The sequence below is a fragment of the Schistocerca piceifrons genome, chromosome 1, assembly GCF_021461385.2.
Source record: "Schistocerca piceifrons isolate TAMUIC-IGC-003096 chromosome 1, iqSchPice1.1, whole genome shotgun sequence".
Classification (NCBI taxonomy): domain Eukaryota; kingdom Metazoa; phylum Arthropoda; class Insecta; order Orthoptera; family Acrididae; genus Schistocerca; species Schistocerca piceifrons.
The window spans coordinates 987,425,748-987,569,926 of NC_060138.1; the positions used below are offsets into that span (position 1 = coordinate 987,425,748).

General features: G+C 41.2%; 1 protein-coding gene across 2 annotated transcripts; it reads left to right on the forward strand.

Moving 5' to 3' along the window:
- The first annotated feature begins 3,562 nt into the window (after positions 1–3,562).
- LOC124777664 (transmembrane protein 135-like) lies at positions 3,563–116,346 on the forward strand. Of its 2 annotated transcripts, none has more exons than XM_047253179.1 (9): positions 3,563–3,856; positions 15,214–15,344; positions 39,811–39,937; positions 51,016–51,170; positions 61,734–61,977; positions 74,699–74,866; positions 108,852–108,992; positions 114,360–114,526; positions 114,643–116,342. In XM_047253179.1, the coding sequence occupies exons 1-9, from the start codon at positions 3,710–3,712 to the stop codon at positions 114,755–114,757; spliced, it is 1,395 nt and encodes a 464-aa protein (XP_047109135.1). In that variant the 5' UTR covers positions 3,563–3,709; the 3' UTR covers positions 114,758–116,342. The 2 variants fall into 2 exon arrangements, with proteins under 2 accessions (XP_047109135.1, XP_047109207.1); XM_047253251.1 differs by lacking the exon at positions 3,563–3,856 and adding an exon at positions 3,874–4,522 and having other exon boundaries at positions 114,643–116,346.
- Positions 116,347–144,179: the final 27,833 nt, after the last annotated feature.

Here is a 144,179-nt window from a genome sequence, read left to right on the forward strand (position 1 = left end):
CAAGAGCTCAGATGGAAACCCAGTTCTGAGCAAAGAAGGGAAAGCAGAAAGGTGGAGGGAGTATATAGAGGGCCTATACAAGGGCAATGTACTTGAGGACAATATTATGGAAATGGAAGATGATGTAGATGAAGATGAAATGGAAGATACGATACTGCGTGAAGAGTTTGACACAGCACTGAAAGACCTGAGCCGAAACAAGGCTCCGGGAGTAGACAACATTCCATTAGAACTACTGACGGCCTTGGGAGAGCCAGTCCTGACAAAACTCTACCATCTGGTGAGCAAGATGTATGAGACAGGAGAAGTACCCTCAAACTTCAAGAAGAATATAATAATTCCAATCCCAAAGAAAGCAGTGTTGACAGATGTGAAAATTACCGAACTATCAGTTTAATAAGTCACAGCTGCAAAATACTAACGTGAATTCTTTACAGACGAATGGAAAAACCGGTAGGAGCCGACCTCGGGGAAGATCAGTTTGGATTCCGTAGAAATATTGGAACACATGAGGCAATACTGACCTTACGACTTATCTTAGAAGAAAGATTAAGGAAAGGCAAACCTACGTTTCTAGCATTTATAGACTTAGAGAAAGCTTTTGACAATGTTGACTGGAAAACTCTCTTCCAAATTCTAAAGGTGGCAGGGGTAAAATACAGGGAACGAAAGGCTATTTACAATTTGTACAGAAACCAGATTGCAGTTATAAGAGTAGAGGGACATGAAAGGGAATCAGTGGTTGGGAAGGGAGTAAGACAGGGTTGTAGCCTCTCCCCGACGTTATTCAATCTGTATATTGAGCAAGCAGTAAAGGAAACAAAAGAAAAATCCGGGGTTGGAATTAAAATCTATGGAGAAAAAATAAAAACTTTAAGGTTCGCCGATGACATTGTAATTCTGTCAGAGACAGCAAAGGAGCTGGAAGAGCAGCTGAACGGAATGGACAGTGTCTTGAAAGGAGGATATAAGATGAACATCAACAAAAGCAAAACGAGGATAATGGAATGTAGTCGAATTAAGTCGGGTGATGCTGAGGGAATTAGATTAGGAAATGAGACACTTAAAGTAGTAAAGGAGTTTTGCTATTTGGGTAGCAAAATAACTGATGATGGTCGAAGTAGAGAGGATATGAAATGTAGACTGGCAATGGCAAGGAAAGCGTTTCTGAAGAAGAGAAATTTGTTTAAATTGGGTATAGATTTAAGTATCAGGAAGTCGTTTCTGAAAGTATTTGTATGGAGTGTAGCCATGTATGGAAGTGAAAAATGGACGATAAATAGTTTGGACAAGAAGAGAATAGAAGCTTTCGAAATGTGGTGCTACAGAAGAATGCTGAAGACTAGATGGGTAGATCATATAACTAATGAGGAGGTATTGAATAGAATTGGGGAGGAGTTTGTGGCACAACTTGACAAGAAGAAGGGACCGGTTGGTAGGACATGTTCTGAGGCATCAGGTGATCACAAATTTAGCATTGGAGGGCAGGGTAAAAATTGTAGAGGGAGACCAAGAGATGAATACACTAAACAGATTCAGAAGGATGTAGGTTGCAGTGGGTACTGGGAGATGAAGAAGCTAGCACAGGATAGAGTAGCATGGAGAGCTGCATCAAACCAGTCTCAGCACTGAAGACCACAACAACAACAATAACAACATATATTTGTCCCATAAGGCAATTACGTCACGCGAGTTGCGCACACGCAAAGCCCCTTAAAACATGCACAACTGAAGGTGTGCGTGCGACCCTGATGCCAAGCTTCCGGAGTCTGGAGGAGCAGTAGCGCTGTAGATTAAGTGCTGCATCTTTCAGATTTCAGCATGTATGTTACGTTTAACAGCATTCAAAGAAAAATAACCAGTAAATCTGCGAGATTTCGAAATTGAGGGTGTTCGTGTGCTCTTATACAGCAGCCGCCACTGGTAGCTCCCACTATCGCCAGTGAAGAGTTATCTATGTGAGTTCGTAGGACAAACAGCAACTCGCTGTCACTGTAGAAATTGACACCATTTACGGGATAAGAAAAGAGACGAGCGAAGAATGAAGACAGAAACCAGACTCCTATGCTCTGGAACTCGTACCCATTGTAGGTCATGCTGTTGCCAATAAATATGTTTCATAGTTTTGTACTGGGGTAAGATGAGACAGTGTACTGGAGTGACTGGTTTGTGATTATGAGGTCACTGAGATATTGTATCTGGATTGTGGCGTACAAAAGATCGCCCAGAAAATTCCATATTTCCACTAGAATAACGGAAAAAATAAAACTGCAGATTCGCAGAAAGATTTGACAGACCAATTTAAGAACCATTTCATGATTACTGAAGGTGAACTGACATGTCGGTATAGGCATATCGTGAGCTGAACATGAAAGCACAATGTATAATAGTAAACTAACTAAATTACTTTGTGTTGTACATGCAAATAATCGGGAAATAATGAATTCAAGTACAGTGAAATACGGCCAGTTACTGTGGTAACTGTCTTGTGCTCCACTTCCCCTTTTAAGACTTTACATTTTTTCATTTCTTGAGATACCTCATTATTTTGGCTCATATAAGTCAGTCAGCTGCTTCGTTTGGTACATAGTCCAAATTTTCTAGGCTATGTTTCTAGGAATAATCCGGTTGGGAGCTGAGAGTATTATGTTAGTCTGTGGTATCTCTAAGAGGTTCCATAGAGTTCTACTTAGCGAGCGATACCGGAGCGCTGTTGTCACATATCTACTCGCGAGTCGGTTGTGCTGTGTCATCTCTGCGTGAGGGGTCGAACCGTGAGCTTTAACTCTCAACCTAATGCGAGCTGTGCATTAGAAGGCTCTGTGCATGCGTTTACGGTTCTGTAATGGTTATGCACTTGAAGGACCTCGCCGTCGACAGGACACTACACCCTACTTTTCTTTCCTTTTCCTATGAATGTATTTGCTGTGCTTTTTGCAAGAAACGCTTTCAGAGCACATAGCCATTACAAGTTAACTATTGCCCGTGGTTGAATTGTTAAGGAAAGAGATTCTGGTAGTGCGAACTACTGCGAGGGTACATTTTTTTAAATATATAAATCTTTAAAAAGATTATTTTAATGCGTTTTTTTCGTCAGCAGTAACGGCGGAGTACCGTCACAAATCAAGCACTGACTTAACACAGCCACCCTAGATTAATACCGAAACATAGTAACTTGAAACGGAAGTAATTTATTTGCTTTCGTGGATTCGGCTTCACTTGATACCGATGCTACCGTACTATTTGGATGTGGTATACATAAATAGTTTTGTTCGAGAATCGTTATGTTTTTTCCAGATATTAAAGTGACATAAAAAGAATTTCGTTTTAGCTTCGCTCACGTCACGTTTTTCAAAGCATTACTTGGTTGAAAGTATTTTAGGGAAAAAAAAGTTTGCAGACACGGCGTATTGAGAATTGCATTCGAAGTATTCGGTTTAGCGATACGTGTTGTTTTTATTCTATAGGAACACGAAGGAGTTCGCAATTTTGAATTATGGGTTTATCAGAGTGTAAACAGTAGGCAGTCGTGCTGACTATGACGCTGTTACGTTGGCAACGGTAACAACGTCCCTGTTTATGTATGCATATTGTTATCTCAGTGACTGTTGTAACAAGGTACATGTTGTGATGACAGTTCAGTGACTGGCAACTATAGGCTAGTCGTGAGAAGGAGTCACAAATGACTATCATAACGTAGTCGTGAGCGATGGTTGCATTCAGTAAATTTCAAACAGTGCCTCACACTTGCTTGGAGTATGTGCACCCGTGGACAAAATCTTGCAGCGACGCTGCAACTAGTTCGGGATGTACAACTTTCCAGGAGTCCTTCCGAATTTACGTAACTGTGTATATGGTAAGTTGTGAGGCGCAGAGTGACATTTGTGTCAGTATAACCTGAACCTTTGTACAAGTTATAAGACACATGCCAAGTTAGTTTTCATTGTCATTTCTAAACTGCAACCTGTGAGCACAAGTAATTAAGACGACAGTTTGGATTTAAGAAACAATGCATATTGCAGCACTGTTGTGCCCAAGTTTGGACAGGATGCTTATGTAAACATACCGCGTAACAGCCCAGATTTCCCTCCACCGTTTAATAAAAGGAAACCTGTGACACTATTTAAGTATGTCGCAGAATTGAGTTGAAACGCACAATGTACAGGAATCGAGAAGATGGAAGGAACTGCACCGTAACGAAGTACGGGAAGTAAATCAACATAAAATGGGTCATTGTGTTTAGTAGTGCTTATCTATTTACATGTGCCTACACAGACGTTGTTCTGAACGTTGCGGTTTATGGTTCTTCGATTAGAAAAGTTGCTCATAACTTCTTCGCTGCTGCTAACGGCAAGAAAGCATTACGTTCCTTGTAATGGCACTGTTCAGCAAGCCAGTTGTTATTGAACAAACGTGTAGAGAGTACACACATTGTTACACTAGTTCTTGCACCACAGCTTCTGTAGATTTCGGCTTTATAATACTACAAGGGGCATTTCCATTTTATTCAAGTCTATATTTGGTGAGTACTAGTCTGCAAAATTAATCTGTAGATAAAAATGATTTTCTCGTAATGTGATTTGTTTTTATGTTTCCATGTATTAAGCTCTCACAGAAGCTGTTCTTGTTATGCAGGAATTTTGATTTGTGCCAGTTCACGTAATATTAAATAGCATAAGTGATGCCTAATAGGGTTTTGTAAAGCTTAAAGCACAGCTCTTCAGCAGTATGTGTCTTTCCTTATGTAATAGCTTGATATATGTTTTTTGTCTGTTTGGTTTCAATAAACTGGGCCAGAAATAACTATTTTGCAAGAAACAGTTGCTGTCATGTCAGTGGTGTCATCCTTCAAAATCGAAGACTCAGAAATGGTGTCGTGGTTAAACCCCCAAGCATTTTGTTTCTGTGTTTACTGTTTGATGTGTATGCATTTCACACTGAATATGCCTTGTTTAATTAGCCTACATATGGTTGACTCACTTTTGGAATGCACTTCATTTCACATGGTTTACTGTTGTGTGTATGTACTAGTGGATGAAGCCAGCAGTTTCAATCAGATGTCAGTGCTGTTTAAATTCTCATGAAAGGATTAGAAGATGCATATATTGCAGATATGAGTACAAACAACTAGGGATTATGAAGACTGTGACTATACATGTGTTTTTAACCGATATTATACGTGGTAGGTCATGTTATCTGACAGCTATCCACGAAATGCTTGATGTCATGTTGTTTATTGTAAAGTTCTTCCACCAAACTGTATTTTAACAGTGGTTTAGGCCTACCAACAGTAGTGAACTCAGACCCAAAAATATCCTTTTAACTGGTTATACTGTACACTTGGAAAATGGATGCACAGCCAACACTGTGCGTGGATGAAATAGGCAAATTAAAAGCATATCCTGACACAAGTTATGATAGCCAGTGCAGTGGATTATCATCATGCTAAAAAATGAGGATGTAACATGCCAAATCAAATAATTTTATGGAACTGAAATTTAAATGCATTAGATTGATAATGCCATCGTGTTTTACAGTGAGTATACTAGTATTTGTTTATGGCATTACCATATTTTATATGTTAGCCAGAGTGTTGTTATTTCTTTGTGGGCACTAAATCCTTGGTAAATTGTCGAGCAAGTTATTTTTTGCTACAGTTCAAAGTAACCCTTGAAGACTAAGGGGAATTTGTTGTTGTTGTACTTCATTGTGTATCATCCATCACTGTTGATTAATGAAGCCGTGTTGTGTGTTAGTAAAGTTTTTCTGAAAGCTGAAAGACTGCTTTGGGAATGTTTAATAATGAAAAGTTCATGCAGACTGGTTCTTGCACTTGACTTATATGGGCAGTACTAGAGATTTCTTTCAAGGGTAGCAGTTATTAGTCGATGACCTGCAGGGTGGTTGTCCTTTCAAGTGCAGATAATGCGAAATCATATGAATATTCTGGGAGGGAATGCTTAACATGTCGATTGATAGCGGAAGAACTACTTATCATCAAAACTGTTGGTCAGTCCATTTTTAGATGTACTTGGAAAACAAAAAATGTGCATGAAATTAGTGTCACAGTTTCTCATTCTGTATAACAGATGAATCGCAAATGAACTCACTTTCATAGATGGTAGGGTTTGATCACATTTTTCTGACACCCAGTGAGAGGTGATGGAATGCAGTATTTCAGTTACAATCCATCTACAAAGTAATAAATCCAGAATAGTTAACCCCAAAGAAAACTAAATAAAGAAAAGCAAGATCTGAACATACATAAATACATACCTTCATTAATACCTTTTTCGTAGATGATGAATAAGGCATTTCGTAAAGATGTGGAATGTGTCACTTTAACATAAGTTTTCTTTACACAAAATGAGCAATTAATATATTATTTTTAATTTTTTCATGGTTACTACTTCATATCTTAAAATTTATCTATTGAGTAGAATGAGTTGTCATTCAGAAATTCTTTTAATTTGTGTTTAAATGTTGGTTAGCTATCTGTCAGACTTTTAAAGCTGTCTGGCAAATGATCAAAGATTTTTGTGGCAGCATAATTCACCCCATTCTGTGTTAGAGTGACAGTTAATACAGAATAGTGAAGATCGTCCTTTCTTCTAGTGTTGTATCTATGCACTTATTTTTGAATTGGGATGGGTTATTAGTAACAAATTCCATAAGTGAATATATGTATTGCAAAGGTATCGTGGATAGCCCAAGTTCCTTAAATAAATGTCTGCAAGGTGATCTTGGGTGGGCTCCAGCTATTATTCTCGTTAGATGCTTTTGTGCAATGAATACTTTCTCTCTTAATGACGAATTGCCCCAAAATATGATGCCATATGAACAAGTGAATGAAAATAGGCATAGTAGGCTAATTTAGTGATATGTTTTACACCATAATGTGCAATAACCCTAATAGCATAAGTAGCTGAACTTAACCGTTTCAGCAGATCATTGATGTTTCTGCCAATTCAATTACTCATCAATGCACACACCCAGAAATTTTGAATATTCTGCCTTAGCAACAGACTGCTGTTCATAGCCTATATTTATCAATGGCGTTATGCTATTTACTGTAAGGTCATTCCATCTCAAATCAACTAACAGTCTGAACCTTGATGCCTCAGTTTGGGATACCTCACTAGTGTGTATTGCAGTAGTAAAATATTATTATATACAAGAACCCATTGAGATCCCATCTTGAAATTTTGCATGCATGTAGTCAGTCAGACTGGACAGCACATACAATTTTTATAAAAAAAGTCCAAGGGTATGTATTTTCGAAATTTCAAAAAATGTTTTTTTTGGAACAGTTTAAAATTTTCAGATTTAGGTAGCATAGTCATGTTACATATCAAATTGAAGGGAATTTATAGAGGAAAACAATGGTGCAAGTTTGAGCTCTCTAGGTTGTATAGCTTTTGAGCTACAGCATTTTAAAACAATCATCGATTGATCAAAAACGGTTTATTTTTTATTTTTAAACCCTTGAAACTCAAAAACCAAAGGTCAGAAAAATCTGAAATTTCAAATTTAAACTAGTGTTAGTGGGTACATTACCTGGGGGGGGGGGGGGGGGGGGGGGAATGCGGATCTGAGAGGTCATGGTTCAAATCATGTAGAACAATTGGTTTGACATGGAATGACCCTGTACAGAATTGAATAAAATGTGTTTTGTCAAAATTTAGTGAGAGTCCATTTGCAGAGAACCACGTAATAATTTTCTGAAAGACATTATTTAGAAATTCCTCAGCTGATTCTTGTCTGTTGGGTGTGATTACTATACTTGTATCATCCGCAAAAAGAACTAGCTTTGTATCTTCATGAATATAGAGGGGCAAGTCACTAATGTAAATTATATTAGGATAAAAATTTCAGTGTTCATGTGCGTGCTGGGAACGTACGATACAGAACCGATAATTTATTTTCATGTCGATTTTCAACCATTTGTAGGAACCTGGCTGTCAAATGATGTAAGAATGGGGTGCTTTTGAATTAGCATCTAATTTCCATCAATATGTTAAACATATATATAAACTAGCTGTGGTATTATCTGTTTAAAACAGATTTCGGTAAGCCCTGTGGAAATTTGGTGAATGTTGACATCCATAAGCTAAAAGAAGAGTGGGAAGAAATAGGCTACTTTGTGAAGAAAGTAAATAATGTTTGCAAAAACCTTTATCTTCAGTACTTTTGTCATTGAGTTCCTCAGCATTTTATAAATGCATAATACCTTCATTCATCCACCAGTAAGAAAGAATGGGTATTTGTCATGTGCTTGACACACTATTATTTCATATAAGAGCGGCAAGGGAAAAATGTAGCGAAGTTATATATGAAGTACTGGGCATAGTCCATATCAATTCAGGCAGGCTGGGAAAAAATCTTACCTACATAGTCTTGGATGTTATTGAATTTTGCATATGTTAAAGTGAAGGACTAAGTAAGGAACACACATTTTTTTGTTTTCTCCAAAAAAAATTTCTGCTCCGAGATACAGCCCTCCAAAGATGACGTTGCACATACCATTTTGAAGATGCGAATTTTGGAAAAAATTTAAAATGCAGTATCTTTGGAACAGCTCTAGTTATTTTATTGGGGGTTTTCTTTTATTTGAAAGATAATTGCTTTATGATTACAAAGAAATCGTCCATTTGCACTTGTCTGTCAGTTTCTTTTACAATAGCTTCCTGAACTTTTTGTAATTTATGGAAATTTTTTTGTTTTCCAAAAATGCCAATCCATGAAATTTTGATTTTTTTTCCTGTTGATTAGTACCATATAGTCCTACATTCTCTGAAAAGGAGAGCTTCCACTTTTAGGTTGAACAGGTTTTATAAACAACCGAAAATTTTGGTATACATAAAACATGTTTTATTACCTCATTATCACATAACAGGCTCATAAGAATCAAAACCTGGCCTTATTTAACATAATTTTAGTTTTGAAAGATGAGTAAGAGACTCATTTTTCAAGCATTTTAAATGGGGAAATACGGAAGCGTCCGATCCCACCCGTCTGCCTTGACCCATGACGTCACAAGTATGGCGGAAACAAAAACAAACACACACACTTTCCACAAGAAGCCTAATGACACTAACGGGACAAGCGCGGGAAATGGGGTGTTTTGGGTGGGTGCAAACTACATATAAACAAATTTAGACGCCTTGCGTAGCTACAACGTGTAAGTGAAGGCAGCCACGCATGAATATCCACCCACCTCCCCAGGGGTCGTAACCCCTGCAACCCATAGAAGATAAAGATGCTTCAGTAGCTGATTAGTGTTTTTTGTCTTTTTTTAAAAAAAATCTCACGGGATAGAACGAACAGATCAGAAAGTTAAATATAATAAACTAAAACAGAAATTCGAGGAAACAGATAATTAAAATAAGTAAAAAGTGTTTTAAAATTAAAAAAAAAAATCTCACGAGATAGAACGAACAGATCAGAAAAGTAAATAAAATAAGATAAAACAGAACTGGAGACAGCCACACTCAAACCAAACTCCGCACCGTCATGGCGTCACACACGACAACACCCTTACGTCACGGGTCAAAGCCGACGCGTGGGATCGGACGCTTCTGTCGACCCTTAAATGGTTCCAAAATGTATGTGAAAGGTCCAAAGACTTAAAGGTTTCAGTTTATACAACTTCCGTGCACTCTGTCTTGTATTGAAATTAGCCAGTCAATGAAATAAGAATGTGTTCCACTGCTTCAGTATCTTCCTTTGATGTAGAGTGATTCTTGTTGAACCAACAGGAACTGGAGCACTTACAGTCTTCAAAACATTGTGAACAGGAAGTGAGCACTGATGGCATTGTTGCTGCCCTTCAGCTATCTCCAACAGCTGGTCCATGTTGCAGCATAAAGTTTGCTACAGTTTCTGGTATCTATCATTTCTGCAATCCACCAGTCACTGTCGTACACACTCGTCACAAACATCCCCCTTCTGAGGTTGTGATTCTGAATATTATCCTGCTGTTTCTGAGGTGTTGGCTGAATGAACGAAATTTCTTCTGTCTTTCTCTTTAAAGTGTGTGCAGTATGAGTTTGCCCATCACTTTGAGTCCAAAAGTGTGTCTTTTGAATTCCTTTCACAGGAGTCATTTGTTTGGATTGTTCTTTTTTCTGCTCACGGAATTCTTTGATTTCCTCTTTGGACAAAAGAATGAGGGCTGTGGATATGAAAATTTTCACGACTCTCGTAAAAGCCTCAGCATTCTGATTCGCAGTTGTATTTGGTCTGGAAAGATTATCTTTTGTACCTAGCATGACGCTTCAGCTGGCCTCCTACACCATCATAAGGCCCCTTCCCGTGACCAGCAGCACTGTATACCCAGCCGGTTGGCACAAGTGACTTACTCAATTCAAACAGCTGGTAACGATTTTTAAAATTACTAGGAGCACCATCAGAAATAATGATGATCTTCTCTGTCCCTGTTTGCAGTTGAAGAATTTTGCGCATTGCTGGGAAGCATGTGCCGAGTCATGTCCTGTGTCATCACTTATAACAGCAACACTTGTGGTCGTGTTTTGAAAATATGTCACTCCTGTAAAAATTGAAACCTGGTCATTACTCCAATAATATCCTTGTACTTCTGGTGGGAGAATTACAAACCAGTTCTCAGCAAAACCACAGTGAAGCACTAAACAAAATTCTCCAGTCTCTACACACCCTTTCACTTCTGCGATGTATTGTTGTTGCAATTTCTTCAGATGCTGGTGTGTTACTGCTTTCACTGACAATTTACCAAGTTCATCAATGAAACTGTCAAAAGCAACAGTTTTCTTAATTAGTTTATTTTCCTCCCATGTCACATATATAATTTCTGCAGAGTTATCTGCTACGTCTTCCAAGCCAGGTGCCTGTAAAGACAGTCCTCCCTTTCCAGGGGAGTCACCACATTCTTGAAACAAACAGGTCCCTTGCTTTATGTTACAGACTACTAATGATTTCACACGCCCAACCAAGGTGTTATATGTCATGTGCTCCAGTAAAGTCTTCAAAGTTACTACATAAAGTTCAAAATTTGCGCAGTACAAACATAAACGGACATCTCTAGGTGGGTGTGGAACTACCCACTTAGGTCATAGTGCATAAAATTTGTATCTTTCAATGTGTGAAGTTGTATAGTTGCTCTTATAAATTGCAAAAGTTTCTTTAATACTGCGAGTCGTGTACCTCTTCACTTTCACAACTTTTTGACCTTCAACTGTTACAGTTATAGTGTCTTTTTTTTTTGCACTCTGGTGAGAACAGTCCCATGTCTCTTCCAGATAAAATGACTGCACTATTTGAACTTGAGCTGCTTCTACGTCATGACCACTTTGATACTGATGGAACATGGTTAAAAATTGTTTTCTTTGAAAATGTCTCTGGAATAATAGTTAAAACTTGCACCATCTCACTGTAGGATGCACAGTATTCAACAACTGAATTGATATTTGTGAAAAATTCCTCGCAAGAGTGCTTTGCTTCATTTTCTTCTGAAAATGGAATTTCTGCTTTGAAGAAAGTGGTCAGTTTTGCTGTAGTGTTTTCATCCATAGTGTGATAAACCTTTTGCATTTCCTCTATGTTTTCGTCTTCTTTAAAGGCAAAGAGAGAAGATGAAGCGGTAGCCCCTCAGAGAGCCTATGCCTACTGTCATGTATTTTTTGACTTTCAGTTGTTAAAAAACAGAGAATTTTTTCTGGTTCCCATAGGAGGAAGGAAGGATTCGCACTCAGCGAGTGAACGAGTGAGAGGCACGCCATTTTTAGCGAGTACTTGTAGACCGCCATTTTGGGGTCGCTATGAATTAAGTGAGGGTATGTATTTCATATGTGCACCGTTTAGAAAAATACAGTATTGTTTTATTAACAGAAAGGTCGTGTGAGTTGTTATTTCAAATAGTACAATAATTACAAGAACTGAAGCCCACCTGTGTACTTTGGAAAATTACGAAGATCCGATAAGCTTAATGGGAACACGGTCAAGACTTCAAAGGTGAACACGGCGACCAAACGTAGCATTATAAAGAATGGTAAGCACAAATCTACAGCGGAGAAAGAAACTACTTCGCCCTGCAAAATAATATGAACTAATACGAACTTATTTCCAGGCATAGCTCAGCTTATTGTGCTTGTCATTCATGCCGAAAAATTAATCTCATAATTCAATACATTTTAAAAAGCCACACAGTTCATCGTTTTATTATCATCTATTGCATTATTTTATTATATTATAAAGTGGCGACCGTGACAGGATGTTGTTCAATTTCCTGTCGTAAATTCCTTTCCTTATTTGAGCTTGCTCTTCCAATGTTATTAGCACTCGCTGTACTTTCTCATCTAAGACTACGTCTTTGTGCCGTAATTTAGGTATCGGTTTTGCCCATTCATCTAGCTCCACCTTTTCGAACATTAGTTTGGCCGGTATGTGCCCTGTTGATGTGTGTGGTAGGTGATTTACTATGTGCTGAAACAGACCCAGGTATTCTATCCATTTCCTTTAGTTCTTGTTAAGATTTAATTTGATGAGACAGTATAATAGCTTTACTAGTTTCTCTGCACTTTCTTGATGCATAGAGCTAATGACTTGACTTCACTGTCTACGCTTTCTTAACTGGACTGACACCTACCTCTGTACTTGCCTGATTCAGGGTATTTAATTCTTCCTCTATTGATGCAAAATCTGCATCGTTTGCACCATGGGAGGCAGTTAGAATCATTTCAGATCTTGGGGAGACAGAAATCAGTAAGTTAACATATTTTGCATGTTTTCATTCAATAATGTCATATGGAATAATGTTCTGGGATAACTCATCTTTAAGAAAGAATGCCTTCATTGTTCAAAAACATGCTGTCAGAATAATCTTCTTGTAGACATCTGTTTTTGACTACTGCTTCCCATTATATTTATTCCCTCATGAAGTTTGTTGAAAATAATCCACTACAGTTCAAAAGGAGCAATGATATACATAATTACAGTGGCAGAAGGAAGAATGATAACCATTATTACACATAAAGGTTGTCTTTAGCACATTGCTGCAACTAAAATTTTTGATCATTTACCCAGCGACGTAAAATGTCAGATAGCAAAGGAAAATTTGAAAACAAACAAACAGTTTGTCCTTGATACTTCTTTCTGTTCTGTAGAAGAATTTCTATTATTGTAATGTGTAATAGGTGGTGAATAGGAATTACTAATAAAAATAAAAAAGCACCTCATAAATATTCAGCATGTAGCCATGTTTGCAAATTGATTTACAATACATCATTATGATCTGTTGTGCAACATGATCCATCAGTTCAGTCTTAAAGGTTGGTGAATCTACATCAATGTCATTCTCGCAGTGAGCTTCCTCTGCATATCCTGTTGTGCTCTCATCACTCCCCTGAAATCCAGACTCATACTTCACTATATGCCACATGCTACGAAAAGTGCCTCAACGTGAGTGAGCTTTCTATGGTGCTGTATTCATATCTGCATTTCCTAATTTCCCTCTCAATGTGTGTCTTATCCTGTCTACCCCACTCTGTCTTTCTTGCTCATCTCATCCAGTGCAGTCAACACAATCCTTCACTTGAATATAGCTTCAGTATCAAGACAATTGTCTGTGTCTATATTAGTAGAGAAAGCCAGTTTGTTAGCTGGGCGACCATGCTGTTTCTTGTCTGTGTGTTCATGTCAGGCGATGCCCATAAAAGTCTGATAAAATTGCTCCCATTCTTCATACACATCAAATACCTATTGAGTAGAGTGGGTATATTTCTGAGACATTACTGATGACACTACTAGTTATGGTAAAGTATCATTATTGACCAACTGCAGGGGACTTCAGGGTGACTTGGACAAGATTTCCGTATGAACTTATGAATGGCAGCTTTAGCACGACAGATTGCCATGCTAAGGGGCCCGGGTTCGATTCCCAGCTGGGTGGGAAACTTTCTCCGCTCAGGGACTGGGTGTTGTGTTATCATCATCATCATCATCATCATCATCATCATCATCATAGCCATCATCATCTCATCTCATCCTCATCAATGTGCAAGTCACCAAAGTGGCATCATCTCAAGACTTGCACCAGGCGACCAGTCTACCCGATGGGAGGCCCTAGCCACATGCCATTTCATTGGCAGCAACCTTTAAATGTGAATAAATGTAGATCATTGCAAGTGAATAGGAGAAACCTTCTTCTAATGTTTGAATACAGTATTAATGATGTGCTCCTTGACTCAGTCACTTCGAATAAATATCTGTGAGTAACATTACAAAACAAGAAATTGAATGAGAAAATAAGGTCAGTTGTAGGAAAGATGAATGACCAGTGACAACATGGAAAGTTCTGGGAAAGTTCAGTGCACATACAAACAAAGCTGTCTATAGAATGCTTGTCCAACACATTTTTGTGTACTGCTTCAATGTTTTGGGTCCTTACAAGGCTCTCCCAAGGAAGACGTCAAATCAATGCAAAAATGTATTGTTAGTTTAGTGACCTGTCAGTTTGATCAGTACAAGTGGATGATGTTTTTTCGCTTTCTCTGTATGTGGTATAAGTCTTTAATGCCTGTTGAAACACCAAATACTTAGGCTCACTTGGTTACGGAAGCACCCATCGTATGAACACCTACGATTTTCCCGTGTTTGAATTCAATAGCTCCAACATAATGAGCTCATTAATGGACTCTTTGTTATGTAATGACCCACCAAATGAGGACCAACAATTGGCCCATGTTTGAATTCACTGAGCTCTGACATAATGCAAGCACAACTTCACAGAACACTGTAATGACCATGGCTGACACTGGCAAAATTTTGAAGAGATTACAAAAATGCCTTTCATGGTGAAATACAACAGCATAACCTGTAGGCTTGGCTAACATCTGCATTTCCTTTAAACATGCATTTCTCACTGTGGTTTCCATGTTTTTGTCCAGCTCCTGTATTTTAGAAAAGTTTATAGACCAAACATGGCCTCGAATGTTTCTTACAAATTTGTTAGTGTGTCTAGCTGACTTAACGAACAGATTTGTTACAGAATGACGTCACAAAGTATAACAGTGAAGATTACTGATTTGCCATGTTTCATTTTATATGCACTTGTATTGCTATTTTTTAGAAACTTCATAGTATTTTCATATTTGTATAAATTCATTATACAATAGCTTATGTATGTGTTAATTACTTTTTATATAAAATGTACTGAAATACTAAAATTTTGAATTACAGCTTGCTTTGCTTATGAGAGGCAAGATACCCTCTCAGAAAGACCTTCGAGGAACACTTCTAAGAATCATTCAGTCCACATCATTCCTTGCATGCCATGCATTTAGTTATTCTTTATTCCTATGTCTGCTTAGGTGAGTATGAAATGCCAAGTACTACAAAATTATTTACTGAGAAATGTGTCTAGTGAGAATAGCCTGAAAAGACTTGGGCTTCACTCGTGCCTCACAGCCGTATTATACTGTTTACTTTCATCATTTATTGGTACATATTTTATAACCATTAACCTAAAATTGTTGGTCATTGTGAATAGTAGTACTTGTTATATACATCTGTCAAAAGCAGCAGAATTATATATGTCTGCAACAGTGATGGAGTTCTATGTGGTCTAAAGCTATTTATTATAGATGGTTGCTTCAAATGAAACTTCTTGTAAGTTATATGTATGTTTATGAAACTGCTCCTCCGTTTTCTACTAATTAAAATGGTTACTGAATTAAAATGTGGCCATATTGGTCATGACAGGGAAATGCCGAAAGGTTTTTGGGAAAAGCAAGATCATAAAAAATTCTTGGAAAGGTACATGACGTTGTAATGGAGGACCAGTGGATTAGTGTGTAAAAAAATCGAAAAAGGAAAGAAGTAAGGTAGATTGGGTTTCAACATACCACAAACAATTAGGTCATTAGAGACAGAGAATAAGCTTGAATTCAGGAAAGAAATCAGCTATGCCGTTTCAAAGGAACCATCCCAGCATTTGCCTGAAGCAGTTTAGTGAAACCACAGAAAATGTAAATCTTGACGGCCAGACTATCATTTGAACTCCAGAATGAGATTTTCACTCTGCAGCAGAGTGTGCACTGATATGAAACTTCCTGGCAGATTAAAACTGTGTGCCCGACCGAGACTCGAACTCGGGACCTTTGCCTTTCGCGGGCAAGTGCTCTACCAACTGAGCTACCGAAGCACGACTCACGCCCGGTACTCACAGCTTTACTTCTGCTAGTACCTCGTCTCCTACCTTCCAAACTTTACAGAAGCTCTCCTTCGAAACTTGCAGAACTAGCACTCCTGAAAGAAAGGATATTGCGGAGACATGGCAGAAGTAAAGCTGTGAGTACCGGGCGTGAGTCGTGCTTCGGTAGCCCAGTTGGTAGAGCACTTGCCCGCGAAAGGCAAAGGTCCAGCGCACACTCCGCTGCAGAGTGAAAATCTCATTCTGGAAACATCCCCCAGGCTGTGGCTAAGCCATGTCTCCGCAATATCCTTTCTTTCAGGAGTGCTAGTTCTGCAAGTTTCGCAGGAGAGCTTCTGTAAAGTTTGGAAGGTAGGAGACGAGGTACTGGCAGAAGTAAAGCTGTGAGTACCGGGCGTGAGTCGTGCTTCGGTAGCTCAGTTGGTAGAGCACTTGCCCGCGAAAGGCGAAGGTCCCGAGTTCGAGTCTCGGTCGGGCACACAGTTTTAATCTGCCAGGATCATTTGAACTGTTATTCTCTCAAATACGAGTCCACTGTGTTATCACTGCACCAAATGAAAGTATTTGATCACTGGATTGTTCTCACAAGAATGAAATTGATTTTGTGAGCTGCATTGTTACTGTAGGTGAGACTTTAAATTCATTAGAGATCAAAATCCAGAGAGCAATTGAAACAGTGAACAGAGTCAGAATGGTCTGTACCAAATAAAGTAATAGTTTCTTAAATGAAATCCGTGATTTTGGCGTGCAGCAGGGATTTAATTACTAGTGTTTGTGGAAAGTTAAATCTTTAACTGGAAATTATTTTTGTGATGTCTTGATCACAAATCACACGTAACTTATGAGGAAGCATCTGACTTACAGAAGGAAAAGGTCATTTTTCAGTAATGCAATGTGCTTGGTCACAAAAGTGTTTTGACAGCTTCCAATATTAAGCATCTTCTTTATGAACTGCTGGAACATCCACTCAGATGATACTCGCATTCAAACAGGCTCAATATTTCCTGATATGTCAAAGTGCTCAATTCAGTATCAACCTCGCTAAAGCAATCGTGCGATATGTGACTCGTGCGACACTAGTGCAAGAGGTACGCGAGAAACTATGAACTACTCACTATAACAATTTATTTCTCTGTTAAAATTTGATAGTTTTGTGGAACTACAATCTTCAGGGTGTATACAACCCGCAACAACCAGGAGATCCGGGAATAACCCGTGAATTTTTCCATCCGGGAGAAAACCGGGGAAAACCCAGGAATTTTTTTAGAATACCAGGAATTCTTCATTGTTTTAGTTTTCAGTTTAATTTTTGTAACTTCGACTGGTAAGAACCAATACTCTGAGAAAGAATATTACTGTATCTCGTTACTGCAGAATAATACTGCAGCAATAAAACACGAACAAGAGGGGGGGGGGGGGGGGAGATAAAACTTAAGTTGGAAAGGAAATGCACCATATACAAGAACAAAACACAGTGCTCATACAAGCGTCTGCCAACAGCAAAATGTGTCAAATGCTTTAGGAAGACTATGCAATGTTTCATAACAACAAATTGTCTCCGATGGGCATGACATCACAACTGTTCACATTAGATTTGTTTGAGCAGTTGCAAGCGAGTTTATGCGCATGTGCATTTGAGTCGCATATGAGTAGTACCTTCTCCCGCTTCTGGCTACAGAAATGTGGCAGTTAGCTATATAAGTAATAGCAGCAAGCAGCCAGATGCTATCCGGAAAAATTTTACTGATGTGCCTAGGCTGCCAGATGCGCAGCAGGCCCGGAACTAGGGGCGGGGAGAAACCGGGGTATCTACAGTTTCAGGGGGAGGGGGGCGGGATGCCAAATTCATATTATTGAAGAAAAAAGACCTTGTTTCACAAAGTGCCTAGCATCCAGCGCACGTTGATCTGTTCAGATTAATGCACATCTTTCTTCTCTTACATTGTAGCCGGCACGGTAGCTGTTCAGTCAGAGGGTTAGCTGCCCTCTGTAAAAAAAAAAAAAAAAAAAAAAAAAACTGAGTTAATGGATCAAGGGTGTACTGAAACAGGTGTCTTGCGACGTCCGCCCTGAGCAGTTGCAACGAACAAAAACGAACAAAATGAGATTTAAAAAAAATCGATTGCTCGTATGATTTTGAACACATCCCTGTTGGTTTTTGAACATTTTTTTTATCAAATTCTAAGTTGATTTCTGAATGAATCGTAAGTTGATTTCTGAATGAATCGTAAGTTGATTTTTGAATGCATACATAGTGTATTATGTCACGCAAAACAGCGAGTTATTAGCTAATAGGCAGTAAACACTACAAATTTTCTGAAGAGTTCTTGTTCTGCCGGTTAGAAATAATCCCATCCAGTAATAAGTGCGAGATTTTTTAAAGAGGAGCAGGATGTCAAACCGGCCGACTGGGAGCGGGAGAGGCACCACAGGACATTTTAATTTCCACTGGCCTGAATATGGTTTGATGGCACCCATTACAAAATATTACACGTTTGAATTCCACAGAGCGAAATACAGAGACGTGGGATGAAAGAATGCTGTGTTAAGAGGCGTGGCACTGCACTTTGGCGCACAGACAAAATAACATGTCTTACGTTCCCTTGAACATGTTTTATGTATCAGACTCTTCAGAAAGACGTGCGCTACAAAATGAAGATATTTTTTAAAAGTCGATTTTTAAAATTTTTGGCGTCCTGCCTCAAACACTCGAGAGAGGGGGAGCACCACTATCTAATATTGTCGCAGCTCAGAAATATCATAGATCTAGACCTGATGCACAGAGCAGTCTGAGTTGTAGTGGGGAGGTGGTAGTCACCACGTGACCCGTGTTTACGTTAAGTGGTTTTGCCATTTCCTCTTCGTTTATTGCTCTCACGTCAGATGAAAACAGAATGGATTTCTGTGGCCGGGAGCTATAAAGTGAATTAAAATACATTCACATAATAGTGGAAGGCTAAAATATGTTATTAGTTTCAGATTTTATTTTTGTTCCCACCTTTCTGACGGTCAAGTGTTAATTGCTTTGCAGAACAAGGAAGTTATTTTTATGGTTTGTTAAAGAAATTTGACTTTTATTATTCTTTTCTGCTGAGACAGTCAATTTATTTGAAACAAAGTGTTTAATTCCACACTATTGGCTAGTTTCAAATGTTCGCTGCATTTCAAGTTCACGTTTTCATCTTCTAGCATGTATGGGATTATGCCATAATAAAGAACCAAACATGAGATAATGTGCTGCTGGTACTCCAAGAAAATTTACATCTGAATCTGGACATACGAATGTGCACTTTGAGCCTAATTATGCATTTTAGTATATTGTTGTTGCGATCTTCAGTCCTGAGACTGGTTTGATGCAGCTCTCCATGCTACTCTATCCTGTGCAAGCCTCTTCATCTCCCAGTACCCACTGCAACCTACATCCTTCTGAATCTGTTTAGTGTATTCATCTCTTGGTCTCCCTCTACGATTTTTACCCTCCACGCTGCCCTCCAATACTAAAATGGTGATCCCTTGATGCCTCAGAACATGTCCTACCAATCGATCCCTTCTTCCAGTTACGTTGTGCCACAAACTTCTCTTCTCCCCAATCCTATTCAATACCTCCTCATTAGTTACGTGATCTACCCACCTAATCTTCAACATTCTTCTATACCACCACATTTTGAAAGCTTCTATTCTCTTCTTGTCCAAACTATTTATCGTCCATGTTTCACTTCCATACGTGGCTACACTCCATACAAATACCTTCAGAAACGACTTCCTGACACTTAAATCTATACTTGATGATAACAAATTTCTCTTCTTCAGAAATGCTTTCCTTGCCATTGCCAGTCTACATTTTATATCCTCTCTACTTCGACCATCATCAGTTATTTTGCTCCCCAAATAGCAAAACTCCTTTACTACTTTAAGTGTCTCATTTCCTAATCTAATTCCCTCAGCATCACCCGACTTAATTCGACTACATTCCATTATCCTCGTTTTGCTTTTGTTGATGTTCATCGTATACCCTCCTTTCATGACACTGTCCATTCCGTTCAACTGCTCTTCTAAGTCCTTTGCTGTCTCTGACAGAATTACAATGTCATCAGCGAACCTTAAAGTTTTTATTTTTTCTCCATAGATTTTAATTCCAACCCCGGATTTTTCTTTTGTTTCCTTTACTGCTTGCTCAATATACAGATTGAATAACATCGGGGAGAGGCTACAACCCTGTCTCACTCCCTTCCCAACCACTGCTTCCCTTTCATGTCCCTCTACTCTTATAACTGCAATCTGGTTTCTGTACAAATTGTAAATAGCCTTTCGCTCCCTGTATTTTACCCCTGCCACCTTTAGAATTTGGAAGAGAGTATTCCAGTCAACATTGTCAAAAGCTTTCTCTAAGTCTATAAATGCTAGAAACGTAGGTTTGCCTTTCCTTAATCTTTCTTCTAAGATAAGTCGTAAGGTCAGTATTGCCTCACGTGTTCCAATATTTCTATGGAATCCAAACTGATCTTCCCCGAGGTCGGCTCCTACCAGTTTTTCCATTCGTCTGTAAAGAATTCACGTTAGTATTTTGCAGCTGTGACTTATTAAACTGATAGTTCGGTAATTTTCACATCTGTCAACACCTGCTTTTTTTTGGGATTGGAATTATTATATTCTTCTTGAAGTCTGAGGGTACTTCTCCTGTCTCATACATCTTGCTCACCAGATGGTAGAGTTTTGTCAGGACTGGCTCTCCCAAGGCCGTCAGTAGCTCTAATAGAATGTTGTCTACTCCCGGGGCCTTGTTTCGACTCAGGTCTTTCAGTGCTGTGTCAAACTCTTCACGCAGTATCGTATCTTCCATTTCATCTTCATCTACATCCTCTTCCATTTCCATAATATTGTCCTCAAGTACATTGCCCTTGTATAGGCCCTCTATATACTCCCTCCACCTTTCTGCTTTCCCTTCTTTGCTCAGAACTGGGTTTCCATCTGAGCTCTTGATATTCATACAAGTGGTTCTCCTTTCTCCAAAGGTCTCTTTAATTTTCCTGTAGGCAGTATCTATTTTACCTCTAGTGAGATAACCCTCTACATCCTTACATTTGTCCTCTAGCCATCCCTGCTTAGCCATTTTGCACTTCCTGCCGATCTCGTTTTTGAGACGTTTGTATTCCTTTTTGCCTGCTTCATTTACTGGAATTTAATATTTTCTCCTTTCATCAATGAAATTCAGTATTTCTTCTGTTACCCAAGGACTTCTACTAGCCCTCGTCTTTTTACCTACTAGGTCCTCTGCTGCCTTCACTACTTCATCCCTCAAAGCTACCCATTCTTCTTCTACTGTATTTCTTTCCCCCATTCCTGTAAGTTGTTCCCTTATGCTCTCCCTGAAACTCTGTACAACCTCTGGTTCTTTCAGTTTATCCAGGTCCCATCTCCTTAAATTCCCACCGTTTTGCAGTTTCTTAAGTTTTAATCTACAGTTCATAACCAATAGATTGTGATCAGAGTCCACGTCTGCCCCTGGAAATGTCTTACAATTTAAAACCTGGTTCCCAAATCTCTGTCTTACCATTTTATAATCTACCTGAAACCTGTCAGTATCTCCAGGCTTCTTCCAGGTATACAACCTTCTTATATGATTCCTGAACCAAGTGTTAGCTATGATTAAGTTGTGCTCTGTACAAAATTCTATCAGGCAGCTTCCTCTTTCATTTCTTAGCCCCCAATCCATATTCACCTACTACGTTTCCTTCTCTTCCTTTTCCTACTGTCAAATTCCAGACACCCATGACTATTAAATTTTCGTCTCCCTTCACTATCTGAATAATTTCTTGTATTTCGTCATACATTTCTTTGATTTCTTCGTCATCTGCAGAGCTAGTTGGCATATTAACTTGTACTACTGTTTTAGTATGGTTCACAAAATTCCCATGCTCTTGGAGTATCCTCTAATGTCTTGTTTCTTTTATGACATAATGTAAGGTCCTTTAATGTTTTACACGTACGAACATACGGGCTTCCTGCGTCATCGTGACTGCGCAAGCGCGGCGACGCCTGTTATCTGGCGCAACTGCTGAAACGAATCAATTTCTAACAGGTCACAGGAAAATATTCCGATTGGTTGTTTGAAAATCATTACATTCAAGTAAAGTAAATTTCCTTTTACACAAGATGAACTCTGTGCGCGAATGTCCGATGAATTTCTTAAATCACAGAGCGTTTGACTCTCATTCAAAAATCAAATCTTTGAGGACGACCATTTAGAATATTTTCGAGCCCAGAAGATCAGACATTTATGTCATTGTTAAAAATTTTACTGGCACATTTGGGTGATGTATCTTAAAGTGTAACACGTGCAAAAATGATCAACATTATGTATGAAAGCTTACCTTCTTTTGCAGCTTATTAATCTTAAAGACCAATATTATATGTGAAAGCTTTTCTTTTCTTGTAGCAACACTATGTATATTAATTTAAACCATTACTTTTTCCTATTTGTGTGTTCTCACTACTTAACAGTTATGTTGCTAACTACATCACATGTCCTGTGCTATGAATATCGGCTGTCATCGGCTGCCGAGGTCGCTTGACATGAGCTACGACTGGCTTACAAAAGCGCATTGCAATCTTGATTTCAATCCTTCGGAAAGTAGCATGTGGTGTTTGGTGGAATTCGAATTTATACTTCTGTAATAAGAAAATATGCAGTGTACATGTTGCTGCACATCAGACATCCTTCCAAAACGTGTTTCTTCCCTGAGTGCCGGGAAATTCTATGCTGGTTTATGAAAACACAACCATTGAAAGGATTGAGAAGTTTTACAGTTCCGAGGAAAAGTATACTGTTACATAACAAGGAAAAAGTGTATTTTCTTCCAGGAGAAAGTGTATTTTAACCGGAAAATTCGGGAAAAATCCGGTAATTTTTTTCCTCGTCCACGTATACACCCAGATCTTACAAACTATTGTTGTATTTGAGCAATTTGCAACAAAAATTGCCGTACATGTAAGGACGCAGGATATAAATAGTTATGCTGCTTTTTAAGTAAAGATAACACTGAAAGGCATAAACGTTGTCTTTCAAAGAAAACAATATGTAATACTGAAAACAAGTCAATATCTTATTTGGTTATGAGACACTATAATGATTTGCCAAGTTTATTGCAAATGAGAAAGTGACTTACTGTTCACTCATTAGAATACTGAGTAAAATCTTTTAATCAGCTTTAGAACAGTATGGTGAAATTTAGATGAAACAGAAAGAATGTTAATCCAGAATTAAATGTCTGACAAATGAAATAAATCATGTTAAATTGGCTATGATTGTTATCATGAGAATAAATTACAGTTGCTAGACCTATTGTGAAGATGTTCCAACAGACATCATGGGCAAAATGAAAGTTTGAGAATTGGACTGAATTGTGATTGCAGACTTTTATTTATACGAACTTTTATTTATGTGTTATTTGCTGTTGTTACATATGACCTGCACCGTAGAAGATATTGCAGTCCATATTCCACAGTTGCTCAGGACAGCACTATGGAGATGGTGGATGGGGAACAGTGACATCAGCTTGGCTGAGATCTGTGATGTAGGGGTGGGCAAATCACATGACTGAGAAATCTCAGTTATCCCAATAACAATTTTACAGAATGTGCCTGCAATTCATTCACATCTAGAAGACACAAGAAGTCCCATACAGTCTAGCCATCCATGGCAGTTGCCTCTGTGGTGTGAGCAATCCTCCTCCAAATATACCCAAGGTCTCACTGTCATTCATATACCGAAATTGTCCTCCCAGCCTTATGCAGACACATTTCCCATGTTTTGTTTCTCCAGTTGCCTGCCGCCTTCTACATTTCTACCATATGGCCACAAAGGATCACCTCCACCCCCTTTCCATGGCTGGGGCACATCCCTCTACAATATCATCCCCAATGCCCATGGCCTTGCTGCTATTGACCAGTACCTTTCCTAATGCCCAACTGATGTGTCAGTGTCATCGTAACTGCCGCCTGCTTCACATCTGCTGTGCAGCGAGCTACGTTAATTTAAGTATTAACTGTATTTTTCGTACTTATCACTTCTTCTGCCGCTATCGGGTGGAGAAATGTAGGGTCCCCCTGAATTGGTCAGGTGTGCACTACACACAGGAAGCGGCTACAAGGGTAGCGGAGTACGTGTGGCGTGCACATGTGGGTTTTTTAGGTTAGAGAATTCCTTCCCTAGGCCCGACAAGACGCCTCCTGAGACGCGGCAAGTTAGTAGTAGGCAAAACGCAACAGGGAATAACAATATTAATGTGGTAATAGTAAACTGCAGGAGCGTCTATAGAAAGGTCCCAGAACTGCTCTCATTAATAAATGGTCACAATGTCCACATAGTACTAGGGACAGAAAGTTGGCTGAAATCAGATGTAAACAGCAATGAAATTCTAAACTCAGATTAGAATGTATACCGCAGAGACAGGCTGGACAGTAAAGGGGGAGGTATGTTTATAGCGATAAAAAGTGCAATAGTATCTAAGGAAATTGACGGAGATCCGAAATGTGAAATAATTTGGGTGAAGGTCACGGTTAGAGCAGGCTCAGACGTGGTAATTGGATGTCTCTATAGGCCCCCTGGCTCAGCTGCTGTTGTGGCAGAGCACCTGAAGGAAAATTTGGAAAATATTTAGAGTAGATTTCCCCACCATGTTATAGTTCTGGGTGGAGATTTTAATTTGCCGAATATAGACTGGGAGACTCAAGCGTTTATAACGGGTGGAAGAGACAAAGAATCCAGTGAAATTTTTTTAAGTGCATTATCTGAAAACTACCTTGAGAAGTTACAGAGAACTGACTCGTGGCGATAACATATTAGACCTTCTGGTGACAAACAGACCCAAACTATTTGAAACAGTTAATGCAGAACAGGGAATCAGCGATCATAAAGCGGTTACTGCATCGACGATTTCAGCTGTAAATAGAAATATTAAACAAGGTAGGAAGATTTTTCTGTTTAGCAAAAGTGACAAAAAGCAGATTTCAGAGTACTTGATGGCTCAACACAAAAGTTTTGTGTCAAGTACAGATAGTGTTGAGGATAAGTGGACAAAATTCAAAACCATCGTACAATATGCATTAGATGAGTATGTGCCAAGCAAGATCATAAGAGATGTAAAAGAGCCACCGTAGTACAACAACCGAGTTAGAAAACTGCTGCGGAAGCAAAGGGAACTTCACAGCAAACATAAATATAGCCAAAGCCTTACAGACAAACAAAAATTACGTGAAGCGAAATGTAGTGCGAGGAGGGCTATGCGAGAGGCGTTCAATGAATTTGAAAGTAAAGTTGTATGTACTGACTTGGCCGAAAATCCTAAGAAATTTTGGTCTTATGTTAAAGTGGTAGGTGGATCAAAACAAAATGTCCAGACACTCGGTGACCAAAATGGTACTGAAACAGAGGATGACAGACTAAAGGCCGAAATACTAAATGTCTTTTTCCAAAGCTGTTTCACAGAGGAAGACTGCACTGTAGTTCGTTCTCTAGATTGTTGCACAGATGATAAAATGGTAGATATCGAAATAGACGACAAAGGGATAGAGAAACAATTCAAATTGCTCAAAAGAGGAGAGGCCGCTGGAACTGATGAGATACCAGTTCGATATTACACAGAGTACGTGAAGGAACTTGCCCCCTTCTTGCAGCGGTGTACCGTAGGCCTCTAGAAGAGCGTAGCGTTCCAGAACACGTATTGTGTTAGAGTATAATAACTTTTCTGGAGACTAGAAATCTACTACGTAGGAATCAGCATGGGTTTCGAAAAAGACGATCGTGTGAAACCCAGCTCGCACTATTCGTCTAAGAGACCCAGAGGGCCATAGACACGGGTTCCCAGGTAGATGCCGTGTTTCTTGACTTCCGCAAGGCGTTCGATACAGTTCCCCACAGTCGTTTAATGAACAAAGTAAGAGTATATGGACTATCAGACCAATTGTGTGATTGGATTGAAGAGTTCCTAGATAACAGAACACAGCAAGTCATACTCAATGGAGAGAAGTCTTCCGAAGTAAGAGTGATTTCATGTGTGCTGCAGGGGAGTGTTGTAGGACCATTGCTATTCATAATATACATAAATGACCTTGTGGATAACTTCGGAAGTTCACTGAGGCTTTTTGCGGATGATGCTGTGATATATCGTGAGGTTGCAACAATGGAAAATTGTACTGAATTGCAGGAGGATCTTCAGCGAATTGACACTTGGTGCAGGGAATGACAGTTGCATCTCAATGTAGACAAGTGTAATGTGCTGTGAATACATAGAAAGAAAGTTCCTTATCATTTAGCTACAATATAGCAGGTCAGCAACTGGAAGCAGTTAATTCCACAAATTATCTGGGAGTAGGCATTAGGAGTGATTTAAAATGGAATGATCATATAAAGTTGATCGTCGGTAAAGCAGATGCCAGACTGAGATTCACTGGAAGAATCCTAAGGAAATGCAATCCGAAAACAAAGGAAGTAGGTTACAGTACAATTGTTCGCCCACTGCTTGAATACTGCTCACCAGTGTGGGATCCGTACCAGATAGGATTGATACCCCCCAGGGGATCCACAAATCTTTTGTGGATACGTGTGTAGCGAGCACGGGACCCCGAGCTAATGTGGCCTTCCTTCTTTTCCGGGCTGCATACCCCCCCTTTCCGTATCCTTCCCCATCCCCCATCTTCGCCCCCCCTCACCTCTGGCTCTTTCCTTCCCTTTCTCCCCCTCTGGGAGTATGGTTTATGCCTACGTCCGGAGACGGACGCTTGTAAATGTACCCCACTCTTCGCCTTCCTTGCTTGCATGTCTTCATCTTTCTTCGTCCTTCTCTTTTCCTTACCTCTTCTCTTTACCTCTTCTCTTTACCCTTTTCTCCGCTGCGGCGTTTGAGACCTCTCTTCTTTCCTTTCCCTGTCTCTTTCTTCCTCCCTGTGCGTGTCTGAAGGCCGACCCACGCACTTCCATGCGTAGCCGGTGACAGGGTAACGCGTAATTCCCCGCCCCGGGTAGACAGGTAGGACACGTACGTACCCCCTGGTAACAGCCAGGCCCAGGGAGGGGTGATTACCCGAGCTGATACCTTCCGAAAGTGCCGATTGGTCCCTCCGTCCGTTTGTCGGGAGGTGTGACCTGAGGTGTGAACAATCACCTAAGGCGGGTGTGCCCTCGGTGAGGGCCCCCACAAGGGAGGAGCGCGCCATCGGAGACGCCGGTAATCATGGGGGATTCTTCCGCAATGGTTTCCTCACCTTCCACTATGTCTGCTCACAAACGTAAGTTCACTGAGTCTCAGCCACAGACGGTTCTTCCATCGTTGCCACAGTTCCTTGTTGTTTCTCGGTCTGACGAAGGTCACGACTTTTCCACGGTCAACCCTTTCATTATTCAGAAAGGTGTCGACGCAATTGCGGGTCCTGTAAAGTCTTGTTCCAGATTACGGAATGGTACCCTGTTGTTAGAAACACACAGTGCCCTCCAGGCTCAAAAATTGCTGCGTACTTCTCTGCTCCACACCTTCCCTGTCCGGGTGGAACCGCACCGTACTTTAAATTCCTCGCGTGGAGTCGTTTATACACGCTCCCTCGATGGATTGTCTGACGAAGAAATTCAGCACTACCTGTCTGACCAGGGCGTCACCGCTGTTCGTCGGGTTATGAAAAGGGTTGACTCGAACATCATTCCAACCCGCACTGTCTTCTTGACATTTGACAAAGTTCAACTCCCATCAAAAATCAAAGCAGGCTATGAGATAATTTCCGTTCGCCCTTATGTCCCAAACCCTACGCGTTGCTATCGATGTCAGCGGTTCAATCACACCAGCCAGTCCTGTTCCAATCCGGCCAAATGTGTTACGTGTGGCAAGGATGCCCATGAGGGTGCTTGTCCACCTCCATCCCCACACTGCATCAACTGTATGGGTGACCACGCTGCTTCCTCTCGAGATTGCCCCGTTTTTAAGGATGAAAAGCTCATCCAGGAAATAAGAGTGAAGGAAAAGGTGTCGACCTTTGCTGCTCGAAAGTTACTCGCCAGTCGACAGCCCACCGTGCCTCAGAAAGGAAAATACAGCACTGTCCTTGCTTCTCCTCGGCCAACAAAGGAGGCGGCCACGCAGACTTGCGACCTCACATTTAGTACCACGGTCGTCAGATCGGCCAGCGCAAAGATCGCCCGTTCAAGCTCACCACTTTCGCCTGCCCACTCTATGGCTCACCCTTCGTCGGGTTCTGCTAAATCTCGAGCCCAAAAGTCAGACGCCAAGTCTTCGAAAAAAGAGCATTCTCGTGAAGAGTTTTTACGTACTGGAACTTCACAACCATCGGTTCCTCCTTCATCTAAACATCATACCTCCAAGAAGGCTACGAAGAAACACAGTTCCTCTCCTTCTCCGCCAAGGCGTGTCCCAACTACAGCACCACCTGGCGGAAATCGCCCTCGGCCATCTTCCGTGTCGCCGAGGCGCACTGCTGGTGGCCGGTCAACTGGCCGATCGTTGGTGGCAGGAGCTGCTCCTGACCAACCTATGGATCAGGATCTTCTGCCTTTGACTGAATGCCATTCCATGCTGTCGGTCGCAAGCTCTGAGCAGTCGTTGAGTTGACAGCACCCTTGGTCACGTTTCTCCATTTTCTGTTCACCCTATGTCCATTATCCACTGGAATATCCGCGGCATTCGCGCCAATCGGGATGAATTGTCGATTCTCTTACGATCCTACTCGCCGGTCATCTTCTGTCTTCAGGAAACAAAGCTGCGTCCCCATGACCGCTTTGTTCTCCCTCATTTTCAGTCCGTCCGATATGACCTCCCCTCTGTTGAAGGCACTCCAGCCCATGGAGGATTCATGATTCTGCTCCATGATACTCTCCATTATCACCCAATCCCCTTAAACAGTTCCTTCCAAGCTGTCGCCGTCCGTCTTTCCCTTTCTGGATACACGTTCTCTCTATGTACGGTATACATTCCATCGTCTACACCACTGGCACGAGCTGATCTCCTTCATCTTCTTGATCAGCTTCCACCCCCCTATTTGCTGGTTGGGGACTTCAATGCCCACCACCCGCTTTGGGGATCTCCACATCCTTGTCCACGTGGCTCACTATTGCTAGACGTCTTCCACCAAGCGGATCTAGTCTGCCTCAACACTGGGGTCCCCACGTTTTTGTCTGCCTCCACGGCAAATTTATCTCATTTGGACCTTGCGGTCGGTACTGTTCCGCTAGCCCGGCGCTTCGAATGGTTCGCCCTTGATGATACACACTCGAGTGACCACTTTCCATGTGTCCTTCGACTGCAGCCTCAACTGCCATATCTGCGCTCGCGACGCTGGAAGTTTGCCCAAGCCGATTGGACACTTTTTTCGTCTCTAGCGACATTCGATGACCGTCGCTTTACCAGAGTCGACGATGAGGTCACACATTTTACCGACGTTATTCTCACAGCTGCGGAACGTTCAATACCACGCACCTTTGAATTGCCCCGGCGCCCCCCAGTTCCTTGGTGGAACGAGGCATGCCGTGACGCAATACGTGAGCGGCAACGTGCTCTTCGCATTTTCTGTCACCATCCAACTTTGGCCAACTGTATCCGATATAAGCAGCTCCGTGCGCGATGCCGTCGCGTCATCCGCGATAGCAAGAAGGCAAGGTGGCAATTCTTTATTAGCTCATTTAACACCTTCACTCCCTCCTCGGAAGTTTGGAGTCGGCTTCGACGGTTCTCAGGCGCGCCTAGTTTCTCCCCGGTCTCTGGGCTCACTGTCGCGCATGATACCTTAGTGGACCCCGTCGCAATTTCTAACTCATTGGGTCAGCACTTTGCTGAGATTTCGAGCTCTTCAAATTACCCGCCAGCGTTTCTCCCGAAGAAACGTGCAGCGGAAGTGCGACATCTTGCTTTCTCCTCTCAAAATCGCGAAAGCTACAATACTGTTTTCTCCATGCGCGAACTCCAACATGCACTCTCTTCTTCTCGCTCCTCCGCCCCAGGACCGGATGGTATCCATGTCCAAATGTTGCTGCATTTATCAACCCATAGCCTGCGCTACCTCCTTCGCCTTTATAATCGAATTTGGACCGACAGTACCTTTCCCAGGCGATGGCGGGAAGCTATTGTCGTTCCCGTTCCGAAACCTGGAAAGGACAAACATCTCCCCTCTAGCTATCGCCCCATTTCTCTCACGAGTAGTGTCTGTAAGGTTTTGGAGCGTATGGTGAATTACCGTTTAGCTTGGTGGCTGGAATCCCGCAGTCTTTTAACACCAGCCCAATGCGGATTCCGACAACATCGTTCTGCCGTTGACCATCTTGTTGCTCTCTCCACTTATATCATGAACAATTTCCTCCAGAAACGCCAAACGGTAGCAATATTTTTTGATCTGGAGAGAGCATACGATACCTGTTGGAGGACAGACATCCTCCGCACACTGTTCTCTTGGGGCTTTCGAGGCCGGCTGCCCCTTTTTCTTCGCGAATTTATGGCAGAGCGCACATTTAGGGTGCGGGTGAACACTACTCTATCCCGTATTTTCTCCCAAGAAAACGGGGTACCCCAGGGCTCCGTGCTGAGTGTTGTACTGTTTGCCATTGCCATTAATCCAATTATGGATTGTCTCCTTCCTGATGTCTCGGGCTCCCTCTTTGTGGACGATTTTGCGATCTACTACAGCTCTCAACGGACCAGCCTTCTTGAAAGACGTCTTCAAGGATGTCTCGATCGCCTCCACTCGTGGAGCATCGAAACCGGCTTCCGTTTCTCACCCAGTAAGACTGTTTGTGTTAATTTTTGGCGACGTAAGGAGTTTCTTCCGCCTTCCTTACATCTAGGTCCTGTCAACCTTCCGTTCTCCGACGTCGCTAAATTCTTGGGTCTTATGTTTGACAGAAAACTGTGCTGGTCCTCCCACGTTTCCTATCTTTCGGCTCGCTGTCTGCGTTCCCTTAACACCCTCCATGTCCTGAATGGCACCTCTTGGGGAGCGGACCGAGTGGTCCTTCTCCGCCTCTATCGCGCCTTAGTGCGCTCGAAATTGGATTATGGAAGCATAGTCTACTCCTCTGCTCGGCCGTCTATTCTTCGGCGTCTCGACTCTATCCACCACCGTGGATTACGTTTAGTGTCTGGAGCTTTTTACACCAGCCCTGTGGAAAGCCTTTATGCTGAGACTGCTGAACCTCCGCTATCCAATCGGCGGGCAGTCCTTCTGAGTCGTTATGCTAGCCATTTGTCTTCCATGCCTGCTAATCCAGCCCATGACCTTTTTTTCGACGCCTCCCTTGATGTCGGGTATGCAGGCCGCTCCTCCTCCCTACTACCCCCGGGAGTCCGCTTCCGTCAACTGCTCCATTCTCTTTCCTTCCGTTTTCCTAAAACCTTCTTGACAACTTGGGGTACAGCACCGCCTTGGCTCCGTCCCCGGATCGACTTGCTCAGAGACCTATGTCAATTTCCCAAGGATGGTACCCCTACACTTGTTTACCGTCGGGCATTTGCTGCTCTATGTGCACAAATGACGGAAGCCACATTTATTTACACCGACGGCTCGAAAACATCGTTAGGTGTAGGGAGTGCCTATATTGTTGGCGACACCCCAAATCACTTTCGGCTTCCCGACCAGTGTTCGGTTTATACTGCGGAGCTTTACGCTATTCTCCAGGCTGTCCACTACATCCGCCGCCATCAGCGGATACAGTACGTAATCTGCTCAGATTCTCTCAGCTCTCTCCTAAGTCTCCAAGCTCTTTACCCTGTGCACCCTCTGGTCCACCGGATTCAGGACTGTCTGCGCTTGCTCCACCTGGGGGGCGTCTCAGTGGCGTTCCTCTGGCTCCCAGGACACGCTGGTATCTGTGGAAATGAGGCGGCCGATGTAGCGGCCAAGGCTGCAGTCTCTCTTCCTCGGCCAGCTATTCAGTCTCTTCCGTTTACCGATCTACGGAGCGGTTTATGTCGCCAAGTTGCTCATTTATGGCATGCGCATTGGTCAACACTTCCCCATAATAAATTGCGGGAAGTGAAAGCCCTTCCTTGCGCATGGACCTCTTCCTCCCGATCGCGTCGTCGGGAGGAGGTAATTTTAGCTAGACTCCGGATAGGGCACTGTCTTTTTAGTCATCGACATCTTTTAAGCGGTGATCCTCCCCCACTCTGTCCCCACTGCTCTCAGCCGTGGACGGTCAGACACCTTTTAATTGAATGCCCCTGTTTTAATCCGTTACGCTCCCGTCTACAGCTATCGCCTGATCTATCGTCGATTTTAGCAGATGACACGCGCTCAGCTGACCGCGTTCTACAGTTTATTAGTGACAGTGAAATGACATCAGTCATTTGAAGCCTTTTTTTTGGGGGACAACCAACCCCTTTCTATAGTGGATTTTTAAGCATTCCTTCTGCCTTTAGTTTCTCAAATTTTATGACTTTGTTCCCCTTGTTGCTGCTTTTAAATTTCGTTTTTTTCCTGTTTTCTACGTCACGGGCTGGGCGCTAATGACCATAGAAGTTTTGCGCCCTAAAACCACAAAACCACCACAGTGTGCTTCACTTAAGTGACTGCTTCACAGGGGTGCCATCTGGATTCTTCCTGCTAACAGCAGCTTTTCTGAATTGCGCTGGTGGGTACTCTCCCTGCAGTATACCCTACGTTCCAGTAATCCCCCTGGCCTCAACCTTTTGCCAGTCCCTTTCCTTCACCCACCCATTAGTTTCATACCCTTCCCTGCTCCCACTCTAGCATTACACAACCTTCTGTTCCACCAACACCCCATGAGTCTTTCTCCCCTCCTCTACTTCTCTCATTTACTATTCCCCCTCCCCCCTCTCCTCAAACCTTCTGACTGCACCCATACCCACCACATCCCTGCGTATTGCCAAAAGCAGGAATACACTGCCCCACACCTACCCTGCTATCCCTCTCCCTCCCTGCCCAGCCTCCTCCTTAGACAACCACTCACAGACTGCTCCTCCCATCATGCACCATAGCTTGCAGTCTGGTCTCATTGACCAATTGTGCATTTTTGTTGTGACTGTCTGCAACTCATCTCATCTGTATGGTGTGTAGCAATCCAGCCTTCTCATAATATTGTCACTATTCCATCCTGGATTTTCCACTGTTTGATTATGCACATATATCACACATAATAAACTATGAAAGATGCATCCATGGGTCCATGGCGTATCTTTTACCAAATGTTTACCATCATTGTATTTACAAGACCAATATTTTTTTTTAATACTGCAGTAACCAGGTAGGCTAAACTTTAGTGTGTATTTTCAAGTACTGCGCTTAAAGTGTTCCTGATGTCAACTGTTAACTGGAAGATCAGTACTTTCTACTGTTTTCGCTTCCACATCGTCAGCCTTAAAACATGCAGCCTTCCAATCTAACCTAGACCTTGGGCTACACTGCAAGTCAGTCTGATATTACAGCCAAGATTTCAGAGTGGGTGGGAGGCAGGGAGGGTGAGGAGTGGGACCAATATCACACTCTGTTGAGTCTTCATCAATGACTACAAGTATGGCTGAAAATTTTGTAGCATGGGATGAGCAGAATGGATTTTCCCTTATTCACTCAAAGTGTATTTCACATTTATTTATCATTCGTTTCAAATGACATAATTACTTCAATGGCACACTATTCCAGTACTCACCTTAGAAACTCCTGTTATCAAGTATGGCTCTTTTAAGCTGCCTGTTCTTCAAGAGTTATCTTGAATGTTCATAATTACCTCTCCTGAAGGTGGATGGGTGCATAGAGAAGCCAGTAGCTTATGTGGGAACTGTGTCTAGAAAATCGTGATGATTATTAAGCTTTTCTACTGTTACTGATTTTAGCAATGTAATTCTCACTGTACAACTGGAAATATTTTCAGTAATTAAAGCAGTTGAATGGTGGAGGTTTCATTCTTGGCAATAAACAAGCTTTCAAAGTTCATTCACAAATTTAGAAACTAACTTTTCTTCTGATGAAGACCATGTAAAGGCACAGTGGCAACTTCTTCATTTCTGCTATCGGTGATATTTTGAATTATCGCTACTTTGAGTGACTGAAAATGTGATTCAGATACCTGTGAATATAATAATGCAGTTAAAATCTGTACTCCAAACCTGAACTCTTATTGTGCTGTGTGGAAATTTATGTCATGATTCTCAAAATCACACTACTAACATTTTCATACTTGAAACTTCCTGGCAGATTAAAACTATGTGCCGGACCGAGACTCGAACTCAGTACCTTTGCCTTTCGCGGGCAAGTGCTCTACCAACTGAGCTACCCAAGCACGACTCATGCCCCGTGAGGGTGTGAGTCGTGCTTGGGTAGCTCAATTGGTAGAGCACTTGCCCGCGAAAGGCAAAGGTACCGAGTTCAGGTCCCAGTTCGGCACACAGTTTTAATCCACCAGGGAGTTTCATATCAGTGCACACTCTGCTGCAGAGTGAAAATCTCATTCTGGATTTTCATACTTGTTCCATTAACACAAAATTAAAGCCAAAGGACAAACAAATGAAAAACATACTTGCCACTGACTGTTTTTTGAGATGAAATTTTCTCTAATGACAAGTGTAACTTTCATATGTGATGATAAATCGTAGAAGTTGCTGAAATAGCATTGGTAGAGTGCGGAGGTATACAAGTTGTGAATTCATTAGTTGCAGTTTTAAACTGTGACAAATTACAACTAAGAGTCAAAGTTACCAAAAAGCAGCATTCACAGAAATTAGTATTTCATTAAGTCACAGTTTAGCCCACCTCTGCTATGATAACGAGAAGGGGAATGGTGAGCAGGCAGCTAATTTTGTAGTGCTGCCAACAACGGAAATCTGTTTAAAGTACTTGGGTGTTTTTGAGATGAAATTTTCTCTAATGACAAGTGTAACTTTCATATGTGATGATAAATCGTAGAAGTTGCTGAAATAGCATTGGTAGAGTGCGGAGGTATACAAGTTGTGAATTCATTAGTTGCAGTTTTAAACTGTGACAAATTACAACTAAGAGTCAAAGTTACCAAAAAGCAGCATTCACAGAAATTAGTATTTCATTAAGTCACAGTTTAGCCCACCTCTGCTATGATAACGAGAAGGGGAATGGTGAGCAGGCAGCTAATTTTGTAGTGCTGCCAACAACGGAAATCTGTTTAAAGTACTTGGGTGTTTTTGAACATCTACCACTTTTAAACTGTAGTTTGCCTGAATTCATTTGTAGTCAGTATTGAATTGACTTTAAAATTCAGCAAATACTCAACAGTAGTATACATTTCTACAGGAGATGGTAAAAGTTTAGGTAATGACCAGTGGCATGATTGATTGATTTTAACAGGGAAGCTAAAACAGCTTAGGTTTCACCCGCCACTGCCTGCACCGAAATGAGGTTTATTGTGCGTTATAGCTCCCTGTATATCTAGCAAAGCCAACCAGTGCACTTAAATAGTGCAAGGAGTTCCTCTATCAGTTTTTTGTTAGACACAATTTCTTCAGGTCTAGTTGTCCCGACGATTCTGTATCTTTTTCTACCGAGTGAGGTGGCGCAGTGGTTAGCACACTGGACTCGCATTCGGGAGGACGACGGTTCAATCCCGTCTCCGGCCATCCTGATTTAGGTTTTCCGTGATTTTCCTAAATCGTTTCAGGCAAATGCCGGGATGGTTCCTTTGAAAGGGCATGGCCGATTTCCTTCCCAATCCTTCCCTAACCCGAGCTTGCGCTCCGTCTCTAATGACCTCGTTGTCGACGGGACGTTAAACACTAACCACCACCACCCATCTGTATCTTTTTCTCTCCAGTGGCATGCATTCGAAGATTAGGTGTGATGCAGTTTTTTCACCCTCATCTCAGATCTTACATTTAGGGTCCTCTTCCATTATACCCAGTGTGTGTAGGTGTTTTTTGAAATTCCCATGGCCGGTCATCAATCCAATCATGAGTTTGATCTCTTTCCAGTTCAATCCCAGGATTACAGAGCTTCTTTTAGAACATGACGTGGGCATCATTACCTTACTATGTTTTTGTTTATGGACATTGGTCCAATATCCTATGTGCTGTTTCCTAAGTCAGTTCTGTAGTTCTAATTTGATCATAGCCTTGGTGATTGTCAGGACAGGTTCCGGTCCAATAAATGGAGTTGTTGCCCTCATCCTAGCCAATCTATCGGCTTGTTCATTGCCACAGGTCCCTGAGTGGCCAGGGACCCACACTAGGTTTACCCTATTGCTTCCCCCTAGCTCCACCAGAGCCCTGTTGCAATCTGCAATAATCTTAGATCTTGTTGCAGGAGCTGCCAATGATTTCAGGGCTGCCTGTCTGAATAGGTGTAGATGTTACGGTCATTGTAGTACCTATGCATATTCTCCTCCACACATGCTCTGATTGCAGTAATTTTAGCTTGGAATACAGAGGCCAGTTTTCCTAGCGAGATGATGCTCTCCAGTCTTGGCTGAACCCCGTACACCCCTGCCCCAATGCGTTGGTCTGTTTTTGACCCATCAGTGAACCAAACTATGTCCCCCGTATGGTGTCGAACTGTTTTTTCCCACTGCTCCCCACTTTCAATTCTTATGTTGTAAGGCTTGTCGAAGCAGTTGGGAGTTATTATATAGTCAGCAGGCATTTCCCCAGCTTTTCCTATATTTACCTCACTCACTGTGTTAGTGTGTGATTCTGGATATCCGAATGAGAGCCAGTTTTGGCCAGTTTTAGGTCTGTGTGCCCCAGCTGCTGCCTCCATCTTGACCCAAAGGTGAAGTGAAGGCATATCCAGTATGGCGTCCATTCCAGCGGTTTGTGTGCTGCTAATTCCGCCCGGTCAGGGCACCGTGTGGTGCGGATTTACGGCATCATTTATCATAGGGCCATATTTCTTCCAAGGTGTTTCCGGTCCTGTTACCTGTACCGTCACTGGCTAAGCAGGCCAATCTCTGCTCCTCAGCAGCAACCCACTGTTCTACCTTCTTCCACCACACTACAGCCCCATAAGAAATCCTAGGTCTAACCACTGTGGTGTATATCCAGTGCATACCCCTGGGGCTTAGGCCCCAGTTTTTGCCACAAGCCCTCCTAGTACTCACTAGAGTACTTTTTGCCTTGGAGCAGATGCTCTCAGTGTGAGGGGTCCAAGTTAGCTTCTCATCCAAGGTTACCCCTAGATATTTCACTGTCCCCTTCACAGGTAGAGTTTCATCGAAGAGCTTTAGGTTCCAACTTGAGTGTTGAATATGTCTCTTCATAAATGGCACCACAACAGTCTTCTTAGGATTAACTCTCAGATCCTGTTTAATGCACCATTTAATGAGTAGTGTTTGTTTGTTTGTTTGAGCCTGGATTTATAGCAACTTACCATCTGTCCATTGAGTGTACATTTTACCTTTCCTTCCACTTAATACCTACCTTTCCCATTATTCTATTTAAACTAGAGGGTTAAAGCGCATTTATGGTGTTGGCACTCTTCCACTGTGTGCTGCTGTTAGCAATTCATTTCCGTCGTGCTGCTGTTAGCAATTCATTTCCTTCGTGCTGCTGTTAGCAATTCAATTCTGTCGGTCGGGTGATACTGTAGAGTAGCTAATGAGAATAGCTTGTTTTGATAGAAAATATGAATTGATGACTTTTGTTATTGACATGAATAGCAAGCGATGGAGGGTTATTGACCTGTCTATTACGGATTGTAAAGTTTGTGACTGGTTTTCATTTCTCAGAATGTGACAGAATTTCTCAGGACATTGTTTTGTCTTCCAATGTTTGGTTGTGAATTAGTGAAGCCAATGAATGTGGCTGGAGGAAAACTGGCCGTGGTGACAGACTGATCTGTAGTGTAGCCCAATCATTTTTTGGAAAACTTAGTGGCAAATTTCAAAATGTCCCTATTTCTGAGGTTGTGGCCTCTAGAGATGGGCAAACTTGTATATCTTTGGGAACTAGTTCACTGGTGATCACTCTCTTTTGGGAACCGATCTTTTTACTCATTCACTGTTCATTTGTGCATGGTATATGGTGCTTATGAGAAATTGAAAATTAGTAGCGTAGGTGACTGAAGATGAAAGGCGCCAAGAGGGGACACTTGCCCCCTCCCCCCCGCTGTACAGAGTTTTTATTCATTACAGAATCCTCAAACATTTGTAGAAGTAATTTTCATGGTCCTGCAAAACCTCTTGTTTAGCCAGTTGTAGTGTTATGTGGCAGATCACAGTGAAATAATATAAGGCGGCTAATGAAAAACGGGCCCCAAGTACATACTGCTTGCCAGTTACGCACGATTTGTTGACCACTACGATCAGAATAGATGAACATGTAACAATTAGGTAGTAAAGAAATGACAAATAAGTTAATGCAAACAACTACTTCGAAACAATAGATGACGATTGCTGTGCGACGATGAGCAGTCTAGTACTCGAGGCTGATTTTTTGTGCGCCACCTTGTACCACCGAAATAATATTATAGGAGTTATCATATTCTATTTACAAAACGTGACACCAGACACTAGATTATGGAGTGCGGGCTTCATTCAGTTGTGAGTAGGTCTGCCTTCCATAACAATGAACATGCTGTTTTACCTTAGATCAAAAAAGACACAAAATGCACACTCTTGTGTGCCATGCCGACTTCCTTTGCATGAGTAATAACAAAAAAACAAAAAAAAAATAAATCATGTCTTTTTATAAGTATGTCTTCTGCTGTTTATCGAAATAGTGAAGTAAGCTGATATGCCCTTTTGTTACCTGAGAAGAAGTATGCATTACATACCACGTAATTTTTATGTAATTTACGTAATTATAAAATACATTTTAATTACTGGTCATGGATGCTGAATAGCATACGGAAAGAATCAGAAGTCCAGAGTTCAAAAAAGGCTTGAAACAGATCTAGAATGGGCGTGTGCATCAAACGAAATGAACAACTCGATACTGAACTATTTAGGAGCAGTTGGCAGTGGAACTGTGAGTAGCCACGCAAAGGAGGACGAGTCCGGCTGAGGGACATCGAGACCGAGACAGAGATGGGAATGAGACCCAGGCTGGAACGAGACCAGCCGACGTGCCATTGCGGGAACAAGGCGGACCGTTTCCCATTCCCGGAAACTATAAGTAGAAAGCCACATCTGAAGTGAACTCTGAAAGACCGTTCCTTAGAATTCTTTCCTTGCTCCTTCCATTCATCTTGGCGAACTATTCCTTCAGACCTGTTAGTTCGCGAACGACCTATCTATAGTGGCTATGTAGGATCCTAAGAGTAAAATTTCAGTTTTACAGAATATTTTGTTTTATTTGACATTCTGCACGATATATTCCACTGTGTCACCATATAATTTAATACACTCCACATCATAATGACATTTATCAAAAGTTATTTTCTCATTGATTCTGCCATTTTGTCTAATCATTGGACTCATTATTCATCATGTTCCCTTCCCATCCTTCACTGTGTAAACAGTTATCAACTGCAGCACGCAGTGAAAAAGCTACTGACTCTGTAAGTGCACATTTACACGTAGAAATTCAATTTCTGTAGTTTCTGTGTGTGTCAGAACAGAACGAATTTCTACAGTTGTTAACTATGGACTCATGATCTGCCTCATATTATTTGCTGTTAAATTTCTGGTATGCATTATAATAATTTGATATTTCCAGGCGGATACTTGGAAACTTCAACTTCTTAACTGCATCATTCATACCAGCATTTCTGGCTAGTTATACCTCAATTTTGGTGGAAAGACCTTCTAGAAGAGGGCTATTGTGTTTGTATGTTACTAATGTGGTAAGTAGCATTTCTGAAAATAAATTATAAAAAAATGGAAATGTTAACTTTCTTTGCACATGTTAACTCCTGTTTTGTATTAATTTTAGAGATGTGAATGTTAATGCAGTAAAAGTACCTCTAAATGTAGTTGCATGTGTAGAACTAAAAATTTCAATAATATTAATATTAGCACTTGTAATCTGACTTGTTCCATATCATATCGATAAAATAATCGTAAAAATGACCTACGGAACATGACATAACTAAACTAAACTATTGGGAATACGACAGGAACTATTGTTCGAAGCAAAAAAAGTCTAGTTAACATGGGCTCCAAAATGCAAATGCAATGATTTAGAGCTGTGAACACTTCTTTATGTACTGTGGAACAAATCTCTCCTACTAAAAGCCCTTTGCTTGCAACAATGTAAATGACATGGCTGCTTTCTCAGGTGGCCCGGCCCCTGATGGGGTAGGATAAACCTGTGACAGGACTGGAACAGGAAGTTCTGGGTGTATGCATTGGGCAGGTTTTGCACCTGTGTCTTCCACGAGTATATGATCCTTGAGACAAGGGGTTGGGATTGGAGGTAGCATATGGATGAACTAGGATGTTGTTTAGGTTGGGCGGGCAAGGGAACACCACTTTAGGAGGGGTGGGAAGTATCTCGGGTAGGATGTCCCTCATAAAGTGGTGTTCCATTACCTATATGCCATGCACAGTTCCACCCCTTACCACAAGGATCATGTACCTGTGGAAGACCCAGGTGAAAAACCTGTCCAATCTACCCACCCAGCACTTCCTATTCCAGGCCTGTCACTGGTTTATCCTACCTTATGAGTGAATGGCCGGGCCACCTCTGAAAGCAGCCATGTTATTAACCAGCTCTGCTGCAATCATTGCACAGATTTTTATATTGGTATGACTGTCAACCAGCTGTCCACCAGATGAATGGCCACAGCTGAAATGTGGCCAAGAGCAAAGTAGACTGCCCTCTGCCACAACATGCAGCTATATATAACACATTTGATTTCAATGGCTGATTCACTACCCGGGGCCATTTGGATCCTTCCCTCCACAACCAGCTTTTCCGAGCTGTGCAGATGGAGAAGTTATCCTTACCACTCATTTTCCGATCCCGTAATTATCGCGGCCTCAGCGTATGGTAACGTACTGTGTCCACGCCCTCCATCCAATAGTTTCCATTCCCTCTGTGCTATCATCTTCTCACTGTTCTCCTCTCCTACCCTGTTTATTTGCCGCCCTCTGCCAATGCATCTGCCCGTCTTTCCCCTCTCTTTTTGTGCTCTTTTTTTCCTCACCTTCCTGCCCCACAACATCTTGACACTGTGCCTGTTGGCATTCTAGTCCCAGCATACTCTACCAGACATCTACATCTACATCTGTACTTTGCAAACCACTGTGAGGTGCATGGTAGAGGGTATGTCCCATTGTACCTTTTATTACGGTTTCTTCCTGTTCTATTCACTTATTGAGCACGGGAAGAATGATTGATTGATTGCCTCTGTGCAAGCAGTAATTATTCTAATCTTATCCTCACAATCCGTATGTGAGCGATACATAGGGGGTTGTAGTATATCTTTAGAGCAATCATTTAAAACCAATTCTTGAAACTTTATTAATAGAATTTTTTGGTGTAGATTACGTCTGTCTTAAAGAGTCTGCCAGTACAGTTCCTTTAGTATCTCTTGTAACACTCTCCCAAGGATTAAGCAAAGCTGTGACCATTCATGCTGCCCTTCTCCACCTAAGCAATATTCTAGGATGGTTCACTGAGTGATTTGTAAGCAGTCTCTTTTGTAGACTGATCACACTTCACCAATATTCTACCAGCGAACTTAAAGCTACAACCTGCTTTTCCCCTTGACCGAACCTAAGTGATCATTTCATTTCCCTAAAAAGTGTTACACCGAGGTATTTGTATGAGTTGGCCGATTCTAATAGTGACTCATTGATACTATAGTCATAGGATATTACTTTCTTTCATTTTGTGAATTGGAAAATATATTTCTGAACATTTAGAGCAAGTTGCCAGGCTCTGCACCACGTTGAAATCTTATCAAGTTCTGACTGAATATTTATGCACGTTCTCTGAGATAGTACTTCATTATAAATAACTACATCATCTGCAAAAAGCTTGATTTTACTAGTAGTATTGTTTGCAAGGTCATTAATACAAAACATGAACAGCAAGGGTCCCAACACACTTCTCTGGGGTACACCCAAAGTCGCTTCTACATCTCATGATGACTCTTCAGCCAGGATAACATGCTGTGTCCTCCCTACCAAAAACTCCTCAATCCAGTCACAAATTTCACTTGATACTCCATATGATCGTTCTTTTGACAATAAGTGTAGGTCAAAAGCTTTTTGGAAATCAAGGAACACTACACCTACCTGGTTGCCTTGCTCCAAATCTTTCATTATGTCACAACCACATTGTGGTCACTGGTTTTGATGTGGACATCCTCCAAGATGTCAGAACTGTTTTTCACCATTAGATCCAATACATTTCCATTATGAGCGGGGTTCCTAACTATCTGCTCTAGGTAGTTTCCAGAGAAGACATTTAGTCAAGTTTCACATGATGTTTTATCACACCCACAACCAAGAAATCTAATTTTCCATTTAATTGTTGGATGATTAAACTCTCCACTGATGGTTACAATATGATTGGGGAACTTCCATACAAGTGAACTGAAGTGTTCTCTAAAGCTTTGGTTACATCAGGGGATGAGTCTGGTGGGCAGTAGAAGGATTTTATGCCTGCTCCTGATACTGAGTCTTGCCCAGTCAGCTTTAGTTTGTATCCCAGTGGATTTGAGGATTTTGTCTACTGCGACAAATGCAACACCTCCATTTCCCATTTGCCTACCGTACCGATATATACTTAAATTTTCCCCAAAAATCTCATTGCTATCAATCTCAGTTTTCAACAAGCTTTCTGTACCTAGTATTATGTGAGCCTCACCGCTTTTCATGAGCGCTTCAAACTGTGGCACTTTGTTGCAAGTGCATTGGCAGTTTACCAGTAGGATTTCAATTCTCTCACGTGGGGTAGGCATTGCTTTTGATCTTACACTGGTGATTCTGGGTTTCCTATAGCTTTTGTGATCTTTATTGAATGGAGGGTTGCCTAATCTAAAATAGACGTTTGTGTGCACCCCACACTCAATCAGCCTCTGATGTGTAGTGCACACCTGACCTAATTTAGGGGGGGCCTACAGTTCTCAACCCTATGGCGAAAGTCCAGGAAGTTGCAGCCTAGCTTGTCACAGAACCTTTGAAATCTCTGGTTCATTTCTCCCATTCGACTCAGAACCAAAGGGCCATGACCAGTTCTGGGGACAATGTTGCAAATTGCGAGTTTGTTGAAACTCCACGTGCGAGACTGGTCTTCTCATCCTTCTCTGCCAGTCATGGGAATGAACCAAGAATGACCTCGGAGCCCATACGACAGGCATCATTTGTTCCAACGTGTGCCACAATCTCCAGTTGGTTGCATCCTATTCGTCTCTTTCCATACTCATACACTACTATCCCGTCCACTCCCCCACCCCCTCCAGATTGCTGCTTGCATCCCAGGTGATAATTGCATTCTGGTCCGAGATGCTGAAGTTTGTGGTCATGTGTGTGTAAGGTGTGCTTGCTTGTGTGTGTGTGTGTGTGTGTGTGTGTGTGTGTGTGTGTGTGTTCTTCTGATGAAGGCTGAGTCCAAAAGCATAATGTAAGTGTCTTTTAATTGTGCCTGTTGGCAGCTTAGTATGTCTTCATTATGGTAAGTAGCAATCTGTGTTTTCCTTCATTGTTGATATTTCTACCTGGAGTTTCCAATGTTTGAGCTCTTTGCTTTCCATATTTTGAAATGTGGTAGTATGGACCAAAACAAGAAAACTTTAAAGTACATACCTTGAGAACTGTAAGCTCCTGTTCATCTTCAGTACTATAAACACACATCTTCCACTGAACAATTCTACATCTACATCTACCTCTGCATCTACGTATATACTCCGCAAACCCCTCCGCCAACCACCGTGAAGTGTATGGTAGAGGGTATGTCCCATTGTACCAGAGTGCTGATAGCTCCTACGAAATGCATTTTAGAGGCCATGTTTACAGGACTTTTTGACTTTTTTCCAAGTTTTGGTCAATACTACCACCTCTCAGAATATAGAAAAGCAAAGAGCTTGCAGTAGAAGAGAGTTGTTTTACAATATAAGAGATGAAGTAGTACTCATAGCTCTTAAGATATGCATTTTTCAGCCCATATTTCTTAGACTTTAGTGCTTTGATTGATAGTTCCTGTCATATCTTTGAATATTGACCATTCTTCCTGGGACACCCTGTGCATGAACATTTAAAAGCAGTTGCCTCATCTCCTACAAGTGAAACGAATCACGTCTTTTTGTGTTTTATTAAGCTTGCTGTAAACAGTTGCTATGGTTTTGTTCAGTGAAAAGAGCAATTTTACAGTTTTATTATATATGTGGAGTTACTTTCTGCACAAGTCTTATCAATCTTGCATTAGGTTCATTAACACATTATTAAAAGGTATCTGTGATTCACTTACACTCGTGAACAGTTGAATTGGACATACTTGTCTTTAGCTTTCATGTGCAAAAAAAGAACACTACTGTAGCCTTACAAATAGAAGGGTTTAACATTTTAACACATTTTGGCATCATCAGCCCTTGTACTTCCTATCCGAATGTTAGTCAGGACTCTTTTGTCAGTATTTGTATTTGAGAAACATAGTTATTTCTGGAGTCAGCATCCACAGTCAAGAATATGTTTGTGGCAGTGTCCTCATTTGGCTGGTTGGTGGTGGGCAGCAGATACAAGTACAGTGGAACGGAGTACTTGCAAATTTGACACTGGCCAACAATAGCTGAATAATAATAATAATAATAATTACATCCAGAAATGTGGATGGTGTGTACTGTATGAACAACTGTTCCACATATCTGTTGAAGGGTAGTACCTCAAAAAATAAAATAAATAAATAAATAAATAAATAAATAAAAAGGGGGGGGGGGAGGGGGACAGAAAATTGCACCTACAACCTTTGGTGTTGGGTGTGTTTACTGCCTTGGTATATTAAGAGACTGCAATTGTTTCAACTCGTCTGCATAAAGAAAAAGAATGTACCCCAAATGTAATTTGAAGTCTGACTTTGTGTTGTGTTATGTAATATTTCAGATTAGAAGCATTACTTTATCATCATTAATATGGTGGCTCAAAATAAGGAGTTACCTTTTTATTGCTCAGTAGTATTTACTGTTGAGCAGTATGAAAATCTATACACATGGTGTCAGATGCATCTTTGAGGGAAGAAATTTCTCAACTGTTCTGATTTCCTTGATGCCCTACAATATAATCCAGGTTGTATATGTGCCAGGATATCCGGGAAAAACTCAGGAATTTTTTCATCTGGGAGAAAACTGGGAAAAACCCGGGAATTTTTTAGAATTCTGGGAATTTTTCATTGTTTTAGATTTGAGTTAAATTTCTATAATTTTGACTGGTAAGAACTGATAAAAATCAGGGATGAAGAGTATGGGATACTTAATAACAATAAACTGCTGTCGATGAGCATGATGTCACAACTGTTTACGTAAAGTTCGTTTGAGCAATCGCCTGCAGCATGTGCAGTTGGGTTGCATACAGTCTGTACCTTCTCCCACTTCCGGCTACTTGACATGTGGCTGTTAGCTGTATCAACAGTAGCAACAAGCAGCCAGGTGCCACCTGGAAAAATTTTTCTGGCATGCCCAGGTTGCCAGATTGCCGCATGATGCGCATGGCAGTCTGGGTTGTAGTGGGAAGGGGATTAGGCCCCTTACACACATGCGATTTCTGGCAGCACTGCTGAGCAGCGCGGCAGAAATGGTCAGCATTGTGTAGTGCAAATAGATGGGACATTTACACATGTGGCGATTTGTATCCAGCGGCTGTGGCAACCGTGTGACCATCTGTGCACGAGTGGCTGCCCACTATTGGCAGCAGCGTTTTCACAACTGTTACCTTACACACGTGGCGTTCCATTAGCGTATCAGTCGTTCTCACAATACCATGAGTTTTGATAATGAGCATTTCATTTGTGAGGTAGAAATGTGCCCTACTGTTTGGTACTCGGTATGTAGCGAATACAGCAACAGGATTGTGAAATGCAGAGCATGAGAGGAACTGTGTGAACTGTTTATTCCAGGATTTGCAAATGAAAAAACAGATTCCAAAAACCAAAAAGGTATGTATGTTACATTATTACATGTACAAATATTAGAAGTCCCCAGATCAAATTTTGTTCAATTGCCCACTCACTGCACCTTATTCACTTGCAAACAATTCAGCAGATTTATCTCTGATAACAAAGACTAATTTGTTCTTTGTTCTCGGCATTAAGGCTTCCTTGACTCCATTAGTCCAACGATGTTCAGAGTGTTTTCGAATGTATACTCATCTCTATGACGAATGAAATTATGTAATATGCAGCATGCTTTTATTATGTCTTAGGCCAAATAAATTGAAACATTGAGTGGACAATGGCATATTCTCCATCTGTTGCTGAGTATTCCAAATGTACTCTCTATGAAATGTCTTGCTGATTATAAACGATAATTATATACCTTTTTGATGACTGGCAAATTATTTCCACCATAGGATCTTTGCATATATTCTGTCAAACTAAATGCTTCATCACCAACAAATGTAAATGGCAGTGGCTCTCCTCCAGCTCATATTGGTTTCGGTCTAGGAACATTCAGTTTGTTGTCTCTTACCTCACTGAATAGCATACTGTTTTTAATGATTTGTGAATCTAAACTTTTGCCATAAGATCCAACATCTATGTAAACAAAATTATAATTTGCATCACAAGCTGCTAATAACATAGTTGAGAAAAAATATTTGTACTTAAAGTGAGCCACTAATCAAATGCATGTGTGTACCATCTATTGCTCCTATACAATTTGGAAAATCTGCATTTGTCTGAAAGCTTCTGCAATATTCAACCAGTCCTCTTCAATAAGCACCGGAAATGTAGACTCTTTCAGAACATTCCAAATAGTTTGACAAGTGTCCTTTACTAAGCTTGAGATGGTAGAAACTCCACATTCATATGTGTTATTTAGATCTGTGCATGTATTTCCTGATGCAAGATACCTGAAATCAAAAAAGAAATCTTTTTATTTCAGCAACTCAGTTGCAAAAGGGGTGGAAAAATGTAAGAGATTCGTACACTCGAGAGCTGCAGAAACAGAAAAAAGGGAAGAGTGGTTCAGTGGCAAATGCCAGAAAGCAGTAAATTTTCTTCAAGCAACTTTTGTTTTTAGTGGCTGTATATGAAACACCTCCTGTTGACAAAGAAACAGAAATTATGGCAAAGGAAGAGTCGAGCATCTATCAAGAACCATCTCCTACTATCTCAGGCTCTAGCATTCCCAAATAGAGACTTTTAGTAGAGCAGAAATTTTTTGAGATACTTGCAGAAAGTGTTCAAAAGAAATCAAAATTAATGGAGAAAGATCCTGATAGATTATTTCTCTTTGCTACCTCATTTCAAGGCCACACCTGAAGAAAAACAATCTAATACAAAATTTGAACTTACGAGTGTGCTGCAAAAATACATTACAGACGGTAATGCTCATGGAAAAGTGGGTGTATCACAGGGAAATGTAAGTGGAACACACTTTTTGGAACATGGCTCATCTGCTTCCATAGCCACTTATGAGATACAGCTGGCTCAGTCAGCACAAAAGGCGTTGTTGGAATCACCATCTCAGTTTTCTGATACATCAGTGTACGACGATTTGTTTTAGGATGTCTACACATATTGTAATTGCTGTGGCCACCCACTTCATACATTGTAGTGCCTACTGCATTGGCGTCCCACTTCACGTCCAACCAACACGGGATGCCTGCATCACAGGGCGTATGTCCACCAGGAAAACCTACATCGTCTGTGTTGACAAAACAAATACTTACCGGCGGCCACAACACAATACAACACAACACCATGTCTCCACCAATGGCAGGGACCGCTACCCGTTCGCGAAGCCTGCAGAACAGCTTCACCAGAGGTCTCAGCTAGCCAAGGAACTACTTTGATACACCAGGCACTTAATCGCTAATAGATACATCCCCCAATGAGCTTTTTAAGGTGGCACACTGCCGGCAAAAGGCAGTTCGATGCACCACTTGGAAGGATACAGAGCTGCCACCACGGCCAGACGCCTCTTGTAGCTGGCAGATCTCTTGTAGATGGACTTGTTATAGTTGACGAACCTCTTGACATTGTAGAATTGTTTATTGTGTTCGCTCCCACTGAATAGTCTGGTCTTTTCTATTATTATTATTCATTATTTTGTATTTGTATCGATCTGCAGTTGGGGTCGAGTAGGTTGTTCTTTTGGAGATTGTATTATTGTTTCATTTTGGTGAGTCCAATAAATTGTTTTCGGACTTGTGTTTTCCGCATTTCTATTCTGCTAGTGCAGATAGTTCAGTAATTTTCTTATGTAACACAAATTGCTAAAACAGAATCATTTTACTTCTACTATTTGTACTTTGCAAGTGTTCTGGCGTGAAATATGTGTTTCCAGCAAATGTAGGTGTTCCTGAAAGGTTGGTACTGACATCCTGAAGTAGTTGACGAACTTGGCACTGTCTTCACGTAACTCCCTATATATAATATAGAAATGTCTGTATATTGTATGAGTGATGCACATTGGGTGTTGTCAGTATTTACGTTTACGATGTTGGCGCCTGAATTCTCATTTGATCAAGAAACTAGAGCAACAGTACTTTGTCTGAGTTGGTATTATCGACTGAATGGGATGTACACAGTGTGAGCAGCACCGATTAAGCACAGCAGCAGTGCTGCTAAGCAGAGCAACGAAAAAAGACCACGGGGACTGATGGGTGCTGCTCAGCAGCACTGCTTAAAATTGCCTGTGTGTAAGAGGCCTTAGTCTACACATAAGCATTATATACATGTAGTGACTTTGCTGCTTCCTCTCCATTTACACGTTTCACATCAAATGAAAACAAAACAGGTATCTGGTTTGGAGCTATTAAGTGAATTAAAATACATTCACATAATTATGGAGGGCTGACATATGTTATTAGTTTCGCTTTTCTGATTTGATTTTATTTCCATGTTTTTGGCAGTCAGTTGCCTTGCAGAACAATGACGTTATTTTTGTTGGTTTGCTAAATAAACGTGGCTTTTATTGGTCTTTCCCCAGAGGCAGTCCATTTATTAGAAATGAAGTGTTTTGTTCCACACTATTGGCTAGTTTCAACTGTTCACTGAATTTCAAGTGCTCATTTTCTTCTTCTGGAACATATGGCATTATGCCATAATAAAGAACCAAAAATGAGATAATACAGTACTAATACTCCAAGAAAATTTGCATCCCGAAAACCGCAATGAAATCTTAATACTGGTTGGGGCCTACTTCGTTGTGAATCTGGACATATGAATGTGACTTTAAGCCGAATTATGCATTTTGTTGTGGTGTACGAAATTCTGATGCACTTGGCGTATCCTATTTATTTTATGATGTCATGTAAGATCTCTTATACTATGTATGTATGAGTGTATGAACTTCCTACATCATCATAGCTGCCCAAGCACAGTAACGCCTGTTTTCTGGCGCTCTCTGTCAACTGTTGAAATGAGGCTATTTCTAACAGGTTGCATTTCTTTAATCACAGAGTGTTTGATTCTCATTGAAAACTTAACACATTGAGAAATAACCACTTAGAAGAATTTAGAGCCCAGAAGGCCAGGCAATAATGCCATTATTTAAAATTTTAATGGCACATTTGTGTGATGTATCTTAAAGCGTAACACACACAAAAAAGACCAATATTATATGTGAAAGCTTAGCTTTTCTTGTAGCTTGTTAATCCTCAAGACTGATATTGTATGTGAAAGCTTAACTTTTCTTGTAACTACATTACGTACATTAATTTAAACCATTAACTTTCCATATTTGTGTGTTCACTCTGCTTAACAGTGATGTTGCTATTGGCTGACTATGTCATGTCTCCTATGCTCTGAATATCTGCTGTCATTGGCTGGCGAGGTCATGTGACATGAGCTATGATTGGCTTACAAAAATGCATTTCGATCTTGATTTCAGTGCTCAGAAACTAACATGCTGTTTTGAATCCATACTATTGTAATACGAACAAAAATATGCAGCATATCATAATATGAAAATATGCAGTGTAAATGTTGCTACACATCAGAGCTTTCCAACCCCCCCCCCCTCCCCCCCGAGTTTTTTTGTTCTCTGAAGTTTCACAGCATTGATATTTTTACAGCACCAAGGGAAAGCATACTGTCACATATCATGGAACAAGTGTATTTTTGACCTTGGAAGAAGTATATTTTCACGTGGGGTAAAAAGTGCATTTTTTAACTGGGAAATCTGGGAAATTCTTTTCTTGTCTGCATATACAACCTTTCTGCTGATCATCTTGCTGTTGAGTCAAAGAGGTATGATACTGTGAGGCAAGGAGTAGCAGCAGATGGCGAGGAATGATTAGTTGGATTCAGTGAAACAAGTTATCTGGCTGTGGTGTACCTCACACAAGTCATCCGACAGGACAAAGTTTCTCTTGCACATCACACATATAGAGGAGCCGCTGCATGCACACACACTCATGCAATGAGACATGTACATCTTTAAGGGTAATATTATATTTGTATTGTAAAAGAAATTTTCCTTTTCTCTGTACTCGTAAGATGTTGAGGATCTTGATACCATACACCTAAAGAAAACAGTCATCATCATCATTATGCGTAAGTGGTTACAAAAATAGGAAAGGCTTTCACTTACGTGTGTATGGAATAGGACCATTTATGCTCCTCTCCCTATAAGAACAAAAAGTAGAAAATTTTTTGCGAAATAACTTCACTTGAAAAGAAATTATTTGTTGTAATTAATTATGCTTCATATTAATCAACAGTGAGGAATTGGTTCATATTATTTTGGACGATGTTATATAGCCTAAATTTTTCGCTGAGTGTTCCTGACTGATACTAATTTCTTTTGTTTTTAAGGCATCAGAGACATTATTTCGCATGGCAGTATGGCGTGGCTGGGTGAAGCCTATACCTTATGGGGAAGTGTTGATTTTTATGACGTCGGTTGCTGGCCTACTCTATTTTTATAGAAGCAATCATATAAGCCATGACTCCATCTATGGATTGTTGAGGTGAGTAACTTTTGCCTAAAGTTCAGTTTTGTTTTTGTCTGAGTGCTTGGTTTGTGTAATCGGGGTAGAGTGAAAGAGATCATTTCTGCAGTAGACTTGCCACCAAATATTATTTATAAATATTGTTAGGAAGAGCTGTGTTTCTCTGTGCTGACACCTTGTAGTTCGTTGTTTTCCTCTTTTCTTTCTCGTATAATGATCATGGAATAGCAATGGCCAGCAGCGTCGGCTGCCTGTAACAGGGTGTATACGACCTGGGACAACCGGGAGATCCGGGAAAAACCCGGGAATTTTTTCATCTGGGAGAAAACTGCGAAAAACCCGCGAATTGTTTACAATTCCAGGAATTTTTCATTGTTTTAGTTTTCAGTTAAATTTTTGTGATTTTGAATGGTAAGAACCAAAACTCTAACAAAGGATATTACTGTACCCCACTACTGCAGAATAACACTGAAGCAACGAAACATGAACAAGAGAGGAAAAAAAAAAGGTAAAATAAACTCAAGTTGCAAAGGAAATGCGCCGTATGCAATAATGAAACACAGTGCTCATACAAGCGTCTGCCAACAGCAAAATATAAATTTTCTTGTCCCACGGTCTAGCAGCAGGAAGTCAGCACCGAGGAAGGGCATGTTGATGACGTGCCTCTGTCGTGTGCTGACAAGGGTACGCTATGCTCTCTGGAAAGTTCCATGCCGCCTGCACAGTTTTCTCGGTCCTGACCAATCAGGGTGGAGGAAGCTGCGTGGTGTGTTGAATATACCCAGCCGCCCATTGCTGGGCCCACTCTCTTGTTTTCTTGCTCTCCTGCGAGTCGGACATGCGCCCTGTAGCAGTGAACATCTTCCACTTCTTCCGGTGCTGCGGCACTGTGGACTTAGTTTCTGCAGACACCAATCTTTGCCATACTTTACCTTCTGGCTCACCCTCACCTCCCTAGGCCTGGCTATGTGGTCCCTTTTTTTTTCATGCTTTTGCCAATAAATGGCCTTTTTCTAAATATTATCCTGATGAATGAATCACGCCCACCACCTTCCCATCCGCGCATCCCGCACAGTGGAAAGCATCATCAAAAACACGTTTGAAGGTAAAATCATATGTACATCGAAAACTTTATAGAGCAACAATTGTTAAAGAAGTACAGCAAAAATTATACAACCAGTATTCAAAGATACAACTTCTTATTGTTACATCAGGCTGCTTTAGCACTTTATAAATGCATGATCGGCTTCTGACAAAAATTTAGAATTATATTTGTCAAACATTATGTCACCAGTTCAACAGATTCAAAACATTGGTAAGAAAATGGACGATGACTTGGAAGAAGCAGTCATGCTAAGTAGGCTTCCAGCCAATTTTCATACTCTTAATACTGGCGCTTGAGAATTCAGGTGGCAGTATTACAAATGATACAGTAACTTGGCACTTTATTCAAGAATCAGCAAAAAGTCAGGGTGCTTTGACAAAGCATCATCAAAAACACGTTTGAAGGTAAAATCATATGTACATCGAAAACTGTATTGAGCAACAAGTGTTAAAGAAGTACAGCAAAAATTATACAACCAGTATTCAAAGATACAACTTCTTATTGTTACATCAGGCTGCTTTAGCACTTTATAAATGCATGATCGGCTTCTGACAAAAATTTAGAATTATATTTGTCAGACATTATGTCACCAGTTCAACGGATTCAAAACATTGGTAAGAAAATGGACGATGACTTGGAAGAAGCAGTCATGCTAAGTAGGCTTCCAGCCAATTTTCATACTCTTAATACTGGCGCTTGAGAATTCAGGTGGCAGTATTACAAATGATACAGTAACTTGGCACTTTATTCAAGAATCAGCAAAAAGTCAGGGTGCTTTGACAAATGCAATTACAGATTTTGTGTTGGCAGCTGGTAAGCTAACCAGTGAACACTAAAAGTTGAAGATCAATTGTGATGCATGAAATTCCAAGTCGATAGAATGCTATAAATGCCAAAAAGTTGGTCATAAGATGAATGAGTGTAGAACTAAGAAAAATCTAAATGAATCTTCTTCAAACTCTGTAAATACTATGAAAACTGAAAATTAAAATTTGCTAATTGCTCTTTCTGCATTTTCATATCTTGGCAGTGGCTGTGATATAGGTTCTGGGTGTATGCAACATTTGACGAATGAGAGATTCAGTCAAAAATCTAAATCGACCACAATTATAATGGTTGCAGTAGCAGATAACTATAGTCCTGATGTGACTGCAAAGGACAGTGTTCAACTTGGAAGATACTGGTAACAATAAGCATTAGCTAATAATGATGGACAATGTTGCGTATGTTACAGGCCTTGGATATAATTTGCTGTTGGTTAGTCAACAACAAGATGTGGACCTTGCATATTGTTCAATGATCTACAGTGTGGTATGTTCAGTAAGAATGATATAATCATCTTTGGAATTCTTATGATTGCAACTCAAGTTTGTGTCCTTGGAGTCTTTCATGGTGGTATGCTTCATGTTTTATTTGAAATGATGCAGCTTGTAAACTGAGAAGTTGGTGGCATGTGTGAATTAGATGAAATTTGTCTAAATGGAAATGTTGTAAAAAATTAACTATTATTGAATTGTGGTGTCAAAGGCTGGGGCATTGTAATCATGGAAGTGTGCATTTATTAAAGAAGGAAATGGCTGATGAAAGGAATGGGACTAATTCAAATCCATGTGTTTCTTGTATAGAAGGAAACTTGTGTCGATAATCTTTTTCAAACCCTTTAGTAAAACTGCAGAAGGTCTACTTAATGTAGTACCTTCTAATGTTTGTAGACCAATGAGCATGGCTTCATGTGGAGGAGTATACCATCTCACTTTTATGGGTAATATATAAAGAAAATAATCTGGTTACTAGCTAAAATCAACAAAACAAAGCATGAGTAGAATTGAAACTGGTTGAAAAAGTAAAATAATTTGAACAAATAATGGAAAAGTTTTTGTGAATCAATGTAGGAAGGCATTCTTGAAAGACAAATAGAATTTGACATCAGAAGACAATTCCTTGTGTTTCAGAGCAAAACATTTTAATGATAATTCTGCTTGTTTTGCTGAAGTTCCTGAACCAAGTTCATGTATAGAAACAGTTGTGATGATGGTGAAAAAGAAAAAGACACCTTAAATGATTAATATTAGTCTTGGAAACAAGACTTGCATTCTATTTACTGCCGGGCAGAAGACAATCAACATGAAATGGGTATTCAAAGGCAAAGAAATGGAAGATGGTGAAGTTGAATGTTACAATGACCACTTCACAAACAATTTAGGAATAAAGAAGACCACTTACTAAATATTAGAAACACTGAGTCGTCAACAGGCACTGCACAAAAGAGAATGGAAAATTTTTCTAGCTTTTGGAAGAAATCCTTTGGCAAGCTAAAGTATAAATGCACATACAAAAACACAAGCATATCTTTAAAGTTTCAATTCTCTTTTGTTTGTGCCTGTCGACAACTCAGTGCTTCTACCAGTTGGTGAGGGGACTCCTTTACTCCCAAATTATTTACGTTCTACCAGAATTTTTCTTACTGTTTATAATGCTAATTTTGTTGCAAAAGTGTATTCCCAGAAACATTTTCATGTTGTTGTTGTGGTCTTCATTCCTGAGACTGGTTTGATGCAGCTCTCCATGCTACTCTATCCTGTGCAAGCTTCTTCATCTCCCAGTACCTACTGCAACCTACATCCTTCTGAATCTGCTTAGTGTATTGATCTCTTGGTCTCCCTCTACGATTTTTACCCTCCACGCTGCCCTCCAATGCTAAATTTGTGATCCCTTGATGCCTCAAAACATGTCCTACCAACCGATCCCTTCTTCTAGTCAAGTTGTGCCACAAACTTCTCTTCTCCCCAATCCTATTCAATACCTCCTCATTAGTTATGTAATCTACCCACCTTATCTTCAGCATTCTTCTGTAGCACCACATTTCGAAAGCTTCTATTCTCTTCTTGTCCAAACTGGTTATCGTCCATGTTTCACTTCCATACATGGCTACACTCCATACAAATACTTTCAGAAACGACTTCCTGACACTTAAATCTATACTCGATGTTAACAAATTTCTCTTCTTCAGAAACGATTTCCTTGCCATTGCCAGTCTACAGTTTATATCCTCTCTACTTCGACCATCATCAGTTATTTTACTCCCTAAATAGCAAAACTCCTTTACTCCCTTAAGTGTCTCATTTCCTAATCTAATCCCCTCAGCATCACCCGATTTAATTTGACTACCTTCCATTATCCTCATTTTGCTTTTGTTGATGTTCATCTTATATCCTCCTTTCAAGACACTGTCCATTCCGTTCAACTGCTCTTCCAAGTCCTTTGCTGTCTCTGACAGAATTACAATGTCATCGGCGAACCTCAAAGTTTTTACTACTTCTCCATGAATTTTAATACCTACTCCGAATTTTTCTTTCGTTTCCTTTACTGCTTGCTCAATATACAGATCGAATAACATCGGGGAGAGGCTACAACCCTGTCTCACTCCTTTCTCAACCACTGCTTCCCTTTCATGCCCCTCGACTCTTATAACTGCCCTCTGGTTTCTGTACAAATTGTAAATAGCCTTTCGCTCCTTATATTTTACCCCTGCCACCTTCAGAATTTGAAAGAGAGTATTCCAGTTAACGTTGTCAAAAGCTTTCTCTAAGTCTACAAATGCTAGAAACGTAGGTTTGCCTTTTCTTAATCTTTCTTCTAAGATAAGTCGTAAGGTTAGTATTGCCTCACGTGTTCCAACATTTCTACGGAATCCAAACTGATCTTTCCCGAGGTCCGCTTCTACCAGTTTTTCCATTCGTCTGTAAGGAATTCGCGTTCGTATTTTGCAGCTGTGACTTATTAAACTGATAGTTCAGTAATTTTCACATCTGTCAACACCTGCTTTCTTTGGGATTGGAATTATTATATTCTTCTTGAAGTCTGAGGGTATTTCGCCTGTATCATACATCTTGCTCACCAGATTGTAGAGTTTTGCCATGACTGGCTCTCCCAAGGCCATCAGTAGTTCTAATGGAATGTTGTCTACTCCCGGGGCCTTGTTTCGACTCAGGTCTTTCAGTGCTCTGTCAAACTCTTCACGCAGTATCTTATCTCCCATTTCATCTTCATCTACATCCTCTTCCATTTCCATAATATTGTCCTCAAGTACATCGCCCTTGTATAAACCCTCTATATACTCCTTCCACCTTTCCCTTCTTTGCTTGGAACTGGGTTGCCATCTGAGCTCTTGATATTCATACAAGTGGTTCTCTTCTCTCCAAAGGTCTCTTTAATTTTCCTGTAGGCAGTATCTATCTTACCCCTAGTGAGACAAGCCTCTACATCCTTACATTTGTCCTCTAGCCATCCCTGCTTAGCCATTTTGCACTTCCTGTCGATCTCATTTTTGGGACGTTTGTATTCCTTTTTTCCTGCTTCATTTACTGCATTTTTATATTTTCTCCTTTCATCAATTAAATTCAATATTTCTTCTGTTACCCAAGGATTTCTATTAGCCCTCGTCTTTTTACCTACTTGATCCTCTGCTGCCTTCACTACTTCATCCCTCAGAGCTACCCATTCTTCTTCTACTATATTTCTTTTCCCCATTCCTGTCAATTGTTCCCTTATGCTCTCCCTGAAACACTCTACAACCTCTTGTTCTTTTATGCTCTCCCTGAAACTCTCTACAACCTCTTGTTCTTTCAGTTTATCCAGGTCCCATCTCCTTAAATTCCCACCTTTTTGCAGTTTCTTCAGTTTCAATCTGCAGTTCATAACCAATAGATTGTGGTCAGAATCCACATCTGCCCCTGGAAATGTCTTACAATTTAAAACCTGGTTCCTAAATCTCTGTCTTACCATTATATAATCTATCTGATACCTTTTAGTATCTCCAGGATTCATCCAGGTATACAACCTTCTTTTATGATTCTTGAACCAAGTGTTAGCTATGATTAAGTTATGCTCTGTGCAAAATTCTACAAGGCGGCTTCTTCTTTCATTTCTTCCCCCCAATCCATATTCACCTACTATGTTTCCTTCTCTCCCTTTTCCTACTGACGAATTCCAGTCACCCATGACTATTAAATTTTCGTCTCCCTTCACTACCTGAATAATTTCTTTTATCTCGTCATACATTTCATCTATTTCTTCATCATCTGCAGAGCTAGTTGGCATATAAACTTGTACTACTGTAGTAGGCATGGCCTTTGTGTCTACCTTGGCCACAATAATGCGTTCACTATGCTGTTTGTAGTCGCTAACCCGCACTCCTATTTTTTTATTCATTATTAAACCTACTCCTGCATTACCCCTATTTGATTTTGTATTTATAACCCGGTAATCACCTGACCAAAAGTATTGTTCCTCCTGCCACCGAACTTCACTAATTCCCACAATATCTAACTTTAACCTATCCATTTCCCTTTTTAAATTTTCTAACCTACCTGCCCGATTAAGGGATCTGACATTCCACGCTCCGATCCGTAGAATGCCAGTTTTCTTTCTCCTGATAACGACGTCCTCTTGAGTAGTCCGCGCCCAGAGATCCGAATGGGGGACTATTTTACCTCCGGAATATTTTACCCAAGAGGATGCCATCATCATTTAATCATACAGTAAAGCTGCATGTAAAGCTGCATGTCCTCGGGAAAAATTAAGGTTGTAGTTTCCCCTTGCTTTCAGCCGTTCGCAGTACCAGCACAGCAAGGCCGTTTTGGTTAATGTTACAATTCCAGATCAGTCAATCATCCAGACTGATGCCCCTGCAACTACTGAAAAGGCTGCTGCCCCTCTTCAGGAACCACATGTTTGTCTGGCCTCTCAACAGATACCCCTCCGTTGTGGTTGCACCTACGGTACGGCCATCTGTATCGCTGAGGCACGCAAGCCTCCCCACCAACGGCAAGGTCCATGGTTCATACGACAACCATTTTTCACTTCATACTTTGTTAGATTTAGCTGCTGAATTTGATCTTGACATTGAACGTATGGATGTTTGAGCCGTGTTTGTACATGGTAATCTTGATGAAGAAGTTTACATTCATCAGCCTGAAGGAGGGGGAGCAAACCAAGCAAACCAAACAAAGCAATTTATGGTCTAACTAATATAACAGTATAGGAGGCAGTCACCGAATAGCAGAAACGTTAAGTTGTCAAAAGGCACACACAGAAAAGACTGAATAAATCTTTTGCTAACTTTCAGAAGAAATGCTTTGACCAGCTAGAGTACAACAAACACACTCGTGCCCGTGCACCTACATTGTGCCAGCTGGGCATGCAGTGCCTAGTTTGCAGACTGGCAGATGGACTGGGGCAATCGTTGTTGGGTTGGCTGGGTGAAGGGAGGGAGAAAGAGGCAGGAAGCAGGAGGGGAGGGGGTTGGGGATGGGTAGGTAGTAGCTCATAGGGGAGTAGCAGATGTGTAGGCTAGGAATTTGGGAGGGAGGGTTAACAAGTGCAGGGGTTGAGCATGCGACACACTGGTACCAGAGCAGATGCGATGTGGCACACGAGAGGCATGGATTGGTAGGGTGTGACAGGACAGAGGAAGGAAGGGGACACTGTTGGGTAGAGTGTTTGGTGACAATGGCTTAGCAGAGATTGCAGCCAAAAGGCTTACAGGAGCAAAGGATGTGTTGCAAGGATAACTCCCATTTAGATAGTTCAGAAAAGCTGTTGCTGGAAGGAAGGATCCAGATAGCATGAGTTGTGAAGCAACCACTGAACTCGAGCATACTGTACCCAGTAGAGTGTTGTCACTTTGTGGTACTTTGTTATTGGCCCAGTTTGGTGTTGGCTGTTCATTCTGGTGGACAGCTGGTTAGTGGTCATCCCCTAATAAAATGCTGTGCAGTGATTGTGGCAGAATGGGAATATGACATGGCTGCTTTCACATGTGGCCCTATCACTGATAGGGTAGGATAAGCCTTTGACAGAACTGGAGTAAGATTGCTGGGTGGATAAAACGTGCAGGTTGTGCACCTGGGTCTTCCTCAGTGATACGACCCTTGCTTCAAGGGGTTGGAGTGGCAGTCCTATTTCTATGGGAGACCGAACCCAGGTGCAAGACCTGCCCATTTCACCCACCCAGCACATCGTGCTCCAGTCCTGCCACAGGCTTATCCTATACCATCAGAGGCAAGGCCACCTGTAAAAGTAGCCATGTCATATACCATATCTGTTGCAATCTTTGGAGAACATCAATATTTACCACTAAGAGAAGATGGATGAAATTTCTTTAGCGAACAATGTTTCCATGAACAGACCATCTTCTGTTTCAGGAGGGGAAAAAATAATTATTGCAGCTTGTTAGGTGTACATTATCAATGGCGTCCCATAATAAAATAAAAATAAAAAATCATTTAATCCTGATCTGTGCATATTTAGGCATTACATATTGAGAAAGCGCCTACATATGCACAGATCATAAATCACCTAGTGTAATGTAAATGTTCTTACGAACTTGATGATCTGCATAGAATGAAACTGTTTGTTCAATAAATAAATTTTTTCAGTAGCTCTTGGTAGTAAACCGTGATGTTCATCAGATATGTGCGAGCTAACGGGGCACCACCATCTTAAAATATAACTGTTGCAATCACTACACAGCATTTTATGTGGTCATGACCACCAGCCAGCTGTCCAACAGAATGAATGGCCACTGCCAAACCGTGGCAAAGAACGACTGTTTCTGTCATGAAAAAAGTGCTCAGAATGTTTGTGACGTTATTACTAATTTTGTTATTCATATCACTGCATAATATTATGTCAGTGTTGGGGTCTGAGACTCTTCCCAGCTCCTTCAAATAGTATCTATCATTTGCAGATCAGATCGATTAAAAATTTGATGAGAATGGTAAAAATCAAAGGGGAGCAAAAAAACTGTGAAATTGTGTGTTGGACTCCTTGCTTTGAATAGTATAATATTTGTGCCAATGATAAAAATGTTAAGAGTTAAAATACTGCCTTTGGGACAAATTCTTCTGTGCCCTTGGAGTCTTTCGTGATGACGTGTCTGAATAAACTCTCCTTGACTTACAAGCTGCATCATTTTGAATGCTGAAATTATTCTGCTCAAATCTGTCACCCAGAACTGCCATCTTGGCATTCGGAAGAGAAGGACCCCTGTGAGTGTAGGCAAAGGTTCCATGACAGAGCTGTCTGAGAATGTTGTGCCTTGTAGCAGTAACATCTGCCTTTTCCATGGTGCTGTCTCACTAGAAAAGCCTGTTCATACCTGCCGCCAGCAGGGTAGGGTTGTCAGTAATGTCTGCAACCACACTGTGTCTAGTGCCTAGACCAGGTTAAATATGCTCCAGTGTGTCCCCAACATGTTACGTTAAGGCAACACTTCAATGACTGCTGGAGCATGTTTGATCATTTCTTGGTTTGAGGAGGGGAATGAAAACTTCCTCCCTCTAAGAGGTGGTAAATTAGTCTGAACCTTCTAAGTACTCCTAAAATCTGTACTACACATGTACCTGCTAGAGAAACATTCCCAGGACATCCAGGACTCCCTTCTCCGCCTGCATAGGCAAATGAGCTGGTTTTCTAAAGGGTACTAGTGCGTATGAGAATTCGGGTAAATGTATAAGTGGAACGAAGGAAGTATGTACTCGAAACCCCATGGTTCTATGTGCTGTCTCTCTACATGCTGTCTCTTTGCTATCGAAGGACAGGGTCACATGTTGATGGAAGGAAGAATGACTGAAAGTGGTTTACAATTACCTGCAGCTGATGAAATCAACTTGGCCATTGTGTACCTCCTTCTGGCTGTAAGGTGATATGAAGTCCATCTCATTCAATTATGGATGGGGCATAGTCTGATGACAAATGGCTTCCAGCTCCAGTGAGAGGACCTTCCAATGTGTGGTGCTTGTGGTGTACAAATTTCAGTATGCCACATTTTAACTGAATGTGTTTTATTCAGACAAGTGGGCAGAGGCTGGTTCACAATTGGGATCTATCTATTTTTTTAGTACATGATGAAACTAATGTATCACGTATACATGCTGACATTGGTTTTCATGTTTCATCTTTATTTGATGGCCTTTACTTAGTGGAAGATTGATTAACGTTAAAGCAGATGCAGTTTCCCAAACTTGTAGTTGGGAGGATAGTGTTCAAATACCTGTCTGGCCAACCAGATTTATATTTCCCGTGATTACCCTAAATCACGTAAGGCAAAGCCAGGATGGTTCCTTTGTCTATCCTTCCCTAATCCGGCCTTGTGCTCCATTTCTAATGACTTTGTTGTTGATGGGATGTTAAACTCTAATCTTCCTTCCTTCCTTCTCAGTATTAAAACTTCTCAGAATTGAGAGCAGTGGGGCCTAGAGGCAGACCCAATCAAAAATTCTTTCCAAAATGCCCAATTTATTAATTTGTGTGCAATAGTAAGTTATGTAAGTGATATTGTTTATTTGCTTTGTGTAATGAAAATGTACTGAAACTGCAGTCAGAGAAGAGAAACTACTGTCATTTCTTTTCATTTCAGCAACACCTTTTTGAGATTTTATGAAGACTGCATTACACTAATGTACTGTTTATAGATTTATTGTGGGGCCTTTTGAAGAAAGTGGATATATGGAAAACCGTGAGGATTTGCCACCACAAAGAGCTCCAGCTGTGTCCACATCGCGGAAAACTACAAAACCTGTGCCTCGTAGTGGAATTGTATATAGTATTGTGTCAGCTTTCTGCCGTTTCTACCGAGCAGTTGTAAAATGGGTGAAGTGTCACAATCGCCACGCCACCTGTCCGCATCCTTTCAGCTGTTTCTACTACACAATTCAGGCAAGTATATGCTATATAGAATATATGACCGATTATTATGTAGAAAAATGACAAATAGATAAGTTAATGGTAGTAAATAATTGGGAAATTGGTTTGTTGTGATACAGTTGAATCTACCATTTGGAACAGTATGAAGCATAATGTTTGAGTTGGTTAAGATGATGCTTGTAGATTGTCAGATGTACAGTGATCGGCTAAACCATTGTGACCAACCCCATCTGTGGGAATGACCACACCTGTACGATGATGTGAAGAGTGGGTTGTAGGGTACTAAAGATATGCAAAAATTTTTGGGGATGCAGGGAAATCATTGTCAGATCTGCATATGAAGAAAAGGATAAGCTGCTGATTTTAGCAACTGACAGAGAAAGGCAGATAGTAATGACCTAGCAGTTACCTTAAAGGTTTTTCTTAAAGCAATGGAAGAAAACAATTTTTTTATACAAAAATAGTATTATTGTCTCTCAAAATATTTGCCTCTAAATTTATAAAATTTTACATGTGTTTAAATCAGTTCTGGGAACGTTTTTTCTTCTCTGAATCTGGTACCTCAAAAACATTTTGATTCAATTCAGCAGTGTCTTGGTGATGAAAATCACTATTTACACAATGTTAGTGTAACATAAGGGAACAGAAAGAAGTTGTTGGATGATAAATTTAGTGAACACAGGCAATGAAGCATTAATTAAACAGTTTTATTCATTCATCAGTTAATTATTTGTTTGATGTGCTGTACGACCTCTGTCATCGTCATGATGAAACACGATGTGATGTTTTGGTTATTTTTTCTCGATTTCATCAATGAGGTGTGGCAAACAAATTGTTGTATACCATTTAACATTAATTTTTTGAAACATATTAAGATGCCTTCAGCTGCCATTCTCTTTATTGCCTGTATGATTGTACAATTTTGGCCTTAGGTCGTTTTCAAGTATTTTATGGATGATTTTTCAATAGTAAATTGTCATGCATGTTGTTGCCCCTATGACTCCATGTTGTGCTCGTAAAATGAATCCGAGATGTAGAGAGAGAGTAAAACATCTCGGATTTATTTTATGAGCATAACAGGGAGTCATAGGGGCAACAACATACATGACATAATTTACTACTGAAAAATCATCCATAAAATACTTGAAAATGGCCTAAGGCTGAAATTGTACAATCGTACATGCAATAAAGAGAATGGCAGCTGAAAGCATCATGAAATCTTTCAAAAAGTTCATCGCAGCTGCAGACCCTATTGCATTGAAAATTTAGCATTAACTCAAAAGTAGTTGATGCAACATCTACATCTGTGTGGTTACTCTGCTATTCACATTAAACTGCTCAGCAGAGGGTTCAGTGAACCACCTTCAAGCTGTCTCTTTACCATTTCACTCTCGAATGGCGTGCGGTAAAAATGAGCAGTGAAATTTCTCTGTTTGAGCCCTGATTTCTCTTATTTTATCATGATGATCATTTCTCCCAATGCAGGTGGATGCCAACAGAATGTTTTTGCAATCGGAGTAGAAAACTGGTGATTAAATTTTGTGAGAAGATCCCGTCACAATGAAAAATGCCTTTGTTTTAATGATTGCAGTCCAATTCACGTATCATGTCTGTGACACCGTTTCCCCTACTTTGCGATAAAACAAAATGAGCTGCCCTCCTTTGAACTTTTTTGATGTCATCCATCAGTCCCACCTGATGCGGATCCCACACTGCACAGCAATACTCCAGAACGGGGCGGACAAGCATGATGTAAGCAGTCTCTTTAGTAGACCTGTTGCACCTTCCAAGTGTTCTGCCAGTGAATCACAGTCTTTGGCTTGCTCTACTCACGACACTATCTATGTGATCTTTCGAATTTAGGTTATTTGTAATTGTACTCCCTAAGTGTTTAGTTGAATTTTCAGCCTTCAGATTTGTGTGACTTATAGCTTAATCGAAATTTAGCGGATTTCTTTTAATACTTGTGTGAATAACTTCCCACTTTCCTTTATTCAGGGTCTATTGCCACTTTTCACCCCCATACAGATATCTTATGTAAATCATTTTTCAATTAGTTTTGGTCATCAGATGACTTTACAAGATGGTAAATGACAGTATCATCTGCAAACAATGTAAGACGGCTACTCAAAACCTGACTGGTATACAATCTGGACCGGAGCCCTTGCCTTTATTAAGTGATTTAAGATGCTTCACTACACTGAGGATATCCACTTCTATGTTTCTCATCTCGGCAGTTGTTCTTGATTGGAATTCAGGAATATTTACTTTATCGTCTTTGGTGGAGGAGTTTCGGAAAACCATGTTTAATAATGCTTCTTTAGTGGCACTGACGTCAATTACATCGCCGTTGTTATCACGCAGTGAAGGTATTGATTGCGTCTTGCCACTGGTGTGCTTTATCTATGACCACAATCTCTTTGAGTTTTCTGCCAGATTCCGAGACAGTTTTTTTTTTTTTTTTTTTTTTTTTTTTTTTTTGTGGAAATTAAAAAAGCATCTGACATTGAAGTACACGCTATATTTCGAACTTGTGCAAAGCTTTGGTGATCTTGGGGATAATGCGTTCTTTTAAATTTGGCATGCTTTTTTTCCATTGCTTCTGCAACAACGATTTGACCCGTTTTGTGTACCACTGGGAATCAGCCCTCACTTTTTAATTTATGTGGTATATATCTCTCAGTTGCCGTCCCTGCGAATCAGTACCATCACTTATTAATTTATGTGGTATATATCTCTCCAATAACGACTGAAAGCAAGGGGAAACTACAGCCGTAATTTTTCCCTAGGGCATGCAGCTTTACTGTATGGTTAAATGATGATGGCGTCCTCTTGGGTAAAATATTCCGGAGGTAAAATAGTCCCCCATTCGGATCTCCGGGCAGGGACTACTCAAGAGGACGTTGTTATCAGGAGAAAGAAAACTGATGTTCTACAGATCGGAGCGTGGAATGTCAGATCCGTTAATCAAGCAGGTAGGTTAGAAAATTTAAAAAGGGAAATGGATAGGTTAAAGTTAGATATAGTGGGAATTAGTGAAGTTCGGTGGCAGGAGGAACAAGACTTTTGGTCAGTTGAATACAGGATTATAAATACAAAATCAAATAGGGGTAATGCAGGAGTAAGTTTAATAATCATCATCATCATCTTGGACAGTTTCCAGCCACTGGCTGGGTCTGTCGGGAACACAAGCCTCTCCACCGTGTTCTGTCTTTCCACCATTCCCCCTCTTCCACCTTCGTCCAGTTCTCTCCTCTTCTCATCACACATTCCTTCACTCCCTTCACCCATCTATCTCTTGGTCTTCCTCTGGGCCTCTTCCCCTCCAGTTGCAGATCAAACATCCTCTTTGGAATTCTTCCCTCATCCATTCTCTTCATGTGTCCATACCACTGCAGTCTTGATTTTTCTATCCTGTCCTGTACTGGTTCAGGAGTAAGTTTAATTTTTTTTTTTTTTTTTTTTTTTATTCAGGAGTAAGTTTAATAATGAATAAAAAAATAGGAGTGTGGGTAAGCTACTACAAACAGCATAGTGAACGCATTATTGTGGCCAAGATAGACACGAAGCCCAGTAGTACAAGTTTAAATGCCAACTAGCTCTGCAGATGATGAAGAAATTGATGAAATGTATGATGAGATAAAAGAAATTATTCAGATAGTGAAGGGAGACGAAAATTTAATAGTCATGGGTGACTGGAATTCGAGTGTAGGAAAAGGGAGAGAAGGAAACATAGTAGGTGAATATGGATTGGGAGTAAGAAATAAAAGAGGAAGCTGTCTGTTAGAATTTTGCACAGAGCATAACTTAATCATAGCTAACTCTTGGTTCAAGAATCATAAAAGAAGGTTGTATACATGGAAGAATCCCGGAGATACTAAAAGGTATCAGATAGATTATATAATGGTAAGACAGAGATTTAGGAACCAGGTTTTAAATTGTAAGACATTTCCACGGGCAGATGTGGATTCTGACCACAATCTATTGGTTATGAACTGCAGATTAAAATTGGAGAAACAGCAAAAAGGTGGGAATTTAAGGAGATGGGACCTGGATAAACTGACTAAACCAGAGGTTGTGCAGAGTTTCAGGGAGAGCATAAGGGAACAATTGACAGCAGTGGGGGAAAGAAGTACAGTAGAAGAAGAATGGGTAGCTCTGAGGGATGAAGTAGTGAAGGCAGCAGAGGATCAAGTAGGTAAAAATACGAGGGTTAGTAGAAATCCTTGGGTAACAGAAGAAATACTGAATTTAATTGATGAAAGGAGGAAACATAAAAACGCAGTAAATGAAGCAGGAAAAAAGGAATACAAACGTCTCAAAAATGAGATCGACAGGAAGTGCAAAATGGCTAAGCAGGGATGGCTTGAGGACAAATGTAAGGATGTGGAGGGTTATCTCACTAGAGGTAAAATAGATACTGCCTACAGGGAAATTAAAGAGACCTTTGGAGAAAAGAGAGCCAGTTGTATGAATATCAAGAGCTCAGATGGAAACCCAGTCCTAACAAAAGAAGGGAAAGCAGAAAGGTGGAAGGAGTATGTAGAGGATCTATACAAGGGCGATGTACTTGAGGACGATATTATAGAAATGGGAGAGAATGTAGATGAAGATGAAATGGGAGATAAGATACTGCGTGAAGAGTTTGACACAGCACTGAAAGACCTGAGCCGAAACAAGGCTCCGGGAGTAGACAACATTCCATTAGAACTACTGATGGCCTTAGGAGAGCCAGTCCTGACAAAACTCTACAATCTGGTGAGCAAGATGTATGAGACAGGAGAAGTACCCTCAGACTTCAAGAAGAATATAATAACTCCAATCCCAAAGAAAGCAGTGTTGACAGATGTGAAAATTACCGAACTATCAGTTTAATAAGTCACAGCTGCAAAATACGAACGCGAATTCTTTACAGACGAATGGAAAAACTGGTAGAAGCCGACCTCGGGGAAGATCAGTTTGGATTCCGTATAAATATTGGAACACGTGAGGCAATACTAACCTTACGACTTATCGTAGAAGAAAGATTAAGAAAAGGCAAACCTACGTTTCTAGCATTTGTAGACTTAGAGAAAGCTTTTGACAATGTTGACTGGAATACTCTCTTCCAAATTCTAAAGGTGGCAGGGGTAAAATACAGGGAACGAAAGGCTATTTACAATTTGTACAGAAACCAGATGGCAGTTATAAGAGTAGAGGGACATGAAAGGGAAGCAGTGGTTGGGAAGGGAGTGAGACAGGGTTGTAACCTCTCCCCGATGTTATTCAATCTGTATATTGAGCAAGCAGTAAAGGAAACAAAAGAAAAATTCGGATTAGGTATTAAAATTCATGGAGAAGAAATAAAAACTTTGAGGTTCGCCGATGACATTGTAATTCTGTCAGAGACAGCAAAGGACTTGGAAGAGCAGTTGAATGGAATGGACAGTGTCTTGAAAGGAGGATATAAGATGAACATCAACAAAAGCAAAACAAGGATAATGGAATGTAGTCGAATTAAGTCAGGTGATGCTGAGGGAATTAGATTAGGAAATGAGACACTTAAAGTAGTAAAGGAGTTTTGCTATTTGGGGAGCAAAATAACTGATGATGGTCGAAGTAGAGAAGATATAAAATGTAGACTAGCCATGGCAAGGAAAGCGTTTCTGAAGAAGAGAAATTTGTTAACATCTAGTAATGATTTAAGTGTCAGGAAGTCGTTTCTGAAAGTATTTGTATGGAGTGTAGCCATGTATGTAAGTGAAACATGGACGATAAATAGTTTAGACAAGAAGAGAATAGAATCTTTCGAAATGTGGTGCTACAGAAGAATGTTGAAGATTAGATGGGTAGTTCACATAACTAATGAGGAGGTATTGAATAGAATTGGGGAGAAGAGGAGTTTGTGGCACAACTTGACCAGAAGAAGGGACCGGTTGGTAGGACATGTTCTGAGGCATCAAGGGATCACAAATTTAGCATTGGAGGGCAGTGTGGAGGGTAAAAATCGTAGAGGGAGACCAAGAGATGAATACACTAAGCAGATTCAGAAGGATGTAGGTTGCAGTAGGTACTGGGAGATGAAGAAACTTGCACAGGATAGGGTAGCATGGAGAGCTGCATCAAACCAGTCTCAGGACTGAAGACTACAACAACAACAACAACAACATATCTCTCAATTGCAGTTGATACTATCTCTTTGAAATCATTCCACATCTTTTCTATGCTTAAATGATCTGATTGGAAGGAGTGAAGACTGTTTCTTAAAAAGGCATCAAGAGCATATTTATAAACTTTTTAAATAGATATACTTTGTGTTTCTTTTGGTTGTAGGTGTTATGGTATTCAGCCTAGCAGCAACTGCCTTGTGGTCATCGATCCCTGTATTCATCATGATACTCCTTATTTGTCCAGGATAATTTGTTGCTAAGAGGTCAAGCATGCTTTCGCAACCGTTTATGCTTCGACTGGGCTCATGAACTAATTGTTCAAAATAATTTTCTGAAAAAGCATTCAGTACATTTTTGGATGACATTTTGTGGCTGCAACATGTCTTGCATAGCCATAGAAATAAGTCTACATCTACCTCCATCTGCCTGTTCTGAAATTCACTCTTAAGTGCTTGGCAGAGGGTTCATAGAACCAGTTTAAGACCATTTCTTGACTGTTACACTCTAGATTAGCACATGGAAAGAATGAACATTTAAGTCTTTCCGTGGGAGTTCTGATTTAACTTGTTATGATGGTCATTTCTCCCTCTGTAGATGGCGTAAGCTCCCACATGTTACTTTCTCCTCGTTCTATCCTCACAGTCATAGAACTTTAATATATTAAAGGTTGGAAAGGGGCATAGATGTCAGGTTAGAGAATGGGTACCATTCATGCTTGGGTACAGTTATCACTGATAGCAATCAGTGTGTTAAGTCACAAATTTGTTGATTTATTAACATGTAGCACTTAATAACACCGACTTTCACATTCCAGTATTAAAGATTAAAAATACAACAGTAATTTTGTGAAATCTGCCATTTGATACTTTAATGTAACCAGTACACATAATGAGCACACAGGTAGGCATATGTCTTATGAGGAAGAAGCAAGCTTGCCAGAAGTGTCCGTCTGTGGCCTGAACTGTACAACTTGCAGCCGTTATCGCGCTGCATGTTACGTCACAATGTAACAAACCTTATAATGGGACTGTGCAGAATATTTTCACATTTCACATTGGTGACTATACTTTTTGAAAAGATCTCGCCGCAACGGAGAGCATTTTTGTTTTAATGATTGCCACCCCAACTTGCATGTCCGTGACACTCTCTCCTGTATTCCATGATAATACAAAACAAGCTGCCTGTCTTCAAACATTTTTCGTTATTCTCTGCTAATCGTATCTTGTAAGGATCCTGCACTATGCAGCAATACTCTGGCAGAGGACAGACAAGCATAGTACAGTGAAGACAGTCTCTTTAGTAGATTTGGTGCATCTTCTAAGTGTTCTGACAATAAAATGCAGTAATCATTTTCTTGGAACAGCATTGTGAATGTACCAACTTGGTTTCAGTTCATGTTAGTACGCTCAAATGGTTAATTGCTGCACAGTTTCCGCCATGTTTAAATATGTCCAAGTTTCTTCACTTTTTACATTATTATGTCAGATTTTGAATTTCCTCTGTCTAATTGTCTAATTTTTTGAGCATTGCCTTTCACCAATTGATATGACCTGTTTTTGAATTTTGTTCAAGTTGTGCATTGTGCATTGACTGACCACTGGTCTTTTTCACAGCTTAATGATGTCAAAATCAAATTTATTCCAGTCTTTGGCAAGCTCAAAGATGTCTCTGTCTCACGGTAAATCATATGTTGATCCTCTTCAATCATGTTGCTCACAGCATCTATGTTGGTGCTTTCATGAAATTCACCGATGATGGGAGCACAACCGTGGTGACATTCTGTGAACCAATTCCAAACAATCTTTTCTAAAGGTGATTGATTACCAAAATTTGAATGAAGTGATTTGAGATGTAGTAGTCAATTTAGGCTTTTACGAAAATTGTAAGAAATCACACAGTGAAAGCCTTCCATGAAATTTCCATTTTTTCCACAACATTGTTTCTTTAAACGTGAACAAATCATGGAGCCAGTTTCTGGGGCACTGCTGATTCTAACAATAAGAAAAGTAAATTTTAAAGCAATAATTATGTCACATTGTAGTATTTTCTGTTGCTGGTGGGTTATCTGAATCTATCCTGTGTAATGATTATCATGCTCTTTCATATTTAACTGCAGCTGTGATCCATCTATCACTCGTAGACTGCTATTAAACTGAGATGTAACCTGTCAACTTTCATATCTCCAGTTTATTCTTTGTGATATCACGAGGGGCCGTCCTGTGACCTTCCTACCACAGTGCGTCAATATACATTGTCTCTCTTGCTAACCCTCGCTAAAGGGTCAGCAGAGCCATGCACTCCTAAAGCCTACCATCCGTGTTGTAGAACTCTCATACTCCAGATTTTAAAATGTTTGTCATCACTTTCTGTTGGTAAAAATCCTCTCTATAACTTTCCCAACTTCTTTAGTAATTTACGTTCCCTAAACTTTGTTGTTTCACAATACCGGTAGAGAGTGCAGTGTCACAGAAGGAGCTTAATCCAGCAATAGAACAAATTCAAAAATTTTAATACCAAATTACTATTTTTGTATGTCTCAAGGAAGCTCACAGTGTCCAGCTCTGTTTTACATTACTTTTCCACAGCAGTTACTTTGATTTTCAGCTATGGAATCCAAATAATAAACATAATTGATGATATGTCACATTACTTAATAGTTTTCTCTAATGTTAGTCACAGTACCAGTATTGTATGTTAAAGTATTTGAATTTACAGTTAATGAACATCTCTTGTAATTGTGATTTCACTCTCCTGCAATAATCACTGTCTAGTACTCAGTATGTGTCCGTCTTCATTTTCAGTCTAAAATTAGACAATTAATTCATACTCTGGAAGTGGTGTTTGAGCACTTAATTGATATACTTTGAAGGTGAAACTTCCTGTAAGAACCAAAAGATTTCAAAACAAGTAAAGGAAGAGTCTCCTTTTCTGCTTCTGATGGTTTTTAAAATGCTAGCATTTAAATTATGATCAAACAATGTTTCTCCTTACAGGCCTTTTGCAATTCTCTTTGGAACTTGGGTATATGTTAGTCAAATGGTCTTGGTGTGATATGGTGTATTTTTCCAGTCAAATTTAGAATATTGGAAGGCTTGATGTGATATGTGGTGTTTTCATTTTTTTACTTTTACTTGAGATACCATGGCAGCACCATTCATCATAGTGATCTCAAGCAGTCTCAGTTATGCAAACTTCTGTATATAATTACTTCTGTCTTTCAAGTATTAAATTACAATGGAAACTCCAGGTTGGAATATGAACAACGTAGGGAAAGATAGATTCCTACTTAATGTAAAGATCACTCGTTAAGTGTAAAGATCACTCGTTAAGTTGCAGACAGGCACAGCTAAAAGGCACTTACATGTAAACTGTCGGCCACAGCCTTCGCCAGAAAAGAAAGAGAAATGCACACACACCATTCATTCATACAAGCAAGCACGCCTCACATATGACTGCCACCTCTGGCAGCATAGACCAGAACGCAACTGCCACGGGGAATGGGAGCAGCAATCTGGAGAGGGTGGGGAAGGGGAAGGGATAGCAGCATACAGGTGGGGGAGAGGGGAGCACTGTCTGGCAGAGTGTACAGGAACTATACTGCCAACAGGTAAAGCTTCAGGAAGTTGCGGGGCAGGGAGGTGGGGTAAATGGAGCGGAAAAGGAGAGGAGCAGGGAAACAAGGGCAGATCCATTGGCAGAGGGCAACAAAAACAAAGAAGGTAGGAGACGAGGATGGGAAGGAGGTAATAGGGTAGAGGGTGTGGGAGCGGCATGTTATTGTAGGTTGAAACTGTGATAATTATGGGAGCAGAGAATGTGTTGTGAGGATAACTAACATTTGCACAGTTCAGAAAAGCTGGTGGTGGAGGTGAGGATCCAGGTGGATTGGGAAATGAAGCAGCCATTACTATAAAGCATGTTACGTTCAGTTGCATGTTAAGCCATAGGTTGGTCTACTTTGCTCTTGGGCACAGTGTGGCAGTGGCTATTAATCCTGATGGACAGCTTGTGACGTTCGCCTGCTTTATTTCTTTGTTGATAGTCATCGGTGTCGACATATTGCGTTCTTATACTGGCTGTATAATGGGAGGGAAAGGGGTGGTGGAAGTTCAACACTGACTACTGTAAATGATGTACCAAACAGTTGCACAGTTGTGTTTCACTGTTCACACCCCCCCCCCCCCCTCCCCCCTCCAATATTACACTGTTAATATGGCCAGTTCACTTTTGGTTAACTTTTGATAAGCCTTATTGATAGTTTGCAGGCAAATGTCAGCATACTGCTACAATAGTTTACTGTTGAACATCTATGAGCAGTAAAAATCTACCCATACAGTTCTTGCAGAATAATATGTTACATGTGGCACTATTGAACAGACACTGTAATTATTTTAAACATGGCCTATTTGTGTTACACTTATTTCATGGCTAAGTTGATGCATGTGTCTCGTCTAAAAATCATCCGTGGACTGATTGACTTGGGACCAAAATTGGGGACTTCATATATCCTCACAATAATCGGTACTGAAACCATACATTGTTTGATATTTAATTTACAGAAATTACAATTAAAACATAATTCATTCATTTAACTGAATATATAGAAAAATTCCTTCTTTTTAACAGTTTCTTCTACCACAAAGGTTTGGCTGAATTATTTGTTATGTTTAAATAATGAAATTAACAGATATAGTTATACAAACAATACTTTTGACAAACTTGGTAATTATTTTGGAATTAATTAAGGGCTAGATTTGCTATATATTTTCGAATAGAGCCAAATAAATACTTCAAGAATCCTAGTGGTGGTTCTTCAAAATGTTTATAAAGTACAGAATTTACATTTGTTTGCAAGTCAACAACAGAATCTAAGTCACTAAACAGTTACTGATTTCACCCTATAACAAAAGATATTAACTAGGAATAGTCAAAATAAATTAGAAAATTGTGATGACATACACAAAACTAAACACAAAATTAGACCTGGTGCTATATTCCTTAAGACTGAGGGCCAACCTTTCTCTTTTATGAAAATGCAGATTATACTCATGTATGTTAAATATAATTAGGCAAAAAGAAAAAAAAAATGAATTTAAGGAGGCAGATGGCAAAACAAGAAAGGAAGTAAAGAGATCCCAGCTTGCTTCGTCTCAAGCTGGTTGGTAGTCATACCAGTACAAAAAGCTGTTCAATGGTTTTATGTTGATATGACTACCAACGAATTGTCTACCGGGATGAATGGCCACCGCCAAACTGTGGCCAAGAGCAAAGTAAACCACCGTGTGGCACAACATGCAGCTGGACAGAACATGCTTGATTTTAGTGGCTGCTTCACTACCTGAGCCATCTAGTTCCTTCCCTCAACCACCAGCTTTTCTGAACTACACAGATGAGAGTATTTCTCACAACACATTCTCTGCTCCTGTAATCATCCCAGTCTCAACCTAAGGTAACATACTGTTTTTGCACCCGCCACCCAACAGTCCCCCCACCCCCGCAACTTCCTGATGTTGTAGCTGTTGGCAGTTCAGTTCCTACACGCTCCACTAGACAGTGCTCCTCTCTCCTCCCCATCTATACACTGCTATCCCTTCCTCTTCCCCACCCCCTCCAGTTCTCTCCTTCCATTCTCCATGACAGTTGTGTTCTGGTCCAAGCTGCTAGAGGTGGCGCTCATGTGTATGTGAGGTGTGCTTGCTTGTTTGAATGAATGGTGTGTGTTTTTCTCTTTTTTTGTGATGAAGGCTGTGGCTTAGGAATTATGGTAAGTGTCTTTTAATTGTGCCTGTGTGCACTTTAACGTGCCATCTTTAGGGTAAGTAAAGATTCTATCTTTTCTTACATTGTAAATATTAAATTACACGCCATGTGGAATATACTTTTCTACACAGTTGCTATAAGTGCACCACTGCTGTTTTGAAGATAACTTATACTTTTCTGCAATGCCCAAATGCACGTACATTGCCCTTACACACATACACTGTTTGAAATATACTTACTCTCTTCTTATGCCCACTCCATGATGTTGTGAGCTACATTTTCAGCTGTGACTTTTTCTCCGGGACATGCTCACTGATGAAATTTAATTCATGTCTGACTCTGAAATTTGTATGACATCAACTCTGTGACATTTTGGATGTCACCGAACTTCACCCCAGGGATTTCAAACCACCACCTAAAATATACGGGAATTATTGATGGCAAAGGTGTGCGCATAAATTGTCGTCTGTGACTTGGACACAAAATAAGTAAATGGTTTTTGGCAATAATAAGTTGGAAATATGACTGCATTAAGTTTCCTACAAATTGTATGCAGAATAAAAAAAGGACATAGGATTTTTCTGGTTAGCAAATGAACCTCATGTTATTCTTATTTTTTATATTTGAACATTTTAAATTGAAATTTTGTCAGTATATTTTGCAATATTTTTAGCTGCTGTTTGTGTCTGTTTCATTCGCATTTTTCTCTCAGAGTAAGTGATAAGAGAGAAATGTATGGTACATCAAATTTTTATGCATTATTTCTATCATGTCATTTTATTGCATTTATTAATGGTGGAATTACTGACTGACTTTACTTTTAGGGAACAGCAAAGTTATTCTCAATAGGGTATGGTCTTCAAGTCTGTCTAAGACTGCTGCTTCAGATTCGTAAACTTGTACGTCATCCGAAGATGTTACCTGGTGTACTGGTGCAACGAGATGCATTCAGATTTGGAGCATTTCTTGGGGGATTTTCTGGATTATTTAGGGTGAGTACAAATCTCTATAAAATTGTGACAGAAACTAAATTGTGTTTCTGTTATTTCTTACACATTTTGCAGACTTGAGGTTCATTATAAAAGAACCAAATCAGCTTTGTAATTCATTCACTTGACTGTTCGTCTTGTTGCAACATCTTTAAAAAAAAGTTTAGCTGAGTCGCGTACTACCATAGACCCATACTGAATCAAAAATATCTAGCTGAAATGTCCATAGTTTTGTTATCATCACATGTTTAATTTTGCAGTGTTGATAACAAGGGTACCCCAAAAAATGGGAGCTGCTGCAACAGTTCATGTAATTAAATTAAAAACTGCAATAATGTTTACAATAGCATTCTGTGTGCCATTGTCTAAACTCACAGTACATTCTGTGCAGTTATTGCTGCTACTTGTATGTAATTTATATACTATTTAGCCTGCAGTTCTGTGTAGTTTTATATATGCTTATTTCCTTTACCTTTTGCATTCTCTTGTCTTGCTTTTCAATTATGAAGTGCGAACTGCAGATGCTTTGTTCAGTTTTTGTCAACCACTAGTCTTGGTATTCCAGAACTGGTGACTGTTAAGAAGGTGCCCTTGTTTCATCATTTGTTTTCAGACATCAAAATGACTTTTTTTTTGTTCTCACCATGTTTCATGCTAATCATTCCATCTTTGCAGTCTCACTAGAGTGTATATTTGTGATTCTGTTTCGCAACTTCTTCTGCAATTTTTATCTTTTAGGATTCCTTCTGGTACTAGTTATTCACTTTCAACCAGAATATTCAGATGGTACCTTCAAAATCTTCTCAATCTCAGTATTGGTCAAAAACTTTGACATATTTATCAGAAAAACGCACTGCTAGCACAACAATAAACCTGCAAAAACTCCAATTCCGTGTGTCAGTGCAGTGGTTTTGAACAAGTAAGGGTTGTCTGTGAGATTGCCAAAATAGTTTGAGAAACATCCACACAATGGCAGTACCATACAGAGGCCAGTTCACAGTTCACCAAGCCCAATTAGAAGTCAAGAGTGCAGTAAAAGCAATGTGAACTGAGGAAGATGAGTGGAGCTCGAGCTTGGGACGCTTGCAGCGTGCCCACCACAGAGCTATGCTCAAGCTAGGGCTTAGTATTTACCACTAGCAGTGGATTATTGTAGACGTTATGGCTGCATTCAGCTACGTCATTGTCAATCATCTTTTGTATCTCTTCACTCTCTGCAGTCCTAAGATTCATCAGTAATGGATAGGACTCACAAAAGAATCTTCCATACATATTCCATAATTGTTAACTGTTGAATTTTATCCATAATGGATGCAGTTGAACACCGACTGTTTCTTTATAGGGTAGAGAGTAATAATTGCTACCATTGGCAACAGATTTTATTTAACATATGAACTGCTTCGGGCTTTTGTCCATCTTCTGGTAGTTTACATTCATTTACATGTTTCCAGCACTCAGTGTTGGATTGCACTGTTGACAAAAAAAATGAATAATGTGATGATGACAAAAGACACAGCTGAAACAATTGGAAGTGGCTAAGCAACATGGATTGAAAAAATATTATTTTACTTACATATAGTTGTTGTATCTGTATTGTTTCCACATTACAGTTATAAAAATTTTTACAATGACAGTAACATGTTGAAAAATATTATTGTAGTATCTATATTGTCGCCCTATAAAACTTTTTACAAACATATTTTGAATTTGTACACATCAACTGCATATTAGTCAACATGTTAAGTATTGGTACGTCCATATTATGCGTTTGATACAGTAGTGGCACTTAAGATGTTAGTAACTTCATAAGCACATGCATTCGCAACATCTAGCATGTTTACATTGGAAAACAGAAACCAGCCCTGTGTTGTGACTGATAATGGTTATTAATCTACACCCTATAAAGGAACAGTCACAGAGTTCAGCTGCACCCATCATGGATAAAATTCACTTCATGTTGCCTAGCCAGGCATCATCATGAACTGTCAGAGCATTCAGAACATGTAAAATCAAGATACCGTATTTACTCGAATCTAAGCCGCACTCGAATCTAAGCCACACCTGAAAAATGAGACTCGAAATCAAGGGGAAAAAAAAATTCCCGAATCTAAGCCGCACCTGAAATTTGAGACTCGAAATTCAAGGTCAGGGAAAAGTTTTAGGCCACAGCTCCAAATCGAAACAAAGTTGGTCCATTTTAATACAAGACACAATTTAGGTCGAATGAATGACGATACAGCTACAGTAGTTTGGTTCGAGTCGTAAGCTTAGCAGTTAAGCTTTACCAGGTAGCCATTGCTATGCGCAAGGCGCTCCGTCCGTATTTATACGGGTACCCTTCCTTTTGCACGTGCTTTGTCTGGTTTAAATCGTTTGCTTATTTTGCTTTGATCTGATAAGTGTCGTTTTCTTTGTTATAGGTGTTTACGTCACTCTAAGCTGAAAATGCATTACTGAACTGTGTCATGCTTGTTTGTCGCATTCTGATAGTGCGTGTTTATGGCCTGTTGCCGCTCGCCGCATGGCTTGCTTTTGTGTGCGCAACCGCCGCTTACAAAAAAAAGGGAATCGTCTCAGTAGCGAAACAATGGCAAGAGACTGCTATTTTTTGTTACTTACACCACTGCTTTCTTTGATAATGATAAGCAAGAACCAAATAATAGACTGCGTATGATAAATGATGTTCTGAACGAGAGTGTAGCGAAAATTTTTCTCCGTTTGAAAATCTTTGCTGGCGTCTCTTTAGTACATTACATTCTGCACAGAAATTAGAGTCATCTTAGATTTAAAAATCTAGTCAGTTGCCGTGCTTCATTTCTGACTGTATCACTATTAGGCATAAGAATAATACGAATATAAACATGACACGATACGTATACTCTTCCGCGTTTACTGTTGTCTCACTCTAGTTTCGTAGTTTATTAGGCAGACAGGATTTAAATTAGATAGCAGCAAACACGAAAAAATACATGGCAAAATGTTTATATTCGTATTATTCTTATGGTGAAGAGAATACTGCATGTGATTCACAATTCATCAAGTTCCTATTAGCAACCATCTCTTCTCACAGGTAGGAAAAAATTCAGAACGTGGAGTTGGCCTTATTGACAAACATCCCAAACAGTCTTGCCAGTCGGATTTTCGTAGTACATTGAAATGCTGCTACATTCGAAGATGAACAATACGGAATTTGTATTTACTTCGTTGGATAATGTATGAAAATGCAGTGGTCGAAACTCGAGGCGGAGAAGGAGAAGAAAAGCTCGTCTTCCACGTGTTTTTTTTTTTACTGACGCAGAGGTTTTGGCGCCAGTATTTATCTTTGTGCCTACAAAGCATACCTGTGTAGCGCTACGTATATTCGATGGCAGAAGTTAGTTGTGGCAGCGCATTTCAACATTTTTCAGAACTTCCGCTTGCTTTGCACTCGATTCTAAGCCGCAGGCGGTTTTTTGGATTACAAAAACCGGGAAAAAAGTGCGTCTTAGATTCGAGTAAATATGGTAATGAAGCCCATTCAAGCCATCAGATTTAACAAAAAACAGTTTTTGTCTGAAGTAATACTTAATTACATTAAAAATAATGTAAGGAGGCCCACTCAGTCAGCCAAAATTTGCAAAATCAAACTGAAATTATATGGTTAAAATCTGAAATCAAATCATTAATGGTTTATTAATGCGAAGATACACTTAACAAGCAAATGCCCAAACAGCACTTGGCAGTAAACAACTCCTTAACTCCCATTCAGTTCATTTACATTTTAGATAAAATTAGTGACGAGGAGAGCAAAGAACAACTAGTTGTATCAGCTAGACATTATCAGAAATACTTGCTCTCAGTTCTTACAAAAGAAACTATAATCTCCACTCACGCATACAAATGTTTTATGACAAGGTGATAAACACCGCCACTATCACATTTGATAAAGATGAAACTAACGTACTTGCGAAAGGCCTCAAACATATTCCACTGGCCCAATAACAGCAATATCAAATATTTAATTGTGATTTTTGAGCAGGAGATTGTATTAAACATGATGATGGCTTTCAACTGGATAAGGCATGGGACCTGATGATTTCTTTACCTTAAGGGCTAAAGACATGTACAGTGACAGTTAATTTTGTTAATTTGACATCTGAATTTTAACTCCATGAACCCGCATTCCGACGGAGAGCACACATGTAGTATCACTATTATGCATGTGCCTGCACACTGTATATGGAGTCATATTCAAAGAGAGCAAGAAACTCGACAGAGGTTGCTCATGTAGTGCCTTGCCTTTACGCCTGCATCTCTGCACCAATTGGTATAAAATTAGCGATGTGAACTAAAAATCTCCAGTGCAAAACACTCACCTGAGGATGATTGAACTGTTGTCAACCATCATATCATGACGGATGATGGACACCATCCAGCTGCAATCTTGAAACTTCATGGAATAAGGATTAAATTGTCTGCTCTAAAATGGTGTGTGACTCAGTGAAAATAAACAGTAATGAACAGATAAGTATTGGGTTTAAAGTTAAGGACATCATACACAAGAACCTACAAAACCAAAAACTTGCACAGTTGCGCAAAAAATGACTCCAAACTGCTTATGTACAGTAATAGAAAACTGAAGACAGGGTTCTGTAGTGAAATCTGACAAAGGTAATTCAGATGTTATGTATGATTCTTAATACATCAACAGACTTTGGAATTTTTTCATAAAAACAACATACATGAAGTGCAAAGTGAACCCGCATCCAAATTCAAGCCCAGCTAAGGAAACTATTGATACCTTGTGATTTCCTGTTATGTGACTCTGATATCCTAAAATGCCTTGTCATGAACCTGCCAGCACCAAAACTACGTCCGTAACCAAACATTTAAAGTCTAATTGCCCTATACTTCCAGTAGTTAAACTCTAGTGGAAGTAGTCCTGCATATTTTATCACCAAGAAGCTAAAGGATGGTCTCAGCAATATTTATACGTATCAAAAGAATTTCTCAATTAAGAATAACTGTGATGTTATGGAAGATATCGAAGACATATCAATACCAGACGGTGCAATAACTGCTTCAGTGGACATCGTAAACCTTTACAGCAATGTACCTATTTGTAAGATTAGATTAGATTAATACTAGTTCCATGGATCATGAATACGATATTTCGTAATGATGTGGAACGAGTCAAATTTTCCACAATCCAGATACTTAATGACTACTAAAACACAAAGAAGTTATCCATTACTGATGTATATGAATTCATTGAACTGCTAGAACTAACTCTGTCACATAATAACTTCATTACTGCCAATAAAATTTGTAAACAAGAAGATGGTCTTCCAATGGACAGCAGTTTGCCAGGAATCCTTGCAGGTATTTACATCAATCGCATAGAAAATCAGTTCTTCTGGTTAGAATGTTCATTTATAGATAAAATAATTTATTACAAAAGGTATATTGATGATACCATTATCCTCTACAATGGTACGATTGAGGAGATTGTAAAACTTACAAATGCTCTCAGTAGCATGCACAGCAACATGAACTTCACCGTGGAGCATCAAGTGGATAAAGGAATAATTTTCTTGATCTTACAGTTCTAGTTTAAATAACAGACATGCCTTTCAAATTTACTGAAAACCCATCACCATGATGTTGTCATAAGCAACTTGTTATGTCATCCAATACAACACAGAATTCCTGAGAGCTGTCCTTAATCATATACCTAGAAGTACATCTCAGCCCTCTCGATGAACAAAACGAAATTAACATTATCAAAGAAACTGCACATCAGAATGGATACAGTCCAGATATAATTGATAAACTTCACAACAAAATCAAAAAGAAACCATGCACGAACATCTGCCAACTCTTCTGGTTTAGACAGGTGAAACCTGATTTTCCACATTTTCTCCCGCCTCCAGATTACGCCATTATTTCTCCCAATTTTTAGCTAATTACTGTTAAATCTAAGATACTTGTTTTGGAAACCTGTGACTTCAGTTTTTTTGCCAATGATTGGAAGCCCTTCCTCCCATTAGTGTTTTTAATTGATATACGTATCAAAGTGTATGGGAATCAAGAATTCGCATGCAGCCTGTACAATGACTGTTATTTTTCCCCTCTTCCCGTGCATTTTGTAGAATCTAAACTCATATTGCTCAGTGTTGTGCTCTGTTTGGACTTGTGTTTGAGTGTTGTCATTGTGCTAAGTGAAGATGATTATTATCCAGTGTTTTTGTGGTTGGACACTGTTCTTCGGTAGTCATACATTTTTTTTCTAAAACCTTAAAACATCACAACATAATACTGATTACCTGGGGAATGCTACCAATAGAGGGTATGGAATCAATATTTTGGATAGTTCTAGTGTTTTCACTTGTGGTTTTATAGCCATTGTATAACTTTGTGGCATCATAGGGAGAAACTCACACAGTTTTCTCGAAATTATACTGAAATGAGTCATGGGTTTTGATCATTCGACCTACTCATTTTTAAAATTGAATCTCCTGATTTCTGGTTTTTCTTTTTTGAAGGTTGGCAGGTATGTGTACACCTCCTAAATCAGATTTACAAGAACAAAGAAATGCATTTGCCTGCATTCTCTTTATAGGAAAAATTCCATACCAAGTTGCTAACCTTTTCCATAACAGTGATACTCTGGTATTCTTCAGCACTAACATTGACAGCATTACATCATTCACTGCAGTAAGACAAACAGCAAATCAGGTATTTACAAATTTTAATGTGACAACTGCCCACATTTCTACATAGGACAAACAGAAAGTAGTCTTACTGTAAGATACCAAGAACCATGTGGGTGCCTTCCAGCTAAATAACTTTGGTGCAGAATTGTTCTAAGAAGGCTGTAGAACATAAAGAGATGGGTCAGTTCGTACCACTCTGACCCCCCCCCCCCCCCCCCCCCCTTCCCCCGAGAAGGACACCTCATCCAAATGGCATTGCAGGACAGATCTGCGTCCTCGTCGGCTCTGGCACAACAGAGGAAAAGTCTAACACATTCTACACTATCAGAGGTGACAGTCTTAATAGTCCGTTGCCATTTATTGTGGTATGTGTTACATGTGTGTCGTCCGCTTCTCTGCCTCCCTTTGATGAATGTGCAGAAACATGCTAGACAGCAGTGGTGTATGGAACAATGTCACTGGGGACAGGAGTAGCATCAGATAGTGTTTTTAGACAAATCCAGGTTCTGCTGAAAATGATTGCCACATTTTGGTTCACTGGAGATGGGGGGGAAGTGGCATCACAATGACTGCATTCGCACAAGACATACAGTGCCAACTTGGCCTTATGGTGTGGGGTACTTTTGGGTACAACCACAAATCAGTGTTGGTGCATGTCCAGGGCACTGTGACCAGTGTGAAATACATGAATGACATCCTATGACCCATAGCCGTACCCTTTCTGCGCACCACTTCAGATGCCATTTTTCAGCAAGACAATGCAAGACCACTTGTTGCTGCACAAACACGTACCTTCTTGGTGACACAGGATGTCAGCCTTTTGCCCAGGTCCACCAGATCACCAGACTTGTCGCCAATCGAAAATGTGTGGGATATGGTGAAACGACAGGTGCCAACCACTATGGATGAACTTTGGAACCAGGTGAATGCAGCATGGATGTCTATACCACAGGTCGTTATTCCGTCAATTCCATCCCACACAGAACAATTTATCAGGGGGTGTGGCAGATCCTGTTCCAATTAGGCAACAATACACATGCTGAACTGAGGTGACTGATGCTGAATTTACTAACGTACATGTCCTGTGAATATATGTCCTATCTCTAGTTGTTCAAGTTGTTTTGTTTTTCCTGAATACGAGTGTATACGCAAGTACAATAATAATTTTCAGCATATACTTAGCCATTTACAATTGTTGCAGTTGTGTCTGGTCATCATCACATTATTGGTTTTTTACTTAAACAGTGAACTTCAACATTGAACATGGAAACATGTAAATGAATGTAAACCATATGAAGATGTGCAAAGTGAGAAATTAGTTGTGTATTAAATAAAATTATCCTCTATTATGACTGGCAGCAGTTATCCCTGTTTATTCGAAAATGCCTCTTTATCTTTTAATAAAATACCTTCAGATTGAGATTTTTGTTCTTTTGGCAATACAGGCGACTCTATCACTGTTAGTTTGCTGTAACTCAATAACTCTTTTTTGATTGTTCTATTTCACCTACCACAGTAAAATTAGCAGAAGCCACTAAATGAATATGGGTCAATCCACGTCAAATCACCGAATTGCGGAACATTTTCCCTCTCGACCATCATGGATTTCAATGAAATTTCATGTGAATATTCACACGTCTCCCCAGTTAACTCTGGTAATGTTTAATGTTCATCGAAGGAATACTGGCTGAGGTATAGTCACTTGTTTGACACCATGCGTGATTTGCGCAGAGTGAGTGTGAATTTCAGGCAACTTTGAGCTGTTATATCTAGGGCAATATTTTGTTGAAAGAAATGAAATTTGGCAGTCTTGTATGACTTTAAGTGTTCTCTTAAGAATAATAATGTAAAGAATATTGTGAACCATGTTCAGCCAGAAAATTTTAGGCAAAATTGCCGGGAAAAATCGACGCCTGAAAAACATCCGGAAAATGCATTGGATTTTCCATTGTGTGCCAACAATACCTGAAAATGATGGACAAATTTGAAGGAATGTACCATGACAATGGTTTACTGTGTTTTGTTGGATGCATTTTTTCATTTGTGTAGTGACAAATAATGTCTCACTATGTTGGGGTTGTTCATGATGACAATGTTTACAGTTAACGCCATCATTGTATCTCACTTGCTGCCTACCACAGAAGTGGTTGAAGTAAATAATCACTTGCCGTCTGGCAATTATAAGAATTTTGTGTAGCCACAAAAATGAATTGTTGTGGAATGGAACTTTTTTGGCACTAGCCACAGGAAATCTGTGTGTGACGGGATTGATAGCACAACCCAGTAAGCCTATAAACATCAACAACAAATTAAATATTGACACCAAAAGCTCTGTTTAACTTTTGCAACCAAGATAAACATGGCATCAAGTTCTGAAAAAAGAAATCAAAGAAAGCAAAAAGTTTCAGGAAGAAAGAAGACAAGATCATCATCAGTTAACCACTTGATTCGAGCTTGGGCCTTATCAGCAAAGTTTCTAAATTTTGTTGCCAGGATAGCTAATGTGATCATGCTAAGCCTTATGTATGATAATGAATGGTGGACTGGCAACATATTTGACATATCAACAGAACAAAAATGATGCACTAACGAAATTTATGCATTGTCAAGGCCCACACATTCATTTTATTGGCCTGGAAGACAGGATGCTTGTTGGGTACAAGTACAACACCTCATTTTCATGCTCTCTGTTATTTCAATGCCACCATCTTGCTGCCAGTATCAATTTCCAATGAACTGTAGAAAGTGGCTCAAAAATTTTGAAAAATATAAATGAGAATATTGAGAAGTTTAAAATCGAAATTGATGTACTTCTTGCTTGCCATCTATGCGAGATACTCCTACCAATTTTGAGAATAGCAGATAAGGTACGTAGAAAATGGCTTTGTTAGCAGACAGGTCCCACCACAAGGCTTTGGAACCTAAATTAAGACCCCTATGGTGATGGTGTTACTGGTTCATGTTTTTGTACCAGTAGTGACAATGTTAATGCCACAATATAGTGAGATATTACTTGTCTACGATGAAACACGGACAACAGGTTGCTGCAATGTAGCCTGTTGCCGTGGTAAATTCCCTCAAATTTGTCCATCATTTTCAGGTATTGTTAGCATGTATTAGAAAATCAAATATGGTTTTCTAAATACTTGAAAACATGCTCTCTCCAACCGTGATTAGTTTGAAATCAGTTATGGAAAACAAATTACCTAAAAGAAAGTTAAGTATGATCTATTTTGTAATTTTTTATGAAAATAACGTTTGAACTGATTTTGTAGAAATTTAGAAGTCAGTACATTGGAAAATCTTATGTTGCTAAGTTGTAGTATTCAGAGTTCCATACCTATCATGCCTTCAATCAATGAGATATAATAAGCCGAAGTTTTCTGGCTATGTTGCCTGAATTTACGAAGTATTGCCAGCCAATCTTGAAAAATAAACCCACGCGACTGGTGGGTGGAGGCTTAAAATATGTTCAATGAGGCTGGTTTTGAAGCTTTAATAGAAAATGGTATTTGTAAAAGAAGTGTTGAATGTGGCCATGTTTAGTTTTTCACAAAACCATCATCTTTTTGATGAATTTGTTGACTATAGGAAAATACTAGGTGAATTAAATTTTGTATTCCTCATCCTTGTGCTACCAAGCTATTGTGTATTGTGTTAAATGTTCACCATACATTTACTCCACGAGATATAAGAATCTGAAGTTTACTTTTTTTTGTGCTGTGATTTTCATCTCCAACTTTGATTCAAATTATCTAACATTGTCAGCCCATGTTGGATAATCAAATAACGTTTTTTGTATTTAAAATGATGGTCTTTCTAGTGAGCTCAGTTTGGAGAGTCTTATAGAACATGGTTCGTTTGCAAAATCAGGTCAAAAGTACTGCATTTTTGACCTTTTTACAAAATCAACTTTGCACTTAAAAAGTGTTGGAAAGTGGTATATAAATGAAACTTTATTTTGGAGAACCTTTTGTTATCAAGTTAGTGCATGCCAAGTTTCATCAGGGACTAATTCCTGAGACACAAGAAGCCAAACTTGGAAATTTTTTTTATGCAGTTTTGCCTAAAATTTTCTGGCCGAATGTGGCTCGTAAATTGCTTTCCATTATTATTCTTAAGAGAATGCTGTAAATTGTACAAGATGACCAAATTTAATATCTTTCAACAAAATGTTACCCAAGATATAACAGCTCAGAGATGCCAGAAATTCACACTTGTTCTGTGCAAAGTCGCACATGAAATCAAATAAGTGACTACATCTCGGCCAGTACCTTTTTGACGAATGTTAAACATTACCAATGATCATAAAAAAGCTGCATCGCTTGGCTAGCTTTCGGAATGCACTTCCTTTTTTCAAGCTTGTAGGAAAAACGTGCACACAAACAAACGCACAATCACATATATGCACACTCCTGTCTCCCTGCTTAGTCGACTGCCAGCGGTGAGTGTACTGTGTTGGGATCTGGATGTTGGTTGGGGTGGGGAGAGGGATGAAGAGACATGGAAGGCAGGGATGGGGTTGGGGGGAAGCACCTACTGGCTTGTGGGAGAGTGGGGAGCCATCTGTGGGATAGCTAGGGTGCAGGTAGAGGGGCCGGGTGGCAGGTGGGTGGGAATGCAGTCTCATAGATTAGGGCATGAAATAATGGCACACAACGAGCTGTGGGAACAAAAATTGGGGAGGGCACTGGGGCAGGGGCAGGGGATGGTGCGTGCGCGGACGCACGCACGCGCGCGCGCGTACACACACACACACACACACACACACACACACACACACACACACACACACACACAGAGTATTGGATGGGGAAGGGGAATGAGTGTGGGGGCAGTGAGTTACTTAAGTTTAGGCCATGAAGATTACGGGTGTGAAAGATGTGCTGTAAGCATAGCTCCCATCTGCGCAGCCCAGAAAAGCTGGTCGTGGTATGGAGGATCCAGATGGCACGGGTTGTGAAGCAGGCACTGAACTCTCGCGTGTTGTACTCTGCTGTGTATTGTGCCACAAAGTGGTCTACCTTGTTTGTGGCAACAGTTTGGCAGTGGCATTCATTCTAGTTGACAGCTGTTTGGTTGTCATACCAATGTAAAATGCTGTGCAGTGGTTACAGCAGAGCTGGTATTTGACGTGGTTACTTTCACAGGTGGCCCGGCCTCTGATGGGATGAGATACCATATTTACTCGAATCTAAGCCGCACTTGAAAAATGAGACTCGAAATCAAGGAAAAAAATTTTTCTCGAATCTAAGCCACACCTGAAATTTGAGACTCTAAATTCAAGGGGAGAGAAAAGCTTTAGGCCGCACCTCCAAATCGAAAGAAAGTTGGTCCATTGTAATATGAGACACAATTTACGTCGAATGAATGACGATACAGCTACAGTTCTTTGGTTCAAGTCGTAAGCTTAGCAGTTAAGCTTTACCAGGTTGCCATTGCTATCCGTCAGGTGCTCCGTCCGTATTTATACGGGTACCCTTCCTTTTTCACATGCTTCGTCTGGTTTGAATTGATTGCTTATTTTTCTTTGACCTGATAAGTGCCTTTCTCTTTGTTATAGGTGTTTACGTCACTCTAAGCTGAAAATGCATTACTGTACTGTGTCATGCATTGTTTGTCACATTCTGATAATGAGTGTTTGTGGCCTGTCGCCGCTCACGGCATGGCTTGCTTTTGTGTGTGCTACCGCCGCTTTTTTTTTTTTTTTTTTTAAAGGAATTGTCTCATTAACGAAACAATGGCAAGAGACTGCTATTTGTTGTTACTTACACTGCTGCTTTCTTTGATAATGATCAACAAGAACCAAGTAATAGACTGCGTATGATAGAAGATGTTCTGAATGAGAGTTTAGTGAAAATTTTTCTCCGTTTGAAAATCTTTGCAGGTGCCTCTTTATTACATTACATTCTGCACAGAAATTAATCATCTTAGTTTTAAAAATCAAGTCAATTGCCGTGCTTCATTTCTGACTGTATCACCATTAGGCATAAGAATAATACGAATATAAACGTGACATGATATGTATATTCTTCCACGTTTGCTCTTGTCTCACTCTAGTTTCGTAGTTTATTAGGCAGACAGGATTTAAATGAGATAGCAACAAACACGAAACAGTACATGGCAAAATGTTTAAATTCATATTATTCTTATGGTCAAGAGAATACTGCATGTGATTCACAATTCATAAAAGTTTCTTTTAGCAACAGTCTCTTCTAACAGGTAGGAAAAAATTCAGAACGTAGAGTTGGCCATATTGACATGCATCCAAAACAGTCTTGCCAGCCGGATTTTCATAGTACATTGAAATGCTGCTACATTCGAAGATGAACAATATGGAATTTGTATTTACTTCGTTGGATAATGTATGAAAATGCAGTGGTCGAAACTTGGGGCGGAGAAAAAAGCTCGTCTTCCACGTGTTTTTTTTTAATTTACTTACTGACGCAGAGGTTTTGGCGCCAGTATTTATCTTTGTGCCTGCAAAGCATGAATGTGTAGCGCTACATAGATTCGACGGCAGAAGTTAGTTGTGGCGGTACCTACCAACATTTTTCAGAACTTCCGCTTGCTTTGCACTCGATTCTAAGCTGCAGGCGGTTTTTTGGATTACAAAAATTGGAAAAAAAAGTGCGGCTTTGATTCGAGTAAATATGGTAAGCACGTGATAGGACTGGAGTAGGTGGTGCTGGGTGGTTGGATTGGGCAGGTCTTTCTGATCTTCCACAGGGGTATGATCCTGTGGCATGGTTTTCGGGGTGGGAGTGGCATAAGGATGGATTAGAATGCTGGGGAGGTTGGATTGGCGGCATAACACTTTTTTTTGGGGGGGGGGGGGGGGGGGAAGGGGGAGTTGGAAGTATCTTGGGTAGGATGTCCCTTCATTTCAGGGCATCATGATAGATAATCAAAGCCCTGACATGGTTTAGTCATTACAGTCTGGGGTGGTATTGGGTGACAAGTTGTGACGCGTCTTTGTGGTTGGTTCTTGGGATGGATCTGAGGATCAAGTGTGTGTGAGGATATAGCACGGGAGATCTGTTTGTGAATTATGTCAGGAGGGTATTGGCTGTCTGCGAAAGCCTGTGTGAGGATGCGGCTACCATGAGTGGTCAGGTTGTATGGGAGGGATTTTTTGGCATGGAAGGAGTGGCAGCTGGCTGTCTAAAGTGCAGGTACTGTTGGTGATCGCTGGGTTTGATGTTGACTGAGGTGTGGATGGAGCCATCTGAGAGGAGGAGATCGACCTCTAGGAAGGTGGCATGATGGGTGGAGGAGGACCACGAGAAGTGGATGGGAGAGAAAGTGTTGAGGTTATGGTGGAATGAAGATAAGGTGTCTTGGCATTGGATCCAGATTATAAAGATATCATCAATAAACCAGAACCAGACCAGGGGTTTGTGGTTTTGGGAAGCTGAGAATGTTATGGGAAGGTGCCATGCGGGTGCCCATACCTGTGCCACGAAATTGTTAGTATAAATTCCCTTCAAAGGTGAAGTAGTTGTGGATTAGAATGTGGTTTGTTAAATGTACAAGGGATGAAGGGGCAGAGGTGGAATCTGCAGGACACTGGGAGAGGTAGTGTCCAGTCATGGCAAGGCCATGGACATGAGGGAAGTTGGTGTGTAGGGAGGTTGCATCAACAGTGACGCGTAGGAATCCATGAGGTAAGAGTGTGGAGAGCGGATGCAGGAAGTGGTTGGTACCTTTAATGAGGGAGGCTAGATGTTGGACAATTGATTGAAGATGTTATCTTGATTATCTGTCATCATGCCATGAAATGAGGGAAATCCCACCCAAGATACTTCCAACCCTTACCAAAGTGGTGTTCTGCTGCCTACCCAACCTCCACAACATCCTAGTCCATCCCTACATTGCTCCCTCTCCCAATCCCCTGCCACAGGGATCATATCCCTGTGGAAGGCCCAGATGCAAGACCTGTGCAGTCCACCTACCCAGAACCTCCTACTCTAGTCCCATCGCAAGTTTATCCCATCCCATCACAGGCCAGGCCACCTACGAAAGCAGCCATGTTATGTACCAGCTTTTCTGCAATGACTGCACAGCATTTTGCATTGGCACGACAACCAACCAGCTGTCAACTAGAATGAATGGCCACTGCCAAATTGTTGGCAAAAACAAGGTGGACCATCCAATGGCATAATATGCAACAGAGCATACCATGCGAGATTTCAATGGCTGCTTCACAAACAATGCCATCTGGATCCTTACCACCACTACCAGCATTTCTCCCCCCCTGCGGGTTAGGGGGTCAGAATAGGCCTGCGGTATTCCTGCCTGTCGTAAGAGGTGACTAAAAGGAGTCTCAACTGTTTCGGCCTTTCATGCGATGATCCCCTAAGGGTTTTGACCACTACCCTTTCAGAATTTTTTGATTAGTGCTTACCATTTGGGGAAGGACGCCTGATGTGGTGCATTCTATATCCATCTTGCCCTGCGATCTGGCATATTCGTTATTGTCATGGAGATGGACTTACACTGAGCTTCTGGCCACATCGGCTGCAGTACGATCCAGGTAGCCTACATTCCGTCCATTGTGTACTTCCATCTTTACTCCCTTTATTAATGGATATTCGACACCCGACAACCAGCACGGCAGCCAGTCCGTTGTGGTGGGGTTGTCATGTACCCTCTTGGTGGTAGCCCCCTGACTACACAGGGATCACACCCGCTGCTGCCTGAGCTGCTACCTCCCCACATATGCCAAGGAGTAGATGCCTATCCCTCTGGGGCATCGGGACTCCCAGCAAAAGCCATCCTGCCAGGTGGTCTTTGCTGTGGGTGGGTGGCGCCTGTGGGGAGAGCCCCTGGTCGTAGTGGGTGGCATCGGGGCGGATGACCCGCAATGAAGTGTGGTAAATCATCTCTCGCTGGTGGGCCTCCACCAGCAGTCTCTAAGCGATCGAGGTCTAACCTCAACGGCAAGAAATATGAACCAAGATCATTTCCCTCCCTGGCCACTTCATGGGAGGAATGTATGGCTAAAGAAGGCAGTGGAGACTATTCACCCTGGTACCTCATGTGTACCGCGAGTTGATGGAGAATCATTCATGTCGACCAAGCCCCAGTTTTTTTGTGGAGCATTTAGAGGACAAGTTCGGGGAGGTGGAGGGCTTGTCCAAAATGCGCTCTGGTTCAGTTCTCATCAAAACAGCATCCTCTGCCCAGTCACGGAGGTTGCTCGCTTGTTACAAGTTGGGGGATGTTTCAGTTAGCATCACACCCCATAAGAGTCTCAACATGGCCCAGGGTATTATCTTCCACAGGGATCTTCTTCTGCAGTCCGACGATGAACTGCGCGCACAACCTAGAACGACGAGGTCTTCACTTCGTCCAGTGCATCCCTCTGGGTCCGAAGGATAATCAGGTAGCCACCGGTTCCTTCAACTTGGCCTTCGAGGGTGATGTCTTACCCAAAAAGGTTAAGGTGATGGTTTACGGTTGTGATGTGAAGCCATATATCCCTCCTCCAATGCGGGTGTTTTAAATGCTGGAAGTTCGTGCACATGTCATCCCGCTGTACTTCCAGCATCATGTGTCGAGATTGTGGACGTCCTTCGCATCCCAATACTCCATGTACCCCGCCTCCTATCTGTGTTAACTGCGGGAACACCATTCCCCCTGTTCGCCAGACTGCCGGGTCTTCCAGAAAGAACGGAAGATAATGGAATATAAGACCTTGGACTGCCTGACCTATGCCGCTGCTGCAACAATGGTTCTCGCCATCATCACATACGGTTGGCTCTAAGATCGGTCAGCATCCAACGGCCCCCTTGATTGTGGGGGCACTTCACTCCTGTTGCTCCTGCTCCATCTACTTCAGGGGCATCCCCCCCCCCCCCCCCCCCCCCCCCCCCCCCAACCATCAGGGACGCCAGTCCCCACTTCTAAGCTGGAGAAGCGTCCGGCTTCTCCTCGCTCGGAAGGGATCCCTTGGGTCACTCCCTTCCCACGTTCCTACCAGCGGCACAGCAGACACCCACCAGTGGCTGAAGAAGCCCACACGCCGCTGTCGGTCGTCGAGCTTCGCGCTCATCTTCGGTCCCAGAGACTGACTCCAATAAGCCCTCCCAGCAACGGCAACCTAAGGAACAGCGAGAGAAAGTGACATTGAAGACCCATAAGACCAAGGCACCCTACTCCACCGCTACCTACAAGCTCTGCGTCTGAGGATGAGGTGGAGATTCTTGTGTCCACTGAGGACCCTCGATCTCGCCAGTCCCTCAGGTGCAATGGATAGCACTTGCACAGGTGCTCCATCGGAGACAGCTGGTGGCCCAGCGGCATAATCTGCCTCTCCAGTCCCTTCACAACCTTTCTGAGCCATGGACAATATCATCCTCCAGTGGAACTGCAGCGGTTTCTTCCACCATCTAACTGAGCTCCGTCAACTTATCAGCCTTCACCCATTCTTCTGCATTGCTCTTCAATACACTTGGTTTCCAGCTATGTGAACCCCCCGCCTTCCGTGGCTATCGGGGTTGTTATAAGAACCGGGCAGCTTATGAAAGGGTGTCTGGTGGCATCTGCATCTATGTCCTTCACCCACTTCACAGCGAGTCTGTCCCTCTACGAACACCGTTAGAGGCTGTCGCTGTTCGGGTGTTGACGCCACAGGCTGTTACCGTCTGCAGTCTTTACCTTCCACCAGATGGTGATATCGCACAGTATGTCCTGGCTGCGCTGATAGCCCAATTGCTGCCACCTTTCTTGTTACTGATCGACGTAAATGCCCATAACCGTCTGTGGGGTGGGTCAGTGGCAACGGGTCGAGGCGCCACCATTGAGCATGTATTGGCACAGCTCGATCTTTCCATTTTAAATGATGGTGCCTTCACACATTTCAGTGTGGCGCTTGGCACGTACTCCACCATTGACCTTTCGATCTGCAGCCATAGCCTCTTACCATCTGTCCAATGGAGAGTGCATGATGACCTGTGGGGTAGTGACCATTTTCCGATCTTTCTGTCACTACCACAGCGTCAGTCTTCTGGGCGCCCTTGCAGGTGGGCTCTGAATAAGGCTGACTGGGACTTGTTCTCCTCCACTACTGCTATTGAGCCTCTCTCTAATGACGACATTGATGTGGTTGTCCACTCGGTCACCACCGGCATCGTTACTGCCGCAGAATCTGCCATTCCCCGTTCTTCTGGGTCCCCTCGGCGGAGGACTGTGCCTTGGTGGTCACCTGAGATCGCTGAAGCGGTTAAAGATCGCCGGCGGGCGCTCCAGCGTCACAAGCGACATCCCTCCGTAGAACACCTTCATCGCCTTCAAACGGCTGCATGCGTGGGCACGCCGCCTTATCCGCCAAGCAAGCAGGAGTGCTGAGAGCGGCATGTCTCCACCATTGGCCTCCATGTGTCTCCATTGCAGGTCTGGGCCAAGATTCGACGCCTCTATGGCTATCAGACCCCTGTTGGCGTCCCTGTGCTCTCACTGAATGGAGCCATTTGTACTGACTCCGACGTAATTGCAAACCACTTGGCAGAGCAGTTTGCTCTGAGTTCCACTTCAGCGAATTACCCACTAGCCTTCCGCTCCATTAAAGAGCGGATGGAATGTCGGAGCCTTTCATTTCGCACCGACCGTCCTGAATCCTACAATGTTCCATTCAGTGAGTGGGAATTTCACAGTGCCCTAGCCGCTTGCCCTGATACAGCTCCTGGGCCAGATCACGTCCACTGTCAGATGATGAAACACCTTTCAGTGGACTACCAGCAACACCTCCTCGACCTTTTCAACCGTATTTGGGTCGAGGGTGCATTTCCGTCGCAATGGCGGGAAAGCATTGTTATCCCCGTTTTGAAACCTGGCAAAAACCCTTTGGAGGTGGACAGCTACCGCCCCATTAGCCTCACCAATGTTCTTTGCAAGTTGCTTGAACGGATGATGAGCCAGCGGTTGAGTCAGGTACTCGAATCTCGGGGCCTTCTGGCTTCATCTCAGGGTGGATTCCGTAAAGACCGCTCTGCCGCCTACAATCTGGTGAGCCTGGAGTCAGCCATTTGTACAGCCATTGCCCGCCGTCAGCATCTGGTCGCTGCCTTTCGACATGCGGAAGGTGTTTGATATGACATGGCGTCATCACATCCTCTCTACACTTCATGATTGGGGTCTTCGGGGTCCGCTGCCGATTTTCATCTGAAATTTTCTGTCGCATCGAACCTTCCGCGCGCAAGTCGCGGCCTCCCATAGTTCCTCCCGAGTTCAGGAGAACAGGGTGCCACGGGAGAACAGGGTGCCACAGGGATCTGTTTTAAGTGTCTGCCTGTTTTTAATAGTAATTAACGGACTCACTGCGGCAGTGAGAATGTCTGTCTCAGCGCCCTTGTATGCTGACGACTTCTGCCTTTACTATAGCTCTATTGGCATTGCAGCTGCTGAACGTCAGCTGCAGGGCACTATCCGCAAAGCGCAGGCTTGGGCTGTAGTGCATGGCTTCCAGTTTTCGGCAGCCAAGACCTGCGTTATGCATTTCTGGCGGCGACGCACTGTTCACCCGGAGCTGCGGCTTTATCTTCCCGGCGAACTTCTTGCTGTGGTGGAGACAGATAGGTTTTTGGGTGTGGTTTTTGATGCCTGGTTGACTTGGCTCCCTCATATTCGGCAGCTAAAACAGATGTATGGCGGCATCTAAATACTCTGCGATGCTTGAGCCACACCAGCTGGGGCGCCGACCGATCTATTCTCTTAGGGCTCTACCAGGCATTAATCCAGTCTCGTCTGGATTATGGGAGCCTGGCTTATGGTTCAGCATCCCCTTCTGTGTTGCGGGTGCTGGACCCAATCCTTCACAGCGGGATCTGACTTGCCACTGGTGCTTTCTGGACCAGCCCTGTGGACAGCATACTTGTGGAGGCAGGTGTCACTGCACTGCGGTTACGGCGCCAATGTTTACTGGCCGCTTATGCTACGCATGTTTGTAGCTTGTCCGGGCATCCTAACTATTGTCTCCTGTTCCTGCTGCTGGTCGTCCATGTCCCAGATCGTCGGCCCCGGTTGGGTTGTACGATCGTGGTCCGTGTCAGAGAGCTTCTCTCCAGGCTTGGGGTTTTCCCTGTTCCGACTCTTTTCCGGGCCCCTCTGCATACACCCCCGTGATGTGTGCCCCGCCCTTGCCTTCAGCTCGAATTGGCACAGGGCCCGAAGGACTCAGTCCTTCCGGAGGCCTTCCGCCGCCACTTTTGTTCTCTCCTAGCCACGTATCAGGTCTCTGGTGTTGTTTACACTGACAGTTCGATGGTTGCTGGTCATGTAGGTTATGCTCTAACTCTAGGGGACCACTACGAACAACGTTCATTGCCGGCTGGCTGCAGCATTTTCACTGCTGAGCTGGTCGCCATCTGTCGTGCCCTAGAGTATATCCACTCCTGCTCAGGTGAGTCCTTCGTTATCTGTAGCGACTCCCTGAGCGGTTTATGAGCTATAGACCAGTGTTTCCCTCGTTCTCGTCTGGTGATAGCTATCCAGGAGTCCCTGCATACTCTTGCCCGTTGCGGCTGCTCTGTGGTCTTTATGTGGACCCCAGGCCATGTTGGGATACGCGGCAATGAAAATATTGACCAGCTGGTGAAAGAGGCCACCAGTAAACCATCTCTGGACATTGGCCTCCCGGCGCCTGATTTGCGAGCAATTTTCCGCCGCAAAATTTTCGAGCTTTGGGACACTGAATGGCGCAACCTGACCACGCCAAACAAACTCTGTCCTATCAAGGAAACGACGACTGTATGGCGGTCATCCTTGCGAGCCACTCGCAGGAACTCAGTAGTCCTTTGTCGGCTCCACATTGGCCACACCCGCTTGACACACAGGCATTTACTGCGGCATGAGGACCCGCCACTCTGTGGATGCGGGTCGGCTTTGACAGTGGTCCACATTTTGTTGGCCTGTCCACTTTTAACTATGCTCAGGTAGACGTTTGCGCTGCCTGATACGCTCCCTGCCCTTTTAACTGATGACACTGCCATGGCAGGCTTAGTTTTGCATTTTATTCGGGCAGGGGGTTTTTATCAGTTAATCTGAGTGTTTGTTATGTTCTTTTGTGTTGATTCTGGCCTTTGGCCTACGGTTTTAGACTTGAGTTTTTAATATGTTTCTCGGTGGTTGGCTTTTCCTTTTTTTTTTTTTTTCCTCAATGGTCTGCCAACCACCGTCACACTCTGTGTGATTTTAATTTGTTTTGTCTGATCTCTGTCTGAGTCTTTCTTGTCCTGTGTCGTCTGCCATCTTTTCTGTTGTTTGTTTTTTATTCTCTGTGAGTGATTTTAGTTTTTTGGAAAAAGGGACCGATGACCGTAGCAGTCTGGTCCCTTCAACCCCCACAAACCAACCAACCAACCAGCTTTTCTGAGCTGCGCAGGTGGGAGTTCTCCCTAAAGCAAATCTTTCACTCCTGTAACCTTCCTGCCCCCCCCCCCCCCCCCCCCCACCCAATATTGTGTGTGTGTGTGTGTGTGTGTGTGTGTGTGTGTGTGTGTACACCCATCCCCTGCCCCAGTGCCCCCACCTAATTTGTGTCCCCACCCACATGAGCTAGTTGTGTGCCATTATCTAACACCTTAGTATAGCAAATCGTGTGCCCACCTGTCTGCCACCTGCCCACTCTACCTGCGCCCATAGGTAGCCCACAAATGGCTCCCTACTCTCCCACAAGCTGCTAGATGCTTTCCTCCAACACTCTCCCACAAGCTGCTAGATGCTTCCCTCCAACCTCTCCCTGCCTTCTGCCTCTCTCCGTCCCGCACTCCACACCAGTACATTCACTGTGGGCCAGGAGAGAGCCGGCAGTTGACTGAGAACTGCGTGTTTGTGTGCATTTTTTCCCTACAAGCTTGGAAAAGGAAGTGCATTCCATAAGCTAGCCAAGCAATGCACCTTTTGTTTGTGTACCTATTGACAACACAATGCTTCTGCCTTTCGCTGAGTCATCTCCTTTATTCCTAAATAATTTGTAGTCTGTCAAACAAATACTTTTGGCACTTAAATTGCCTTATTTGCCTCGCAACACAAAAAAATAAATAATTGCAAACTGGTTTTAATACAGCCCATCCAAATATTTTTACATAGTTTGCTGTGTTGTGATGCTGAAGGAAAGCTGGATTGCTGAGCTGGGTGAATTACGTTGCAAGATGTGTCACCACAGCAGATGCTACTATTGCCCAGTGCCCTGGTGTAGTTGTGAAACTGATGCAACAATCTGTCCTTTTGTAGATCCAGCTGTCAGCCATCTGATTCATAGACTTTAATAAATTGATTTGCATAGTGGTAGTAGTTGTTGATTAATTTAATGATTATTCATTGAACAAGCAGTTCTTCTTAAATCAGTAGTGCCTGTAACAGCTTGTGCAGCATGCAATAATTTCGGTGGATGGGCACATTACTAAGAAAAACAGCACCATTTGTTTATAACTTTTTCTTTCAGAATTTTTTAATTTCTTCTTTATGTTCGTTAACTACACTCCTGGAAATTGAAATAAGAACACCGTGAATTCATTGTCCCAGGAAGGGGAAACCTTATTGACACATTCCTGGGGTCAGATACATCACATGATCACACTGACAGAACCACAGGCACATAGACACAGGCAACAGAGCATGCACAATGTCGGCACTAGTACAGTGTATATCCACCTTTCGCAGCAATGCAGGCTGCTATTCTCCCATGGAGACGATCGTAGAGATGCTGGATGTAGTCCTGTGGAACGGCTTGCCATGCCATTTCCACCTGGCGCCTCAGTTGGACCAGCGTTCGTGCTGGACGTGCAGACCGCGTGAGACGACGCTTCATCCAGTCCCAAACATGCTCAATGGGGGACAGATCCGGAGATCTTGCTGGCCAGGGTAGTTGACTTACACCTTCTAGAGCACGTTGGGTGGCACGGGATACATGCGGACGTGCATTGTCCTGTTGGAACAGCAAGTTCCCTTGCCGGTCTAGGAATGGTAGAACGATGGGTTCGATGATGGTTTGGATGTACCGTGCACTATTCAGTGTCCCCTCGACGATCACCAGTGGTGTACGGCCAGTGTAGGAGATCGCTCCCCACACCATGATGCCGGGTGTTGGCTCTGTGTGCCTCGGTCGTATGCAGTCCTGATTGTGGCGCTCACCTGCATGGCGCCAAACACGCATACGACCATCATTGGCACCAAGGCAGAAGCGACTCTCATCGCTGAAGACGACACGTCTCCATTCGTCCCTCCATTCACGCCTGTCGCGACACCACTGGAGGCGGGCTGCACGATGTTGGGGCGTGAGCGGAAGACGGCCTAACGGTGTGCGGGACCGTAGCCCAGCTTCATGGAGACGGTTGCGAATGGTCCTCGCCGATACCCCAGGAGCAACAGTGTCCCTAATTTGCTGGGAAGTGGCGGTGCGGTCCCCTACGGCACTGCGTAGGATCCTACGGTCTTGGCGTGCATCCGTGCGTCGCTGCGGTCCGGTCCCAGGTCGACGGGCACGTGCGCCTTCCGCCGACCACTGGCGACAACATCGATGTACTGTGGAGACCTCACGCCCCACGTGTTGAGCAATTCGGCGGTACGTCCACCCGGCCTCCCGCATGCCCACTATACGCCCTCGCTCAAAGTCCGTCAACTGCACATACGGTTCACGTCCACACTGTCGCGGCATGCTACCAGTGTTAAAGACTGCGATGGAGCTCCGTATGCCACGGCAAACTGGCTGACACTGACGGCGGCGGTGCACAAATGCTGCGCAGCTAGCGCCATTCGACGGCCAACACCGCGGTTCCTGGTGTGTCCACTGTGCCGTGCGTGTGATCATTGCTTGTACAGCCCTCTCGCAGTGTCCGGAGCAAGTATGGTGGGTCTGACACACCGGTGTCAATGTGTTCTTTTTTCCATTTCCAGGAGTGTATATTCTTGTTATCCACATTTTGTTGACTTTACAGCACAGATGTATTCTGGGTCCTGCGCTAGCGTCCAGAATCAAGTGTTTCCTTATGTCTGACGTAGTGTATGTGTGTGTGTACAGATTGTGAATGCTGTTACTCTTAAACTGCTGTCTCTTGAAATACTGTCTGACGAACTGTGTAGTTGTTCTTGATGTGGACTGTTGAAGCTGCTCCTGTGGTGGTATCTGTAGGTTGGTGATTCTTCTGGGAAACCTAGAATTCTCAGGAAATTGCATTTTACCTGAGAAATAGGGAAAAACTTGGGGAATTTCAGGAATTTCATAAGATCTCAGGGAAATCTGTGTTTTTAGCCTAATATTGGAATTTAATTTTATTGAGTTTTATGTATCACAAATTTTAAAATATTTGTTATTTAAATGTATGTTAATTATATAAATAATATTCCATGTAAATTATTTAAAAATGAGATCAAACAATGGGAAATCCAGGGTAGAATAATGGGAGTATTAGAAAAGGATAGTAATGGGAGTATTAGAAAAGGATAGAGTACTATTCAGCTTACAGTTGAAATGTTGAGTGGCAGACGGGCACAACAAAAAGACTGCTAAATAAGTAAGTTTTTGTCCAAAAATCCTTCATCTGAATTAGACAATACACACACACACACACACACACACACACACACACACACACACACATATATATTTACGCAAATGCAACTCGTATACATATGACCACTGTCTCTGGCTGTTGAGGCCAGAAGACAGGAAGCAACTGCGCATGATGGGAGAAGCAATGTGGGTGGTGAGAGTAAGGAGGAGGCTGGGAGGGGGATGCATAGCAGGATAGGGGTGGGGGATGGTGAAGTACTGCTTGTGGCGGCATACAGGGATGAGGTGGGAAGAGGGAACTGCAGCTAGGTGTAGTCAGGTGAGACGGAGGGTGAGGGGACAAGAGGAGAAGTAAAAAGACTGTGGGTGTGTTGTGGAGTAGAAGTTGCAGTGGAGGTATTGCTGGTGGTTGGTAGGTTTGATATGAGTGGAGGTACCGATGTATCCATCTTTGAGGTGGAGGTCAGCATGGAGGAAGGTGGCTTGTTGGGTTGAGGAGGACCAGGTGAAGTGAATATGGAGAAAATGTTAGGGTTCTGGAGGAATGTGGATAGGATGTCCTCACCCTCACCCTGTCACTCAACCGAGCGATGTGACGCAATGGTTAGTGCACTGGACTTGCATTTGGGAGGGTGACGATTCAAACCTGCATCCGGCCATCCTGATTTAGGTTTTCCATGATTTCATTAAATCGCTTCTGGCAAATGCTGGGTGGTTCCTTCCAAAGGGTATGGCCGACTTCCATCCCCATCCTTCCTTAATCTGACGGAACTGATGACCTCGCTGTTTGGTCCCCTCCTCCAAATCAATCAACCAATCAACATCCCACTTGCTTCACTTGGTCCTCCTCAACCTAACGAGCCACCTTCCTTGTTGTTGACCTCCCCCTCAAAGATGGCTATGTGAGTACCACCATCCATATCAAATCTACTAACACCAGCAATGCCTCTACTTTGACAGCTGCCACTCGTTGCATACCAAGAAGTTCCTTCCATATGTCCTAGCCAGTGGTGGTAGTCGCGTCCATAGTGACAAGCAGCCCCTCTGGAAATATACCAAGGGTCTCACTGAGACCTTCACAGACCGCAATTGGCTCCCAACCTTGTACAGAATCAGATCTTTCGTATCTTATGTCTCCAGTCACCCACCACCTCCCACTGTTTGGTCACAGAGAAGCACTCCACTTGTCACTCAGTACCACCCAGGACTGGAGTGACTGAATCACATTCTCCACCAGGGTTTTGAATACCTCTTGTCATGCCCTGAAGTGGGGAATGTCCTACCCACTATCCTTTCCAACCTTTCAACAGTGGTATTCTGCTGCTCACTGAACCTGCACAATATCCTCGTCCATCCCTAAACAACCCCTGCCCCCAACCTCTTGCCTCATGGCTCATATCCCTCTAATAGATCTAGATACATCCTCCCACCAGCACTTATTCCAATCCGGTCACAAGCATCACCTATCCCATCAAAGGCAGGGCTACCTATGAAACCAGTCATGTGATCTACAAGCTAAGCTGCAACCACTATGCTGCATTCGACATGGGCATGACAACCAACAAGCTGTCTGTCCGTCTGAATTGCCACCAGCAAACTGTGGCCAAGAAACAGCTGGACCACCCACCTGAGCACCCTGCCCAACATGACGTTCTTAATTTTATGAACTGTGAATCACATGCAGTATTCTCTTCACCATAAGAATAATACGAATATAAACATTTTGTCATGTATTCTTTCGTGTTTGCTGCTATCTCATTTAAATCCTGTCTGCCTAATAAACTACGAAACTAGTGTGAGACAACAGCAAATGCGGAAGAATGTACATTTTGCCATGTATTCTTTCGTGTTTGCTGCTATCTCATTTAAATCCTGCCTGCCTAATAAACTACGAAACTAGTGTGAGACAACAGCAAACGCGGAAGAATGTACATATCATGTCATGTTTATATTCGTATTATTCTTATGCCTCATAGTGATAGTCAGAAATGAAGCACGGCAATTGACTAGATTTTTAAATCTAAGATGACTCTTATTTCTGAGCAGAATGTGATGTACAAAAGAGGCGTCTGCAAAGATTTTCAAACGGAGGAAAATTTTAGCTAAACTCTCGTTCAGAACATTTTCTATCATACGCAGTCTATTATTTGTTGATCATTGTCAAAGAAAGCAGCAGTGTAAGTAACAACAAATAGCAGTCTCTTGCCATTGTTTAGCTAATGAGACAATTCCTCTTTTTTTTACTGTAAGCGGTGGTAGCACGCACAAAAGCAAGTCATGCCGCGAGCGGCGGCAGTTCGTAAACACACAGTATCAGAATGCGACAAACAATGCATGACACAGTACAATAATGCATTTTCAACTTAGAGTGATGTAAACACCTATAACAAAGAGAACAGCACTTATCAGATCAAAGAAAAATAAGCAATCTTTTCAAACAAGACGAAGCACGTGAAAAAGGAAGGGTACCTGTATAAATATGGACGGAGCGCCTGACGCATAGCAATGGCTACCTGGTAAAGCTTAACTGCTAAGCTTACGACTCTAACCAAACTACTGTAGGTTTGATATGTCTTTCATTCGACCTAAATTATGTCTCATATTACAATGGACCAAATTTGTTTCGTTTGGAGGTGCGGCCTAAAACTTTTCTCTCCTCTTGAATTTCGAGTCTCAAATTTCAGGTGCAGCTTAGATTCGGGAAATTTTTTTTTTCCTTGATTTCGAGTCTAATTTTTCAGGTGCAGCTTAGATTCGAGTGCGGCTTAGATTCGAGTAAATACGGTAATTTACAGTTTGTGAATCTGACATTAATCTTGTGTAATCTTCATGAACAACAGTTCTGTAAAATCTCCCCAGTAGAATGAATCTTTTTTTTCATTGTCTGACATAAGAATGATTGTCATGGCATGCGTGTTTTCCCAGTGGTGTGCCCAGCTCCTCCGAGCTGGAACATCATAGCATGGAATAACTGCCCAACTGGCAGATACCAGAAAGTAGCAAAACTGCCATTGTTGTTGTCCTCAGAGACACACGGCATTCATTAGGGCTAGTACAAATGATACAAGTTCCCACAGCTTATGATTCTAAAGAAATTAAGTAGTAACAAATATTTTCACTGAGGTGATCATCGTTTGCTGGCCAGGTAAACTTTGGGTAACAAATTGCTTTACCAAAAGGGGAACTGTTACACCACAAGAGTTACAGAGACAGTAACCAGGTGCCCACATTTATTTGTTGAGGGAGCACATAAGAGGGAAGGCTACGTCCAGATTATCATCAGTTTCATTTTGTTTGTGTTTCTAGGGTGGCAGGGAGATGGGATCTTTTAGGAGGAGAATACATGTGTGCTCATGTCTTGCATTACACAATGAGCTATTAAAGATGGTTGTCAAGCTAGTTTATCGACATTATCACTTGACCTTCCCCCCCCCCGGGGGGGTCCCACAGTCCTTTTGTGGGTACGTGTGTGACACGCACGGGGCTCCGAGCTATTGCAGTCTCCTTTCCTTTCCAGGCTGCTTACCATCCCTGTTCTTCTCCCTTCCTATCCTTGCTCCTTTGTCCCTGCCCCATCTTTTCCCTCTTAGTGGACTTCTTTATGTCGACCTGGATATCCTCCTGGCTTTGTTTTGGTCTGTCCTATTGTTTAGTTTGCTGTTTCCATCTCCTTTTCGGCGTTTTTGGTCCCCTTGGGGCTTGACCTCCATTTCCAAAATTTTCCGTTAAGTGTGAGCCATTTGAGGATGAACTCCCTACCTAGCTCTCAAGGTGCAGGTTCCTCTACCCCTCCTCTCCCCTTTCCCTTTGCACCCTGCCCCCTCTTCTGCTAGGTCACCAGCACTGTAGCCAGTCCGTATGGTGGGGCTGTTAAGTACCCACTTAGCTGAGCCCCCTGAAACCACAGGGATCACAGTGCTAGTACCTGAGCTGTTAACGCTTGATGTATGACCAGGAGTCGATGTTCATCACTTTGGGGCCCCAAAACTCCCAGCAATGGCCGCCATGCCAGACGGCCCTTGCTGTGGCTGGGTGGCACCCACGGGGCGAGCCCCTGATCGGAGTGGGTGGTTCTAGGGCAGACGCCTTGCGCATGAAGTGACAAAAGCTTCACCATCCTGGCCATTCTGTGGCCGTCTCTAAGATTGGTAACGGACAAGACACTCCTTCTTCTGATGCTTCGGCCTTCCCCTCCGTGGCCACCTGGCCACCACTGGGAGGAGGGTCAAGCTCACCAGCTTGGGTTGAAACCTTTCACTCATTACCTGGTTCGTACCAGCATGGATGGCGGAAGTTTTGCCATGACCAAGCCTTTGTTTTTCGTGGAGATGATTGAAGATAAGTATGGCGAAGTGGAATCAATGAGTAAAATGCGGTCCGGTGCTTTGCTCATAAAGACATCTTCTGCTGCCCATCTGATGCCCTGCGTGCTTGTGACCATCTCAGTGACATTCCAGTCTCCATCATGCCCCACCAATCTGTGAACTCTTACAGGGCATTATTTTCCACCAAGCTCTTCTTCTCCAAACTGACAAGGAGCTCCAGGCTAACCTCGTGCAGCGAGAGGTTCATTTTATCTGCCATGTGCAGCAAGGACCTCCAATCGCTCCACTATGGGTTCCTTTATCCTGGCCTTTGAGGGGGATGTCCTCCCAGAGAAGGTCAAGGTAATGGTGTATTGGTGCGATGTAAAACCTTATATTCCACCACCAATGAGATGCTTTAAATGCTTACGGTTTGGACAGTTGTCTTCCCGCTGCACCACTGATCCCCTCTGCGGTGACTGTTGGCCCCCCCCCCCCCCATGAGGGGAATGCCTGTGCGTGTATATTGTCATGGACAGCATTCTCCACACTCGCCTGCATGCCCGGTGTTTGTGAAAGAAAGAAGGATTCAAGAGTACAAAAACTTAGATTGGCTCACCTACACTGAGTCTCATCAAAAGTATGACAGGCTCCAACCCATGTCTGTGACTTCTACTTTTGCTTCCCCCTCCTGCCCGCTCATCTTCCCAGCCCCACCCCATTCACCCCATGCCTTCAGCCTCCTCCTCCTCCCTCTCCCACTCCCCCTCCCCGACAGTACCCATACCCATCCCTTCAGGTGCTGCTCCCCCTCCCCTGCCGGAGAAGTGCTCCCCTCCTTCGGCGGCCGCCGGTACTGGAGCGCCCTACCAGGACTCTACTTCCCGGCACCGCCCTGAAGGCGATCTGCTGCTCCACAAAGGCAGTGCAATCCGCCTCTGGTGGGCACCTAGATTGCCCGGTGTAACTCTGTGCCCGCCCTCGCTAAAGTCTGCACTTCTCTTCCTTCCCAAGACAAGAAGCAGAAACGCAAGAACAAGGACCTTCCAGAGTTGCAGCCCCTTCTCTCCTTCTACTCTGCCACTTGTATTGCACTTCAGGAGACCCATTATGTCAATTCGTACCCACCCGTCCTTTGTGGGTTCCATGCTTTCTGTTGGAACTGAATTGGCCCCTTGTGGGCTTCTGGTGGTGTTTGCACCTTGGTCTGCAAGGACATTGTTAGTAAATAGGTTCCCCTCCATACCACTCTATAAGCCATTGCTGTCAGGGTCCATCTGGCCACTCCAATCACAATCCGTAATCTCTACCTCCCACCTGACAGGCCGCCCACATCCCTTGCTCTAATCACGCTTTGTCAACAACTCCCTTCTCCCTTCCTGCTACTAGGGGACTTTAATGCCCACAACCTTCTTTGGGGTAGCCATACGACTACTGCCCACACAGGCGTTGTTTACTAAACACAGGCCCTCCCATGCACTTTAGTATGGCGCATGACACTTTCTCTACCATTGACCTCTCCACCTGCACTCCTAACCTTCTTCCGTACATTCAGTGGGGTGTCCACGATGACGTATGTGACATCGACCATTACCTGATTGTTTTGACCTTCCTTCAGTGTCTCTCGTTCAGTCACCCTCCCAGGTGGGCCATATCTAAGGCTGATTGGGGTGCCTTTTCCTCTGTTCCCATCCTGTTGATGAATCTACACGGACTTTGACTGCCACCATCCTTTCAGCAACAGTTTCAGCATTCCCTTCTTCCTCAGGTTCCCCTTGCTGGAAGATGGTCCCTTGGTGGACTCCGGAACTTGCTGCAGCCATAAAAGACCACCGCCGTGCTCTTCAACACTTCATGTGGCACCCTTCTACTGCTCTTCTTCTAGTCTTTAAATGAGTCCATGCCCAGGCCCACTACCTAATTAAATTTCAGAAATGGATTTGCTGGGAACGATATGTAGCTGCCATACGACTACACACCCCCTCTTCACAAGTCTGGGTGAAACTCAGGCGAATTTTAAGCCACCGTCCTCCCACCGGGGTTGCAGGAATTTCTGTGCAAGGTGTTATCAGTACCAATCCGGCCTCTATAGCAGCATATTTGCTCAAGCGTCGGCATTGGCTCAGTATCTGCCCACGTTCCTTCTACTGAAAGAGCACTCAGAACAACTACCTTTGTCTTTTGTTTGTCGCTGCTCGGGGCCATATAATGCCCCATTCAGCGAGCGGGAATTCGCCAGTGCCCTCACCCTTTGTCGCGACATGGCTCCTGGACCGGATCGGATACATAACCAAATGCACCAACACTTACCAGTGGCTGGCCACCATCATGTACTGACCCTCTTAACTGTCTGTGGAATGAGGGAGTCTTTCCTACCCAGTGGCAGGAAAGCATTGTTGTTCTGGTGTTGAAGCCAGGGAAGCCACGTCTTCAGTTGGATAGCTATCCAATTAGCCTTATCAACACCCTCTGCAAGCTCCTTGAACGCACGGTGAGTCGGCAGCTGTTTTGGATCCTTGCATCCCGTGACCTTTTGTCATTGACTCAAAGTGGTTTTTGCTGTGGCCGCTCTTCAGTGGATAACTTGGTCCACCTGGAGTCTGCTATCCGGTCGGTCGGCTTTTGCCCACCGGCAACATGTCATTGCAGTCTTCTTTGATCTGCATAAAGCCTATGACACCGCCTGGCGCCACAACATCCTCACCTTTCACGAATGGGGCCTTTGTGGCGCTCTGCCTGTTTTTATCCGTAACTTCCTTTCTTGTCGCTCCTTTCGGGTCTAAGTTGGCTCCTCCTACAGCATTCCCCATTGGCAAGAAAATGGGGTTCCATAGTGTTCTGTGCTGAGTGTCCCTCTCTTCCTCATAGCCATTAATTGTCTGGTGACAGCTGTTGGGCCGACAGTGCCCCCTCTTTGTATGCTGATGATTTTTGTATCTATGTCGCTTCCGCTGTAATGGGCGCTGCAGAATGCCGTCTACAGGGGGCAATCTGCTGGGCGCACTCATGGGCTCTCTCCCATGGCTTTTAGTTTTCGGCGGCCAAGTCGTGTCTCATGCATTTCTGCTGTTGGCGTACAGTCCATCCCCATCTGGAACTGTTCCTCGATGGCCAGCCCCTTGAGGTGGTGGACACTTATCACTTCTTGGGTCTGGTCTTTGATGCCCGGTTGACATGGCTCCCTCATCCTCGCCAGCTGAAGAGGATGTGCTGGTTCAATCTCAATGTTCTTAGGTGTCTGTGCAATACCTCCTGGGCTGCAGACCGCTCTGTTTTCCTGTGACTGTATCAAGTGTTGGTCCAGTCTTGTTTAGACAATGGAAGTCCTGTTTATGGTTCTGCGTTGCCTTCGACGTTGCAGATACTAGACCCCATCCACCACTGTGGGGTCTGACTTGTGACTGGTGTCTTCAGGACTAGCCCCGTACTTAGCCTTCCACCACTGCGAGTTTTGCGCTAACAACAGCTGATACCTTATGCACTCCACATTCACTGCTTCCCAAAACACCCTAATTATGGTCCCCTTTATCCAGACATGGAGATCAGAAGTGATCTATACTGATGGCTCCATGGTTGCTGGCCGCATTGGTTTTGCTTCATTCCTTGCCAGATGGCTATAGTGTTTTTACTGCAGAATTGGTAGCCATCTTGCACACTCTGGACCTCACTCGCTCCTGCTCAGGACTATCTTGCACTACCTGTAGTGACTCACTGAGCAGTTTGCACGCTAACGGCCAATGCTTCCCTCACCACCCGTTAGTCATCGCTATTCAGGACTTTCTTTCTCTCCTTGTTCAACGTGGATGCTTGGTGGTTTTCATTTGGACCCCAGGCCATGTTGGGATTCCTGGCAATGAACTTGCCGACCAACTGGCGAAATTAGCTACTACCATGCCATCTCTTGCAATTGGCATTCCGGAAATAGAACTTCGCTCAGCATTACATCGTCAGGTTTTGGGCCTTTGGGATGCAGAATGGCACACTCTTTCTTTGCTGAACAAGCTCAGGGCGATTAAGGATTCTACAACTCCGTGGTGGTCCTCCTTACAGGCCTCTCAAAAGGCCTCTATCTTCCTATGCCGGCTCCGCATAGGCCGTAATTGGCTGAGTCAAGGTTATCTCCTCCGTCGTGAGCCCCCCCCCCCCCCCCCCCTCTGTCGTTGTGGATTGATGTTGACTGTGGCTCACATCTTATTGGACTGCCCCAACTTAGCTGCCCTGCGACAGACTTTTAGCTTTCCAGACTCGATACCCCCTGGTGTTGGCTGACACCGCCTTAGCAGCAGATCTCGTTTTGCGTTTTATTCGTGATGGGGGTTTCATCGCTGTATTTAAGGGAGGGACCTGCCACCTTATCGGTGAATGGAGGGGACTGCAGGCCGTCTTGCGCCCCCCTTTGCCCAGACTGGATTGGCTTCAACTGGGCTTGGTGGTTCACCCCTGCCCTCTGCCTTCCCACTCCTTTCCTTATGAGGTCAGTTATGTCTTGAGCATCTCTCTTGTCTGCTGTGCATCTTCCTTTACGCCCCTGTCATTAGTCACTTTCTTTCTCTCACCTCTCTTCTGCCCTTTTCCTTCCTTCCCTGTCAATAGTTTATCATTTTATGGACATTGTAGTTCCCTCTTCTAATGTGGGATTTTATTGGTTTTAGTTAATCCAAGGTTGGAAGGACTGTTGACTGTGTGGTTTGGTCACTTCTCCAACCAACCAACCAACCGACCAACCAACCAACATCACTTGACTTGTTCCCTGTAGTGCATGTTGAATATGCCGCGCGGGATTAGCCGAGCGGTCTAAGGTGCTGCAGTCATTGGCTGTGCGGCTGGTCCTGACTGAGGTTCGAGTCCTCCCTCGGGCATGGTTGTGTGTGTTTGTCCTTACGATAATTTAGGTTAATTAGTGTGTAAGCTTAGGGACCGATGACCTTAGCAGTTAAGTCCCATAAGATTTCACACACATTTGAACATTTTTTTGTTGAATATGTTTAGATGACTTCTGATGTGGTCTGAATTATCAACAACATGTCTTGATTGTGGGAAAAGGTGATAGTAAAATGGAATACTTCTCTGCAACAAGACATTTTGACATGTTTATGATCAGTTGGGGCACACATTGTTCAGAGAGATCAGCAGTCTTTTGTGTTTAGTAACGGTTTATTTGCCATAGTGGTAGATATTAATTATAAGTAATTTTGGTCTTATAGTGGATGTGCTCCTGTTGTGTTTGACTGTTTATTAACCTTTCTGGTAGTTGCTTTGCATGATTGCAGTTCTGTATTGTAGTTAGATGGTGTACAGGACACTGAAATTATTGTCTAACAAAATCTGTCCGTTGATATACCACTCACAATTATGACTATGTGTTATGTACAACCTATTTAATGTGTAAATAAAGCGTCATCCATGTGCGATTTTTGTTACTATTTATTGTGGTTTTACTATTTATTTCTAAAAGCCATTTACTTGTGTGTTTCCAGATGACCTCTTGTGTATTACGTTGGCTTCTTGACAAAGACTCAAAATTCCATGCTATACCAAGTGGACTAGTGGCTGGACTGGCATTTGCTTTTTTCCCTGACAATACTATTGCATTGTATATTATGTGGAAACTGGTTCAGGTGAGTTAATACTTACCATGTGTATCATCACCAGATATGTAATTAAATATTGATTTTGACTTCTGTTTACCTTATCAAGCAACTGTTGACAAAACTATAAGCAATGACCATCCTCTTCTGAGATTAGATAGCAGAGTATAAATAATTTTTCAAATGTAAAATGTTTTTGAAGCAGGATATGACTGTCTGTATGGAAGTAGATTATTAACATACAAGATACAGTTGCCCAAGGCACTGGTTCTCTCACTGACTTTTATATCGTAAAAAATCACATGAAAATGTAGACATTTTATATCCATGGCTTACAGTTGATTTCTGAAGAACTGACACTAGCAATCTTGATAAACACGATAATTTATCTGACAGTAAAAAGTTATTGGCTTGAATGTGGTCCATGAAAGGTAATAACTCAATATGGTAGTTAAATTCATGAATTTTTATGGGATGTATTAAAGAGCCACTGTAAATGCTCACAGAGTGATGAACTCACTTTCAGGAAAGTGAAAATATGAGTATAGCAAAGCATTTGTTTATCAAACCCTTTATTAGCATTGTACGGAATTATAGGGATGTTCTGGTTGGTAAAACTATAGTGACTGCATGGTGCTTTTTCGAAATGCCGTGTCTCTGTGACTTTGACTCCTCATTCATTTAACAGGAACCCTTCTGAGAAATTATATACATCTGGGCCAAAAGTAACAAGAAAATCTTTCTGCCAGTAGAGGAATGGTAGTGACACATTGTGTACATGATGCTTCTAGTAAACGTGGTTTTGAATCAAAATTATTAGATATGTCCACAGGTAAATAACAGCATTCGCATCTTATTACCAAAATTACGTATGTTAGCCGAAGGGAAGCTTACAAATCCAGCTGTCCTGCTCAAATGTTCTACAGATTATTGGGTCATTCCATGCAAAATGATCTAGAGGTTCCCGCATGACCATTGCAGATTTTGATGAAAATTTGAATGAACAATTGCACTTGTTCCCAATGAACACAGGTAAATTTTCACGATCATTAATTCAGTACTTCTGAAGTAGTCATTTGTTTGACTCATAGTGCAATTATCAACAGTACATCTGTGAGTTTTTGGCAACTTTGAGACATGATATTTTCTTGAAAGAAACTATACGAGGTCATCTTGTACAACTGTTTGTGTTTTCTTAAGTGAAATAACAGAAAAAGATTTCCTGAGTGAATTGCATATGGATAATTTGAAGCAAAGTTGGCTGGAAAAATAACTGCTCAGAAAATGTAAAAGTTTAGCATTTTATATATCCAGAAGGAATTGCAGCATTTCCAATAATTTACAAATTAAAGACAAAGTTGATAATTTTTCTAAAAACGCCCACTTTTACAAAAAAAAAAAAAAAAAAAAAAAAAAAAAAAAAAAAAAAAAAAAAAAAAAAAAAAAAAAAAAAAAACATTATAAAGACCACGTTCTAAACCAGCTAAAACCATATTTTGTTTTGAATGCGAACATATAAGGCCCTAAAAAAGAACAACAAGTTGTATGTGCATTGAAAATTGGCCCATATTCTACTGGTACTCAAATCAGATTCTTTTATGTTCTACAAATGTTTAATACTCTCTGGGGAAGGTAATATCAAAAGTTTCAATGACTAGGCGTTGAAATAAACTCCAAATAAGTCAAGAAAGTTTGAAAAAGGGGTGCCTTTTTTTTGACTTGACTCGTCACAACATATTTCAGTCTGTTTTTCTGCTGTAACTACAATCTCAAATACGTTATAAACTTCAGAATTTAACTGCACAGTAGCAACACACTGGAGGCCATAGCAGTAAAATTGTTGCATAACAACTGGAACACACATCATATAAATAGCCTGCTGGTTTTACACCACTGTCACATTGTGAGACATTGTGCAACAGCAGTCACGAGTGAGTTTCCTTACTACAGGTTCCCAAACCTGATAATGGTTTCTTTACACAGGATTCCAAGCCAGTGATATATTTCTATAAGTGTCAGAGGCCAAAGCTAGAAGTGTTCTCTTTTAGGATCCTAAGCTACTTGAATTTTTTCTATGGGCAGAATGTCATGAGGAAACTTAAACTGCCAGTTGGGTGATGTCATTAATGGGATTGTTGGGGGAAAATTTTGATAAGAGAGAACCCAAAAAAATTATACTTTTCAAACGTGATTCTCTGAAATAATTAGTGCCACAAAAAAGAGAAAATTATGCTTTTTATTGGATTGCATAGTCCAACTGTTTTTTTATAAAAACAATTTTGTAGAGGTGAATGCTGTAGAGATGTCAAAAAAACAAAAACAAAAAAGACTACTTAGTTGCAGTATTTCTGACTCAAGCTCATTTCCTAGTCATCAGGACTTCTGAGATTACTAAACAATTGTAGAACATAATAAAAATGTTGATTTAAATTGAGTACCAGTGGAATATGAGCCTATTCTATAGGCTCATAATTTTTAGGACCTTACATGCTCGCATTGCAAAATCAATTATAGTTTTTAGGTGCTTTAGAACATGATCTTTCTAGTGCAAATGGTTGAAAAGAGTTTACAGAAGACAATTTTTTTTCTTTTTTGTAAAAGTGGGTTAAAGTAGCCATTTTTTATCTTTTTTTAGAAAAATTATCAACTTTGTCCTCATTCTGTAAACTGTTGGAAAGTGGTAGCAGACTGAAATTTTATATTCTAAGATCTTGCATTGAAAAGTTATTAAGTGAGTGGCTTCAGGTATATCCCGCCCTTACATCCGAATATACAAAAAGCTAAACTCCACATTTATTTCGAGCATCTGTTTTTTCAACCGACTGTGCTTCAAATTATCCAAATGCGTATCACTGAGGATAATATTTTCTTTATTATTTTGCTTAAGAGAGTGCAAAAAGTTTTATAAGAAGACCTAGCTTTGTTTCTTTCAAGGAAATATTGCCGGAGATGTTACGTCTCAAATTTGCTGAAAACTCGTGGGTGCACTGTTAATAATTGCATTATGGGGTTTAACAAATGACTATATCTCTGCAAGTATTGTTCATTTGAAACATATGTGAAAGTTCACACAAAATTTCAACAAAGTCCAATTTTTCTGAAATTAGACCACTTGGCATATTGCGTATATTTTAGTTGGTAGACAGCACAAGATCTGTAGAATACTGTGAGACTGTGTCAATGGTACAGACAAAAAATTCTCAAAATGGGTCAGCAGTTGGAGTAAGAGGTTAAAAGGCAAATAGCAGAAAGATGGAAAAATATGTAGTACAAGTGAAAATTAGACTTACTGACAGGATAAGGCGAAGTTGGTGCCTGACAGTATAACAGTTGCCAAGTACTCTGGGCTAAGACATCCAGTGTAGTTTGTTGGCTGATTTATATTACACACCCTGTTCACAACTGTGTAGCGCTAACTGTTAACATCACCAGTTTCAAAGATGCTGAATGAGTTAGTTTGTTGATTACGTGACCCATAAATTATATTTACAGTATGAATTTCGATGAGAACTGTCATATTCATCTGGATAACAATTATGCATATCTAGGAATCTGAAGTATTGGTATTTGATGACCATTTGTAAAAAGAAAGAAAATTACAGTCTAACGATCTGGCAGTTTTGTAGTCATTAGAAACATAGCAATAGTTAGAACAAGGGTGGGGAACAGAAGCAGTTGTAACATATCCATTTTAGCATTTGCCTTAAGTAATTTAGGGAAATCATGGAAAAACGAAATCTTGATAGTGAAAAGGGGATTTGAACTCTGTACCTCATGAATGTAAGTCAAGTGTTGATCGTTTACAGGTGTGTAACTAACTGTATGTGAGAGTTTCTGACACAGATAAGATTGTCAAAGAGAAATGGCTTTAATCTGCATTTAAACACAAATCTACAACTGGCAAGACCTTATTCAAATCTTGAAAGGACTCAGAGTCCAAATGGCCCTTTCTAGGGCATAAGCCTAATGGCAATTACTACCAGAAGGTAGTAAAGTCACAACTGCCATCCGAATAGGGACAATTATTTTTTCTGAAGCTATGTTTTTACTGAAACTGCTGTTGCTCTGTGTGATTGTGGGGTCAGACTAGTCAGCAGTAATCCCCTTTCCTGAGACAACACTGAAAAAGAAGAAGATTAAGGTACTTGAGATGTGATATTATAGATGGATGCTAGAAATGAATTAGAATGATTAGGATAAGAAATGTGGAGATTTTCCGCAGAATCAACGAGGAGAGGCTGATATGCTAACCACTAAAGAGAGATGGGATGGGACGGATTGGTAGAAGCTTTCAAAACATCAGGGAACAATTGTTTTGATAATCAGTCAATGATGAGCACACAGTTTATATTTCATAGCTGACATTTTGTGGTATACTGAGGAAAGAATTTTTATGCAATGGCACATAGTTTTCATCCAAACCTAACTTCAAATGTATCTTTCACTATGCAGCAGTGTGTGTGCTGTTATGAAAGTTCCTAGCAGCTGCTCCTGATTAGAACTCAAATCTCAAACCTCAAACCTTGAACCTTGTCTTTTGGGGGCTGTCTTCTTACCAATTCAGAAATCCAGGCGTGACTAATGACTTATATTCACAGCTTTCTTATCAAACTTCACAGAAGTTGTCCTGCTAATCTTATGGCTCACATCCCTGGAAGTGAGGGTAACGCAGAAAAATAATTTAGTCAAAACCTAGACAGTTGTTTCCAGAATGAATCTTCCACTCTGTGGCAGAGTGTGTTCTGTTATGAGACTTCCTTTCTTCCAGGAATGCAAGTCCCACAAGGTATGGAGGAGAACTTTTGTGAAGTTGTGAAAGTGGCACTGACAGAAGTAAGGCTGTGAGAGCTGCAAGTGGACCTTTGTTCTCATATTTTGTGTGAAGTTTCTTAGTTAGTTCTTTTAGATGAAACAAATGAGGTGAAAAATTAATTAGAATGAACACACTTTATGTTACAGATATGGGCAAAGGGAGTAAGTGCTATTGTGTAGAATTTAATGATGAAAGAATATCTCTGTATTGTTGAAAATACAATGTATTTGGATAGATAAAAAAGCTACCCCACCAAGTGGTGGCAAGAGGACACACATATAAAAGGTATTAAAGTTTACAAGCTTTCGGAGCAAGTGGCTCCTTCACTTGGCAGAAGGATTGAGGGGTGAGGAAAAGGGGTGTAGGAAAAGGACTGGGGAGGTTTAGGAAAAATTGTCCAGAACTCTGGGTCAGGGGAGTCTTACTGGATGGGATGAGATGGAAAGAGACTCTTTATTATGTGACACGTCATGTGGTCCATGTATCTAAGTATTCAAGTCATGACACCTGAGCTAATGAAATGATGTATATGTCTGCAGAAGCCTTTGGAGAGATGCATCTGCTGTTGTACTTTTTTGTTCCAGATAATGTATAGGAATGGGGTAGACAAGGGCTGGTGGCCAGAATTACCAGGTGCCACAATACTCCTTTACTGTTTGTCCACTGCAATTCTATTTCATGCTGCAGTGGTAGAACCAAACAATCTTAGACCGTCATATTGGAAGTTCCTACATCGTGTTTCGGGGGGCTGGTGAGTGCAAAGTGATGTGGTGTATTGAAGTAATTTTGGACTTTCACATATTGATGGATTAATGCTTTGCTTTCTTTCTACTGCTTTTTAATTAAGGAAAGCTTTTTGTTCTACAGGATTGCAGATATAAACAGGAAACCTCTTGATGTGTATGGACTGGAGAGTTCCAAAGCACTTGCTAAGGTCCTTATTGACACAAAGACAGGAAGCACCTATTCTTCTCCTATGTAGGCTCATTATTTTGAAAATTTTGATAGCAGGCGCTGTTCAAAACGTACCATTAGCACTTCATTGTGTGTCCTGGTGAAAGTCTCTGTGATAACTTTGAGCCTGGCTTATTCAGGTTTTAATTTTGTAGAAAAAGATTTAATTTTTCAAAAGATCAGTTCTGAAACTAGTGTATATATTTTAATACAAATTTGCATTTATCATTTCACAAGCTTTGTTTTGTAATGAGCCACTTGAGCAAAGTAATATTTGCTCATAAGTGATAATTGTTCCACATTCCTTTTTTTAGGCACTTTGTTACAGAAATTGAGTCTGTCATTTTCTTAGCCAACAAGCAAAATACAAAAGCTCATGCAACCACTCACTTTATACAAGGAAACTGGCCAGGGTTTGGAATACTGTTTTAAAGAATTTTCTTCTACATGCCACAAAAAGAAAATAGTTGATTTTCAGTCTTGGGAATAGATGCAATGTTTAATACAAACATAATAAGAACTGAAAGAATTTATTTTGGAAATTTAATTTTTGTAATTAATACATACAGAAATCTGTGATAAATCATGCCAGTATTTTGACAGTTTGCAGTTTTAATTGATACTTCTGTTGATATTTTGTCTGTTGGTATCTAAGCACCTCATATTTGCGGAGGCACAGTTTATAACTTTTGTAAAATCTTTTGTATTGATGTTTGATAAGAGTGTCACTGGATTGTGATAAATATGAGTTCTGAAGAGATACCATAAATGTATGTGTAATGTGTTATTTGACTTTTGTACAAGTTTTGTTGTTTTTTATTTATCTGAATATTTTGATACAGCTAAATGATAAAATAATTGTGGAAAACTGTGATGTGTAGATAGTTGAATATGGAATTCAGTTTTGGTAGGTAACTGTATTTTGTATGGTTTTAAGATATAGGTAATGAGAGAGCTCTTTTCTGTTTTCTGACATCACAGATGGTTGTTGACAGTGAATTACAATATTGGTGAAGGCTGTTGTAATAATGGTGTTAAGATGGTGAAAGAAGCTGAGCTTCAGACATTTCAATGTCTTCCTTAAAATATGTACAAATGTTTCTCAAAGAATTTTCATCTGAAGAGGTCACACTTATTCAAGATAACTTAAAATTTGGTATGAATATTTATTACAATTCAGTTAATCGCACGTATGTTGTAGTTTCGGGAAGTCTCTCTTTTCATGGAGGACTGTATACAACAGTCTGTGGTAATATACTTGCCATGTATTGTTTAAAGGATTTTATTTTTTGTATCATGAAACCAAATAATAATTTTGTTTGTTTGTGTGTGTGTGTGTGTGTGTGTGTGTGTGTGTGTTTGAGATAGGGAGGGGGAGGAGGCGGTGGTTTGAGAGAATGTATATAATACAGATTATGTTGATGGCTCTCATGTAAATTTGTGCAGGTAGCATGTCCAAGTAAACTTTTTTATATTGAAAGAGATTTTGCTCAGCATTTTAATATTTTTAAAGGATGAATTATTTTTAATGTACTATATAAGTATAGTGTTTTGGGATTTTATTAAAGAAGACTCTGAGACACAGTTTTATGTTTTGTCACAAATAAAATGTTATTGACTTATTGTACGTAGTCCCACACTCATCTTATAACACACACCCTTTCTGTTTCACAACCAGTGCTTCGTATAACTGATCACAAAAAATCTACATATATGGCTAGGTACTGTGTGCATCCCCGTCATGCTTCAATTAGAAATGTATAATGATATGGATGATTGATTGTGTCTGTGATAAATGAGAAGGAGAGTGGTAATGAGATATCTGAAAGCTAAGAAATACAAGAAACAGCATTTTTGTTCTGTGATAAAAATTTCCGGAGCTAAATTCTATGTGTAATACATCTGTGTGTGCTGCAACATCTTACTTCGAACACTCAAGGAGAGGGCAAGGAACATCAGCAACACACCTAACTTAAATAACCATTTAATCAACTGACAGTGAGCACTATATTGAATATAATCATGAAAGAAAATATGATGAGACCAGTATCGTATCATGGTGCAAATCTCAGGTTTCTGTGACGGGGTAATTATGAAGTCTATCAAAATAAAGATGTTAAAACAGGGTGGAGATTTCAATTTAACACTAGAAGAATCACACCCATCATTTTAAGGTGCTCTGCTTTAGTACAATTATTTCTTGTAAATGGTTTGTTCTACAGTTTCTATTTTCTATGAATTTTAATAAATATTTGTGAGGTACATTTCTGCAAGAATTAAGCATTTAGGACCATTCTGAAAAGTAGTTCAATGAACTCTTACTAGATTGATTTATAGCATTCAGCAGATCATTTGTTAATGAGGAAGGAAGCTCTGTTGCTCAAGTGGCGCTGTTGGTTTTGACAACACTTTAGTTGCTTTATAATGTCATTTCCAAGGCATGGTTTGTCTGATTGAGCAATTGTAAAATATTTGATTTCAATGTCAGATGGTGAATCTGAAGCTGAAGATTCTCTTAATGTTTGTGAAATCGCAAACGCTATTGATGATGGAAAAATATATCCCTCCCATTGATGGACTCTGTGACTCTTCAGACAGAAGTGTTGCACATACTAGGCAGTATAATCATGCCACCTCTGTATGTAATTTTATTTAATATTAATTGTGGAAAATAAGATAAGTAAAAGTGAGAAGGGATGATTATAATTTTGATGGCAGCACAATCAGAATCAGTGAAGCCCATATTGACGGTACAACTTTGACGTGATAATGCGTGACCATGAAAAGATAATTAAAAATTTTGTTATCAGTATTGAGTGTGTAATAAAACAATGCTCTAAAAAGGAATCGGACTTTATAATTTAACTTCTGAGTGAAGATGAGTTCTAACATTGATTGTGCAATATGCCTTAAACCACGACAGTAGCAAAACTATGACAATGGCTGCTGAGCAATGGCATCATCATATTAAGATGACCAATGTGGAATAATTGCTCTGAATAATTTGCTGAAAAGTATTTAAAAATCATATTAGGATAAGGAATGAACCAATTTACAAATGATTAAAGTACACATTCATAGCATTGTAATTTAAGTGAAATAATACATCATAAAATGATGCAACATTTTAAAATCTGTTTGATCTGGAGGAAAGTTACCAACCAAGAGAACGGAAGTCACTGCTGAGGCACCAGCATTTGTCTTCGAAACAAGCAACCAATGAAATACAGGCAGAGTACATACTCATATAAAATTCACGCTATCTTTGAGATCGGGAAACTGTGAGGATGATTATGAAGTGTGGGATCACACAGCCTCCGTGAAAGGGATCGCACAATTTTTCACTACTAACTTGACAATGCCATTCTACAAGTAACTAGTTAACATATGTTCATTCCATAGTATTTATAATCTGTCACAAATAATTTCACTTTAACTTCATTTCTCTTTAAATTCAAATGACGCACAACTTCATTTCTCTTTAAATTCAAATGACGCACAATACATTATGTCATATGCATGAATTAACAGATACATTTATTTCATTGATCTAAATAAAGGATGGTCGTGTAGAAAGCAAAATGTTTTCTTTCTTTAGTTTAAGTAGATTGTTGATTTGACATTTCTCATACAAGCTTATTGTTCAGATATATGAGACTGACTGGTGTAGGCTCTTTTATCATTGTTCCGTGAAAAGTAAAGTATATGCCCAAGGATATCAGGTGGCAGGAGACAATAGAGGTTGATGGACAGTTCCACTTAGGAGGCTAGATCCAGGAGAAAAAATTTTGTGTTCATACTGTCACTGGATGTCATGTTTCAACAAGGACATTATTCAGATAGTCATGAGGTCTTCCACAAGGACGAGAACCATGAAACAGTTGTACAGCAGGATCAGTGATGCTTTTTCACAACTCATAATGGTTGCGCTGAAATGAAAGTTTTAAGTACATAAGTACAAAACTTAACAGTCTAGAACAACATGAAGATAGATGCATACTTATTTACATATATCCTAAGAGGTCCACACAGTATCATGAAGGGATGTGGGTTTCTTATAATCTATTATATATTTCATTGGGAAGAGCAACTTAATAAGTTTAATAGTAACTGCACAACACAATAAACGTCTGGATAATGTAATATGTCACAAGCCTTTACATTAGGTATAATTTGTGTCTACTTTGAGTTTTTATTTTTGTTTTTATTTTGTTTTTATTTTGTTCACTTCATTTGAAATTTGTAACAACACTGTGTTTGCCACTGTTTGTCTTGACAGCCAAGTCTGTACTGCATAATGGGGATTGTTGAGGAAATCACTTGCGCACAGACTCAACAGTCAGTCTATGCAACTGTAATGTGTACAATGTGTTCACATGCTCGTGTCTGTATGGATTCCCTTGTATCAGTTCCAAGGATATCCCTATACCACACATTGAATCACAGTCATCCAGGTGCTCTCAGGATCAAATCCTGATGTGCAAAGTGTTCACTTTCTCTTTTTGAACCTGTATTGCAAAGTCTTCTGATTATACACTATGATGCATGCCAGAAACAGAATTTCACTCATATGGTATGTCTTCTGTAGATTTCTTGGCCAGTCACATACATATAATGGTTCTTGAAACATGCTAAAACATCGCTAAAACTTTAAGTTAGAGTTTCTAGTTTGCAAACTTTTTACGTACATTACACAGTTAAAGTCTCATTTGGCTTAGTGGATCTTGTTATTAGTCATAAATTTTAACATATTTTCATTGCATTTATGTAAAGCAATCAATGTCTCATATTCATTTCTATATTTCTTCCATGTCGTTTATAGGAATATTTACAAAGGGTGTTCAAAAAGTTTTGCACAGTTGTCTGTAATTTTTTATTTTTTGCAGGAGGAGAATGAAATTTTTTGTGAACGTACTTGGAACCTTTAGCTATACATTGAGCCTATTCAGTGTAGCCTCCATCAGCTGTGACGCATCTGGCCCAACGTTCTTTCCATGCTGCAAATTCACTTTGGTAAAATTCTGGAGGTTGACTTTTACACCACCGTTTGACACAGGAAATAAGGTCTTTCTCACTATCAAATGTTTTACTGCGCAGGTGGGCCTTCAGATGACCAAAGAGGTATAAGTCAGATGGAGCCAAGTCCAGACTGTAGGGAGGATAAGAAACAGTTTTCCAGTCCATTTTCCTGATTTTCTCCTCGTCATAAGGGCTGTATGGGGTTTGGAATTGTCATGGTGTTGTCTGATGAGCTGACACTGAAGTTGTGGTCTGTGGATCTTGATGGCACATTGCAGATTGTCCAATGACAAACAGTAATGGTCTCGGTTAATTGTGGAACCAGGTTCCAAAAAGTCAATGAAAATGACACCACACTGATGCCAGAAGGAGGAGGCCATCACCTTTCGGCCTGCTGTTCGTGAAAGTCTTGGTTTCTTCTTCTGAGGGGAACCCAGATGACGCCCCTCCCTGGATTGGGTTTTGCTCTCAGGTTCGGACAAAAACAACCATGTTTCATCCTGGGTAATGACGCTGTCAAGACCATCGCACACATTCTTTCTCATCGTTTTCATTTCTCTTGTCAATAATGTAGGCAGCGAATGTGCACAGATTTTTCTGTACCCTAGTGACTGTATCAGTGATACCACATTACCCAACTACCCAATGACAGACGAGTCATTTCAGCAAGCTGTTGTGTCATCACAAATCTGTCATTTTGGATGATTTGATCAATGGTCTCCTTATTCACATCACTCACTCGATGGTCTACCGCATCGTGGATTGTCCAGTAGAGAAATCACCTTCTTTAAACCTCTGCATCCAATGCTGGATACTGCTGCGATCCACTGTGTCCTCCCCATAAACAGGGAGCAACTTCCTGTGAATCGATGTGGTAGAGTCATTAACAGTCTTGAAGAGAACTCCATCACCGACCGTTGTCGCAACCTGACATCTACTTCATGGACCATTATGGCTCACCTGTAAATAAAAGAAAATAATTTTATATACCAACTTATAGCTAAATGTTCCAAGTATCTTCACAAAAAATTTCATTCTCCTCCTGCAAAAAATAAAACAATTAGAAATGACTGTGCAAAACTTTTTAACACCCTTTGTACATTGGATCTTCAAATTGGTAAGCAGCAAGCATTTACCTATGTCACGAAAGTAGAACCATCTGCACCCACCAGAGCAAAGACATGCGTACATGTGAAAATACACGCAAAGCAAACTGGAAATAAAAAACAGCCCAGTCAAAGGAGCATTGTTACTTAGCATATGAACAACGTTTCATTGAAATATTCGTCCATTGTCATTACTGACAAATTTTTATTTACTTAAAGGTATCTAATCAGCACCTCATCTAGGCCCAAGAATTTCACCTCATGAACATAACTTAGTAAAACATAGGCCACCTGCACCTGAGATATTAATTCCGTCAGAAATATTTATGGTTCAATTTTGATATTTATCTTGAAAGCCCATGTAATTAGTTCAGGGTCATGGTTAAATGACAGTTAAGTTGCAAGTATAACTTAAAGGGTAATATAATGCACATGCTCATAATAACTGTTCACTAATATAAAGGTAATGAATACTTAAGAAAAATTAAAACTATTGTTCAGACTCAGTCAAAGGAAAACACGAGTCTCTTTCATAAATATATTTTCTAGCTTTACACTTCAGTGTTTCTTATTTCATATTCCTGTTCATGCCACATTTCAGCACACCGTACACACAGCAGGACAAGGTGTAAAGTAATTTCATTTACAGGAATAGTGTCTCGTGTAATAATTCATAGAATCTTTGGTCTTCCACTTATCTGTTCAGTGAATAAAACAATATTTGTTATAGATACTGCAAGATTATTTATAGTATTTTACAGCCTGGTACTTGCTTTTGATGAGTGTAAAAGCATTGGTTTCCTCTTCTTTTTACCTCAGTTTTCAAACACAGTTCATTAGGAGGGGGGAAAAAACGAAAAACAATAAAAAACACCACGCTTCCTCAGTCTGCAGAACAAACACAATCATTAGTAGTATACATGCAGGTATTTTCTCAGACACTGGTGACAATAAAGTACTTCAATTCTATTACATTGATGAATGAAAATTTCACTCTGAAAACATCCCACAGGCTGTGACTAAACCAAGTCTCACAATATCCTTTCTTCCAGAGGAGCTTCTGTGAAGTTTGGCAGGTAGGAGACGAGGTATTGGCAGAGGAGTAGTTGTGGGGACGGGTCGTGAGTCGTGCTTGGGTAACTCAGTTGGTACAGCACTTGCCCAAGAAAGGCAAAGGTCCTCAGTTCGAGTCTTGGTCCAGCACACAGTTGTAAGGGGAGAAGTTACGGAAAATGTGAACATTAATTTCAAAAATCATTACAGCCATATTTATTAATGTACAAATCTAAAATTTTGCATGTGTAAAGCAAAAGAGCCGTGTTTTAACAGAAAAATTTAATAAAATATACAGTATTAATATTTTGCCATAAATTTGAATTTTGTTGTCTTTTTTTTATAAAAATTCTAATCCTGCAATTAATCTGAAATGTGTATTGTAGTGTCCTGCAGTTATTAGTTTATAGTACAAATTGTATCATTAACAGAGTTTTTAATTTTGCACAGCCAAAATTAACTTTTTTTCTATGTACAATCATCTAAAAATCAGAATGTAATTGCAGGATCTCATATTTTTTAGTTCCAGGGAGACAGCAATACGTTGCGAACAGTTCCTGAAAATTTCATAGCATTGGTGCATATACTTTTTGAGAAAAGGTTTCTAATAATGTAAAAAATGTTAAACAGAGAAATGAGATTCAAAGATTTTCTTCTCATACATGTAATAAGCTTACCTCAATTTTAAAATCCTCCATACTGATACTACTCATCCTCCAGGTTTCTCTTTTCTCCTGTTCTAATCTGCCTGGCCCGTATTTGTAGGTAAGACATTGATCTGTTAGCTTTCTTGACCCTGCTCTTGTTGATGGTGTAAAATGCTTTTGTTGTAAACACACCAGGATCTATACCAACTCTCTTCAGCACTTCAGTTCTGCCATTATTTCCGTTATTGTAACATTAAACTGCATCATATACACCTATTTTGAGTGCTTCAAGTCCACAGAATGTTCTTTTTGAGAGTCTAATCCAAATTAAATTATTGAGGCTTTCATTTGCATTTTGTGCCTTTCCGTGAATACCTTCTTCAATAAATCAGGTTTTGCAAGAAACCTGAATGTGGGTTTGATTGCATTCATAACTGGTTCTGGTAATGAGTGTTTGTGCGAATACAGCTTATTTCTGTTGTTGAACTTACACCAATCATATTTCGGACACAGATTGTGCATTGGTGTTTGGTCAGTGGATAGTTTCTGAAAAAAAAAAAAGAATTGTGCCCACACAGCACGCCTCATTGCCTCTAAATTATGTGTGTTTTTCCTGATAGCTCTCCCATAAAATAACTGAGGAGAATCAGTTTCTTTCAGAGTAAGCCTGTCTTTTCCTCCTAGTGGATTACCATCCTCTAGTACTTCACCTTTCTTCACTTTCAGCAAGCGATGAAGCGTACCACCAAGCCTCTTTTGGATCTGGCCAACACATTCCAACTTTTCTATTGTTGTATTGCACAGATTATTATCTGTTACAGCTTTGAACGAAGAGGAGTCCCCATCACCAAGGTATTTTGTATCTCTAACATCTCTAAAACCATACTGGTCCTCAGATCTGGAGAACATCCTCACAACTGTAGCAGCCTCCATGCCCCTACTTGAGCCACTATAATTTTTAGAGCAAGCTAGTGCATGTTTTTCTTGGCAGTTTTTCACTGTCTTCATTGTTGGACATTTTCCTTGTTGCACACTGGTGACAGTATTTAGACATCTAAAACTTTACCTGAGTCAATACCAATAACAGATGCAACTCCATACAAAGATGCGTGATCCCTTTTCAGTCAGGTCCCATCTACAGGCACACACAGGTCAGAACATTTGTAGGAGATTCACTGTTATGAATATCTACCCCAGGATCTATTTCTTTTTGGCTTATTTCAACCAATTCCTCCACTGCTTCCTCCATAGAAACTTTGGCTGTATCGCACACAGCATCGGACATTTCTTTATTGATTTTTTTCAAACCTTGCACAAGATGGAAGGATGTTCAGAAAACCACACAATAAATTACCTGCTTCCCTGCCCTATGCAAGGCATCTCAGGGCATATGCTAACCTAAAATTCCTTTCATAGGTACCAGTGTCAATTTTTCGGAGGAGGAAAATGAAAATTCATAGCCACATGAATTACAAATTAATTTAAAATCACAAGCTATTCCCACTCTTCTTTCTTCAATAGCAGTCATGCATTCCATATTTTTACGGCTAACACATGAACATGGAAACTTTATAGCCTGGTAGAGAAGCTGTAAATCAATAACTCTGAATCCAGAGGAATCCATATCATCGTCATTCATGCACCTGTGCAATCCTCCTGTCTCAAGTTTCAATGCTGAAGCTGAGAGCTTATGTTCTTCATTTTGAGCTGCTTCCTCCATTTTGTTGGTAAACCGATTTCCATGAAACCTCCGTTTCCTAAACACAGTATTTCCATCACCCATTATGCATAAATCTTGACTTCCACGTAAAGGTTTGCAAATTCAACCTTCCACCTTTTACCTTCTAATATGTGTTAGTATTGTCAAAACGTAAATAAACCACATGGAAGAAAGTTTTCAGGCAAAGATATGCCAGCCAGAGATACAGATGTCAGCCAAAGATACCGAAAGAAAATAGCCTTCACACTGACAAAAATTCCGCTGAAGGAAGCAGTTTCCCAAATGTCGGAAAAGGTGGGAGTGGCTGCCAGTGCAGAGTTCATCAATTTAACACACAACATAGATTAAAATGTGGATATAAATAAAATAATATTTTTGAAAAATCGATTTTTTGGACCGAAGTCCATTACATCCCCTTTAATGTGCCAGGAAGTTCCAGTACCAGGATATCAGAATGTATTGATTAATGCTATTATCTTGTTAAAAATCTTCCCATTTCTTGCGTGTAAAGTTCGACGCATTGTTCATGAGGAATGTGATAGGTTGCCAGTTATTGCTATGCAATGTTAGAGTATTTCAGTAATGGTAGAGGCTTTATACTTTGAAAAAAGATCATATAGAGCTACTAGGCTTTATACTTTGAAAAAAAGATCATATAGAGCTACTAAGTACCTAAAACTAACTCGTGCAGTGGGCATTGGCCGGTAACATCAAGATACATGATTTGTGGTGGGTGTGTTGGTAATATGGAGTGTGCCCGATTAGTGCCAACGTCCTGTGTGCCGGCCATTCTGTGGATGGTTTTTAAGGCAGTTTTTCATCTGCCTTGGTGAATGCGGGCTTGTTCCCCTTATTCCACCTCAGTTGCACTATGTCGGTGATTGCTGTGCAAACACTTCTCCACGCACACACACACTATAATTACTCTATCACGCAAACATTAGGGTTACACTTGTCTGGTGTGAGACATTCCCAAGGTGGTCCACTGGAGGCCAAACCGCATAATAATGCAGGGTTTGGTGTGGGGTGAGTGGATTGTTGTACTGTGTTGTGTGGTTGTGTGGGGCTTGTGTACCACTGAGGGCTACAGTGGGACGAAGCCTCTCCGTCGTTTCAAGGCCCCCAGTTCCATACAATACAATACTGTACAAGATGGAGTGTAATTCTGTGTAACAGCATTTATTAAGTTTTGCCTTCCAACACAATAGACAATCTCTTAATAGTTGTTCAATGTACCTTCACATATTTGGAAAGTAGAAATATAAATTCAGTTTTCTTTTGAGGAACTGTAGTGACTCCAAACATAATGTGTATGCCAAACTAATGTGATTCTACAAGCATAAGGAATGCACACGCAGCAGTTATCATCACAAACATTACATCTGTAAAATAATGTGCTGTTTTGAGTTCTGTAATGCTGTAAAATTTTCTCAGTTGAATTTTGTGTAACTAGAGTCTTTATTTTATTCCTCCTTGGATCTGCATCTTGCAATGTAGCCATGTTGAGCCAGTCCTTGTGGTAGAAGTGATGAAGCTTCAGCTACAACATTGTTCTTAGCTTTTACAAGGCTTGTCTCAAAACCATATTCCTGAGGAAAAGTTTTCTACCTCTTAATCCTAGGATGTAGCGACTCACAGGTTATCAAAAAGCTCAGAGCATGGTATTCTCAAAACACCGTAATATGTCTTCCATAAACGTAATAGCTGAATTTCTTGAACGCCCACTATCCCACTAGAGCATCCTGCTCGATAGTTGAATATCTGCATTTGCACTCTGAAGTGCCCTGCTGTCAAAACTAAACATGTTAACTTCAGTTTTACTGTTTCTTCCAGGCATTGGAAACAACAAACAGCCATTCCTGAAAAGGGTGCATCTGTGGCAATAGAATAATCTGTATTCATGTCAGAATGAAATAGGATCTTATAATTTACTAAAGCATTCTTTATCACATCAAAATCTGTTGGACATTGCCTTACCAGCATTCTTCTTTTATGAACTCAACAGTGCTGGACTATTAATGAACTAGCCAGGAACAAAATGGTGAAAAAATGGAGAGACCAGGAAATGCTTTCAATTGCTGTTTTATTTTTGGAACCAGAAAACTCTTCACTGCACTTAGTTTATCGGGATCAGGTAGTATTCCTGCGGAGATACAACAAAGGGTAAAAATTTAATTTCCTCATAACCAAATTTTGATTTCTGAAAGTTAACTGTCGCTCCAGTCTGCGAAAATTTACATAATTTTCTGTCCAGTAACTCATGGTGTTCTTCCCAAGTAGCAATTGCAGCCAGGATATTGTCGACATATAACGTTGCTTTGTTTAGTACATCAGGTGCTAGAACTTTGTTTAGAGCCATGATAAATACACCAGAACTTATGTTGAGTCTGAATGGCAAAACACAAAATTGATAAATTCTGCCAGCATGGGCGAAAGCCATGTATTTACTATATTCATTTGACAATAGGACCTACCAATGGGAACAGAGGAGATCTGAGCTAGTCCAATAGCATACTGCTTCTAAATTATCAGGTTACACGTGAACTGGCACAGTTATTTTATTAGTGGCATATGCATTCAGAACTACACATTCTTGGCTATTAGATTTGAATTTACTTTACTTCTCAATCAACAGCTCCTCATTTTGTCCACAGAATGGAGTAAGATTTATGGTAAAGTGTGTCATGCAACATCACATCCATGTGGTAAACACACATATTTATTATACTACGTTTCTCTAAGTATTTCAAAAGTATGTTACTTAATTCTATCTGTTGTTTTTCCTTGATATAAGGAGATTCAATTGTCTTATGTTTTGTTATTGCCATTTTCACCGTAATGATTTGAGAAACTATCTTCAGGTGCACTCTTTGCCTTCAAAAAAATTGTTTTAGTTCCCTGGTAGTACTTACCATGTTTGTAATAAGTCAATTTCAATATATGTGCCCTCAATGCATAAATAGCACTTACTCAAAGAAAAGTCAAATTTTATGTCCTTTTCTCGGAAAAACGATGCCCAGCAAACAAGTGAACACAAGACCTTTCAAAATTAGGAACAGGTGTACCACAGCTCCATTTCCATTGACAACATGTACTTGTGTCTGCCACTTGATGGGTTGTGACTTAGCATCTAGAGTTCCAACACTAGAGGCACCTGTATCTAATACTATTCTGGTAGGAATTTTTCTCACCATGTGGTGTATCGGGGCTTGCTCTAGAACTTGTATATGAATAGTACATTTATGTTGATCCATAGTTACCTCATCTACAATATCAGTTCCGTCATTATACTGTGATAAATTGACATGACTGCCTCGATTTTCCCCACCCCATGATACAACTGCCATTGGAGGGCTTAATGAGGTTGGAATTAGAATGAAGAAGCTTCAGTACAGTAGTTTGTGGTGGCTTATTGGTAACTTCAACAATGTTCACCAAATGACCTTGATATTGTCAAACTAGTGTCAGGCGGACCATGTTATATGTAACTATTTTGTGGGCAAGTATTGCCACGTTTCTTTGGTTCTGGATTTCATTACTTGGATTCCAGTAACAGTTATTGTTATTTCTAAAACTTTGCCCATCCCCATTTCCTTAGTAAGCAGGGCAGTAACAATTATTACTAAATCTCCTTCTGTTATTACGATTTGAATTCTTTGGACAGTGGTTTGTACTATGTGCATCCTGTCTGGGTGACATAGGAGATGATGTCACTGGAGCAACGCGGTAGCCATTAGTGTGGCTGGTATGAGTGTGCATGTGCAGGTAACTTGTCTGCGGGCTGCTATTGTGGTCATTATTGTTGTGGTTACAGAGCTCATTGTCTTCATGAATAAGATAGATAGAAACTAGAGTAGAATAAGAGTTGTGTGATAGAAGTAATGAGGCTGACAACACTGCAAGCGATCTAGCAACACTGTCGTGTTCTACTTGTGTAGACCAGTCCAGATGCTCTGTACAAGTTTCAGCTCCGTACAGCAAACATATGGTTTTTGAAAGTGTCAGCAGTGAAGTTTGTGTTTTTGTTGTTTGTTACAAAAATTGAACAATAGAATTTAGAACAATTTTATGCCATCAAGTCTTATGTTGGAATTGGAGAGTCTGTGAGTGTAACCTTTGTTAATTGAAACAGGCCTTTGGGGAACATTCCTTATCAAGAGCACAAGTTTTTCGCTGGCACAGATCAGTTTTGGAAGGCTGAGAATATGTTGAAGATTAACGTTGCTCAGGGAGACCTTCAGCTTAAAACCAACAAAAACATCAGGTGTTTGCATGCTCTTTTGAGATCAGACCAACATTTAACAAAAAGGATGATGAGTGACCTGTTAAATTTGAACACTTTCGCTGTACATCAAATTTTAACTGAAGTTTTGCATATGTGAAATGTTTGTACCTAAATGGTGCCAAAAACTTCACAAGTGACCAGAAGGAGAAGCAGAGAAACGAGTGCACTGATCTTCTTGAGGGGGATGTCAATGACCACAAATGGTTCAAGCATGTGATCAACAGGTGATAAATCCTGGATTTTAGAGTACGATCCTGAGGCAGTATGGCAAAGAGAGGAGTGGTACACTGAGACATCTCCTTGACCAAAAAAGCTTGAATGAGCAGATCAAAGATCAAAACAATGTTGATTTGCATTTTTGACAGTAGGGGTACTGTGCATAAAGGATCTGTTCCCCCAGGGGAAACTGTCAACCAAGTGTTGTGCAAAGATGTCATTGAAAGACTCAGAAAAAGGTGAATCAAGTGGGACTGGACATTGCAGACAAGTAGATACTGCATCATGACAATACCCAATGTCATGTGGCCACCTTCATCACAGAATTTTTGATCTCGGAAGATATTGTTGTTCCAGAGCCGGCCTATTCACCTGATGTGAGTCCTTGTGACATCTTTCTTTTCCTGAAATTAAAAAAAACATGTTTCAAAAGATGTCATTTTGAGACTCTGGAGAACATTCAAAAGAAAATCATTGTCATGTTGAAGGTCCTACCTATTGAAGCTCAAGTGTTATATGCTGTTTAGGCAAATGACATTTCACATTCCTTGTGTAGTGCAGGAAAAGATGATCTTGACAGAAAAATATCAAGTAGGGAGTAAGTTGCGGAACATATGCTGTGGATGGGTGTTTGTTTTTCAGATGTGCAGACAATAAATGGGCAGACATTAAAACAGGGGGTGTAGAATTTGAGAAAACGGCAATGTGTGGCGACAAGTAAATGGCCTGACCTGTTGTGGGTGGTGCCTTCTATATTTTGGCATCACAGTTTGGTGGTAGCTTGACTGTCAAAAAGTAGCCACACTCTCCAAGAATGAAAACACACAAGAAGATGGTTGTATGGCAAATAAAATGTATTATACTCTTGGATGTCATGTTGAGCCTTTGAGGCATATGTCATTTGGGAAGTTATGTTCTGCTCTAATTCATGAGTTACTCTAATGAATGGCGACCAGATTAAAAAAGAAAGGTAAATTTGTCAGATATTATGTTGGATGATAGATCTCATGAAGTGTTCCAACACAGCTTTAACTACATCTCCATAAAACCCTAAACCAGCCAGAAAATCACTTCAAAGCCTTTCAGCACTGCTACCAAGTCTGGGAACAACTGCTCTGCTGGGTATAGCTGCTGAAGGGCACTACTTTGAGGGGGACAATACTGTTGTTTGAAAAAATATTGTTGGTAGGTAAAAAATATGTGTCGTTACTCTTCTCATGTACCTCATAAAATGTTCTAGATTGTCTTCTGGTACACGTATGAGTTCCTCACGAATATCTAAAAGGGACTTTGCCTTCAGAATTCTTAATACATCTTTGTGAGACATAGACTCGAGTTTTTTGAAATATTTCTCAAAGTATCTTTGGAGACTACCTTGTTTAGTATGAAAGGGCTTTGGGTTGAATACCTGTTTTCTGAATCTCTCTTTTGATGACATCTTGATCAATACTTAGATAAATATGCTGTTTCAAACTGTTTGTAAGTTTGACAGAGTTCTGCCGTGTTCTTGGCCCAAGGGTCTCCATCAGCCTGTATGTACCCTGTGATGAAGTGGATCTTTGGCTGATCCCTCAAAGACTGTGGTAAAACACCTATGAATGCTCATATAAACACAATCAGGTGTGGAGTATTTGTCTCGGTATAAAGACCTGGAACTGCCGATGCTTGAGCAAACTTTCCTCAAGCAAGACAGGAAAGTGTGATAGCGCAGTCACCACTTCATATGATGTACGATTTGGTGATAAGTTATTGAAATTTCTTTTGGTACCATATGGGATTGATCTGCAGCAGTAGGTCTGCTGTAAGTGTCATGCACTCTATTAGCAGTTGTTGCGGTGTCTTGAACTAAACTCTTGCTGTAGACAATTCTTGTTGCAAGTGTACTGTTTGTGCAGTTACTCTGTCGTGCCATTGTGGCAAATCTTTATTGTCAGTGGTTGATTTGAGCTAATTTGGATTTTATGAATTTGCCAGTATTGTCGCCCTGACATGCGGCATTTACAAAATCATTTACAACACACTCTAATTTAGAATTTAATTTATCATTGATTTTTATGTCTTTGTGCAAAAATCGTTGTGAAAAGTCATTAACAATGTGCTTGCACTGATCATTGAACTGTTTTTGTACTCTTGTGTCCTATTCTCCCATGAAAGTATCAACTTTATGCTCTGGTTTTTCATTACCCTTTAATTGTTTTTATGTTTAGACAATGCCTGTACATCTTCCACAAGACCATGCTAAACTTCTTTGTTTAATTGCAAAACATCAACTGCTAAAGTGTTTTACTCGATTGATAATGTGTTAAAATTAGCATGTAAAATTAGCATTTCACTAGATTGTACTTTCAGATCTTTAGATTGTTTTTCCTGTTGTGCCAATAATTGGTCAAAGATCTATTACTATTCAACTGATTTTTTTTAAAAAAATTGTGTGTTTATGTTGTCATTTATTGCTTTAAAATTTTGTAACAATAAAGCAAGGAAATTGGTTAGTTGACCATCTGTTTGTACTTACATTTCACGTGAAAAGTCACCCATCTGTGAATTTACTTCAAGTGAAGTGTGTTCATGCTTAACACTTACATTACTTACAGAATGGTCTTGGTCAACATCAGCTTTACCTAAGATAGTGATGCATTGACGTCCCAATGATGATTATTATTCATTGAAATTTCTTTCCTCTGGGTTCAGATACTGATTTTACTTCTTGGTAATTTAAATGAAAACCATCCAGCATGATGTTGCACATGCAACATATGACAAAAGATTAAAGTAAATGTTCAAAACATTATAATTTGAGTCAAATTTTACAACATAAAATTACACAACCTTTTATAATCCATGCACATTTACATCAATGCTCTGCAAACGACCAAGAAGTGCAGGGTAGAGGTTACATCCCATTGTACCTGTTATTAGGGTTTCTTACTTTTCCATGCACTTATGAAGTGTGGGAAGAATGATTGTTTAAATGCCTTTGTGTGTTCTCGAATTATTCTAACCATATCCTCATGATCCATATGTGAGCGATATGTAGGGGGTTGTAGTATATTAGTCTTCATGTAAAGCCAGTTCTTGAAACTTTCTCAAGATAGTTTACATTTGTCTTCAAGAGACTGCCAGTTTATTTCCTTCAGTATGTCTGTGATGCTCTCCCATGGATCAAACAAACCTGTAACCATTTGTGCTGTCATTCTCTGTATACAGTCAATATCCCTTGTTAGTCCTATTTAGTACAAGTCTCACACACTTGAGCAATATTTTAGAACCAGTTACACACATGCTTTGTGAGCAGTCTCCTTTGTAGACTGTAAACCGAAATCTACCACCTGCCTTACCCAAGACTGAATCTGTGCAACCATTCCATTTCATATCCCTACAAAGTGTTACACGCTGCTATTTTTATGAGCTGACCGATTCCAACAGTGACTCACTGATATTTTAGTCATAAGATAATATATTTTTTTTTTTTTTTTTTTGTGAAGTGGAAAATTTTACATTTCTGAACTTTCAAAGAATGTTGTCAATCTCTGCACCACTTTGAAATCTTACCAAGATCTGATTGAATACTTGTGCATCTTCTCTCAACTGCATCATCTGCAAAAAGACTGATTTTACTATTAATATTGTTTGCAAGGTCATTAACATACAACATGAACAACAAGGGTCCAAACAAAGTTCCCTGGGGCACACCCGAAGCTACTTCTGCAACTCATGATGACTCTCCATTCAAGATAACATGCTGTGAGCCCTACCAAAAAGTCCTCAATCCAGTAACAAATTTCACTTGATACTCCATATGACTGTACTTTTGAAAATAAGTGTAGGTGTGGTAATGAGTCAAATGCTTTACGGAAACCAAGAAATACTGCATCTATCTGACTGCCTTGATCCAAAGCTTTCAGTACGCCATGTGAGAAAAGTGCAAGTTGGATTTCACATATCTGTGTTTTCGGAATCCTTCCTGGTTTGCATGGAGGAGCTCATTCAGTTTGAGATACCTCATTATAGTTGAGCTCAGATTGCGTTCTAAGATTCTACAACAAATTGATGTCAAGGATATTGGATGGTAGTTTTGTGGATGACTTCTGCTACCCTTGTTGTAGATGGATGTGACCTGTGCTTTTTTTTAAGAACTGGTCACTGACTTTTGTTTGAGGGATCTACAGTAAATTGTAGTTGGACGAGGGACCAACTCAGCTGCAAATTCAGTATAGAATCTGACAGGGATTCCATCGCGCCATGGAACTTTGTTTAGTTTTAAAAATTTCAGCTGTTTCTCAACACAGGATTTCAGCTTTTGCTCTGCTACTCTCAGTTTCAGTTCCTCTCTCATTTGCTAGGGACTGGACACTAATTGTGGTGATAGTAACAGCCTTTACATAAAACCAGAATTTCTTTGGTTTTTGTGAAAGACCATCTGATAATATTCTGCTACAGTAGTCACTGAAGGTATCACACCTTGCTCTCATGACAGCCAAACACATTTTATTCAGCATATCTCTATCTATAGCCCTATGCTTTGTTTTATAGTTATTATGCAGTAATCTCCGTTTCTTTAGAAGTTTCTTTACAGTGACTGTATGCTATGGAGGATCCTTCCCATTATGAACTGTTCTACTGGGTACATATCTATCCAGTGCATTGTCAATTAAATTTGAGCCATAGTTCCTCTACATGCTCTTGTGCTGTGCTGAAAGTTTTGGATTCCTCATTGAGATATGACACTACAGATTTTTTATCTACTTATAGTTTACTGAACATATATATCTTTCTGGTTGCCTTAGTTGTCCTTTGTACTTTGATAATCATTGTTGCCACAACCACTTCATGGTCATTGATACCAGTTTTGATGCGGACATTCTCACAGAGATCAGGTCTATTTGTTGCCATTAGAGCCAATATACACTCCTGGAAATTGAAATAAGAACACCGTGAATTCATTGTCCCAGGAAGGGGAAATTTTATTGACACATTCCTGGGGTCAGATACATCACATGATCACACTGACAGACCCACAGGCACATAGACACAGGCAACAGAGCATGCACAATGTCGGCACTAGTACAGTGTATATCCACTTTTCGCAGCAATGCAGGCTGCTATTCTCCCATGGAGACGATCGTAGAGATGCTGGATGTAGTCCTGTGGAATGGCTTGCCATGCCATTTCCACCTGGCGCCTCAGTTGGACCAGCGTTCGTGCTGGACGTGCAGACCGCGTGAGACGACGCTTCATCCAGTCCCAAACATGCTCAATGGGGGACAGATCCGGAGATCTTGCTGGCCAGGGTAGTTGACTTACACCTTCTAGAGCACGTTGGGTGGCACGGGATACATGCAGACGTGCATTGTCCTGTTGGAACAGCAAGTTCCCTTGCCGGTCTAGGAATGGTAGAACGATGGGTTCGATGACGGTTTGGATGTACCGTGCACTATTCAGTGTCCCCTCGACGATCACCAGTGGTGTACGGCCAGTGTAGGAGATCGCTCCCCACACCATGATGCCGGGTGTTGGCCCCGTGTGCCTCGGTCGTATGCAGTCCTGATTGTGGCGCTCACCTGCACGGCGCCAAACACGCATACGACCATCATTGGCACCAAGGCAGAAGCGACTCTCATCGCTGAAGACGACACGTCTCCATTCGTCCCTCCATTCACGCCTGTCGCGACACCACTGGAGGTGGGCTGCACGATGTTGGGGCGTGAGCGGAAGACGGCCTAATGGTGTGCGGGACCGTAGCCTAGCTTCATGGAGACGGTTGCGAATGGTCCTCGCCGTTACCCCAGGAGCAACAGTGTCCCTAATTTGCTGGGAAGTGGCGGTGCCGTCCCCTACGGCACTGCGTAGGATCCTACGGTCTTGGCGTGCATCCGTGCGTCGCTGCGGTCCGGTCCCAGGTCGACGGGCACGTGCACCTTCCGCCGACCACTGGCGACAACATCGATGTACTGTGGAGACCTCACGCCCCACGTGTTGAGCAATTCGGCGGTACGTCCACCCGGCCTCCCGCATGCCCACTATACGCCCTCGCTCAAAGTCCGTCAACTGCACATACGGTTCACGTCCACGCTGTCGCGGCATGCTACCAGTGTTAAAGACTGCGATGGAGCTCCGTATGCCACGGCAAACTGGCTGACACTGACGGCGGCGGTGCACAAATGCTGCGCAGCTAGCGCCATTCGACGGCCAACACCGCGGTTCCTGGTGTGTCCGCTGTGCCGTGCGTGTGATCATTGCTTGTACAGCTCTCTCGCAGTGTCCGGAGCAAGTATGGTGGGTCTGACACACCGGTGTCAATGTGTTCTTTTTTCCATTTCCAGGAGTGTATTTCCATCATGAGTGGGGTTCCGAGCTATCTGTTCTGGGTAGTTTTCAGTGAAGGCATTTGTTAATGCTTCACAGGATGTATTATCAGGCCCACCACTAACAAAACAGTAGTTTTTCCAGTTAATTGTTGGATGATTAAGGTCTCCACTGATGATTACATTATGATTGGGGAACTTCTGTACAAGTGAACTGAGGTTTTCTCTAAAGTTTTCGGTTATATCAAGAGATGAGTTTGGTGGGCAACAAAAGGATCCAGTTATCATTTTATGCCCATCCCCAATACTGAGTCTTGCCCAGTCAGTCTCACATGCAGCTTCAGTTTCCATCTCGGTGAATTTGACTTTCTTGTCTACTGTGACAAATACATCACCTTCGTTTCCCATTTGCTTATCCTTTCAATATACACTAAAATTTCCCCAAAAATATCACTATCAGTTCAGGTTTCGACCAGCATTCCACACAGTGTTATGTGAGCTTCACTGCTTTTCAGAGATGCTTCAAACTCTGGCACTCTGTTGTGAATGCTTTTGCAGTTAACCATCCTAATCTTACACTGATACTTCTAGGTCTCCTGTGCCTACTATTATCTGGATTGGGTGGAGAGTCACCTAATCTAAAGAAAACCCCTATGTGCACCCCACACACAGTCAGCTGCCTGAGTAGCAGCCTCTGATGTTGAGTGCAAACCTGACTCATTTTGGGGGGACCCTACAGTTCCCAATCTTATAGCTCAAGTTGATGAAGTTGAAGCCTAGTTTGTCACAGAACCTTTGAAGTCTCTGGCTCAGAACCAAAGGCCATGATCAGTTCTGGGGACAATGCTGTAAATTGTTAGCTTTGTTGAAACTTCATGCACAAGGCTGGGTCTTCTCAACCTTGTCTGCCAGTTGCTGGAATGACAGAAGTATGATCTCAGAACCCAGATGACAGGCATCATTTGCTTCAATGTGCACCACAATTTGAAGTTGGTTGCACCCTGTTTCCTCAGTGGCTGTTGAAATGGCCTCTTCAGTGTGTTAAATGAGGAGCAGGAGGAATGCAGCCAAGCAAGAGAGTAGATGATGATGCTGAGGCACCAGCATATGTCTTTGAAACAAGCAACTGATGAAATAAAGTCAGAGGATGTAGTCATACAATATTCATGCTATCTTTGATATTAGGAAGCTGTGGAGAGATGATAAAATCTGTGATTACAACAAGAACAGACAGAACAGAAGCAAACCAATGTTGCTTTACCTATAGAAAGTACATTTTTATAGCCTTCCATTATTATTATTATTATTATTATCATTATTACTACTACTATTGTATTTCAACTTGTATTTTGGAAAGCATTATAGGGGTTTTCTAAGTTCATTTTGCTATATAATAATGCAAAGTTAATTATTTATGTGTAACTGAATTGTTGTACTATGTATTTTCAGGTATGTCAAATGACTTGGTGCTCTTATCCCCAGTTAACAGCATTAGAGGAGTTTGTGGCAGAGAGAAAGGAAAAGCTCAGGAAAAAGGAAGACCTTCCATTGGAAGTAGTAAAATACTATATATACTCGAATAATCCGCACCCTCGCGTAACCCGTGCACCCTAATTTTGAGGGAGGGAAAATTTTTTCTTTTTTTCCTTTAATTTGTTTCATTAACAAACAAAAAATTCTAATGTAATGATGCATTCAAAATTACGTATAATATCAACTGGTTTGAAGAAACGCATCATAATCTTCTCATGCTGTTGAGCAGGTTGATAAATCGTAAAACGCAACCGATTCAGCAGCGTGCAGCTGGCCGGCCGGCGGGCCTGCAGGCTGGCCCATAAGGCGGGCGGGCGGCCGGGGAACCTGCTAGGCTGGGCTCTAGGCCTACTCTCTCTTTTTTTTTTTTTTAAAGCGGGGGTGCGAATTTAATGTTAATATGTGCAATAAAATATTTTAGTCGATACGTATGTTTCCTTATGTCTCTATTCATCAGTACTTTCATCGTCATCACTAGCGGGAGAATAATTGTTGTTGTTACCATCTTCTCATAGAACGTCATCCTTTGTTCCATCCAGTGAATTTGCGATACGACATTTTTTGAAGAATTTTTGCAGCAGTGGTTGTGGAATGGAGTCCCATACTCTTTTCACACACTCACAAATCTGGGGCAAATCCGGCCCGTTTGATTTTTCCACTCGGTGTGAACTTGCAGTTTTAATCATTGCGTATATCGCTGTTTAAGTGCAGCTTTGAATGGCCAGTTTATACCCACATCTAGTGGTTGTTAGGCCTCCAGGGTAAAGACCAAGTCAGTTTTCCCTTCTTGTAATTTGTCTCATTTCCTTAGCTGTATATCTGCGGAAGCTGTCCAGGACCAACATGTTACATAAATTCAGTAACGCACCAGGACGATGTTGCCAAACATGCGTCATCCAGCCAATCACACAATCATTGTCGATCCACACTGTAGGATTTGCTCTCACTAATATGCCTTTCACTGATATTTTCGGAATAGTTTTCCTTTTAAATATAAGTTAAGGTGGTAGCTTTTGTCCATCGGCAGTTACACACAACATCACTGTACACTTTTGCTTCTTACTGCCGCCAGTTCACGTCATGGTGTTGGATTCTCCTTTCCTGTTCGCGGTGTTGTCGAGCGGCGTCTCAAAATAGGACTGTTCGCCTCGCAGATTTATCACGTAAGGATGAAAATGCACAATTTTTTCCTCGTAATCGCCTGGAAGCCGTTGAGCGATGGTAGTTTTCCTCCGGAATCCTAATCCATTTTGGTTGAAAAATCTTGATAGCCAGCCCCGGATAGCTTTGGAACTGGTAATGCCTATTTCTTTGGCTAAACCCAATGCTTTAAGTTGGCACGTTTCACTCGTCTCCGCGCATCCGTATTGTTGCTTCTCATCTACATAATCGCAGAGCCTTTTTTCGAGGTCCGGATGCTCCGCTTTTTGGCTGCGAAATTCCCGGCGATTACTCTTAGCTCCTTGAAGCCATGTTTTGTTTTTTCGCCAGTCGCGAATACAACTCTGGCTCACGTGGTACTTTCTTCCCGCTGTACGGTCCAATGTTCCCGGCTTCTTCAATAACTTTTAGTTTTTCTTTTGCAGTGTACGAGTGATAACGAGAAATTGTAGGTATAATTAACAAGTTTGAAGACATCGTTAATACTTCACTTCTAACGCTCTACTGACGCGTCACAGACTGAGGCCACAACAATGCAACAGTATAATGGGATATATCGTTGGAGGCGGAACAATACCAACCTTGTTTCGAATAATCTGCACAGCCCAGGTTTTCGTCTTTATGTTCTGGAGAAAACATGTGCGGATTATTCGAGTGTATATGGTAGCAAATGATGGAACACACCTACAGAAGCTGTTCCTGGAAGACAGCTAAGGCAGAATATCTTGAAGGCAGCACTAGGTGAGACCTTCAGGCTATGTGAAGAGTTCTGTCAGAAAGGGTATATATTCTAATGCATGGAGGCTAGTAATTGATGACAGCATGCTTCAACACATAAAAAAGTGTACGGAAAGTAGGGCACGTCAAGAATTACATGATGATGATGATGATGATGATGATTGGACCTCTGGCCTAGATGCGATAGAAGCCACAATATCACTTACACATTTACTAGGTGTATATGCAGCAAAAAGCTTTCGATTGAAGTTGTTATGGTCGAATACATGTGGATCAGCATTTTTCCAGAATGCAATGAGCAGATGTAAATCCACTGCAATTTTGTGGTTTATGGGATTTGATGAAAAGGACACATGTTCCCAGAGACTAAGGACAGATCGTTTTGCACCTGCTACCCCTGTGTGGAATCCTTTCATTGCCAGTTCCTTGCAGCATTATATTCCAAATGAAAATGTCATTGTGGATGGACAACTCTTACCATGCACGGCTATATGCTCTTTCATTCAATATATGAGCAATAAACAATAAAAATTTGGAATGAAGTTTTGGCTTTCATTTGACACAAATTCTATGTATCTGATGAACGGTTTTCCTTACCTAGGCAAAGATGAACAGTGCTCCATAGGTGTTCCTCTTGCTGTGCATGTCGCAATATGCCTCATACAGCCCTTTGTTTCCACAGGAAGAACGTATTACATGATAAAATTTTTCACAACCAAATACCTTGAATAAATTTTGAAACTTAAGGAGACAAGGATTGTAGGCACTGTGAAAAAACGCAGAAGGAAAGTCCCTCAATTTGGAAAAGCAGCCGGAATAGCTTTCCACACAACTATACAATTCAGGTGATATGTCTCTAAAATGCTATCAGGGAAAAAGAATGAAAATCTGCTCCTTTTGAGTTCAATGCATGATACTGTTAATGTCAATGAATGACGTCCTAAAAAGCTACCAGAATCCGTGGTGTACTACAGTAAAACAAAGTGCTGCATTGACATAATTGACCAAATGGCTCGGCCTTACACTGTGAAGTGTGGATGTTGCAGATGGCCCATGCATATTTTTCTCAGTGTTTTGAACTATGTAGCTATTAGCGCACAGGTACTCTATAAGGAAGTAACAGGTGAAAAAGTAAGCAGACGTCAGTTTATGTACAAGATGGCAGAAGAGCTGGATTCAACATATAAGACCACAAGTCTACAAACTACAATTCCTAATACAGTACTGCAACACAGTAACATTCACAAGGCTTGTCAAATTGGCCACAACGGCCGGGTGAGAGATGGAAATGACTTTATTTTCTGCACGTGAATATCAAAGAAATAACCCACGTCCAATTTGGAAAGAGAATGTGACTAATAAGGCGTTTGCAAAATAAAGATCTGTGCATGAATGCAACTTTCTTTCAGTTCTCTGATGCCATGTCAGCTGAGAATGGTTCAATAGTCTCTACAAGATACACTATGTGATCAAAAGTATCCGGACACCCCCAAAACATACGTTTTTCATATTAGGTGCATTGTGCTGCCACCTATTGCCAGGTGCTCCACATCAGCGACCTCAGTAGTCATTAGACATCGTGAGAGAACAGAATGGAGCGCTCCGCGGAAATTTCCACACTCCTAAGCACCCCTAGGTCCACTTTTTTCGATGTGATAGTGAAGTGGAAACGTGAAGAGATACGTACAGCTCAAAGAGTACAGGCCGACCTCGTCTGTTGACTGACAGAGACCGCCGACAGTTGAAGAGGGTCGAAATATGTAATAGGCAGATATCTATCCAGACCATCACGCAGGAATTCCAAACTGCATCAGGATCCACTGCAAGTGCTATGACAGTTACGCGGGAGGTGAAAAAACTTGCATTTCATGGTCGAGCGGCTGCTCATAAACCACACACCAAGCCAGTAAATGCCAAACGACGTCTCGCTTGGTGTAAGGAGCGTAAACATTAGAGGATTGGACAGTGGAAAAACGTTATGTGGAGTGACGAACCACGGTACACAATGTGGCGAACCGATAGCAGGTGTGGATAAGGGGAATGCCCAGTGAACGTCATCTGCCAGCGTGTGCGGTGCCAAGAGTAAAATGCGGAGGCGGTGGTGTTATGGTGTGGTCGTGTTTTTCATGGAGGGGGCTGGCATTCCTTGTTGTTTTGCGTGGCACTATCACAGCACAGGCCTGCATTGATGTTTTAAGCACCTTCTTGCTTCCCACTGTTGAAGAACAATTCGGCGATGCCGATTGCATCTTTCTACACGATCGAGCACCTGTTCATAATGCACGGCCTGTGGCGGAGTGGTTACACGACAATAACATCCCTGTAATGGACTGGCCTGCACGAAGTCCTGACCTGAGTCCTATATAACACCTTTGGGATGTCTTGGAACGCTGAGTTCGTACCAGGTCTTACCGACCGACATCGATACTAGAGTGCTGCAACGCTCAGTGTTTGACCGGTCACGACTCGCCTGTTGACGGGGGGACCGAGCAGCTCGTGTCCGGCCCCACACGACTCGGCTTGGTCACGTACTCGCCCCATGTCTGTTGTCCGGATTCCGGACACGCGGATAACCGAGCATGACCGGTCACCGCATGACGTCTCACCTCGCCTCGCCCCGGCTCGCTGCACTGTACCGTACGAATCCAACGCCTCTCTCTCTCTCTCTCTCTCTCTCTCTCTCTCTCTCTCTCTCTCACACACACACACACACACACACACACACACACAAAATGTATTTATCTCTGTCTCTCTCTCTCTTTTAATACAAAAGTAACGTTTCCAAGAACGGGTACGTAACATAGCTAAATTCATAGAACACTTTCTTTTATAATATTTACTCCCGTCTTTTTAACGTCCGAGAATTTTGTTGTAAATAAAACATTATTCACAAGTGACCAATCTGTGTTAATGTAATGTGTTGTCAGCGTCAAATACTGCACCTGATTATGCGAATCAGTCCACATATCAACTGTCGCAGCACATGTTTTATTAATAACTTACGCAATAACAGAAGGCATTGTGCTGTTTCGTATTACATCAGCTTGTTCTTTGACATGTCTGCTTATAGTAGAGGGTTGTGGCATGACATCTGCCACGTTAACGTCTCCATAATGCGCACCTAGATGTATTAATTCTAGGCCTAGTTCTCTGAAACCTTCACCGGAAACAGCATTAAAAGGTTTCATATCTTTAGCACACATTGCAACACACTTTGCTGTAATACTATTTTTTATTACTGCCTGTATGCCTGAAGGAGCTGTATCTTTGTGAGGTTTCTAGCAACTGTGTTTCTTTAAATGAGTAGTTCCCGACTGGAAACACAATAATGTGGAGCAGTTTATGCACGATACGTACCCAGTAGACGCACTGTTTTCGTCTACAACCAGCAAACATGTGCTCCATACTTGGCTTTTTAGACCTTCCCGTTTCTTCAATGTGTAAACATTGGTTTCAATCTTACGTGTTACTGTACTGGCTTCCTCGCGGTGCATGATTACAGAGAGAGAGAGACACACTGCAAATGAGAAGCCCATACTGGCTGCAGTCTCACACGGATAATGACACGTGTAATGTGTTTGAAGTTACGTGCTACGTATACGGTCACGGCTTCTATGTGCGGGCAGCCTATCCAGTTAGGGTATGCTCGTCCCATCTCGTATTTTGTGCTCGCTTACTCGGTCATGCGGGACTCTAATCGATACCTCTCTGTAGTGCAGCACTCCGTGAAGAATGGGCTGTCATTCCCCAAGAAACCTTCCAGCACCTGATTGAACGTATGCCTGCGAGAGTGGAAGCAGTCATCAAGGCTAAGTGTGGGCCAACACCATATTGAATTCCAGCATTACTGATCGAGTGCGCCACGAATCTGTAAGTCATTTTCAGCCAGGTGTCCTGATACTTTTGATCACATAGTGTACACACCATCTATGGCAACATCATGAGATTTGACGTTTTAAACCAAAGAAATGCGTGTGTTGTTTGCTAGCTATAGTTATACGGACACTTTAACGAGCCAGTTTCAGGTGGAGAGTGTTTTAAACTATTGTTTCATAAGATACTGCTAGAGGTCAGGCCTGAATTATCTCATTTGCGAGACATCGAACCACAGCAAACAGTACATTAAATGAATTCACAATTGCGAATAAGGACAACCGTCAGTTGTAGAATGAAATGACGACACTGAAAAGTTGTGCCAGACCTGGACCCGAATTCGGATTTCCCGCTTATAGCGATCGGTCGCGTTACCATTTCATTTGGCTATCCGTGCACGACTCGTGGCCAGACCCAAACTTCCCTATGTTGTCAACCATGCATCTACGACCTGTACTCGTGCATCCATTATGTATATTCCCGTACAGGTTAGACATTGTACTTGAAAGTCGTTTGCCCGTTATCGGCAGATAAATACGACATTGCAGTACCTGTGTTATTCTGATTATGATGCAAAGTCCTTTTGGACATGAACGTTGTACTTGAAAGTCACTTGCCATACAGGTCGTAGACATACGGTTGATGACGCATGGAAGTTTGGGTCCTGCCTTACCATTTGGCTATTCGTGCACGACTTACCAAATGGTAAAGCAACCGCTCGCGATGAGCGGGAAATCTGGATTCGAGTCCCGGTCTGGCACAAATTTCCATTGTCCTCATTCCATTCTAAAGCTGAAGATTGTCCTTATTCGCCATTACGAATTCATTTAATGTATTCCATAACGGCTGTAGTCGCGGCAGTGCCTGTTCCTCTGGACATGCATGCATGTCCAAACGAACTTTGCATCGTAATCATAGTAATACAGGCACTGCAATATCGTACAGCAAACAGTTGTGTGTTAGCTGTTAGCAAATGCTTTGTCCACTCCGCTTTGCCTTAGGCTGTGCATTTTCTTTTTCATTTTTTAAAATTTCGAAATGAGAATAATCCTGGTCCATCAAGGGGTTGGATACAGTTTTTATAACAGCAGACAGGCTAACCGATCCCCATGACTGTGCATGCGTTCTACTTCTTCAGAAACGCAGAACACAGGTGTAGGTTGGCTGCCCAGAGATTCAGAGTTTGTTCCCTTGCACCCTCCTCCCCCCTTCGGCGGTCTTTGTTTATGTATGCGTTCAGCTGACTGCAATGTTATAGTATTCACACTACAGTGATCGGAAAACAAAGCAGGCCAATGAATTTTGTCCACATGGGACACTGAAAGTTTTCCTGTAATGCTTGAACATTTATTTTCGAACAGTCCACGGGTGTACTGCCAATGTACCGCTGGTCTGAAGAAACACCACGTAAGACCTGTCTTTACCCGCCCAATAAAACATGACATTATTGGGGAGTGTCAAAGATGACCGCGGTCTGCAGAAGGCAGGGTTGCATCGGATACTGTGGCAGTTTGACAAGAATATATTGGACAAACAGTGTGCACCATCAAAGATCAATGCCGAGAATACCAGCAGCACTCTCGACTAATGTATCCCAAAAAGTCGGTGGTCGCAGACAACTGTTTGTCAGAGAATCATGCAAAGGAATATAAATGTACCAGAGTGTTAGCACAGACCTTCAAAGGAATATAAATGTGCCAGAGTATTAGCACAGAGCCCCAAATACTGAAATTGCAACAGGAATAATCTTATCACTCGGGACTGCAGTTATAACCTCAGCAAGGCTTGGCAACC

What these genes read in the sequence shown, in the direction of transcription:
- LOC124777664 (XM_047253179.1), top strand. Translation starts at nt 3,710, where the DNA reads ATGGTTGCATTCAGTAAATTTCAAACAGTGCCTCACACTTGCTTGGAG. An exon ending in TCCATCTATGGATTGTTGAG is followed by an intron (nt 51,171 to 61,733) that starts GTGAGTAACTTT and finishes TACTGTTTATAG; the next exon opens with ATTTATTGTGGGGCCTTTTG. An exon ending in GATTTTCTGGATTATTTAGG is followed by an intron (nt 74,867 to 108,851) that starts GTGAGTACAAAT and finishes GTGTGTTTCCAG; the next exon opens with ATGACCTCTTGTGTATTACG.